At 44.9% G+C, this 144,179-nt stretch overlaps 1 pseudogene; it reads left to right on the top strand.

Moving 5' to 3' along the window:
* The first annotated feature begins 101,832 nt into the window (after window positions 1-101,832).
* LOC141114657 (U2 spliceosomal RNA) lies at window positions 101,833-101,964 on the top strand (annotated as a pseudogene).
* The last annotated feature ends 42,215 nt before the right edge of the window (window positions 101,965-144,179 follow it).

Here is a 144,179-nt window from a genome sequence, read left to right as displayed (position 1 = left end):
CCCGCACCGGAAAAAAAACTATTCAGTCCCAGGGAGTGTATGAGGACACGGGGCCACACAATGAGAGAATGGAGGAGAAGTGGTTTAACCTTAACCGCTTGCCGACCAGCCGCCATCATTATACTGCGGCAGGTTGGCACGATCCCGCGAGCCGTTGTAACTATACGCCAGCTCCTTTAAGCGGGATAGCAGGTGCAAGCACGTGCCCGCTGCACTGCGGGGGTGCCCATGCTCGTGGCCGGCGGTCATCTTGACCGTCGGCCACAAGCATGGGCACCCCCGCAGTGCAGCGGGCACGTGCTCGCGCCTGCTATCCCACTTAAAGAGCGATCACGGGCACGAGAAGCAAAACAGGGACATGTGTGTGTATGTCTAATAGCTAGGAACCACTATCTGTCATCCTCTCTAGTCAGTCCCCTCCTCCTACAGTTAGAACACACAGTCAGGGAACACATTTAACCCCTTAATCGCCCCCTAGTGTTAACCGCTTCCCTGCCAGTGACATTTATACAGTAATCAGTGCATTTTTATAGCACCAATCGCTGTATAATTGTCAGTCGACCCAAAATAGTGTCAAAAGTGTCCGATGTTTCTGCCGCAATATCTTAGTCTCGATAATCGCTGTCATTACTAGTAAAAAAAATTAAATCAAATTAAAATGCCATAAATCTATCCCCTATTTTGGAGACGCTATAACTTTTGCACAAACCAATCAATATACGCTTTTTGCGATTTTTATTACCAAAAATATGTAGAAGAATATGTATCGGCCTAAACTGAGAAAAAAAATAGCTTTTTTTAAAAAATAATTGGGGATATTTATTCTAGCAAAAAGTACAAAGTATTGTGTTTTTTTCAAAATTGTCGCTCTTTTTTTGTTTATAGCGCAAAAAATAAAAACTGCAGAGATGATCAAATACCATCAAAAGAAAGCTCTATTTGTGGGAAAAAAAAGACGTCAATTTTGTTTGGGTACAACGTCGCACGACCGTGCAATTGTCAGTTAAAGCGACGCAGTGCCGTATCGCAAAAAGTGCTCTGGTCAGAAAAGGGGTAAATCCTTCCGGGGCTGAAGTGGTTAAACTGCGTGGGGGGTTTTTCACTGTCAGGGCGATAAGGATGTGGAACTCTCTCCCACAATTGGTGGTGGCTGCGGGGAGTATGGATATTTTTAAAAGACTCTTGGATGTACATCTTAAAAAACACAACATACAGGGATATGGGAAATTATTATAGACACTGACACACGTACAGTACTGTACACCTACACAGGTTGAACTGGATGGACTATTGTCTTTTTTCAGCCTTACCTACTATGTCTTTTTGGAGGGGGGGGACTCTGCTTTAAGCTTTGACGAAAAAAACTAGACGCTGATTGGTCTTTATGTAGAGCTGCCCCAGATTTTGCACTCTCCACTTTTAGTAAATCAACCCCTATGTGTCCATTGTCCATCTGTGTCATTCTTTGCAGCTTTTACCTTTTGTACCACCACCCCCTCCCTTTAGAATGTAAGCTCTACGAGCAGGGCCCTCCTGTACCTTTTGTATTGAACTGTACTGTAATTGTGTTGTCCCCCTTATACATTGTAAAGCGCTGTGTAAACTGTTGGCGCTATATAAATCTCGTATAATAATAATAATAATCTGCAGTTTATCTCTGTTGGTGAACTGCAGCTTGCAACTTTTATCTGTCAGCCCATCCATGTTGCATAGCAAATGATATTTGGCCACTTTGAAGTTCTCTTAGTTGTTTCAAATTGCTGAAAACTCACATACCATAGTGCCAATTAGCACACCTCTTTCATAGTTTACTCATACTGCTAAACTGCAATCAATCTAACATTAATCACAGTTTTAGCTGTGTTAAGAACTCCGATTTAGTTGCTTTAAAATTTCACTTTGACACCACATTTTTGCTTTCTCTACCTCTGTTGCTTCAGTGTGAATCTCCTTTTTGTGTTGTGTTGTTTTGCCTGTGGGTGCTACAGGCATGCAAAAACATGCAATGGCTGGGAATTAAATGTAACATATGTCTAAATATTTTGTGGTTTGTACATGATCCTTAAAGCAAAACCTGTGGTTTGACCATGCAGAGCAAAGCAACAAGCTCTTTTTAAAGAGACACTGTCACCTTGCCCACCAGCATAGATCCCAATTCTCCCTGATTTCGAGGGACTGTCCCTGATTCGGAGCAATGTCCCTCTGTCCGTTATTCCTCCTCATTTGTCCCTCATTTTGGTCTGATCTATATAGATGTATATAAAATGCACTTTTTACCTATCAAAAAGTGTTTTCCAGCGCTAAACCTTTCATCTGATTTCTAAACTGCTGCATTTGTAAATTCCAAAAGCCAATATAAAGGAATTGTAGTGGTAAAAAAAGCACTTGTGGGTTTAACCAATCTTGCTTTTTTGTACAATTCCCCTTTAAGGGGGCGTGGCAAGGGGTGTGTCCTATGCCTTCATACTTTTGCTGATAGGTGTCCCTCATTCCCATCTCAAAAAGTTGGGAGGTATGCCCACCAGGGCAAACTGACAATATCTCTGCAAAGTACCCCCCTCCTATACTGAGCTTGACACTATGCTGCTCCTTCTGGTGACATTACCCTGCACCTCTGATAAACAAAGGAGTGATGCGACCACTTCCCCAGGTCTGTGACAACAGTGATTTCAGTACTGGCTGCAAGAGAGGAAGAAGCAGCGAGGGAGCACAGTCAAGTTGAGTATATTAAGGTCAGCATGGGCAAGCTGACAGTGTCTCTTTAAGGACAGCCCGATTACCAGCACATATTCCGTTCTACCTGCATCCCCCTGGTGCTCTGTTCAGCTGTTGGGATTGGAAGAAGATACCCAGTACCTATGGGTACAGGGAACTATGTGACTCACCCCCCTTCCACCCATGTGACAGTATTGGTGGTTGGTGATTAGCAGCTTGTAGGTGTGGCCCAGGCTCACTGCCCACAGGGGAAGGAGACTTACACAGAGACTGGTTGATTTATTAATGAAATTATGGTGTGGAAAGAGAACACCGGACTCTACAGACATGGCCACACCAGACCAGAACATTTACAATGAACTAAACAGAGATTATGTTGCACAATGGAGACACCTACCAGCATCTGGCAGGAGAGGGGGCTGGAAGGCAGACCAAAAACCAGGCCCGACACAGGAAGACTACTGATGGTACATAGTTTGAGTCCCTGCTTTGTCCCTACTCTAAAGGAACCTGACACTATGCTACTCCAACTGTCCCTAGCCAGCAGGAGATCTGTCCCTATCCTACCCACTACCCTGAATGTGTGTCAACTCCAAGGGGACAGTGCTTTTTATAAGCACTGCCCACTTCAAAGATGTCTACTGGGTCAACAGCACCCGATCGGACAGCTGCTTTCATGAAGAGTCCTACGGAGGCCTCGGGGGGACCCGGGTTCCAGTTCACCCTTGTCCTCTGCCATCTCTGCATGGCAGCCACTGAATACCACCACCTTTGCAGGGAGGCTACACTGCTTCTGCCTACAAGCTCATGAACCAATGCTGTCATATGGAGATGAGGAGAAGGTCCTCAGCCCTGTGTAAGCTCTGAGTTGTTGCAGAGAAGCAAAGGGAAGGCATGTGCAGCTGGATATGCAAGCAGCATGAAGGTGAACATGTGGCTTTGTACTGCATGGGCATAGATTAGCACAGGTTCAGTTTCAAGCTAGCTTGTCATGGGAAAAATACTGGACTGCCAATGCTAACCAATTTCTGCAAATGCCATGATGGTAATCCTTTAGCTTTAATACCGTACTTTCATTGATGCAGATCAAATATGCAGAGCATGTAAGTAGGGCTTAGTACCAAGTAGTATCAAGTAGGTTGGACTGTCTTTCTCCTTTACAAATCAGGGGCCAAACGGTTGAGAGCCATCACACAGGTTGCAGACGAGAATTGGGAGTGCACCCTTCGGGGTAGACCTGGTTCAAGCCAGCGAAGAGATGGTCGGCATCCCCTTGTTGAAATTTGAACTTGTAACAAACAGTGTCACAATTGTCTCAAGGAAAGATGGAGGTGTTGTACATCTTTACAGGAAAGAACTTTGTGCCCTGTTCATGTTCACAGTAAAACTAGCTTGTCATGTGGGCAGTTGTTTATTTCAGGAGGTCTCAGGCTGGGGGTACATAACTAGCAAAGATGGCGGAGTTCTCCGTAATACTGGTGTTTCATTCCTGTTGCAGAAAGATGGTGGGAAGTACCTATGGCCAGCACGATCATTGCTGTCAGCGAGTCAGGGTCCAGGCCCTGCTTACAGAGCAGACAAGTCAGAATTTCTTCTAATCATCACAGGCCATTGATTTAAGTGTTGAAGCAAGATGGCCAGCATCATAGCTAGACAACTAATATTTGCAGAAGATGGCATCAGCATTGGCAGCCCATGGGTTTATCTCATAACAGTTTTACTTTAACTTAAGAAAAAAAAAACAGTTGTGCCGAACCGGAATGTTGAAGTCCAAAGCAGGTTTATTCCAATAGAGCAGGGTTTCTTAACCAGGGTTCCATGGAACTGTAGGGTTCCTCCAGAGGTTGTTAGGGGTTCCTTGAGCAATGAGCAATTTCTGCCTCTCAGATAAGTTTACCCTGACACCATTGATCTTTTTAGCCATCTGTAAGGGGGTAATTCTTCCCAATGACACCACAAGTGTAAGGAGCATTCTTCCCACCGACCACCACACTAATGTATCATGGGTTGTAGATATAGTATTTTTTAGCAGGGGTTCCCTGAGACTGGAAAGTTATATCAAGGGTTCCTCTGGGTTACAAAGGTTGAGAAAGGTTGCAATAGAGGCTACAAGCAAAATCTCAACTACAAGTGGAATGGGCTCAAACTATTGGATTCACAGGGGTATTAAAGCAGCTTGTAGGCACGCTTATCAGCAGCTGGTTGCTGCAGCTGACTAACTTAAAGCTGACTGCTTGGATTTGCTGTATTGATTGATTGCTCTGCTGCTGCACTTTGCACCTATGTTAGTAAATAACCCCTAATATATTAATGTTAAGTGTAAAAGGCTAACATCCATCTGACTTCTTAGAAGAGGTCATCATAAAACATGCAAGTAGCTTTATCTAGGAGGGATATAGCCATCCCTGGTGGTGCAGCATGCTATCTGTCTAGCAGTTGGTTTTCTGTATACACAATCCAGATATTGTTGTCCTTGTACCTTTCCTTGACCACGTCTCTCCATTTTGTCCTTTGGGAAAATGGAGCATTCCCAAAGAGAGGGCACAGTCAGCGGTCTACATAGCATTTTATTTTTCCACCATTACAGAGGCTCCAAGTTTCCTGAGCGAACATGTAAAATGAAAATGCAGCTTAGGGCCAGTCATGTATGATCCTCCGTCAGGGGCCGTCTCTGCTAAACGTATTAGTCTGAAGCCTAATGGCTTTTAGCAGAGGGAGGGGAGCATGGTTATGTATTTAACCCATGTCTGTTCAATGGAAACCTTGCAGCAGCCATCAGCAGCCCTGTATATGGGCCATATTATACATTAGTTGTATTCACCAAATTCACATGTTATATAGAACTATTCAAAATAACACTGGGATAATGATTATGCCAACCATCCTTTAGAAATCATCAGTAAGTCCTACATGCTGTAAGTTATGGGAAATCTCTGTAACAGTGATTACATTTTTTTATAATTTACAAGTTCTTACATTTAGAAGCTGTATTCGTTTTTTTAATTGCTACCTTTGTCCCTATTTAAATTGATTGTAAACATTCAGGTTTATATTTTTTTTACCCCCTTAGTGACAGAGGGTAAAACAAATCAAACGCCTGAACACGATTTTGCAACTTTGACATGTGTTAGTAAATCTGTGCATATCATCACTGCTACTACTTTGTGCATCCAGGTGAGTTATACCACTTTTTTTTTTTAGGGCAAACTAAGCTTTCTTTATGTGGTAAATGGTAACGGATATCTCCTAAATTTTTTTTTTATTAAAGGAAAACTGTCCGAAATAGTAAAAAAAAGCTTTTTATTTTAATTTAGCTGTATATTTCTTACTTTTACCATAATATACCAGCAAAGAATAACCCAAAATAAATTCTCCTTCTCCTGACGATTGCAGCGATACCCCATACCCTATATTACCAAAAGTATTGGGACACCTGCCTTTACACGCACATGAACTTTAATGGCATCCCAGTCTTATGCCCCGTACACACGGTCGGATTTTCCGATGGAAAATGTCCGATCGGAGCGTGTTGTCGGAAATTCCGACCGTGTGTGGGCTCCATCGGACATTTTCCATCGGATTTTCCGACACACAAAGTTGGAGAGCAGGAGATAAAATTTTAAGACAACAAAATCCGTTGTCGGAAATTCCGATCGTGTGTACACAAATCCGACGGACAAAGTGCCACGCATGCTCAGAATAAATAAAGAGATGAAAGCTATTGGCCACTGCCCCGTTTATAGTCCCAACGTACATGTTTTACGTCACCGCGTTTAAAACAATCGGATTTTCCGACAACTTTGTGTGACCGTGTGTATGCAAGACAAGTTTGAGCCAACATCCGTCGGAAAAAATCCTAGAATTTTGTTGTCGGAATGTCCGAACAAAGTCCGACCGTGTGTACGGGGCATTAGTCCGTAGGGTTCAATATTGAGTTGCACAATGAATAGGGAAAGGGGGGGGGGGAGTTTGGAGGCGCCAACGCTGGTAACAGTAGCATACACTTACTGGTTCGTAGGTTCAGATGGGGTGACGATGTCATGGGGTGTGCTGGTGTTCAGGTGCAGGCTCCGGTGATGATCCTTCGGCTTAGGATATGTAAAATCCTGGTTGGAAAAAGGTAGTACAGCAGTGTCCAGTGAAAGCTCCACGCTAACCACCCTGGAACGCGGAAGCAGAAGTTATGTCAGCAGTGCACGGAGAGCATCCAGACACAGATGGGGATAGTACAGGCTACGCGCTCGGGGCTCACAGCTCCTTCTACTGGCCTTCAATATTGAGTTGGCCCACCCTTTGCAGCTATAGCAGCTTCAACTCTTCTGGGAAGGCTGTCCACAAGGTTTAGGAGTGTGGCTATGGGACTGTTGGACCATTCTTCCAGAAGCGCATTTGTGAGGTCAGGCACTGATGTAGAGGAGAAGGCTTGGCTCGCAGTCTCCACTTTAGTTCATCACAAAGGTGTCCTATTGGGTTGAGGTCAGGACTCTGTGCAGGCCAGTCAAGTTCCTCCACCCAAAACTCGCTCATCCATGTCTTTATGGACCTTGCTTTGTGTAGTGATGTGCAGTCATGTTGGAACAGGAAGGGGCCATCCCCAAACTGTTCCCACAGAGTTGGGAGCATGAAATTGTCCAAAATGTCTTGGTATGCTGATGCCTTAAGAGTTCCCTTTACTGGAACTAAGGGGCCAATCCCAACCCCTGAAAAACAACCCCCCCCCAATAATCCCCCTCAACCAAATGATTTGGACCAGTGCACAAAGCAAGGTCCATAAAGATATGGATGAGCGAGTTTGGGGTGGAGGTCAGTGTCTGACCTCACAAATGCGCTTCTGGAAGAATGGTTAAACATTCCCATAGGCACACTCCTAAACCTTGTGGACAGCCTTCCCAGAAGATTTGAAGCTGTTATAGCTGCAAAGGGTGGGCCAACTCAATATAGAACTTTGCAGACTAAGACTGGGATGCCACTAAAGTTCATGTGTGTGTAAAGGCAGGCGTCCCAATACTTTTGTTAGTATAGTGTATTGTTGTTATTGTTATTTATTGTTTGTACCTGTAGTAGGGCTCAGAAGCAATGGTGCTAATTCTTCTTTTTTCATTCTACCTAAAACACACTGATACTTATGGTAGACAAGGTTTTTAAACACATTCCTGTCTGCTATAGCAGCTGGGACTCGGTTTAAATTTGCTGAATAAGCAATGGGCTTTCATGTGGATGTGATTTGTGTGGCTGCAAAGCTGCCTGATCACTTCCACAGCCCACTGAAACAGCGCCCAACCGCTTCTTCCATGTGTCCTGGGCTTCACTGTCCCACATGCTAAGTAAAAATGTGCGATTTGTTTCAGTACGAGACGGAAATTTCGTTTCGGACAAAATTTTCGGTGTTCAGAGATTTTAATGAATCCGAAATAAGTTATAACAAAAACAACAAATTCATTTGTTTCTTTCAGGAGACATGATGCAATAGTTTGGCCCTTTTTTTAAGGTATGAAGCATCCAAAACTAAGCAACAACATAACAAATGATCCGAATAGATTTGGATCCATTCCGTTTTAATTTTGCGTTATTATTTTTCATTATCAACTTGAGCTCTGGAAGATTTTTACCCCCTTCATGACCAGGCCATTTTTTTCTATACAGCACTGCACTACTTTAACTGGCGATTGCGCTGCCATGCAATGCTGTACTCAAACAAAATGTAAATAATTATTTTCACACAAATAGAGCTTTCTTTTGGTGGTATTTGATCACCACTGTCATAGCTCCCAACTGTCCCTGATTTCGAGGGACTGTCCCTGATTTGGAGCAATGTCCCTCTGTCCCTCTTTCCTCCTCATTTGTCCCTCATTTTGGTCTGATCCATATAGTTGTAGATAAAATTCACTTTTTCTATCAAAAAGTGTTTTCCAGCGCTAAACGTTTCATATGATTTCTAATTTGCTGCTTCTGTAAATTCCAAAAGCCAATATAAAGGAATAATAGTGATTAAAAAAAAGCACTTGTGGGTTTAACCAATCTTGTTTTTTTGTACAATTCTCCTTTTAAGGGGGCGTGGCCAGGGGTGTGTCCTATGCCTGCATACTTTTGCTCATAGGTGTCCCTCATTCCCATCTCAAAAAGTAGGGAGGTATGCCACTGGGTTTTTATTTATTTGTTGCGATATAAACAAAAGAATTTTATATAGTGCCTACAAACTATGGGATATATATTGGAAAAAACATTTTCTATACTACTAATGGTGGTGATCAGCCACTTATAATGGGACTGCAATAATGCGGTGGGCAATCTGACACTAACTGACGCTGAGGGGAACTGACTAACTGCCACTGACATCACCAGTGACAATAATAAAGTGATCGGTGATAATACTATACACTGTCACTGTACTAATGACACTGACTGGGAAGGGGTTAGCATCTAGGGTGATCAAGGGGTTAAATGTGTGCTTAACCATTTCAATACCAGGCACTTAGACACCTTCCCGCCCAGATCAATTTTCAGCTTTCAGCGCTGTCGCAATTTGAATGACAATTGCGCGGTCATGCTACGCTGTACCCAAACAAATTTTTTATCATTTTGTTCCCACAAATAGAGCTTTCTTTTGGTGGTATTTGATCACCTCTGCAGTTTTTATTTTTTGCGCAACAAATAAAAAAAGACCGAAAATTTAAAAAAAAAACAAGTTTTTCTTTGTTTCTGTTAAAATTTGTTGTAAATAAGTACGTTTTCTTCTTCAATGACGGGCACTTATATGGCTGCACTGACGGGCACTGATACGGCGGCACTGATGGGCACCGATGGGGTGGCACCAATGAGGTGGCACTGATGGGCACTGATGATAGGCACTAATAGGCGGCACTGATAGGTGGGACTGATGGGCACTGATAGGTGGCACTGGTATGCGGCACTGATGGGCACTCATAGGTGGCACCGATGGGCACTCATAGGCGGCACTGATGGGCACTCGTAGGTGGCATTGATTGGTACATATGGGTGGCACTGATGGGTACTTATGGGTGGCACTGATAGGTGCCACTGATGGGCACTGATAGGTGGGCACTGATGGGCACAGATGGGCACTGACAGGTGGCACCAATGGGAAATGACAGGTGGCACTGATGACACTGATTGGTGGCACTGATAAAATGTATTGGTGGCATTGCTGGGCATAACTAAAACATAATGGTGCCAATCAGTGCCCATTTGTGGGCACTGATTGGCACAGATTGGGCACATGTGGATGGCCATGGGGTACATACCTGGCCATCCACATGTTGCCCCTTCCCTGGTGGTCCTAGTGGCAATCCCTGGTGGTCCAGTGTGGTGATCTGAGGAGGGGCTACGCTGATAAACAATCAGCGCAGACCTCCCCTGTCAGGAGAACCGCCGATCGGCTCTCCTCTACTTGTGTCTGTCAGACACGAGTGAGGAAAAGCCGATCAACGGCTCTTCCTATTGACAGTGTGATTAGCCGTGATTGGACACGGCTGATCACGTGGTAAAGAGCCTCCGCCGGAGGCTCTTTACCAAGATCGGTGGAGCGGTGTGTCAGGCTGACACACCGCTCCACCGATCGACGCGATGCGCGCCCCCGTGGTCGCACGGCGGCATGTTATTCTGCTGGACGTCATATGACGCCCAGTCAGGATAACGGAACCACTTCCCAGACCTCAATCCGCTATAGGGCGGGCGGGAAGTGGTTAAAGCATACTTGCCAACTGTCCCGGATTTCCTGGGACATTCCCGGGACTTAGACGCCATTCCCGAATTTGCATTTTCTGTGAATGCTGCCATTAGGCTACAGCACCCATGTGAATGAGCCCCATGACCTCACTCACATACGCAGCTTTATTTAACTCAAAGCGGCTTTATCTTTCAGATTTAGCAAGGAATTTGTAAGTTATGTTGTGTTTGTGTCCACTAATAACAATTTTATTGTAATTTTTATTTCTTTTTGGAAAAGGAAATTATGACAAAATAGTCAGAATATTCAGAGGAAAAAAAGCAGCTAAATGCAATATGAGTTTAAAAAAAGGGCCATAAAAATGCAGGTAAACGCAAGTGCTTCCATATGAGTTTTTCTTGCATTTTGTATTCTCACAAGTGTGAACAGCCGTTAGGCATGTTTTGTATTCCAATAGACTTGTAAAGGAATACACCTCAAACAAACAAAATCCCATGGACACAGGCCCTTCATCTAGTGGTCAGAATATCTTTACAGGTCATTGATGAGCCTCAATTCACACAGTTTTAGCACAAAGATAAGACTCTCTATTTGTAAACTGCCATTTTCAAATCTAAAATGCAAATAACGGTTATTTTTTTAGAAAATAATAATCCTTTTGTGTAACCCTCTTATCCCTAATTGTATTGCAACTGTAACTGTCTCCTTTCTATTTTGCAAGGCTCTGCGCAAACTGCCATAAAAAAAAAAAACTGATGCCATTAAAAAAAAAAATAGAAATTTTTTTGCTATAATAATGTTAGTTGTGTGAACTGAGCCTATTCAAAATTTATATTTGAAAAATCTCTGTTAAACTAGAAAAAAAATGTTCATTTTTACAGTTTCGTAAAGTTGGTTGAAAAAAAAAAAAAAAAAAACTGTCAGTTGGAAAGTCCTCTATGATATCATCACCTGCAGGAATAAAAAAAGCCAGCCAGTGCAGTGCTCATCAGATGCCTAGTAGGAGCCACACTGAAAGCATTGCTGAGGTGTTGGTCCTGCAATTTTCAGATTGTTATTGTCTTTAGTGAAATTATTCACATATATATATACATTAACATCAAATAGGCATCTAATAGACATCTAATATTACCAAGATGTCAAGAGAAAGCTATTCACGACGCTACAACCGTGAAAGGCCACTAGAAAGGCAGAGATACCCATTTCCATATGGTAAGTCATGTGATCCATTTTAATATTATCATTTCCACTTATCAAAATGTACTTTTAATTCATTTTCTAATAGTAGTTTTTAGATTTGATGATTCCCAAAATGAAAATAGTTATTCTCATGAAAGAGAAAGTCAGTAATGAGTTTTCGATCAGATCTAATTTATAAGAAATAGGAGTTTATATCTGTAAACCTAGTGGAAATGGATTTCTTCAGAGGCTCATTTCACTCGGCTTTCACACAAGCAGAAGGAGATCTATTTTTAGACATGTAACGGTTTTTATTTTCAAATCTCACTGGATGGCTCAGCAGAAAATAACTGCCAATCCTTGGAAAACATCCTGGTGTGTTAGCTTTGTGAATGGAGCCTATGGCTAATGAAGCCACGTATTATGGATGTAATCTTTCATATAAGATATGCAGATCCTCATTACAGAGCAATCACATAGGTAAAAAAATTAATTATTTCATATTTAAAGTGGAGTTCCACCCACTTTTACAACTCTTCAGCATTCCTCACTAAACTGTGCACTGTAAACAAATTGGATATATATTTTTTTTTCTCAGCACCTACTGTATATCTGCTGTATTCATTTTTCACTTCCTCCTCCCTGGCCGGGGCCCATCGTATCATTTCCTGTTTGCAATGCCTTCTGGGAAGGGGCAGCAACTTCTTCTGAAACTGCCGTTGCTATGGAAACCTGACCTGAAACCTATTACACTGCTTGTGCTGCACTGAGCATGTGGGGCGGCAACTTCCTCTGAAACTGCCGTTGCTATGGAAACCTGAACTGAAAAACCTATTACACTGCTTGTGCTGCGCCCTTTTGCCCCAGAGGAAGCCTTGAAATAACATTTAGATCTCAAGGAACCTCTGCTAAGAATACAGATAAACACATCCTCCTAACATACCTCTCATATAGATAGAGATTCATATATGTACATATTACTGGTGATCGTATTTATGATGGAAATCTAGTTAGAATTATAGAAGATTGGCACATGTGTGTCCTGTATTAGGGATTCTGCAGGAGAGTCCCTACACTGGAGCTCCTCCCTTCACACTTCTATGGCAGCAGTTACAGAGGGGTGTTTATTAGGGGGGGTTATTCTCTGTTTTGGATATTAAATACATTGGGGGACATTTATCAAATAAATTAGAAACACAATTAGTCACAAATCAGGCTACATCTCTTTCAGCAAAGTCTCTGCGACTGGTAAACTGACTTGTGTGACTATATTCCTGGGCAGCCAAGTGCAACAGTTTGCAAAGTTCACAGATAGATTTATTACTGAAGATAAGACAGATTTTCACTAAAAACACTGAGAAAAAGAAGGATAGGGGTGTGTGGCGCTACCTGTGCCGGGGTATCCTGTATAGTAACTGTGCCATGCCTTTAAACTTAAATCTGATAAAAACCTCTTGCAAATAAATCCATAAAAATAAGTGAAAACTACAAAAAACGCATACCCCCTACCATATAAAGTGATTACACCTTGCAATAACGTTGAGAGAGATAATAGCCATCAGAGTCTCCCCCAATGTCCCATAACAAATGGTATAAATCAATGTATACACCCTATACAGTGTCTAATGAAGTGATAATAGATAATCAGTGTCCAACAGGTGAAGCATGTATATAATCAAAATGATCTGGAGTCCATTGTGACCAACAGTCCCATCAGGCAACCAATATATGAATACAGCAGTAAAAATAAATAAAAATTGAATCAAAAATGGATAAAAGATGAAAAAAATGCGAATAAAAAATGTGAAGAAAAAATGTAAATGTGAAGCTCCAGAATGGCACAAAGTTCTTGTAATTAGTGACTCTCGTGATGAAAACTGATGATATCCAGTGACTTTAGTGCTCCCCCTCAAGGGTCCCCACTCACCAGCTCCTCATACCCCTGCAGGGGTAATAGGCATGTAGCAACAGACGATAAAGGGCGTCCCAGATCCAGTGCAGCCGTCACCAGGTGTCTCAGCTCCAAGCAGTGGATGTTGCGCCGATCTCTGTATCACGTCCTCATAGGAAAAAACAGGGCTCCCATAGTGTAGTAAGTTTTATAAAAAGGATTTTATTAAAAAACAGCCAATAAAACAGCCAATAAAATCAGCCTGAGCTCCCCATGCAAGGGGAACCAGAAAACTCACACTCGATTGGGAGAAAAACATATACAGAGGGAGCTGTGGATAGGAGACATCAGCCGAACGGCATGCGCCTCAGCTGCGTTCCAAGCTCGCTCTGAGTTCCGGGTGTGACGTCACATCCATTTTTGGTTCAATTTTTATTTATTTATACTGTTGTATTCATTTATTGGTTGCCTGATGGGACTGTTGGTCACAATGGACTCCAGATCATTTTGATTATATACATGCTTCACCTGTTGGACACTGATTATCTATTATCACTTCATTAGACACTGTATAGGGTGTATACATTGATTTATACCATTTGTTATGGGACATTGGGGGAGACTCTGATGGCTATTATCTCTCTCAACGTTATTGCAAGGTGTAATCACTGTATATGGTAGGGGGTATGCGTTTTTTGTAGTTTTCACTTATTTTTCTGGATTTATTTGCAAGAGGTTTTTATCAGATTTAAATTTAAAGGCACAGCACAGTTACTATACAGGATACCCCGGCACAGGTAGCGCCACACACCCCTATCCTTCTTTTTTTCAGTATCTTATCTCACCCCCTTTGGGAGGTGCGATTCAGGGGAGACTGCAGGCCGGTCTATCTGTGAGCGCGGAAAATTTGTGTTTGCTAGTTCACTAAAAACAGACACAGAATTAAGAAGTGATCAGGGTCAGGATCACTGCAGTCGCAAGTGCAGCCAAAGAAGGAGTTTAGGATTTAGGCCCCTTTCACACGAGGCGGACTCCATTTCTACGGAGCCCGCCTCGGTCCGCCGGCTCAGCGGGAGATCTGTCCATTGATCTCCGCTGAGTCGGCGGATGACAGGTCCCTCTCTGCTCACTGAGCGGGGAGGGGCTTGTCAGGCGCCGCTGCCGCCTATGGAGGGATCGGATGAAGACGGACAGCATGTCCATTTTCATCAGATCTCACCCGATCCGATCCGCCAGCGACGGACCTGGAAGTGAGGCCATCCGTCTGCTTTTAGCGGATCGGACCGGGTCGGATGTCAGTGGACATGTCTCCGCTGAAATCCGACGCTCCATAGACTAACATGGAGCGCCCGTTCAGGTCTGCCGTCAAAACTGACAGGCGGAACTCAACGGTCCGATCGTGTGAAAGGGGCCTTAGGCTCTAACCTTGTAATAAATCTCTTTCATGATTCATCTCACTGCTCCTGTTTAGCACTGCTTTACCTTGCAACAGGATTGAAAAAAAAGAAGTTTAAAGAACATTATTTGGAATTTGTCTTTTAATTGTTATTATCTTGTTTATTGTTATTGCAGGGCAATATTCTCCAATACCTGAAAGGAGAAGATCAAGATCCCCACTGCGGGACAGAGAGACTGAACATCGGTTTCACCGGAGATGTCACAATCGCATCATCCGAAGATACAGAACGCAGTCATCGAACATGACTGAAGATCAGCTGCGCCAGAGACATCAGGACCCTGACGTTCCAATGGAATATACGCCGCCTGAAGTCGATCGGAACCAGCCAGATCCGGGGAGCATCCAGAGCCCCCATCTTCATGATCAGCAGAGGGAGGAGCATCCTACTTGCAAAATCTGCCAACAGCAATTGGAAGAGGGAGCAGAGATCCGCAGACTATCCTGTTCCCACCAGTTTCATGCCCTTTGCATCTTCAGATGGGCACAAGAGAGGGATTCCACCTGTCCCATTTGCCAGGAAAGGTTCCCTTGGTATATGACGGTAAGTGTCTTACATCTGTTTTTTTTTCTCCCACATTTTAAAGGTGATTTTTTTTTATTAGCTGGATAAAATGATATAAACTTATTTAGTTGATTCAGAATTTTACCTTTGGGAAACTCTTAATAATGTAATAAATGTAATTTCTCTCTTTTCGCATACAGCGTACAATTGTCATAGAGGATTATGGAACCATGAAGTTGATGATCCCTGGCTCACTCTGGGCCAGCCGGGCCTCATTTTCCATTGGATTTGACAACAGAGAGCCAACTATACAAGGACTGCCAGGTAAAATATTATTACAATTTTTGTTGGGTTAGCGGGAAAAAAAGCCTTCTGCTGTGTGAAGGAAGCTTGGGTTGGTTACAAAATGAAGAATAGCTTTGTAATCATTCAGCAGGAACCGGCCGACATTCGGTCAGTGTGTACAGCAGTCTGTCCTACAGATCATTAGACTGGCTTTTGTCGAAGGGACATTCTGGAAAACCAGCATCCAATAGCCCTCACAGCCAATCAGCTGATCAGTGTATTCTGCCGGTGGGGGAGGTGGAGTCCCCATGTCAGAATACAATAGCACAGCGGGGGGAGGTCGCTTCACCAATGTCGCTTGTGTTGGTACGGCAATCTGTCAGGTTTTTTTTTTATTCAACCTGCTGGGTTGAATGAAAAAAAAATTGTAGTACCGGGCATAATAATCATGTCTGCTGCTTTATTCAAATTGTCTACTTAGCTGCCAGACAACAAGCAGCTGTTAAAGGGCTAGTCCACACAAAATTGATATCTAAGTGAAGAGGAGTGAGTAGAATTCTCACTACTGGTTCCCCAAGAAGAAATAAAATGCCACACACATGGGGATCAATGCATCCTCTATATAGATATACAAATGATTATACCATCTCCTGATGAACATATTTATTATGAAAATGAGGTTAGAATTGCAGATAATTGTCCTGTGTTTGTCCTGCCCTGGAGTTCCTTGCTCTAAACATCTGTAGCAGCAGTTATAGAGGGGGGTATATTCTCCATATTGGATACAAAATATATTTAATAACATACAGAAAATAATAGAAGGACATTCTGCCTGGACATTCTCCTGCTACTGAGGATAATGTCCTAAGGTCACCGCTGTGACTTTACACAAATGAAAAAAAGGTTAAAAGTAAAGAAATAAGATTTGGAATGTGTCTTTAGCATTAGACAGGAGGGAAGGCTCTCCAATTTACTAAACATCATTGTTTTTGCAGGCCAAGATTCTCCTATACATCATATCGGAGAATCCAAAACGTTAATATGGGCCCGTTGGCCTGAAGAACAAGAGCTCCAGAGTTCCAGAAGCGTCCAGAACACTGACAGAAACAGCTCTACGGTGGACCAGAACCAGGCAGAACCAGGGAGTGCCCAGACTCCACCTCCTTGTAACCAGCACAGCGATGAGCTGCCTGAATGCAGCGTCTGTTTACTGGAGATAGAAGAGGAAGACAAATCTTCTAGACTACCCTGTTCCCACCAATTCCACAACGACTGCATCACCAGGTGGATGGAACAGAGCAGAACATGTCCACTCTGCCGGGACGGGGTAAATCACCATATATGGGTAAGTGTCCTACATCGGTTATTCTTTTCTATCACTTATACTATTTCTGAGTACAAGTGATTGTTTTTTAATATCTGGCAAAAACATTTTGAAATTATTTTGTTCATTAAGAGCATTTTCTTTACGAAACCCTTTGATAAATCTAACTTTTCTTCTCTCACCTACAGTCCGCGTTTGATCTTCCAAATTATGGACGGATGGCCGTTATCATCCCTGGACTATTATCATCTCTACAGCCACCAGTTAGGATGGACTTTGATCGTGAAGCACTAACTTTACGGATTCATACACCCACCAGAGATGAATAAGGGAACAATTTCAGCAGCAGTAGGTAAGCCATGCCTGATAAAAGGATAGATTTCCCCCATTACAATAGTTTTCTTTACAACTAACAAAATGATCACTTATTGAAAAATAGGGATCCTTATCCCTGTGTGATAGCTTTGTGAATAGAGCCTAATGACAACAAATCCCTTTATAGTGAATGTATTCAATGAGGTTTGCTATAATGCAGGTCCTTGTTACAGAGCGATTAGATGGATAAAATCTATCAATAAATTGGTGAATCAGATAAATAAAGCCTTCTACTCTGTGAAGGAAGTTTGGGTAGTTACAAAATGAACATTAGCTTTGTATTTGCTCAGAATCAAGTCCACCAACTGATTTGGATTGTCTGCTTAGCTGCCAAAGGCTATAAAGCTCTTACAGGGCTAACTCACTAATATTTGATACCTCGATTGTTGGTAAATGGTGGAGGTACGAGTGAAGCTCGTTCCCCAGGAAGCAATAAAACCTAACAGAGGTTCTAAGCTTTCCCTGCTCTATGGAAAACAAAAAAAAGAAAATATTTTATTGGATGATTCATTAGCTACTGTGGCTGAATCAGGATATGAATGCAAGAGACGAGAACCTGTCCACTGTGACGGCAGAGGGTTACTTGGCTAATTCTGATTTGTGTTTTTTCTCCCAAAACTGCCTCATTGACCACTGTTGGGTGACAGTGATTGTTTTGTTAGCTGGTATAATTATTTAGAACATTTATTTTGCTGGTTATTTATACTTCTTTTATGAAATCCTTAATACATGTTTCTTCTCTCCCCACAGATACAACTGCTGAACTGAGGATAGATTTCATAGATGTGTGTTTGTTGTGTTTGCGGTGTGTGTGTGTTTGCGGTGTGTGTGTGTGTGTGTGTTTGGTACGGGCAGCACAGTGGCATAGTGGTTAGCACTAATGCCTTGCAGCACTGGGTCCTTGGTTTCCTTGGATATTACCTGCATGGAGTTTGCATGTTCTCCCTGTGCCTGAGGGGGTTTTTCGCCGGGCACTCCGGTTTCCTCCTACACCCAAAGACATGTTTAAAAGGTGTGGTGAATGATTAGAGTAGGGACTGGCCAGAGAGGGATTACTTTGACGCAGTTGGCCAGCTTAAACATACATTGCAATATGTGTGTGAACTAAAAATCCCTGTTCTTATGCAAAGTGTATTAGAAAGGGTGTATAGCAGTGTGCAGAGTGTTCATTTAGAATTTTCAGTGTTAACATGTGATCACACCCCTTTATCACCTGAGATATATATATATCTATATATAGGTATATATATACATAGTTGCTAACAGTCCTGAATTTCCCGGGACAATCCCGATTTTGGGACCCTTGTCCCGATCAGAGGCTGTCCCGAATCGGGATTTGCCCAGGGAAAATCGGGAATGTTTGCAATTTCCATTTTTTGGGAAGCGGGCTTCAGTAAAATGGCGGCCGATCCCGCCGCCGCCGCTTGATCGCTCCCCCTTGTGTTCAGTAGAGAGGGGAAGATCCGTGCAGCCAATGAATCGGCTTCTCCTCTCGCACGGATCGGCCCCTCCCCTCTCCACTGAACACACGATCAATGAACTGAAAGCTATATGAGGCAGGTAAGTAGATAATCAGGAAGTTGGAGGCTGTAGGAGACAAAGAGGGAGCTGATCGCTGAGCTGGGAACTGTAGGAAGCAGAGAGGGAACTAGTCGTAGACTGGAAGCTATAAGAAAGGGAGCTGTAAAAGGATCATGAAACTGTAAGTTGTAGGAGACAGAGAAGCAGATGAAGCAGAGAAGGAGATAATCCTAAACCATGTAGGAGGAAAGACAGATTGGTTGTTGGCTCTGAACCATAAAGACATACAGGAGGCACAGTGGACCCTGATTGCTGCCGTGAATGGACAATAGAGCAATGTGACAACATACCCTATAAAAGCTTGAGATGCAGAGAAGGCACGGTAGTAGCCAAATGGGAAGGAAAGAGAGAAGAGACAGGTCATATGCCGATTAAGTATTGGGACGGGAGAGTAAGAGATGGCAGATTTGTATAAATATGGTCAGAAGAAAGAAAGTGAGTGTCAGAATGTGAACTGATCAAAGATGTGTGAGGGCACAGAGGTAATCATACATTGGCAGAAGAGAAAGAAGGCCAGAGGTCTGATCTTGACCAGAGGATAGATGTATAAAAAGACAAAGCAAAAAATACTCTTGCGCACAGGTGTGTTGGCCAAAAAGTCCCAAGGGTTCAAGAAGGACTATGGATTTCGGCTTTGCTGCTCTCAAAGGATGGGATTGTCCTAGTGTTAAAAGAAAAGAAGAAAAAAGATAGCGCACCAGCCTAGTGCATTATCCTTGACAGATTTATTTGATTAAAAACAAGATAAAAACTACTCACAAAAGTTGAAGAAAAAATCGCATAGTGATCGCACAGAGGCAATTATTCCAGTGGTAGCAGTTTTCCAGGTCCCAGGAAGGAGGCATACGGACTACTGCTGGCTAACGTGTTTCGAAGGTTACCCTTCTTCATCAGAGCCTTAGTAGTGTTGGTCTCATGCTGGCTTTTTATACACATGCCAAACTAAACTAGACTGATCGGGTTGGTTCTAGGGCTCCTCCCTTAGTTGATGGGCGGTCCTCTAGGGAGGATGGGTCTTGGCTCGGTTAACATTATTAAAGGGCCATAGTATATCGATTAAATTATTTATTTATTTAATTAATTGGCTTCCATTTTCATTATTATTATTATTGTTGATGAATTTTATCCAACCCATAACAAATAGGCTGAAAGGGTCATGCCAATGGTTATCTATAGACAAGCCAAGGCATCCCAGAGAATCTGCTCATCTCCCCTCTCATCAATAAATCACACAGATGACAGAGAGCAATGGACAATGTTCAGGGGTTTAAAAGTTTAAAATTAGGAATGTACCTTATTGTATGTGGATCAGTTGGCATCTCCTCTGCTGCGTTGTCTCTGTAGGGGCTGTGACTGTGTGGGCTAGCATTGCTGACAAGTCCTGGCTATTAGCACATTCCTATGCCCTGTAGGACCGGGTGGAACGCACGCCGCTACGTTGCTTCCGGGTTGCGGTCCACAGGGCGGAAGTGCGGTCATGATGTCATATCCCGTGCGCCCTTCGGCGCACGAGATTGACTCAATATGGTAAACAGAGGCCTCCATTTTGTCATGGGTGCAGATAGAGGCCAAAGTCAGACAGAAAACGTCTGACTTTGGGCTAGAAGGAGATGGGCTAATTGAAATAAGTACATGTATACAATACATGAAAATAATATGTAATAATGATAGGGGAATTTTGAAGGGGACCAGGGGAGAAGAGGATAGACTAAATGGCCCAATGCTTAACAGGATAGTCTAGAAAGAGACTAGGCATATGTGTTTAGAAGCCAGCAGGAGATACACTAAAATTGATAATAAAAAGTAGTAATATAAAATACATACAATATACATTCTATATAAATATATCTACACATATATAGAAAGAGAAAACCTTATGCACATCCATCGCATATACATATATGTGCATACAGTAATTATTTAAAAAGCGATATTGTTAAAATTAAATCCGTATAAAAGTACAAAGATCTGTGTACTTTGCCAGTATGATATGAAAAGAGAGGGCGGGGGGGGTTTTTTGTTGTAACCTCATATATACATCAATATAGTGGTTTTGTATATTATTACAGGTAGCCCAGAGGTTATTTGATAGGCATCGGCGAACGAGATATTACAAAAAATATATATATATATGAAAATAAAACATATGTTATTATATAGAAATAAGAATAAAAACAAAAACAAAAATACAAAAATTATTATAAAAAAAAAACAAAACAAAAAAAACCTGTATTTGGAATATAAGATCTAAAAGAATATGTCTTGGACAATGAAAGTGTAATAATGGTACCTTGAAATCTCTACGAAAAAAGTGATATATAGGGCCAGGTAGTATATGACTGTCATAGGTTTACTCAATTGGATACACATAGAATAGAATAAATATTAATTAATTAATTAGTAAATATTAAAAATTAAAAATTAATTAAATAATTAAAAGATTAACCCTCCACAGCGGCTTGATGCCAGCATTATACTATTTTATGTACTTCTGGGTCCTCCTTTAGGCCTCCTGGAGCGAGACTACCAAGGGTAAAGATCCAGAAGGCTTCTCTTTTGCAAAGCCTCTGGTATCTTCTTCCTGTATCCAGCTCACTTCCAATCGACTCAATCCCAAATACTTTCATGCCTGCGGGGTTCCCTTGATGGGCTTCTACAAAGTGTCGAGGGACTGGGTATTTGTCTCTTAAGTTTATGATACCGCATTTATGCTCACCAATTCTAACTCGCATTGGGCGTTGTGTACGGCCTACGTATAGACGCCCACATGGACATACTATACCGTAGATCACATACTCTGTCCCACAGTTGATAAATTGCTTAATTGGGTGAATTCTCCCGTCTCTCCCTACTAGGAAAAAAACGGTAGTAGGGAGAGACGGGAGAATTCACCCAATTAAGCAATAAATGTTTGTTTTTCATAATCCTACCAAAAATAAATATAGGGACCCTGAACTTTGACCTCAACCTTTGACCCTGACCTTGATCTTTGACCCTTCCCTAACACTAACCCTGACCTAGATTTAGCCTTGATCTATCTATTTTTTTCTTTTTTTTTACTTTTATTTCTTTTTACACCCTTTTTTTATTTACATCTTTATTTTCTGCAAGGATAGGAAGATACACTGGAGTTGTAAAGTACAGTTGGTCCAGGGCTTAGTAAATGAGCAGATGCTCTGCTGACTTCCATCATCCAATCATGAGCAAGCAAAAATGTTGTTTTTTGTGATTGGGTATTCTTTGCAAAGAGAAGCCTTATCTCATCTCCTAAGCTTTGGAGCAACTGCACTTTGCAAAGTGCACAGTCTATTTGCTTTTTGTAAATCAACCCCAATGCATCTTCCTCTCCATTCAGAAGAGGAAGTAAACACAGTAAACACAGGGGTGGGCTCACAGTGGCTGATCACTGTGATAGCCAATCAGAGGCTATAACAACGATCAGGTGACCCGGTCCCGATCGTTAGTACGAGACCTGGGGCTCCCAAGAGAGGTGCACATATATGCGGTCCCACTAGAAAAAAAGCCCAGTCCAGTGAGGCCACATATATGTGTGCTGTCGATGGGAAGAGGTTAAAAATAACACACATGCCATATTTACACCTCGTATGCTTGCAGCTTTTGGGCTGCCGTTAACAATGACCGGCACCATTCAAGCTGCTTTTAATACCCCTGTGAATGCGTTTTTAACACATTTTGTAAATGTTCATGAAATGCTCAGGTGTGAATGGGGCTTTAAAGCACATAAAATGCAAATCTCATAATAACTGAAGACATGTCCTTGTTTAACCACCTCAATACCGGGCACTTTTACTCTCTTCCTGCCCAGGCCAATTTTCACTTTAAATGACAATTGCGCAGTCATGTAACACTGTGCCCAAGCAAAAGTTTTATAATTTTGTACACACAACTAAAGCTTTCTTTTGGTGGTATTTAATCACCACTGGGTATTTGGGTATTTTTTTTTTGCTAAATAAACGAAAGAAAAACAGAAAATTTTGGAAAAAAATGTGTTTTTCATTGTTTCTGTTATTAAAATTTTGCAACTTAATAATTGTTTTTCATACATCTCAGCCAAAATGTATTCTGCTACATTTCTTTGGTGAAAATAACACAAATCAGACCATATCATTTAGCCCCCTTTCACACGAGGCGGACTCCGTTTCTACGGAGCCCGCCTCGGTCCGCCGGCTCAGTGGGAGATCTGTTCATTGATCTCCGCTGAGCTGGCGGATGACAGGTCCCTCTCTGCTCACTGAGCGGGGAAGGGCTTGTCAGGCGCCGCTGCCGCCTATGGAGGGATCGGATGAAAACGGACAGCATGTCCGTTTTCATCAGATCTCACCCGATCCGCTAGTGACGGACCTGGAAGTAGGGCCATCTGTCTGCTTTTAGCCGATCGGACCGGGTCCGATGTCAGCGGACATGTCTCCGCTGACATCCGACGCTCCATAGACTAACATGGAGCGCCCGTTCAGGTCCGCCGTCAAAACTGACAGGCGGACCTAAACGGTCCGATCATGTGAAAGGGGCCTTAGTCTGTAGGAAATTTAAACAGTTCACAAACTATGGCATATATCTGAAAATTGATCAATCCTGATGTACTGACGGCCTATCTCATTACTTGAGGCCCAATGTCAGCACAGTACAAATATCCCCCAAATGACCCCTTTTTGGAAAGTAGACAGTCCAAGGTATTTAGTAAGAGGCATGGCGAGTTTTTTTGAAGTTGAAATTTTCTGTCATCATTTTTTGAAAACTGAAGAAATTACATGTTTTTTTTAATTACATACTGTCACCAGTGCAGTATAGAATATAACCATATTGTGGTGGTGATAATGGACACTAACTGGTGACAGTACGGAAAAAAAAAAATCTTTTTTTATTATATTTTTTTCTTTTTTTTTACAATTTTTTTTTAACACACTTTGACCAAAGCAATATCATGTTACCATAGCATTGTACCACTCTGGGAAAATGATCAATATATATACAGTGAGGACGGAAAGTATTCAGACCCCCTTAAATTTTTCACTCTTTGTTATATTTCAGCCATTTGCTAAAATCATTTAAGTTCATTTTTTTTCCTCATTAATGTACACACAGCACCCCAAATTGACAGAAAAACACAGAATTGTTGACATTTTTGCAGATTTATTAAAAAAGAAAAACTGAAATATCACATGGTCCTAAGTATTCAGACCCTTTGCTCAGTATTTAGTAGAAGCACCCTTTTGATCTAATACAGCCATGAGTCTTTTTTGGGAAAGATGCAGCAAGTTTTTCACACCTGGATTTGGGGATCCTCTGCCATTCCTCCTTGCAGATCCTCTCCAGTTCTGTCAGGTTGGATGGTAAACGTTGGTGGACAGCCATTTTTAGGTCTCTCCAGAGATGCTCAATTGGGTTTAAGTCAGGGCTCTGGCTGGGCCACTCAAGAACAGTCACGGAGTTGTTGTGAAGCCACTCCTTCATTATTTAGCTGTGTGCTTAGGGTCATTGTCTTGTTGGAAGGTAAACCTTCGGCCCAGTCTGAAGTCCTGAGCACTCTGGAGAAGGTTTTCGTCCAGGATATCCCTCTACTTGGCTGCATTCATCTTTCCCTCGATTGCAACCAGTCGTCCTGTCCCTGCAGCTGAAAAACACCCCCACAGCATGATGCTGCCACCACCATGCTTCACTGTTGGGACTGCATTGGACAGGTGATGAGCAGTGCCTGGTTTTCTCCACACATACCGCTTAGAATTAAGGCCAAAAATTTCTATCTTGGTCTTATCAGACCAAAGAATCTTATTTCTCACCTTCTTGGAGTCCTTCAGATGTTTTTTAGCAAACTCCATGTGAGCTTTCATCTGTCTTGCACTGAGGAGAGGCTTCCGTCGGGCCACTTTGCTATAAAGCCCTGACTGGTGGAGGGCTGCAGTGATGGTTGACTTTCTACAACTTTCTCCCATCTCCCGACTGCAGCTCAGCCACAGTGATCTTTGGGTTCTTCTTTACCTCTCTCACCAAGGCTCTTCTCCCCCGATAGATCAGTTTGGTCAGATGGCCAGCTCTAGGAAGGGTTCTGGTCGTCCCAAACGTCTTCCATTTAAGGATTATGACCACTGTGCTCTTAGGAACCTTAAGTGCAGCAGAATTTTTTTTGTAACCTTGGCCAGATCTGTGCCTTGCCACAATTCTGTCTCTGAGCTCTTCAGGCAATTCCTTTGACCTCATGATTCTCATTTGCTCCGACATGCACTGTGAGCTGTAAGGACTTATATAGACAGGTGTGTGGCTTTCCTAATCAAGTCCAATCAGTATAATCAAACACAGCTGGACTCAAATGAAGGTGTAGAACCATCTCAAGGATGATCAGAAGAAATGGACAGCACCTGAGTTAAAGTGGGGTTCCACCCAAAAAAACAAAAATACCTGAAAAATTCTAAAAAAAAAAACAAAGAAACATTTGGATTTTTTTTTTTTTACTTACCACTAAATGCCTGTTGCTAGGTGGTCCCTCGTAGTCTGCCTCTTCCTTTGCCTGGGCTGGTGACATCACTTCCCCCTCGGCACAGGAAGGGCTCGGCTCTGCTCTCTCCCTCCTGTCAATCATCTGGGACCCATTACAGGTCCCAGGTGATTGAGCGGCCAATCACGGCGCGCGGCGCCGCTCGCGCATGTGCAGTGGGTGCCAGGCTGTGAAGCCACAGCCCGGCGCCCGCAGTTGAAATGCCGGCGCTGACGAGCGGAGGGGGGGACGAGCGGGGCTTCAATCCCCCGCATCGCTGGACCCAGGGACAGGTAAGTGTCCAATTAAAAGTCAGCAGCTGCAGTATTTGTAGCTGCTGACTTTTAATTTTTTTTTTTTTTTTAATGTACCCCCTGGGTGAAACTCCTCTTTAAATATATGAGTGTCACAGCAAAGGGTCTGAATACTTAGAACCAAGTGATAATTCAGTTTTTCTTTTTTAATAAATCTGCAAAAATGTCAACAATTCTGTGTTTTTCTGTCAATATGGGGTGCTGTGTGTACATTAATGAGGAAAAAAATGAACTTAAATGATTTTAGCAAATGGCTGCAATATAACAAAGAGTGAAAAATGTAAGCAGGTCTGAATACTTTTCGTCCCCACTGTATATATTTTTTAAACATTATGTTTGCATATAGCAATGAATTTCATTGTTATAAGCAAACATTTTACTGAATTAAATTATTTAATTCAGTTTGTTTTGTTGTGATTAGCTGTGAATGGCCCAGTCTGTACCATGTGATGACTGTGACCAATCACAGATAGCAACACAATTGTACACAATAGATGGCATGAAAGGAAGCCATCCATTGTTTATAACTGTCATGTAACGGCTGAGGGCTGGTACAATGATCAGTCATCGGCTGTGTCGCACCACATCAACAAGAAGCCCGCTCAGCCTTCAATTTACTATAGGCTAGATGGGAAGTGATTAAGAAATACCCTGTAGTTTCCCTTTAGGGTCCATGCACACTCGGTGGCTGAAAAAATGCCAGAAGCTCTGTCAGAAAAAGCAGCATATGCTCATAGTAGCTTGTATTCCACAAGAGTTTATGCTCATTTATTGGCATTTGCTTTTATAAGCATTTTTTTCCCAAAAAATCTCCTCTGCTCATTTTTCACTAAAATCAATGTACACTTGAAAATGCTGAAAACTCCTAAACACCACGTTTAGGCGCCTCAAGCATTTCGTCTGCCCAAAAGCTCCTTTCAGAAACTCACTTGTGATTTATTTTTATTTTTGCTGCCTGAAAATAAAAAACCTGTATAAGCAGCATTTTTTATGTCCAGTGTGCATGAGGTGTTAAAGTGATATTAACCACTTGACAACTGGGCACTTAAACCCCCTTTGTGACCAGACCAATTTTCAGCTTTCAGCGCTCTCACACTTTGAATGACAATTACTCAGTCATGTAATACTGTACCCAAATGAATTTTGTGTCCTTTTTTTCATACAAATACAGCTTTCTTTTGGTGGTATTTGATCACCTCTGGGCTTTTTATTTTTTGTGCTATAAATGAAAAAAGACCAAAAATTTAGAAAAAAAAGCATTTTTCTTAGTTTCTGTGATAAAATTTTGCTAATTATTAATTTTTCAAAAATTTTGGCCACAATTTATACTGCTACATATCTTTGGTAAAAATAACCAAAATTAGTGGATATTATTTGGTCTGTGTGAAAGTTATAGAGTCTACAAGTTGTGGTGCAAATCATAAAAAATGTATCACACCTGATGTACTGGTGGCCTATCTCATTTCTTGTGACCCGAACAAGTCAGGACAGTAAAAATACCCCCCAAATGACCCCTTTTTTGAAAGTAGACATTCCAAGGTATTCAGCAAGATGCATGGTGAGGTTTTTGATGTTGTTATTTTTTCCCACAATTCTTTGCAAAATGAAGATTTTTTTTTTTCCTCCCATAAAATTGTCATTGTAATTGGTTATTTCTCTCACATGGCATGTGTATACCACAAATGACGCCCCAAAATAAATTCTGCTACTCCTTCTAAGTATGGCGATACCACGTGTGTGGGACTTTTTCACAGCCTAGCCACATAGAGAGGCCCAACATGCAGGGAGCACCATCAAGTGTTCTAGGAGCATAAATGACACATCTAACTTGTTAACTACCTATTACAATTTTGAAGGCCCTGGAGCACCAGGACAATGGAAACGCCCACAAAATGACCCCATTTTGGAAAGCTAACACCCCAACGTATAATCTATGAGGCATAATGAGTCTTTTGAACAGTTCATTTTTTTCCAGAAGTTTTTGGAAAATGTGGAAAAAAATGAAAACGCATTTTTTTTTACACAAAGTTGTCCATTTATAAGCTATTTCCAACACATAGCATGTACATAGCAAAAATGACACCTCAAAATACATTCTGCTACTCCTCCTGAGTATAGCGATACCACACGTGTAAGACTTTTACACAGCCTGGCCACATACAGGGGCACAATACTGAAATAGCACCTTCAAGGGTTTTAGGAGCATAAATTACACATCTCATTTCTCATCCACCTATTACACTTTTGAAGGCCCTGGAGCACCAGGACAATGGAAACGCCCACAAAATGACCCCATTTTGGAAAGCTAACACCCCAACGTATAATCTATGAGGCATAATGAGTCTTTTGAACGGTTCATTTTTTTCCAGAAGTTTTTGGAAAATGTGGAAAAAAATGAAAACGCATTTTTTTTTACACAAAGTTGTCCATTTATAAGATATTTCCAACACATAGCATGTACATAGCAAAAATGACACCTCAAAATACATTCTGTTACTCCTCCTGAGTATAGCGATTCCACATGTGTAAGACTTTTACACAGCCTGGCCACATACAAGGAACACCGTCAGGTGTTCTAGGGACACATAGCATGCACATACCAAGAATTACACCCCAAAATACATTCTGCTGAGCAAAGGGTAAAAAAAAAGATTACCTGTGGTTTTAGTAGCACAGTTGTCCACAGGAGGATAGCACTGGTCCAGGCAGCAGGCAGGGACTTGGTCAGCAAAAGCGAACGCAATTGTCCAGGCAACAAGCAGGAACACTGTCCATAGTCAGTACAGGCAGCAGGCAGGGATACTGTCCATATACAGTCCAGGGTCAGTGCAGGCAGAGATTGTCAGCAGTGCCAAAATATTGATCCTGGTAGTAGGCAGGAACATGGTCCATCCATGTGGTGTGGTCAGTTAATGCGACAGGCAGAGGCATGATGACATAGGTCCTACAGGCAGCAGGCAGAAGTAGGGCCTCGTTCAGGACAGAATGGGGACAGGGGTAGAGGCTTCTCCCACCCAAATCTCTTTGAAGCCTCCGAGTCTCCAGACCCTAATCTAGGAATGAGAAAACAAAAAAAATGTTTTCTTCATCCAGAAAAACAATTCTGGAGCCCCTTACATATGTGAGACCCCTGTGTTATGAATCCCACTAGTCCAGTGGCAGGGTACAAGATCAGTCCAAGAGGCAGGCAAAAAGGATGGTCAAACAGTCCAGGGTCAGTTCCAGATCAGGCAGAGGTATGAACAGAATCGGTAGGCAGAAGCGTGGTCGAAAAACAAGCCAGGGTCAGTTCCAGATCAGGCATAGATATAAACAGAATCGGTAGGCAGAAGCGTGGTCGAAAAACAAGCCAGGGTCAGTTCCAGATCAGGCAGAGATATAAACAGAATCGGTAGGCAGAAGCGTGGTCGAAAAACAAGCCAGGGTCAGTTACAGAGCAAGCAGAGGCATAAGGGGTGTGAAGGTAAATGGCAGGAAGTGAGGGTTATGTTTACCATACTTCACTAATAATTTAGTGAAGTATGGTAACGGCGGAAACAGTCAACTATACAGAGGCCTTGTTGGGAAGTACATTGGAGACAATAAAAAGTAGTGTCTCTTCTCACTCCTCCTTTGGTGCACACCCGGCATTTTTTCTGCCGTTTTTGGCCTGTTGGTCTGGGGGGGATTTTTTCGGGAAAGTGGCGTTCGGACAGTCTACTAATCACATCGGATCGAATGGTTTCTGGTGGGCCGTTCGGGAATACAAGGGCAGTGGTGATTTCCTCCTGGTATCCAAGGAAGGATTTGGGGCTTGCAGTGGATTTATGATAAATAACATAGCTGTTATGTATGGCCAAATTGAACAAATAAATCGAAACTTTTTTATACCACTGGTATGTTCTTCTCGTGGCAAGGTAGGGTTCGAGCATCTGGTCGTTGAAGTCGACAGCCCCCATATACTTGTTGTATTCAAAGATGCATGTTGGCTTTTGGATTACCTCATTCCTCCTGGTTATCTCCACGACGGTGTTATTGTGGATTGATGAAAGCACGTAGACGTCCCTTCTGTCCCTCCACTTCACAGCCAGAATTTCCTCATTCCGTAAGCTCGCCATCTCCCCTCTTCTTAGCTTTTTGTTCACAAGGCTTTGAGGAAAGCCCTTCCAGTTCTTCCTTATGGTGCCACATGCTGGAGTCTTCTGTCTGTGAAGATTTCGGAACAGGGGCAGACTAGAATAAAAATTGTCCACATATAGATGGTAGCCTTTCTCCAGGAGTGAGTTTATGAGTTCCCAAACGACTTTCCCACTCGATCCGATATATTCTGGGCAATTAGGGGGATGTAGCTGGGTGTCCTTCCCTTCGTATACCATGAAGGCATAGGTATATCCTGTAGTTCGGTCGCATAATTTATACATTTTCACCCCATAGCGGGCCCTTTTGGTGGGAATAAATTGTTTTATGCCCAACCTGCCACTAAATTTGACCAGGGACTCATCCACACATATGTGCTGGTCTGGGGTAAATAACTGGGGGAAGATATCAGAAAAATATTTTAGTAATGGGCGAATTTTATATAGCTTGTCAAAATGTGGGTCATTTCGGGGAGGGCACTGGGTATTGTCATTGTAGTGTAGGAATCTCATAATCATGAGATACCTGGTTCTGGGCATTACAGAGGAAAAGATGGGCATGTGGTGGATGGGGAGGGTAGACCAATAGGAACATAATACATTTTTTTTGGTTAGTCCCATACAGAATGTGAGGCCCAAAAACATTCTAAACTCCTCCACTGTTAGGGCTCTCCATTCGTAGGGACGGGCATAATAGGACGTTGGGTTACTTGCTATGTATTGTTGGGCATATAGATTGCACTGGGCCACAATCGATGCAAGCATGTCCTCAGTAAAAATAAGGTTGAAAAAATCTATTGGTGAAAAATTTTCTGTGTCCACCTGGACTCCTGGCTGGGCAGTAAAAGGGGGAATGATAGCTTCTCCTGAATTAGGTGGCAGCCATAAGGGGTTCTCAAGGGAGTAGGGAAGGCTGGCATGGGACCTAACCCTTTGGGCCTGAGGTGACACCCCACTGGTACGTGGCCTTTGTCGAGGTACTGCGGTGCTGGTGGATGGCACTGCGGTGCTGGTGGATGGCATTGCGGTGATAGTGGATGGCATTGTGGTGATAGTGGATGGCATTGCGGTGCTGGTGGATGGCACTGCATCCTCACCAGTACATCTTCGTCTGGCGGGCGGACTCTCATCCTCCTCTGAGGCTGTCAGTGTACCACTGCTGAGGACAGGCTCATAGTCCACGTCAGACTCAGAATCTGAATAGGAATCTGAAGCGGAGAGCTCCCCGTTGCTCTCGTCGGCCGCAAGAATATTATATGCCTCCTCGGCTGAATATACTCTTTGTGACATAGTGATGAAAAATGGCAGATATGTGGCACTGATGACACGTGACACTGGCAGATTGCACTGGTGATAGATGGCACTGATACGTGACACTGATGTGGTAGGTGACACTGGTGACACTGATGACACTGATGTGGCAGGTGACAGACAGGTGGCACTGACGGCAGATGGCACTGACAGATTGCACTGATACGTGGCACTGATACGTGGCACTGATACATGGCAGGTGACACTGACAGGTGGCACTGATGTGGCAGGTGACACTGATGTGACAGGTGACACTGATGTGGCAGGTGACACTGACAGGTGACACTGATGTGGCAGGTGACACTGACAGGTGGCACTGATGTGGCAGGTGACACTGACAGATGGCACTGACGACAGATGGCACTGACAGATGGCACTGATGACAGATGGAAGCAGTAATGAGCACTGTGGCACTGATGTGGCACTGTATGGGCACTGTAGGATGTTTCACTAAAAGCTCGGCACTCACAGTTATCACAGATCGCTCTCTCCTCACACACGGTCCGGTCTCTGTGTGAGGAGGGAAAGCCGGCAATGAGAGATGATCTCATATGTTTACATTTGAGATCATCTCTCATTGGAAGCTCGGATCGCGCTGTAAACGGCCGCTGTGATTGGCCGTTTACGGCGATCTGTGACTGGCTGTGTCCAAGGGACACGGCCAGAGCAGAATTTCCCCGAACAGGAGGACGTCCAGGGACGCCCTCCCGGCAATTGGAGTCCGCGCTGTAGCCGTCTTTCGACTATAGCGCGGACGCCTAGTGGTTAACCACTTAAGGACCGAGACTCTTTTTTACACTTGTTGTTTACAAGTTAAAATTACAATTTTTTTGCTTGAAAATTACTTAGAACCCCCAAATATTATATATATATTTTTTTGAACACCCTAGAGAATAAAATGGCGATCATTACAATACTTTCTGTCACACCGTATTTGCACAGCGGTCTTACAAGCGCACTTTTTTTGGAAAAAATACACTTTTTGAATAAAAAAATAAGACAACAGTAAAGTTAGCCCAATTTTTTTTTATATTGTGAAAGATAATGTTACGCCGCATAAATTGATACCCTGTCACGCTTCAAAATTGCGCCCGTTCGTGGAATACCGACAAGCTTTTAAAAATCTCCATAGGTGATGTTTAAAAATGTCTACAGGTCACCAGTTTTGAGTTACAGAGAAGGTCTAGGGCTAGAATTATTTCTCTCATGCTAACGATCGTGGCGATAGCTCACATGTGTAGTTTGACCACCGTTTCATATGGGGGTGCTACTCACGTATGCATTCACTTCTGCGCACGAGCTCGTCGGGACGGAACGCTTTAAAAAAAAAAAAAAAAATTCTTATTTATTTTACTTTAAATTTTTTATTTTGACACAGTTTTTAAAAAAAAAAAAAGATTTTGGGTCACTTTTATTCCTATTACAAGGAATGCAAACATCCCTTGTAATAGAACAAAAAGTATGACAGGTCCTCTTAAATATGAGATCTGGGGTCAAAAAGACTTCAGATCTCTTATTTACACTAAAATGCAATAAAAAAATTATTGAAAAAAAAAAAGAAAACATTTCTCCTTTAAGAGGTATGGGCGGAAGTAACGTTTGACGTCGCTTCCGCCCTCCCATGCCATTAAGCCGAGCAGGGGCCATCTTCCCCTCAGTCAGCAGCCAGGCATCCACGGGAGAGGACGCAATCGTTTCCGCCGCTATCGGCGGGTCCGGTAAGTGGCAGAGACGACTGGATCACGGCGGGAGGAGGGTGGGCACTTCTCCCGCCGTCAATAAAAGTGATCTTGCGTGCGAATCCGTCGCGGAGACTGCTTTTATCTTAAAGAGAAGCGCACAGCGTCAGCGTTCCCGAAAATACCGGGGTTATGGCAGCTTTTTTTTCTTTATTCTTACCTGGTAATCTGGCCAGTACATCTGTTGTTTTTCAACAGAAAAAGCTGTTCTGCAGATGTAGCAGTTGCAGGGTTGAGACAAACCATTTACCACTGCTACAACGATCACCTTTTATTAATTTATATAAAGCCTTTACCCCGAAAAGGAAGAACTGCTTGCTCTCATATACTGTGGCAGGTCGGCACGATCGTAGGTATACGTCGGTCCCTTTAAGCGGGATAGCAGCATCGCGGGGGTGTCGATGCTCATGACCGGCGACCGCCGCCTGCGATCGATCGCGGGCACGAGAGGCAGAACAGGGACGTGTGTGTAAACACACAAATCCCTGTTCTGTGAGGAGAGACAGATCGTGAGTTCCTAATAGCTAGGAATCACGATCTGTCATTTCCTCTAGGTCAGTCCCCTCCCCCCTAGTTAGAAACACACACAGGGAACACAGTTAACCCCTTGATCGCCCCTAGTGTTAACCCCTTTCCTGCCAGTGTAATTTTTACAGTAATCAGTGCATTTTTATAGCACTGATCACTCTATAAATAAAATTGGTCCCAAAAATGTGTCAAAAGTGTTCGAGGTGTCCGCCATAATGTCGCAGTCCTGAAAAAATCGCAGATCGCCCCCATTACTAGTAAAAAAAAAAAAAATAATAATAAAAATGCCATTAAAAAATCCCCTATTTTGTAGACGCTATAACTTTTGCGCAAACCAATCAATATAAGTTTATTGCGTTTTTTTTTTACCAAAAATATGTAGAAGAATACATATCGGCCTAAACCGGGAAAGAAATTTGTTTTTTTTTGTATATTTTTGGGGACATTTATTAGAGCAAAAAGTAAAAAATATTGCTTTTTTTTCAAAATTGTCGCTCTTTTTTTGTTTATAGCGCAAAAAATAAAAAACACAGAGGTTATCAAATACCACCAAAAGAAAGCTCTATTTGTGGGATAAAAAGGACATAAATTTTGTTTGGGTGTAACGTCGCATGACCGTGCAATTGTCAGTTAAACCGACGCAGTGCCGTAGGAAGGGGGTAAATCCTTCCGGGGCTGAAGTGGTTAAATTGAGCATCACATACCGTTTGCCTTAATAAGAAATAAAGCCTAAATTTAGGTAGAAATTTTTAAAAAAGCACAAGGAACAGAACTTAACATTTAATGAGAAGTGTCCCTTGTGCTGGTGCCAGTTGTACTAGTTGAAATCTTACGTTCTCTGCCTCCTTCTCAGTGCTGCAGGGGGGAAAACAGAGGCAAAAAGCCAAAAAAAGAAAAAAACAAAACGAATGCAAAAGATGCAATATATAAATTTTTTGGTTTTGGATTTAATACCGCATTAAATGTGAAAGACAAGTACTGTATGTACTTGAGTATAAGCGGACCCGAATATAAGTCGAGGCCCCTAATTTTACCACAAAAAACTGGGAAAACTTATTGACTCGAGTATAAGACAAGGGTGAGAAATGCGCAGTTACTGTAAGTGGAAAAGAAGATCAACAATGCCCATTTGCAGCCTCACTGTGCCCATTTGCATGCCTCACTGTGCCCATTTGCAGCCATAGGTCCCTCGAACTCCAAACTCAGTAGTTAAGGGTTCCTAGACGCCCCCTAGCTGCAGCCATAATTTGGGGTCCCTGGACCCAAAGGGTCCCGAAATGACATTGTTGCAGATGGACACAGTTGACCGACTTTGGGGCCCCGTATCTAAGGGCCACTTGGTGCTGGGAACCCCAAATTTGGTGTGCAAACCCAGTGGAACTAGCTCTACAACATATCTAAAGCTCCTAGCACCAAGTGGCCCTGAGATACGGGGCCCCAAAGTCGGTTCGGAAAATGTCAAGCACTTTTCTGCAGCAGAAAATGACATTTTCCAAACTGAATTTGGGGCCCCCGTATATTGGGGCCATTTGGTGCTAGGAACCCCAGCTTTGGATACATTGTAATGCTAGTTCCACTGGGTTTGCACACAAAATTTGGGGTTCCTAGCACCAAGTGGCACCGAGATACTGTAAGTGGAAAAGAAGGTCAACAATGCCCATTTGCATGCCTTACTGTGCCCATTTGCAGCCATAGGTCCCTCAAACTTTAAACTCGGTAGTTAAGGGTTCCTAGATGCCCCCTAGCTGCAGCCAAAATTTGGGGTCCCTGGACCCAAAGGCTCCCGAAATGACATTGCTGCAGATGGACACAGTTGACCGACTTTGTGGCCCCGTATCTTGGGGCCACTTGGTGCTAGGAACCCCAAATTTGGCGTGCAAACCCAGTGGAACTAGCATTACAACATATTCAAAGCTCCTAGCACCAAGTGGCTCCCGAGATACGGGGCCCCAAAATCAGAAAATCAGAAAATGTCATTCTCTGCTGCAGAAAAATAAGCCGAGGGGGGCATTTTCAGCACAAAAAAATGTGCTGAAAAACTCGGCTTATACTCGAGTATATACGGTACTTCCTGCAACAAACAATGAAAAATATTTTCCAGTGTATCCTGAAGCATTTCATTTTTCTTGGCACATTGTGTGAAATAGTAGGATAAAGAATGTCATTTCAACACGAGTAGTCGTTGCCTGCTGTGTTGTCTTTAGCCTTGTCATTATGGCAAAAGGGTTCTGAAATTTGTTACATGACTTGTTCCAAAATCAGTATTGTAGTATCGCACTGTATTGTTAATCCAAGATGGCCTCTTGCTGTGAAAGGGTTACGAATTGTGGCTATAATTAGGAGATCCTTATCCAGCATTTTCTCCCTTGTTAATGGGAATTTCGTGCTGTTCTCAGACCGACTGTCTCTAAGTTCCTCTAATGAAAGGAGTATCTTAATACTTTTTTTTTTCCCTGTGACCTCTAGATAAAAAGACCCCAGTCTGCTTAGCTATTTTAGTTGCTGAAGTTTGCCATATATTTATAGTCAATACATTTGACATGGGGTGGAAGCAATCTTTATTTTTCATCTGTCAGTATATGGGACACAGCTGTCTTTCATTCAAGAGTAATGTCACAGCACTTTACATGACTCTCGGTCAAGGGAAGATATAATGTTTTGCAGTCAGTTTTATTTTTTACATTTTATTTTTTTTTAATAAACATTTATAAACTGATATTTTATAGATTTATTTATTTGTATAGAATTTGCATTTTACAGGTACGTTTTTGAAAGAACTCATTGCTGCTTGAATTCTTGTTAGCTGTCTGTGTATAACCGATAAAGCCAATATCTAAGCTGTGAAAGAGAATGGTGGTATTTTACTTTTGAGTCATTCAACAGTTCATGCCGTAAATACAGCGCCTTGAAAAAGTATTCATACCCCTTGAAATTGTCTACATTTTGTCATGTTACAACCAAAAACGTAAATGTATTTTATTGGGATTTTATGTGATAGACCAACACAAAGTGGCACATAAGTGGAAGTGGAAGGAAAATGATAAATGGTTTTCAAAAGTTCGTACAAATAAAAATTTATATATATAAATATGTGAAAAGTGTGGCATGCTTTTTTATTCAGCCCCCCTTTACTCTGATACCCCTAACTACAATTTAGTGGAACCCATAGCCTTCACCTAATTTGTACATAGAGTCCACCTGTGTGTAATTTAATCTCAGTATAAATACAGCTGTTCTGTGAAGCCCTCAGAGGTTTGTTAGAGAACCTTAGTGAACAAACAGCATCATGAAGGCCACTGAACACACCAGACAGGTCAGGGATAAAGTATAAAGCAGAGTTAGGTTATAAAAAAAAAAATCTCCCAAGCTTTGAACATCTTACAAAGCACTGTTCAATCCATCATCCGAAAATGGAAAGAGTATGGCACAACTACAAACCTACCAAGACATGGCCGTCCACCTAAACTGACAGGCCGGGCAAGGAGAGTAATAATCAGAGAAGCAGTCAAGAGCCCCATGGTAACTCTGGAGGAGCTGCAGAGATCCACAGCTCAGGTGGGAGAATCTGTCCACAGGACAACTATTAGTTGTGCACTCCACAAATCTGGCCTTTATAGAAGAGTGGCAAGAAGAAAGCCATTGTTGAAAGAAAGCCATAAGAAGTCCTGTTTGCAGTTTGCAAGAAGCCATGTGGGGATACAGATACAAACAAAGCCTGGGGAATGCCCAGGAAAAAATTCCAAGCCTGTCCAACAGTACGCATTAAAAACAGGGGTTTAGTCCGCATGCATTTGCAAACGCATGCGTAAGCCACAGAGCCTCATCACGGCACCCTGATATCTGTGGTCCTAACACTAAAATATGAGTGTCCCCACAGTGGAGGCACATGCATTCTGATGGATAAATGCGGGCAGGTGGACTGAAGGGCAGTCCACCCCTTCTTAAAGGTACAGGAGCACACCAAACACCCAGCAGATAGCACTATGGCTGCAAAGGTGCTGGTGCGTTGCTGGACCAATACACACACCAACGTGATCTCAAAAAACTTGCCACCACCCTCATTTATAGCTGGCTATCGCAGTAAGCGGCATTGGAGGGCTACAAACAGATACAAACAAAGCCTGGGGAATGCCCAGGAAAAAATTCCAAGCCTACTTACCACCAGCTCACAGACCAACCAAATTGACCTGTCTAACAGTATGTGTTAAAAACAGGGGTTTAGTCCGCACGGGGACGCAGCAAACATGTGGAAAAAGGTGCTCTGAAGGTGCTATGAGTAAGCACTTGGCATAAGTGCGAAACACGTTAGATGTTTTGGCTGCACTTTTTCGCTACAGTGTCCTGTATGCTCTATGATCCCGATTTTATAATAAAGACACTTGCATTTTTTCCCGGTGTGCGGCTGTCCGGATCTTTTCATATACTTCTTGCCTAAGAAGATGCTCTGGTCAGATGAGACCAAAATTAAATTTTTTGGCCTAAAAGCAAAACGCTATGGGGTTGATTTACTAAAGGCAAATAGACTGTGCACTTTTCAAAGTGCAGTTGCATTCTGCAAGAGCGGTTGCTCCAGAGCTAAGTAAATGAGCAGAAGCTCTGCTGACTTTCATAACCCAATCATTTGCAAGCAAAAATGCTGTCTTTTTTTTTTTCCTTGCACGTGATTGGGTATTCTTTGCAAACTGAAGCCTTACCTTATTTACTAAGCTCTGGAGTAATTGCAATTGCAGAGTGCAACTGCACTTTGCGAAGTGCACAGTCTATTTGCCTGTAAATCAACCCCAATGCATCTTCCTCTCCATTCAGAAGAGGAAGTAAACACAGGGATGGGCGCACAGTGGCTGATCACATAGTTACATAGTAGGTGAGGTTGAAAAAGGACACAAGTCCATCAAGTTCAACCTATGTGTGTGATTATGTGTCAGTATTACATTGTATATCCCTGTATGTTGCGGCTGTTCAGGTGCTTATCTAATAGTTTTTGTAAACTATTGATGGCACCCCGCTCGGACCACCGCTCTTACAGTAAAAAACCCTCTACGTAGTTTAAGGTTAAACCTCTTTACTTCTAATTCTAATGAATGGCCACGTATCTTGTTAAACTCCCATCTGTGAAAAAGTTTTATTCCTATTGTAGGGTCACCAGTACGGTATTTGTATATTGAAATCATATCCCCTCTCAAGCGTCTCTTCTCCAGAGAGAATAAGTTCAGTGCTCGCAATCTTTCCTCATAACTAAGATCCTCCAGTTCCTTTATTAGCTTTGTTGCCCTTCTTTGTACTCGCTCCATTTCCAGTACATCCTTCCTGAGGACTGGTGTCCAGAACTGGACAGCATACTCTAAGTGCCGCCGGACCAGAGTCTTGTAGAGCGGGAGAATTATTGTTTTATCTCTGGAGTTGATCCCATTTTTAATGCATGCCAATATTCTGTTTGCTTTGCTAGCAGCAGCTTGGCATTGCATGCCATTGCTGAGCCTATCATCTACTAGGACCCCCAGGTCCTTTTCCATCCTAGATTACCCCAGAGGTTCTCCCCCCAGTGTATAGATTGCGTTCATATTTTTGCCACCCAAATGCATTATTTTACATTTTTCTACATTAAACCTCATTTGCCATGTATCACTGTGATAGCCAATCAGAGACTATCACAGCGATCAGGTGACCCGAGTCCTGACCGTTAGTACGAGACACGGGGCTCGCTTCCAGCACAAAGAGAGCTGCACATATATGCGGCCCAACAATTAAAAAAGCCCAGTCCAGTGAGACCACATATATGTGTACTGTCGATGGGAAGAGGTTAAAAATAACACACATGTCATACTTACCTGCTCTGTGTAACGGTTTTGCACAGGCGAAAAACTAACACTGCACATCACCCTGAACACACCATCCCCATCGTGAAACATGGTGGTGGCAGCATCATATTGTGGGATGCTTTTCTTCAGCAGGGACAGGGAAGCTGGTCAAAGTTGATGTGAAGATGGATGGAGCCAAATACAGGGCAATCTTAAAAGAAAACCTGTTAGAGTCTGCAAAAGACAACAACCCTAAAGATACAGCCAGAGCTACAATGGAATGGTTTAGATCAAAGCATATTCATGTGTTAGAATGACCAAGTCAAAGTCCAGACCTAAATCCAATTGAGAATCTGTGGCAAGACTTAAAAATTGCTGTTCACAGATGCTCTCAATCCAAACTGACAGAACTTGAGCTTTTTTGCAAAGAAGAATGGGCAAACATTTTACTCTCTAGATGTTCAAAGCTGGTAGTGACGTCGCCAAAAAGACATGCAGCTGTAATTGCAGCGAAAGATGGTTCTGCAGGAGGAATATCAGATCTGGCCCTGTGAGTCGTGGCCATCTTGCTACATCCTGGTGCTCACCTTCCTTACCCCTCTACGCTTGATCCAAGCCACCCCTGGAAACCAAAGCATTTTAGCCGGTCAGGCCGTGACCCCCAGCGCCACGTGTAGTGGCCATCTTGCTCCACCCTGCTATGGTGTCCACAATCAGTCCTGATCTCCTTGCCCCTCTGCACCCAGCTGACTCCCTACACTGTCACCGAAGTTATCCAACCTGTCAAACTGCCACCTGCAGCTTTCATTGTCTGCGTGACAGACAACTCACAGCACTAGCTCTGGCTCCCTCACCTTTTAGATTACCACCCATCGAGGAGCATGGCTGACTACCGGGATGTGAGAAAGCAGTTTGCCTGAGCTCTGTCTGTCCCACTCCTATCCTAGCCTGATCCTGCTGACCCGATCGCCCCTGTGGGAACCCCCCAGCCTTCTTACTCTCCTGAGACCACCGGGAACACCTGAGGATAGTGAAATACGGCCCCGCGCTGGAGGATATCGCTGAATTCCCCCCGCTGCTCTCTCCATGTGAGTCGCAACAAAATGGCGCCAGCCAGCCTCAATGAAGGGATCACAGCAAACCCTCCTCTTCATCCACGGCAGCACAACACAAATCAGGTAAGGGTGAGTCACAAAACCTCTTGCTTCTTGCCCTGATGACCCCCTGCTGCTGTCACAGCCTGAGGACACAGCACCTCTCTCCCCCAGCGCTGACCATGTTGCCACAGGCCCTGCAGAACCCACGCTGACACAGATCATGGAGGCTATTCAGCACAGCCATGCTTCCCTCACCACTCAGATAGACTCTATCAGATCAGATCTGTCCTTCCTGAAACAAGATGCGCATAATCTCCGCCATAGAGTGACCAATGCAGAACAACGCATAGGAGATTTGGAGGATGATACCCGTCCTTTGCAGGCCTCTGTTAGAGAATTACGCCAAACCCAAGAGTATACCACTGATAAGTTAACAGATATGGAGGACCACCTGAGGTGTAATAATCTGCATTTTTTGGGGGGCTTTCCCGGAGGGTTCGGAAGGTACGGCCCCTGAGGCTTTCATGGAGCGGTGGTTAACATCTACTTTTGATGCCTCCACCTTCTCTCCACTATTCACCATAGAACGAGCGCATAGAGTTCCCCTGCGCCCTTCACCTATTGGGGCACCCCCATGTGCTATGCTCATTAAACTGCTGCACTTCAGGAACAGGGAGGCGGTTCTCAGGGGCGCCCGCACAAAGGGCCGCATATCCTTCAATGGCAACGGGATCACTATCTTTCCTGATTTCTCAGTGGCTACGCAGAAACAGAGGGATACTTTTCTGGCCATTAAAAGGATACTACGAGACCTCCAACTACCCTATGGTATGCTATACCCTGCACGACTGAGGGTCATCCATAAAGGAAAGGCCTACTTCTTCACGACTATAAAAGAAGCAGCCCACTGGGTGGATTCATTGGGTCCTCCTGATCAACGTCACCAGCAACGAAGATCTCTTCCTCGCTGACCTTCCGTTATCCTTCTTCACAGCCCCCCCCCCTTCTTCTTCATCTGCACCACTCCACAAGATTAATCACAGAGAACGCCTGTTCATTCATGATACCCCCCTTTTTTCTCACACTTCTCATCCGAGTGACTGATGAACCATTACCTCATGTTGTCCTCCACTCACCAGACAAGCTACTCTTGGATAGCTGTCACAGTAATCTCCTTGATGATGTCCTACTGAGATAACTGACACATCCCTGTAGGGCCCCGGGTCACCTACCATAACTCACTTTAAGGGCACAGATGGAGCCTAACTGTTGCAAACTCTATCGCCACCCACCACAGTTTCCCCTTCGTACTACGACAACTAGGATTAGCACCACAGAAAATAAATGGCGCTCTGACATACCGGAGCTAATGGAGAATATTTGGCAGGAAGTGCTTCCCCTCCAGGTATCGTCTCTCACCTCATCCCGTGATAAAGTTATTCAAACCAAATTATTATACAGGTCCTACTTTACACCTTGTTTACTCCATAGACTAAAGAGACTGCCCTCTGCAACATGTTCCCGATGTGGCATGGCTGACGGTACATTTTTCCACTTAATTTTGGAGTGCCCACTGATTAGGAAATTCTGGTTGGGGGTCACGGCCCTTATCAGCTCCTTCACTCAGTTGCCTAACATCTGTAATCCCCTGAGATGCCTGCTGGGATATATAGACGATGACGGTATATCTAAGAATGTACTGTACAAACCTTTCTGAGAATTATCCTGTTTTATGCAAAGAAAACGATAACTATGCATTGGAAATCCCAATCCTCACCTACTATAGCCTTCTGGCTCACAATAGTCAATCAAGCTATACCTCTATACAAATTGACGTATGAGGCCAGAGGATGCCCAAAAAAGTTTCATAAGATCTGGAATCCATGGGTTAGTTCAGATTGCACTATACCATCTGCTCCTTGAGTTCCCTGAAAATGTTAGTTGACTTCTAGTCGTCATACTGGAATTTAGAAGGTAAAAATGAAACTCCTCTTTGGATCTGTATTCTCTAATTGTATACCATGTAACTACTCCCCCTTTAATGCTATATACGTATTTGTGTATTTGTCTGTTTGTTCGTTTGTATGTAAACAATAAAAAAATTATACCTTTAAAAAAAATAAAAATAAAGTGCAATAACTAAATGAATAAACATTTGCATATGACATAAAGTGCAATGGGGCAATGCAGTGCAAAATTTTAAAATCCCACAGTTCCTTCAAAATGACATAATAGTCCAATATAACATGATCTACAAAGTCCAATAGTCCTTAGAAATATATATCAAAGTGGGAGAATCACCCCTCAAACGTGAAAAGAAATCACCTGTGTAATACTATGTTCGGGGTACAAATCCACCGAGACCAGCTCTTTAATCCTCTTAATTGAACTCCTGATGGTTCTATCCTCCAACTCCACCAGCATGAGTTACACTTTCCCCACAGGGGGCACAGACACACAAGAGACACAGACATAGTGTACTCCTGATTAAAAAAAACTTTTATTCTTGCATATAAAGACATACACTTACTAAAAACAGAGCTTGATAAAATCATTCGGTATCATCAGTCTAACACTGGCTCAGCTCCCTGGCAAGTGCATGGTGTGACATCATGGGCTTGGCTCCTTGCTATATGCATTGCACCCTTGTGATTGGGCTTCCTCAGTAGGCCTTGTTTATAATTGTCATGCGATCTGCTGGAGGTGAGCCGGTACACTGATCAGTTATTGGCTGTGTCTGATGGATACAACCAATGACAGATCTCGCTGCAAGCACGCCAGGTGCGATCCGTGAAGACGTCATATATGACATCACATATGATTGATCGCAGCAATCACATGGTACCGGCAGCAATCCGGTAAACTGTGTCTGATGGACACAGCCGGTGGCAGATGGGGGCACAGCACAGTATGTCATATGACGTCCACCCGGATCAATGAACGTCCCGCCTGGCTGTCATTTTGATATACAGTGAGAGAAAAATGTATCTGATCCGCTGCTGATTTTGTACGTTTGCCCACTGACAAAGAAATGATCAGTCTATAATTTTAAAGGTAGGTTTATTTTAACAGTGAGATACAGAATAACAACAAAAATATCTAGAAAAACACATTTCAAAATAGTTATAAATTGATTTGCATTTTAATGAGTGAAATAATTAACTGATCCCCTATCAATCAGCAAGATTATTGTCTCCCAGGTGTCTTCCATACAGGTAAGGAGCTGAGATTAGGAGCACTCTATTAAAGGGAGTACTCTTAATCTCAGCTTGTTACCTGTATAAAAGACACCTGTCCACAGAAGCAATCAATTAATCAGATTCCAATCTCTCCACCATGGCCAATCTCTCAAAGCATGGCCAAGAGCTGTCCAAGGATGTCAGGGACAAGATTGTAGACTTACACAAGGCTGGAATGGGCTACAAGACCATCGCCAAGCAGTTTGGTGAGAGAATAATCGCACCAATTGCAGTTGGTGCATTTATTCGCAAATGGAAGAAACACAAAATAGCCCCTCGGTCTGGGGCTCCATGCAAGATCTCACCTCGTGGAGTTTCAATGATCATGAGAATGGTGAGGAATCAGCCCAGAACTACACAGGAGAATCTGGTCAATGATCTCAAGGCAGCTGGGACCATAGTCACCAAGAAAACAATTGGTAACATACTACGCAGTGAAGGACTGAAATCCTGCAGCGCCCGCAAGGTCCCCCTGCTCAAGAAAGCACATGTACAGGCCGTCTGAAGTTTGCTAATGAACATCTGAATGATTCAGAGGAGAACTGGGTGAAAGTGTTGTGGTCAGATGAGACCAAAATCAAGCTCTTGTTTGGTGGAGGAATGCTGCCTATCACCCCAAGAACACCATCCTCACTGTCAAATATGGAGGTGGAAAAATTATGCTTTGAGGGTGTTTTTCTGCTAAGGGGACAGGACAACTTCACTGCATCAAAGGAACAATGGACAGGGCCATGTACTGTCAAATCTTGGGTAAGAATCTCCTTCCCTTAGCCAGGGCATTGAAAATGGGCCATGGATGGATATTCCAGCGTGACAATGACCCAAACTACACGGCCAAGACAACAAAGGAGTGGCTCAAGAAGAAGTACATTAACCCTCCTGGTGGTAATCCCAAGTGTGGCTCGGGGTTAAATTTCGGTACTATTAGCGGTAACCCCGAGCCACACTCGGGATTGCATTGCAGAATCCTGGTCCAGGTTACTTACCTTGTCCCCAAGATCCTGCCATGTCCCCCCGCTGTGTCCCTCGCCGGATCATCTGCCTGATGCTCTGTGTTCCGGGCTCCGTCTCCTGCGAGCGTTGCGACGCATGGGGGCGGAGCCCTGCGGCAAATTCAAAAAGTACAAAATACATAACACATACAGTACATTGTAATCTTACAGATTACATTACTGTATCAAATCATTTCACATCCCTTTTGTCCCTTGTGCTTTGTCCAGTGCCCTACCTACACTTTTATATTATATATACTGTTCTTTCTACCTAAAAACTTGAGATTGTCCATAGCAACCAAAAAGTGTCCCTTTACATCAAAAGTGGTTTTAGACCAGCTAGAAAACAAGGATAGTAAATTAGAACAGAATTGAGCGATAGTGAATCATTGGGAAATTCATTTTATTATTAATATATTATTTTTTATATAATTATTTATAGTTATTAATTATTTTATAATTTATGATTTCATGTTTCAAACTTTATCATACCCCGGATGTCTACTAGACTCTTGTTTGAACAGATATAAGTGTGTTTCATACTAAGAATTACAGGCCTACAATATAAAACGCCAAATTTCTATGCAAAAAATGTACCGCTTTGAAATTCAAAAATCTGACATAATCATACTGCCAGGGAGGCTACAGTCCTGGAGTGGCCTAGCCAGTCTCCAGACCTTAATCCCATAGAACAGTGTTTCTCAACTCCAGTCCTCAAGGCGCCCCAACAGGTCATGTTTTCAGGATTTGCCTCAGATGAAATGGTTGTGGTAATTATCAAGGCAGTGAAACTGATCAAATCACCTGTGCAAGATAATGGTGAGTCTGAAAACATGACCTGTTGGGGCGCCTGGAGGACTGGGGTTGAGAAACACTGCCATAGAAAATATGTGGAGGGAGCTGAAGGTTCAAGTTACCAAACGTCAGCCTCAAAACCTTAATGACTAAAGCCCCATACACACTATTGGATTTTCTTCAGATTTTCAGATTTACCAAAACCATGTAATATGAGGTCAAACCTTAAGAGTTTCAATTTGTATGCAATCAGGTAGGCCCTTGCACTACATGGTCTTGTTAAATCTGAAGACAAAAATCTACAGAAAATCTAATAGTGTGTGTGGGGTCTTAAGGCCCATACACATGATAGGACTTTGTACAAACTTTCCCGTGGATTTTTGTACAAAGGGCGTTGGCCTTAAACTAATTAAGCATACACATGGTAGGACTTTTTCATCCAACTTTCACCAAATCACGTGGTTTTTCAGCTCTTTACTGCCACCCTTTGGTCAACTTCTGTATCGGCGAGATTTGACACCTGCGAGCCCTGTCGCGGGAGCCAGCGCCGAGCTGGCTCGCTCATCGGGAAAGGAAGAATGTGTGTTTTCCTTTCACGATGAGCGACAAGCATTGCCGGCAGGTGTTTGGTATGAATCATGAGGGGGAACTCCACGCCAAATTTTAAATAAAAAACCGGCATGGGTTCCCCTCCAGGAGCAAACCAGGCCCTTAGGTCTAGTATGAATTTTAAGGGGAACCCCCTACGCCGAAAAAACGGCGTGGGGGTCCCCCCCAAAGTCCATACCAGACCCTTATCCGAGCACGCAGCCCGGCTGGTCAGGAAAGGGGTGGGGGACGAGCGAGCGCCCCCCCCTCCTGAGCCGTACCAGGCCGCATGCCCTCAACATGAGGGGTGGGCACTTTGGGGCAGGGGAGCGCCCTGCGGCCCCCCCATCCCAAAGCACCTTGTGACCATGTTGATGAGGACAAGGGCCTCTTACCAACAGCCCTGGCCCCCCACCCTATGTGAATGAATATGGGGTACATCATACCCCTACCCATTCACCTGGGGCAAAAAGTATCAATAAAAAAACACACTACACAGGTTTTTAAAGTAATTTATCCGGGGGTCTTCTTCCGACTTCAGGGGTCGGCAGAAGAACTGGAGAGCGGGAGAAGAACCGGACACCGGGAGAAGAGGCTGGAGAGAGCGGAGAAGTGGGAAGAAGACCCCCAAAGTCGGAAGAAGACCCCCGGAGCTGCCTAATAAATTACTTTAAAAACCTGTGTAGTGTGTTTTTTTATTGATACTTTTTCCCCCAGGTGAATGGGTAGGGGTACGACGTACCCCATACTTATTCACATAGGGTGGGGGGCCGGGATCTGGGGGCCCCCTTATTAAAGGGGGCTCCCGGATTCCGATAAGCCCTCCGCCCGCAGACCCCGACAACCAACGGCCAGGGTTGTCGGGAAGGGGCCCTTGTCCTCATCAACATAGGGGCAAGGTGCTTTGGGGTGGGGGGGCCGCAGGGCGCCCCCCGCCCCAAAGCGCCCACCCCCCATGCTGAGGGCATCCGGCCTGGTACGTCTCAGGGGGGGGGCTCGCTCGTCCCCACCCCTTTCCTGACCGGCCGGGCTGCGTTCTCGGATAAGGGTCTGGTATGGATTTTGGGGGGGACCCCCACTCCATTTTTTCAGCGTAGGGGGCTCCCCTTAATATCCATACCAGACCTAAGGGCCTGGTATGCTCCCAGAAGGGAATTCCCTCTCGCGCTGGCTGCAATAGGAAAATGTGTTTTTCCTATTGCAGCCAGCGTGAGATGTACAGTACACTGTTGCTGAGAACCAGCGCTATGGGATCGCGCTGGAAACATTCTCGCGGGCAGGTACTGTAGTTTGTACAAAAGTCCAATGGCTTTGTGTACACACGATCGGACTTTGCTCCATCTGACTTTTGTTGCCGGAAAGTTTGTCCGTTCGCACAGCCAACAAAAGTCCGATGAAAACCGAAAAAATTTGTCCGATGGAGCGTACACACGGTTGGATGTTGCCCCAAAACAGCTAATTTGAATGTTTGTTGTCAAAAAGTCTGATCGTGTGTACGGGCCTTTAGCGAGGATCTGCAAAGAGAAGTGGGACAAAATCCCTCCTGAGATGTGTGCAAACCTGGTGGCCAACTACAAGAAAGGTCTGACCTCTGTGATTGCCAACAAGGGATTTGCCACCAAGTACTAGGTCATGTTTTGCGAAGGGGTCAAATACTTATTTGCAAATCAATTTATAACTTTTTTTAAATGCATTTTCCTGGATATTTTTGCTGTTATTCTGTCTCTCACTGTTAAAATAAACCCCCCATTAAAATTATAGACTGATTAGATCTACTTTCAATTTAAATTATCACATTAAAATTATTTACAAGAAAAATTGGAAATCGTAAGCTGTCAGTCAGTCTAGAAAAAAACTGGAGCTCTTAATTGGAGTTTACCTCCTGGTTGTAAATGGATTATATTCATATACAGTACATTGCCTTTTATGTATACCTTCCCTTTTTATGTAAACAATCACCTTATCTGAATGTCCTGTGTTGTATATAACTCTCCCAGCTTTGTAGCAAGTTTGAGTATCCCTTGTACCATGAAGTGGATTTCCTGAGGATGAAGATGGGGATTGACCTAGCAGTGCCCCACAAACTGTGGTAAGGGGACTAGTCAGCTGAAATATGGTCTCAGCATCCAAGAAAAACACCTGTCTGTCCTTCCTCTTAACCTTTGCCAAGAAAATCACAGCTGAGATTCCCAAGAGCGGCCAGACAAGTCCAAGCCTCCGTTCTGCTTGCACACATCAGGTAAACTCAGTCCACAGCAGCCTGCCCACTTCCTCGGTCAAACTAAAGGGTCTCAAAAGTGGCACGTAGGTGTGCTAGAATCATACCGTTTACTGTACGAGTTACTTGACTTCATTAGCTTAAGTTATTATGGTCCAGAATTCAACTGCTTTGTAAATACAAGGACTCATTAGGGTTTTAAACAGTTGCTTACTGGGCACTTAAACCCCCCTCCTGCCCAGACCAACCTTCAGCTTTCAGCGCTGACGCACTTTGAATGACAATTGCGCGGTCATACAACACTGTACCAAAACTAAATTTTTATCATTTTTTTCACACACATAGAGCTTTCTTTTGGTTGTATTTAATCACAGCTGGGGTTTTTTATTTTTTGCTAAACAAACAAAAAAAGATGGAAAATTTAGGAAAAAAAAATCATGTTTCATAGTTTGTTATAAAATTTTACAAACAGGTAATTTTTCTCCTTCATAGATATGCGCTGATAGTGCACTGGTGGGCACTGATAGGCTGCACTGGTGGGCACTAATAGGCTGAATCGATGGGCATTGATAGGCACAGATAAGGCGGCACTGATGGGGACAGATAAGGCGATACTGATGGGCACAGATAAGGCAGCACTGATAGTCACTGGAAAGATGGCACTGATGGGTGGCACTGATGGGTGGCACTAATGGGCACTGATAGGTGTTACTGATAGGTACCACTAATAGATGGCACTGATAGGTGTCACTGATAGGTGGCACTGATGGGCACTGGTAGGTGACACTGATGGGCAGCATTGTTGATGAGGCACTGATTGTGGGCACTGATAGGTGGCACTGTGGGCACTGATGGGTAGCACTATGGGCACTGGTAGGTGGCGCTGGTGGGTATTGGTAGGCGGCACTGTTGTGTACTGCTAGGTGGCACTGGCAGGAGGCACAGATGGGCACAGATGAGCTGGCGGCAGCTCTCCTTGATCAGGACCGATGTCCCTCTCACAGCCGCCGGTGATCGGCTTTTTTTTTTCTCCTCGCACTGTTAGCGCGAGGAGAAAAATAGCCGATTACCGGCTCTGTTTACATCACATGATCAGCTGTCACATGGTAAGGGGTCGGGATCTCATAGACTCGCTGATCACAGAGTGCGCCGCGCGCACCCTGCAGGAGGCACTCAAGCCGCTCGGGCATGGGAGGACATCAATAGACGTACTTCCGGCAAAGTAGGTCCGTGTTGTAGCCATCATTCGGCTATAGCACGGATCTGAAGCAGTTAGCTATAACTAAAGCTGCTCGTGTTGAACAGAATTTTTTTTTTTTGTAATTCATCATAGTTTATTTGTCTCAGATGACAGAATCAATATATATTAGCATAAAATTTGTAGACTGGTATTGTTAATCTTGTCTTTTGAAAATTTTGTGTCCTGCTGCCCTCCATGGAGCAATACTTGGATTCATTGACCTGGAGTGATTAGAGGGCATCATCACCTCGCCTCTCCACCTCAACCAATCAGAAGACACTTTACATTCTTTGAGAAAATGCAAAGCGGTCTCTGAATGGAGCCCATGTCAAGCGGCCGGCCTCCTGTGTTCAGAATGCAGCAGGGCAGCCACTTGACACGTGACCCAGAAGCTAGTGGGGACCACTGTAGTAGCGTTGTTAACTATAGTGATTTTCAGCTTCTAGGGGGCTCCCACAAGTATGATACATACATACTTTTTCAAACTGGACCATTGTAACATGCCATACCTGGAATTTATTATTGATTCAAAGATGCTTTATTTGATTGTTGCACTCATATCCAACAAGTTTTGGGGCTTTAATATATCGCTTTCATCAGGTTTAGGTAAGATTTATTAGTGTAAAGTACAAGCTGCTGTCACTGATAATATGTTAGTTTCTGTATTGGTTAAATGTGGCCAACTCAAAGAAAAAGATCTACACTTATACATAAGGTAGGATGGAACCACTGAGTGCAGGGGGGCACAAAGAAACCAACACTCCTCATAGCAGCAGTTTCTCTTTAACCACTTTCCGTCCACGCTATAGCCGAAAGGCGGCTACAGCGTGGACTAAATTTGCCGGGAGGGCGCCCATGGACATCTTACCATTATTGTAACTACACTATCGTGAGAAAAAATAGCAAATAAAAAAATAATATAGTATATACACGTAGCCAGGTGCTGAACTACAGAAACATAGAGAAAGAAACATATAAAATGGAATAACACATATATGTGAGCTGCTAGTGCTGCACACCCCAAGATGTTATACATAAAGGAAAATTCCCTCACGGGGTATTTTAGCAGCCAAGAATAATATTAGACAATGAATGTATTTCATTTTTTAATTAAAAATCTTTTATTGTATCAAAAAGTGATTTGCAAATTCATGAAAGTTGTAAAAAATGAGCTCTGGCAGTGACATGAAAATAACATTACCCTTCATTCATGATTAAAACACACATTACATGGAACCCGTTGTATACATATTACTATAACGTGGTCATCCACATGATACCCCCATGCGTTTCGACCCTTCTAATTGTGGTCTTCTTCATGGGTTGCAGGACATGTTCATCTTTTTCTCCATCATCATAAATGGTAAATAAACACCATTACATATATGGTGAGACGCAATGTATAATAGAAAATAATGTTTGATTATGAAAAATGTTTTTTCCTTCTCCCGCATAGATAGCTAAAACCCACCCTGAAGAAGACCACAGTTAGAAGGGTCAAAACGTGTAGGAGTATCATGTGGAGGACAAAGTTGTAGTAATATGTAAACAACGGGTTCCATATAGTGTGTGTTTTTATCATGAATGATGAGTAATGTTATTTTCATGTCAATGCCAGAGCTATTTTTTTTTAAATTTCATGATTTTGCAAATCACCTTTTGACACAATAAAAGATTTTGAAAAATGAAATACATTCATTGTCTAATATTTTTCTTGGCTGCTAAAAAACCCAGTGAGGGGAATTTTCCATTTTGTATTAGAGAAGGAAACGAAACATTGTCCTCTTTACAAACAGTTTTACTTTCACTTTCTACTGCTATGCTGATGTTGTGTTGCACTATATCCTCCAGTCAGCAGGTGGAGAGCTATAGCCATGAAAGTTTACAGACTTTTATGCAGAACACTAAGGATCATGGGAATTGAAGTCAGAGACATCAACCATAGAATGGGACTCATGGATCCCTATACTATAGAACCCTGAGGGAGAGAGGGAGTGGTGGAATATCTTTTACCAAACTGCACTAAAAGCCTCTTCCCTATGGTAGCATGGGAGTCCATATGAGCACATCAGCCTGTGTCCACACATCTCTGTAGGAAACCAGACAGGCGGGGACCGGAGGCTGGGGCCTGATAGCGGTTACACTCAGGGCCAGATTAAGAGCATCATGGGCCTGGTGCTAAGGATTTTGGTGGGCCTTTTTATGAAAAAAAATGAAATGAAAACGCAAACAATTTTTTGTTAAACTTAAATTAAAGAGAGAGAGGGGTGTGAGAGAGTGGTTGAGAGAGAGAGAGAGAGAGGGAGGGGGTGATTGCGAGATAGGGGGTTGAAAGAGAGGGGATGAGAGGGAGGGGGAAAGAGAGAGAAAGGGGGTGAATGAGAGAGAGAGGGGTGAGAGAGAGAGGGAACGAGACAGAGAGGGGGTGGGGTGATAGCGAGATAGGGGGTTAAAAGAGAGGGGATGAGAGGAGGGGGGAAAGAGAAAAAGGGGGTGAATGAGAGAGAGAGAGGGGGTGAGAGAGAGGGGACGAGAAAAAGGGGAATATAGAGAGGGTGAAAGAGAGAGAGGGTGGTAGGGGGTGAAGGGGGTGAGAGAGAGAACAGGGTGAAAGAGAGGGGATGAGAGAGAGAGGGGGTGAGGGGGATGAAAGAGAGAGAGAGAGGGGGGTGAGAGTGAGGGGGGCACAGCATAGTAGATTACACAGGGGGGGGAATAACACAGTACATTACATGGTTGGCACAACACATTACATGGTGGATACGTGGATACAGCACATTTAATGGTGGGCAAAGCACAGTACATTACATGGCGGGCACAGCACATTACACGGTTGGCACTGCCCAATACAGCACATTACAAGGTAGGCACAGTACATTATATGGTGGGCACAGCACATGACATGGTTGGCACTGCACAACACAGCACATTGCATGGTGGGCACAACACAGCACATGCACACAGTGGGCACAGGACCTTATATGGTGGGCACAGCACATGACATGATGGGCACAGCTGAGCACATTACATGGTGGTCACTGCACATTACAAGTGGGCACTGCACAGCACATTATATGGTGGGCACAGAATATTATATGCTGGGTACTGCACATGGCATGGTGGGCACAGCACATGACAAGATGGGCACTGCATGACACCACATGACATGGTGGGCACTGCACATCGCACAACACAGCACAGCACATTACATTGTGAGCACAGCACATTAAATGGTGGACACCGCACACGACATGATGAGCCCTGCACACCACATTCCATTGGGCACATTGGTGGGCACTGCACGACACAGCACATTATATTGTGAGCATAGCACATTAAATGGTGGACACCGCATATGACATGGTGAGCTCTGCACAGCACATTCCATTGTGGGTACTGCACAGCACATGCCATGATGGACAATGTACAGCACATAACATGGTGAGTACAGCACATTACATGGTAGGCACTGCATGGTGCAGCACATGACACGGTGGGCACAACACAGCACATGACATAGTGGGCATTGCACAGCAATTTACATGGTGGGCACTGCACATGACATGATGGGCACAGCACATTACATGGTGGGTACAGCGAATTACATGGTGGGCACTGCATGGCACAGTACATGACGTGGTGGGCACAGCGCATTACATGGTGGGCACTGAATGGCACATCACATTACATGGTAGGCACCACACATTACATGGTGGGCACTGCATGGCATAGCACATTTCATGGTGGGTAATGCAACTGCACATTACATGTTAGGAACTGCACATGACATGGTGGGCACTGCTGAACAGCACAGCACATTGCACAGTGGGCACAACACACTACATGCTGGGCACAACACATGGCAGGGTGGGCACAGCACAGCACATGACATGGTGGGAACTGCACATGACATGGTGGGCACTGCATGGCACAGCACATGACATGGTGGACACTGCAAATTACATAGCGGGCATTGCAAGGCACAGCACATGACATGGTGGGCACGGCACATTACATTGCGGGCACTGAATGGCACAGCCCATGACATGGTGGGCATTGCACATGATATGGTGGGCACTGGATGGCACATCACATGACATGGTGGGCACTGCACATTACATAGTGGGCACTGCATGGCACAGTACATGACATGGCGGGCACTGCATGGCACATCACATGACATGGTGGGCACTGCACATTACATGGTGGGCACAGCACATGACATGACATGGTGGGCACTGCAAGGCACAGCACGATGTGGCGGGCACTGCACATTACATGGTGGGCACTGCAAGGCACAGCACGACATAGTGGGCACTGCACATCACATGAAGGGCAATGCAATGCACAGCACATGACATGGTGGGCACTGCACATTACATAGTGAGCACTGCAATGCACAGCAAATGACATACTGGACACAGCACATTACATGGGGGGCACTGCAATGCACATGACATGACATAGTGGGCACAGCACATTACATGGGGGACACTGCAATGTACATGACATGACATAGTGGGCACAGCACATTACATGGGGGACACTGCAATGTACATGACATGACATAGTGGGCACAGCACATTACATGGGGGGCACTGCAATGTACATGACATGACATGGTGGGCACAGCACATTACATGGGGGGCACTGCAATGTACATGACATGACATAGTGGGCACAGCACATTACATGGGGGCACTGCAATGTACATGACATGACATAGTGGGCACAGCACATTACATGGGGGGCACTGCAATGTACATGACATGACATGGTGGGCACAGCACATTACATGGGGGCACTGCAATGTACATGACATGACATAGTGGGCACAGCACATTACATGCAAGGCACAGCACGACATAGTGGGCATTGCACATTACATAGTGGGCTCTGCAATGCACAGCACATGACATGGTGGGCACTGGGCACAAGAGGGAGAGCACATTACATGGGGGGAAGCAGGCAGTCTGTCCCCTAGCACAATAATTACTCAACACCTCCCTAACAAATGTACTAACCTTATCTCAACAGCATGAGAGATGTCCTTCCTCCCGGGCTCCTGCTGATTAGGACAACATCAGTGCCCCTCCCCCAGGCAGCTCCCAGACATTGAGGACCTGTGTGAGTGTAACAAATCCTGTGATAGGGGTCAGGCATCGGCAGAGACAGGACTCGGCTGCACTAATACTTGTCTCCTCCATGTGTGCACAGAGGGCTCCTCTTCCTTCAGGAAGGCACACAGATATTAATAAGCCACTGCCATGGGCCTATATTGAGCTGCAGCTCCATCAGCCCCTATGTTAATCCGGCCCTGGTTACACTGGAGCTGCACTGCACAGACCGCAGTAGTCAAATCAATCTCGCCCTTACTGCAGGGAGACTGGAGTGAACTCTCACACTTCCCTCTTTCACTTCTGAACACCGGCAAAGGGGCACCTTTCCTATAGCGGGAGTCTACAGCTTCAACACAGGAACTGGTGAGAGGGCACACTGCCCAATACTCGCACACTGGTAGCAGAGACTGAGTCACTGCACCGGAAGCAGGATACTTAGTACATAGCACCTACACTTTATACTGGTTCACCAAGACTGTTGTTAAGTGCACCAATGCTGCTTACGGGTCCCAATATTAGCTAGCAGAATGGCACTGCCCCCAAAAAACCCATTCTACAAGCCCCCCATCTACTACTCACATAAAGGCTACCTCCGTCCAGTTAGCCTAGGCCACATATGTCAAACACAAGGCCCATGGGCCAAATCCGGCCCGCTGGGCCTTATCATGTGGCTCTCACACCCAATTTTGCAGCCATAACGTGGCGGAACTTCATTCCACCACCTCCGGTTATCACCCTCCGCTACCACTCCCTTCTGTCACTTGCAAACACAGAGGCCTTCTGTGTTCATAAGGGAAAGCTTTGCTTTCAGCGGCTCCTGCAACTAACAGATCCCTGCAAGCACTCACGACGGGGACAGATCTCCAGAATCTGAGAGCAGACCAGCACAGCACACATCTGAACGCTGCACTCTGTATGCAACACACTCCTAAACTCTGCACTCCATGCATAGCACACCCCTGAACTCTGTGCTCTGTGCATAGGGCACCCCTGGAACTGCCTTCTGTGCATAGGGCACCCCCTGAATCCTGCGCTCTGTTAATAACACAGTCTTGAATGCTGCACATAGCATAATTTTGAACCCTGTATGTAAAGCACTCCTGAACCCTGCACTCTATACGTAGTGCAACCAGCCCTTTAAGGGCAACCATACTGCTGATGCGGCCCGCTGCAAAAATGAGTTTGACTCTCCTGGCCTAGCCCTAGCATAGCCACCCTCAATGCACATTGGCAGTATAGTCTTCTTAACGTAGTAAATCTATCTGTCCATTTTACTGATCTTGCTACTGTTGCACTTGCTCTTGGTGCATAGTGTCATTCTATAACTACTGCTGATTACTGATCATAGCATATGTTTAGTTCCACTATTACTATTGCTAGGATCTGAAGCCATTGAGGAGGCCAAAGCAATGAACAGAGAACCTATCCTGTCCAGCAGCTCCTGTGGGGGTAGCGCTACAAACAATTGCTAAATAAGTCATATTGTAACTGAATGTTATTAAAATTTACCTTTTTTTCAATCTGTAGTTTTGTCGTTTTCTGTAAAACGCAATGCAATATGACAACTTGGAGACGTTCTATACACAGATAGTGTACAGAACATCCCCCAGAAATGTAATTTCCTCCTTGGGTGGTTGGCTCACTGATTTTCCCAGAAGTCTGCAGTAAGATACAAGTCAGATTTTGGGCATCCTCTGCAACAAAAATGAAATTTTTGGTGAGATACTCCCAAGGGGAAATCAAATCTACAGAGATGCAGACACTGCCACTTTCTCATTAGAACCCTGCAATTGAAGCAGCTGATTGTTAAAGAAGAAGTATGGCCAAAGCTTTTTTGCCTATACTTCTCCTGTGGGTCACAGGAGTGCAGTTCGTCTTACACTCTTGTGACCCATTTTGAGCTGAAAACGGGCTTTAGCCATCACATATGGTCGGAATCCGCCCATAAGCCTGGAACGGCAGCTGGCTCAGCTTCTCAGCGAGCCGCCGAGAGCCTGAGTCAGCAGCTCCTGCCCCCTCCATAGCTCAGTTCTCCAGTGAGTGCTGGAGATGCAGATTATAGAGCCGGTGAGTAACAGTCACCAGCTCTCTGCAGACTGAGGATCAAGAGCTGAGCGATCAACGGTGTTTGATCGCTCAGTTCTAGGTCTTAGGGGGGCAGCTGCAGCTAGGTGAGTATGGTTTCTTTTTTTTCGATTCCCATACTTTTCTTTTCATTATAAAATCACTCCCATTCACATTTATTTTACACGCGGACACACAAACAACTATTTCTTCAGAAAACCAAAAGGTATACAAGGGGAATTTTTTTCTCAACAAAAGTAGATTCTTTAAAAAGTACTCTTTAAAGCTAGACTCCGGGATACGAAAATATTGTTTAAATACAAGAGACATGTGTATTCTTACTTGATTCTTGGTGTGCTTTGTGTATTTCTTCCAAATCTGTGCAGTAATCCAGTGTGAGATTTTACCTCTGTGTAGGAGCTTTCTGTAATACAGACCGATCATTGCTGCTCTCTCTCCTTGCACGGGGTGACTAGTCATGTCTCCGCCCCCCTCCTGTAGTTTTGTACAGGTAGTCTGTAGTGGGTGTAGCTGCTGAGCCCTCCCACAGCTCTATGTACAGCACAGTCATGGGCATCCATAGAACTTTTTTTCAGGGGGGAGGCATCATTTTAGGGTCACCCATGCGACGCCCCTTTTTGACAATGTCATTATCACATTGTCATGGTCAGAGACTGCAGGCGTAGTACAGTCCCTAGGATAAGTAATAGATAATGGCCGACAGGCCCTCTTACCAGACCCAGCGAAACTACAGAAGTGATCCCTCTGGCTGGACATTCGCTCACTCTGGGTTCCCCGGGGGTGATTCTGGTCAGTAGTGTAGCATGTCTGTATACTGGCAGTGGCTCAGTCTTTCTCTCTCTGGTAGCGCTGGGTAGTGTGGCTGTCTCTCTGGCGCTGGGTAGCATGGCTCTCTCTGGCGCTGGGTAGCATGGATCTCTCTGGTGGCGCTGAGTGGCGTGGCTCTCTCTGGTGGTGCTGGGTAGAGTGGCTCTCTCTGGTGGCGCTGGGTAGGGTGGCTTTTTTCTCTGGTGGTGCTGGGTAGAGTGGCTCTCTCTGGTGGCGCTGGGTAGCATGACTCTCTCTGGTGGTGCTGGGTAGCGTGGCGCTCTCTCTGGTGACACTGGGCAGCGTGGTGCTCTCTCTGGTGACACTGGGCAGCGTGGCGCTCTCTCTGGTGACACTGGGCAGCGTGGCACTTTCTCTGGTGATACTGGGCAGCGTGACGCTCTCTCTGGTGACACTGGGCAGCGTGGCGCTCTCTGGCTTCTGCCCAGCACACGCCTCTTTGTCCTGTAGCCTCCTTCCTGTGGAAAATGGGGCCGCCAATCTTCGGGACTACATGTCCCATGATGCTCTCCTCTCCTAATCTGCTTTGATTGGCCCTCAGTTATGGCTAATGTGGAAGGAACGTCTCTTCTCCCTGACAGGAGAAAGGGGGGGCAAGTGGGTGAAACCTCTGACAGCCAACAGCTCACCTTTCTCCTGACACAGCACCTCCGAGTTCTCTGCTGGACTGAGCAGGGAAAAAAGCCTGCAGTCACACTTCACTGATGGGGGGCTTGACAGCACTTTGATGGTGTCACCCCGCTGGCTGTCCGCACCCCCATAGCGACGCCACTGTGCTGAATGTGCCGGTCTGATCCCTGACTACAGGGGGGGGCACTTGACCTCCCTTGCCCCTACCTGTGGATGCCCATGAGCACAGTGATGATGTCACTGCTAATTTTATAGGTAATATATGAAAGCCCAGAGGCATTTGGTACACAAAAAGTGTATTTATTTCCTCCTTTGTGGAGTATGTCTCAATGAAACCTGAGAAATATGGGGGCTGGTCGCTGCTGGAATAGGTGGGAGAAGTAAAATGATGATGATGATGATGAATGCTATTGGCTGATTGTAACCAAAGAGGAGGAGCAGTAAAATAGCTAGAACTTAAAGTGGAGTTCCACCCACTTTTACAACTCTTCAGCATCCCTCACTAAACTGTGCACTGTAAACGAATTGGATATTTAAAAAAAAAATTTTCTCAGCACCTACTATATATCTGCTGTATTAATTTTTCTCTTCCTCCTCCCTGGCCGTGGCCCATCGCATCACTTCCTGTTAGCAATGCCTCCTGGGAAGGGGCAGCAACTTCCTCTGAAACTGTCATTGCTATGGAAACCTGACCTGAAACCTATTACACTGCTTGTGCTGCACTGAGCATGTGCGAGATCTGCAAGGATGAGATCCAGCAAGAAATACAGTCTGGCTTCAGATGCCCACACTTAAGATGGACACAGCCTGCTGTAAGTTTATAAAATAACAAACTACTGCTATAAGCTAACAAAACAGACATTAGTTTACAGACAAACCTTACTAGAATACATTAAGCGTGTGTATTATAGGGGTATTTTTATTTAAAAAGTATAATTTCGGGTGGAACACCTCTTTAACAGCCAACTTACTTTATATATAATACAGTTCGTGAAGATTTGATGAAGCAGCTAAAAACATGCGATCGCTGCAAGGGGACATTTACGGTCAAATGCTCCGCCCATGGGCTATAGAAGAATTCTAATGTTGTTTGACTAGTAATAATAATTATTAACTATAATTAGGCTTAATGTACACAGGACGTCTTTACAACCTCTCCTGAACGATTTAACTTGACAGATAGTAACCCACATTTAAAACATCCGTTTTGGCGCGTTTACATGCCACATTTATCAGCGTTTTGCCTCGTTTGCGCTTAGAGTTTTTTCAAAATAGCCAAAAATGAAAAACGCCTGTAAACGAAACGCAGCTAAATGCGAGTTAGCGCGTTTAGCTGCGTTTAGAAGCATTTGGCGCTTGAAATTCCTCTAAGCTCATCTGAACTCTGAACTAATTTTTTTGCTTTCCAAAAAATGCCTCTAAACTCAACGGCCTAAAAACGACATTAAACGAACCTGTGTACATGTACACATAGGATAACATTGGATGAGTTCAGGGGCAGCTGAAAAAAGCATCCAATTGCCTCTGAACGTCCGTTTACCAGCAGCAGTGTACATGAAGCCTAATTATTACTAGTCAAACAACATTACAAATCTACTATAGCTTCTGGGAGGAGCATTCGACTGGAAATGTAGAATCGTGGAGTTGTACAGTTTAGCTGCTTCATCTAATCTTCTTAGAACATCCGACAGACACTATAAGCCTTCAATTGACAGATTCGACCTTAATTAATTTGGATTTTCGTACAAATGCATTTTTTAATGAAACAAAATAAATAAAAATGAATTTCGGGAGTAACTGAATACATTTATTTTTCGTACGAACCCGAAAATTCCGAAACAAAATATTTCAGTGTGCACATGTCTAGTTGGGACAGGTGCCCTTTAGGTCATCAAAATGGCTGCCATTGACGTGTCTTTTTAAGCCTTCATTAAATAGATTGTAAACCTCCATTTTCAAGTTGTACCTATAGATAAGCCTGTAATAAGGCTCACCTATAGGTATAATAAATATCTCCTAAACGTGCGCTGTTCAAGAGATATTTACTGTGTACTGCGTTGATGATGTCATCGGCGCATGCGCTGTGAAGAGACGGCCCTCCGTGCTGTTTCTTCACTAGCAAGCGCCGTGACTGGCCGTTCCTGCACGCACGCATGGGAGTGACGTCACGTGGCTCCAGCTACTCACAGACTCCAACGGCCCCCGGAAGGAAGAGGGGCAAACGTGGATGTGGCCTCCAGTGGGGACAGCGCGGGCTTCGTAAGTGTCACATAATGTGCTAGTATGCATACTAGCACATTATGCTTTTACTTTGCAGGGAACAAAAAAGGAAGTAAAACCCATCAGGGTTTACTTCTTCTTTAACCACTTCTGCCCCGGAAGGATTTACCCCCTTCCTGACCAGAGCACTTTTTGCGATACGGCACTGTGTCGTTTTAACTGACAATTACGCGGTCGTGCGACGTTGCACCCAAACAAACTTGACGTCCTTTTCTCCCACAAATAGAGCTTTCTTCTGGTGGTATTTGATCACCTCTGCGGTTTTTATTTTTTGCGCTATATACAAAAAAACATATATATATGTAAATATATAATAATATAATATAATAAATATAATAATAATATAATAATAATAATATAATAATAATTATATTATTATAATAATAATTATAATAATATTATAATAATATAATATAATAAATATCCCCTAAAAAAGAAAAAAAAAACTAATTTCTTTCTCAGTTTAGGCTGATATACATTCTTCTACATATTTTTGGTAAAAAAAAATCACAATAAGCGTACACTGATTAGTTTGAGCAAACGTTATAGCGTCTACAAAATAGGGGATAGATTTATGGCATTTTTATTATTAATTATCTTGTATTACTAATGGCGGCGATCTGCTATTTTTATTGTGACTACGACATTATGGTGGACACATCGGACACTTTTAACACTATTTTGGGATCATTGTCATTTATACAGCAATCAGTGCTATAAAAATGCACTGATTACTGTGTAAATGACACTGGCAGGGAAGGGGATAAACACTAGGGGGCGAGCAAGGGGTTAAGTGTGTCCTAGTAAGTGATTCTAACTGTAGGGGGGATTGTCTCACTAGAACATGACAGAGATCTACTGCTCCCGATGACAGGGAGCAGTAGATCTCTGTCATGTTGCTAGGCAGTAGGGATGAGCTTCGTGTTCGAGTCGAACCCATGTTCGACTCGAACATCGGCTGTTCGATCGTTCGCCGAATTGCGAACGTTATGGGCCGTTCGCGCTAAATTCGTGTGTCGCGTCACGGCCCATAATTCACTGCGGCATCGCAGTGCATTGCTGGCTGATGATTGGCCAAGCATGCACTATGACCCGCATGCTTGGCCAATCACAGCGCCGTCAGTAGAGAGAGCTGTAACTGGCCAAAGCCAGGGTGGCTTTGGCCAATTATGGCTCAGGGGATTTAGTACACACCCCACACTATATAAGGCCGCCTGCACGGCGGCCCTGTGTAGTGTGTGTTCCGGTGTGCTGAGAGATAGAGAGAGAGAGAGACAGTGTCATTTGATTTGAGTTAGATAGATTAGGCAGAACAGTCAGTCAGTTAGCTGCACTTACAGTGTATTGTGTATATATATGCATCCCAGGTGTTGCATATATATATATACACTGTATTCAGTTTAGCTAGATCCGTTCCTGTTATCTTCTATCTAGACTATTTACATTTAATGCAGTGCGTCCTGCTCACAGTGTTCAGCTAGATCCGTTCCTGTTATCTTCTAGACTATTTACATTTAGTGCAGTGCGTCCTGCTCACAGTGTTCAGCTAGATCCGTTCCTGTTATCTTCTAGACTATTTACATTTAGTGCAGTGCGTCCTGCTCACAGTGTTCAGCTAGATCCGTTCCTGTTAAATTCCTACTGACAGGCAGGCTTGTCTGGTTACAGTATATAAAGCTACCTGAAGAAAATTACAGGTGTTCTATTTGATCCTATTAGTACCACGGTCAGGCAGCTAGACTATTTACATTTAGTACAGTGCGTCCTGCTCACAGTGTTCAGCTAGATCCGTTCCTGTTATCTTCCTACTGACAGGCAGGCTTGTCTGGTTACAGTATATAAAGCTACCTGAAGAAAATTACAGGTGTTCTATTTGATCCTATTAGTACCACGGTCAGGCAGCTAGACTATTTACATTTAGTACAGTGCGTCCTGCTCACAGTGTACAGCTAGATCCGTTCCTGTTATCTTCCTACTGACAGGCAGGCTTGTCTGGTTACAGTATATAAAGCTACCTGAAGAAAATTACAGGTGTTCTATTTGATCCTATTAGTACCACGGTCAGGCAGCTAGACTATTTACATTTAGTACAGTGCGTCCTGCTCACAGTGTTCAGCTAGATCCGTTCCTGTTATCTTCCTACTGACAGGCAGGCTTGTCTGGTTACAGTATATAAAGCTACCTGAAGAAAATTACAGGTGTTCTATTTGATCCTATTAGTACCACGGTCAGGCAGCTAGACTATTTACATTTAGTACAGTGCGTCCTGCTCACAGTGTTCAGCTAGATCCGTTCCTGTTATCTTCCTACTGACAGGCAGGCTTGTCTGGTTACAGTATATAAAGCTACCTGAAGAAAATTACAGGTGTTCTATTTGATCCTATTAGTACCACGGTCAGGCAGCTAGACTATTTACATTTAGTACAGTGCGTCCTGCTCACAGTGTTCAGCTAGATCCGTTCCTGTTATCTTCCTACTGACAGGCAGGCTTGTCTGGTTACAGTATATAAAGCTACTTGAAGAAAATTACAGGTGTTCTATCCCAGCTTATTGCAGCTACAGGCCATTAGTATGTCTGGAAGGCCAAGAAGGAGAGGCAGACAGTCACAAGCCAATAAGAGAGGGCAAGCAGGCTCTGTGTCTAGTGCTGGTCGTGGAGACGGTGCATCCTCATCAGCACGTGGCCATGGGACACGCTTGGCCTTTTTTTCGACAGCTGGCCGTGTTGAGCCGCAACATGCGGAAGACTTGGTCGAGTGGATGACCAAGCCGTCCTCATCCTCCTCATCCTCTCTCACCCATGCCCAGGGTGCTTTGTCTGGCAAAGCAGCGGCCTCTTCCCTCAGCTCAATGTCATCAGTGACTCCTTCCCTAGCTCCACCATGTCCTCATGAGGATTCCCTCGAACTGTTTGACCACAGTGTTGGGTACATGCTCCAGGAGGATGCCCAGCGTTTGGAAGGCTCTGATGACGATACTGAGCTCGATGAAGGCAGTAACATGAGCACGGACAGAGGGGGTGCCCAAGAAGGACAGCAATCTGGCAGTCATGCTCCCCCTGCTGCAGCATACTGCCAGGTTTGCTCCAGTGATGAGGAGGGAGGGGATGATGAGGTCACTGACTCAACGTGGGTGCCTGATAGGAGAGAGGAGGAGGAGGAGGAGGAGGAGGAGGAGGAGGAGGAGGCGGCGGCACATCACCAACGAGGCAGGATGCCCTCCAGGGGCCAGCCTAAGGGCAGCACATTGACTGCATCACACCCCAAAGCTCCACATGTGCAGGGCGCTGCAGTCTCTGCGCGTTATTCAAAAAGTTCTTTGGTGTGGGCCTTTTTTGAGACGAGTGCATCAGATCGCACCGCTGCTATTTGCAACATATGTCTCAAGCGTATCTCGCGTGGCCAAAACATCTCCCGCTTGGGTACCACATGCTTGACCAGACATATGTTGACCTGCCATGCAGTTCGTTGGCAAGCGTATCTAAAAGACCCACACCAAAGAACAAAGAGGATCTCTCCTTGCTCCTCATCAGCTGAGATTTCCAACCCCACTAGACCTTCAGTCCTCTCTGAGACCTGCAGTGAGAGGAATGAAGGTGTAGAATTAGGTGTGTCACAGCCAAGTACTTGTGGGCAATCTGCTTTTGGTACACCGACGTCAGATTGTACCAGGCAAATTTCCCTGCCCCAGCTGCTGCACCGCCGAAAGAAGTTTGCTCCCAGCCATCCACATGCCCAGCGGTTGAATGCTAGCTTGGCAAAATTGCTAGCACTTCAACTGCTGCCTTTTCAGTTGGTAGACTCTGCCCCCTTCCGTGAGTTTGTGGAATGTGCGGTTCCTCAGTGGCAGGTACCCAAACGCCACTTTTTCTCACGGAAGGCGATTCCGGCTCTCTAACCGGCATGTGGAAGGCAATGTCCATGCCTCGCTGGACAGGGCGGTCAGCGGTAAGGTGCATATTACCGCTGACTCATGGTCCAGCAGGCATGGACAGGGACGTTACCTAAGTTTCACGGCGCATTGGGTGACTCTGCTGGCAGCTGGGAAGGATGCAGGACAAGGTGCAGTAGTGTTGGAGGTTGTTCCGCCACCACGCCTCCAAAATGCTGATTGTGACACACCTCTCTCCTCCACCCCCTCCTCTTCTTCTTCCTCCATGGCCTCTTCCTCGGAACCAGCGGTGCTCCGTAGGCATTCAAGGGGCTACGCAAGTACGCAGGCCAAAAGATGCCATGCGGTGCTTGAGCTGGTGTGCTTGGGGGACAGGAGCCACACTGGGGCAGAGGTTCTGTCAGCTCTGCAGGGGCAGGTTCAGAGGTGGTTGACGCCACGCCAACTTAAGGCAGGAATGGTGGTTTGCGACAATGGCACCAACCTCCTCTCTGCCCTCCGACAGGGACAAATGACCCATGTGCCCTGTTTGGCTCACGTCCTTAACTTGGTGGTGCAGCGGTTCTTGGGCAGGTACCCGGGCTTACAGGATGTCCTGAGGCAGGCCAGGAAAGTCTGTGTGCATTTCCGCCGGTCATATAATGCCAGTGCTCGGCTGACGGACCTCCAAAAGGAGTTTAACCTGCCCAAGAACTGCCTAATCTGTGACATGCCCACCAGGTGGAACTCAACGTTGGCCATGCTGCAGCGGCTGCACACGCAGCAGAGGGCCATCAATGAGTACCTGTGCGACTATGGCACCAGGACAGGGTCAGGGGAGCTTGGTTTTTTTTCCCCACGCCAGTGGGCCATGATCAGGGATGCATGCACTGTCCTGTCACCATTCGAGGAGGCCACGAGGATGGTGAGCAGTGACAGTGCATGCATCAGTGACACTGTCCCCCTTGTCCACCTGTTGGAGCACACGCTGCGTGGAATAATGGACAGGGCACTTGAGGCAGAACAGAGGCAGGAAGAGGAGGACTTCCTTAGCTCTCAAGGCCCCCTTTATCCAGACAGTGTTCCTGCGTGCCCGCCGATCACACAGGAAGAGGACGAGGAGGAAGAGGAGGAGGAGGAAGATTGTGTCAGTATGGAGGTGGAGCCTGGCACTCAGCATCAGCAGCAGTCTTTAAGGGATCAGTCCCAAGAAACACATGGACTTGTACGTGGCTGGGAGGAGGTGGCTGCGGACCATGTCGTTCTTAGTGACCCAGAGGACTCCGGACCGAATGCCTCAGCAAACCTACGCTGCATGGCCTCCCTGATCCTGCAAAGCCTGCGTAAGGATCCTCGTATTCATGGTATCAAGGAGAAGGACCAATACTGGCTGGCAACCCTCCTTGATCCACGTTACAAGGGTAAGGTTGCGGACCTTATCTTGCCATCGCAGAGGGAGCAGAGGATGAAACATCTTCGGGAGGCCTTGCAGAAAGGTCTGTGCAACGCGTTCCCAGAGACTGGGAGGTTACAAACTCCTGTTTCTGGACAACGTGTTGCTGAGGCTTCGGTCAGTCAAAGAAGGAGCGGTGGAGAAGGTGGCCGTCTGACCGATGCGTTCAGACAATTTTTTGGTCCGCAGCCCCAAGGTATGATCGGTTCCAGCAACCATCGCCAGCGTCTGTTTTACATGGTGCAGGAATACCTAGGGGCAAGATCAGACTTGGACACCTTTCCCACCGAAAATCCTCTGGGTTACTGGGTCTTGAGGATGGATCACTGGCCAGAGCTTGCACAGTATGCAATTGAGCTACTGGCCTGTCCTGCATCCAGCGTTCTTTCGGAACGCACATTCAGTGCTGCTGGAGGCGTGGTAACCGATCACAGGGTGCGTCTGTCCACCGACTCGGTCGATCGGCTGACCTTCATAAAAATGAATGAGTCTTGGATCACCACCAGCTACCAAGCACCTGATGCTGATGTAACCGAATAATTTTTTTTGAAATCTCAGATCCCTTCAAAGACTGCCTATGCTGATGCTGAGTGACTATCCCTGAGTAGGGATGAGCCGAACACCCCCCTGTTCGGTTCGCACCAGAACATGCGAACAGGAAAAAAGTTCGTTCGAACATGCGAACACCGTTAAAGTCTATGGGACACGAACATGAATAATCAAAAGTGCTAATTTTCAAGGCTTATATGCAAGTTATTGTCATAAAAAGTGTTTGGGGACCTGGGTCCTGCCCCAGGGGACATGGATCAATGCAAAAAAAAGTTTTAAAAACGGCCGTTTTTTCAGGAGCAGTGATTTTAATAATGCTTAAAGTCAAACAATAAAAGTGTAATATCCCTTTAAATTTCGTACCTGGGGGGTGTCTATAGTGTGCCTGTAAAGGGGCGCATGTTTCCTGTGTTTAGAACAGTCTGACAGCAAAATGACATTTTGAAGGAAAAAACTCATTTAAAACTACCCGCGGCTATTGCATTGCCGACAATACACATAGAAGTTCATTGATAAAAACGGCATGGGAATTCCCCAAAGGGGAACCCCGAACCAAAATTAAAAAAAAAAAAATGACGTGGGGGTCCCCCTAAATTCCATACCAGGCCCTTCAGGTCTGGTATGGATATTAAGGGGAACCCCGGCCAAAATTAAAAAAAAAAATGACGTGGGGTTCCCCCTAAATTCCATACCAGACCCTTCAGGTCTGGTATGGATTTTAAGGGGAACCCCGCGCCAAAAAAAAAAAAAAAAACGGCGTGGGGTCCCCCCAAAAATCCATACCAGACCCTTATCCGAGCACGCAACCTGGCAGGCCGCAGGAAAAGAGGGGGGGACGAGAGTGCGGCCCCCCCTCCCTCCTGAACCGTACCAGGCCACATGCCCTCAACATTGGGAGGGTGCTTTGGGGTAGCCCCCCAAAACACCTTGTCCCCATGTTGATGAGGACAAGGGCCTCATCCCCACAACCCTGGCCGGTGGTTGTGGGGGTCTGCGGGCGGGGGGCTTATCGGAATCTGGAAGCCCCCTTTAACAAGGTGACCCCCAGATCCCGGCCCCCCCCCTGTGTGAAATGGTAAGGGGGTACATAAGTACCCCTACCATTTCACGAAAAAAGTGTCAAAAATGTTAAAAATGACAAGAGACAGTTTTTGACAATTCCTTTATTTAAATGCTTCTTCTTTCTTCTATCTTGCTTCATCTTCTGGTTCTTCTGGCTCTTCTGGTTCTTCTGGTTCTTCCTCCAGCGTTCTCGTCCAGCATCTCCTCCGCGGCGTCTTCTGTCTTCTTCTCCTCGGGCCGCTCCGCACCCATGGCATGGGGGGGAGGCTCCCGCTCTTCTCTTCTTCTCTTCTTCTTTTCTTCTTTTCTTCTCTTCTTCTCTTCTTCTCTTCTTCTCTTCTTCTTCATTTTCTTCTCCGGGCCGCTCCGCAATCCATGCTGGCATGGAGGGAGGCTCCCGCTGTGTGACGGCGCTCCTCGTCTGACAGTTCTTAAATAACGGAGGGGGGCGGGGCCACCCGGTGACCCCGCCCCCCTCTGACGCACGGTGACTTGACGGGACTTCCCTGTGACGTCACGGGGAATGCCACAGGGAAGTCCCGTCAAGTCACCGTGCGTCAGAGGGGGGCGGGGTCACCGGGTGGCCCCGCCCCCCTCCGTTATTTAAGAACTGTCAGACGAGGAGCGCCGTCACACAGCGGGAGCCTCCCTCCATGCCAGCATGGATTGCGGAGCGGCCCGGAGAAGAAAATGAAGAAGAAGAGAAGAAGAGAAGAAGAGAAGAAAAGAAGAAAAGAAGAAAAGAAGAAGAGAAGAGCGGGAGCCTCCCCCCCATGCCATGGGTGCGGAGCGGCCCGAGGAGAAGAAGACAGAAGACGCCGCGGAGGAGATGCTGGACGAGAACGCCGGAGGAAGAACCAGAAGAACCAGAAGAGCCAGAAGAACCAGAAGATGAAGCAAGATAGAAGAAAGAAGAAGCATTTAAATAAAGGAATTGTCAAAAACTGTCTCTTGTCATTTTTAACATTTTTGACACTTTTTTCGTGAAATGGTAGGGGTACTTATGTACCCCCTTACCATTTCACACAGGGGGGGGGCCGGGATCTGGGGGTCACCTTGTTAAAGGGGGCTTCCAGATTCCGATAAGCCCCCCGCCCGCAAACCCTCACAACCACCGGCCAGGGTTGTGAGGATGAGGCCCTTGTCCTCATCAACATGGGGACAAGGTGTTTTGGGGGGCTACCCCAAAGCACCCTCCCAATGTTGAGGGCATGTGGCCTGGTACGGTTCAGGAGGGAGGGGGGGCCGCACTCTTGTCCCCCCCTCTTTTCCTGCGGCCTGCCAGGTTGCGTGCTCGGATAAGGGTCTGGTATGGATTTTTGGGGGGACCCCACGCCGTTTTTTTTTTTTTTTTTGGCGCGGGGTTCCCCTTAAAATCCATACCAGACCTGAAGGGTCTGGTATGGAATTTAGGGGGAACCCCACGTCATTTTTTTTTTTAAATTTTGGCCGGGGTTCCCCTTAATATCCATCCCAGACCTGAAGGGCCTGGTATGGAATTTAGGGGGACCCCCACGTCATTTTTTTTTTTTAATTTTGGTTCGGGGTTCCCCTTTGGGGAATTCCCATGCCGTTTTTATCAATGAACTTCTATGTGTATTGTCGGCAATGCAATAGCCGCGGGTAGTTTTAAATGAGTTTTTTCCTTCAAAATGTCATTTTGCTGTCAGACTGTTCTAAACACAGGAAACATGCGCCCCTTTACAGGCACACTATAGACACCCCCCAGGTACGAAATTTAAAGGGATATTACACTTTTATTGATTGACTTTAAGTATTATTAAAATCACTGCTCCTGAAAAAACGGCCGTTTTTAAAACTTTTTTTTGCATTGATCCATGTCCCCTGGGGCAGGACCCAGGTCCCCAAACACTTTTTATGACAATAACTTGCATATTAGCCTTTAAAATTAGCACTTTTGATTTCTCCCATAGACTTTTAAAGGGTGTTCCGCGGCATTCGAATTTGCCGCGAACACCCCAAATTGTTCGCTGTTCGGTGAACTTGCGAACAGCCAATGTTCGAGTCGAACATGAGTTCGACTCGAACTCGAAGCTCATCCCTATCCCTGAGTAATTATCCTCTTCCTCCTCAATCATCACGCTGATAGCTTGTAAGAACATTTTTGGTTCTGGGCGCCACCACCAGTGCCTAAGGCACAATTTTTCAGCCCCTGTTTAACAGGGGCGTGTAATTACAATTTTTGATGTAATACTTTGCAGCAGGGCTCGTTCCTGCATTCCAACTAGAGTGTCTGTGAGGGGTTGCAGTGTTGTGGCACCAGCACCAGTGCCTAAGGCCCAATTTTTCTGCCCCTGTCTAACAGGGGCGTGTAATTACAATTTTTGATGCAATACTTTGCAGCAGGGCTCGTTCCTGCGTTCCAACTAGAGTGTCTGTGAGGGGTTGCAGTGTTGTGGCACCAGCACCAGTGCCTAAGGCCCAATTTTTCTGCCCCTGTCTAACAGGGGCGTGTAATTACAATTTTTGATGCAATACTTTGCAGCAGGGCTCGTTCCTGCGTTCCAACTAGAGTGTCTGTGAGGGGTTGCAGTGTTGTGGCACCAGCACCAGTGCCTAAGGCCCAATTTTTCTGCCCCTGTCTAACAGGGGCGTGTAATTACAATTTTTGATGCAATACTTTGCAGCAGGGCTCGTTCCTGCGTTCCAACTAGAGTGTCTGTGAGGGGTTGCAGTGTTGTGGCACCAGCACCAGTGCCTAAGGCCCAATTTTTCTGCCCCTGTCTAACAGGGGCGTGTAATTACAATTTTTGAAGCAATACTTTGCAGCAGGGCTCGTTCCTGCGTTCCAACTAGAGTGTCTGTGAGGGGTTGCAGTGTTGTGGCACCAGCACCAGTGCCTAAGGCCTAATTTTTCAGCTCCTGTTCAACAGGGGCATGTAATTACAATTCTTGATCTAATATTTCACAGCAGGGCCCTGTGAGGGCTTACAGTGTTGTGGCCACAGCAACACCTAAGGCCCAAATTTCTGCTGAGTATATAGGGCAGGACCCTACTTTCAAACATCTAACTTACAAATGACTCCTACTTGCAAACGGAAGGAGACAACAGGAAGTGAGATGAAATCTACCCCTAGGAAGGGAAATTCTTTCCTGTAAGAGTTAATATGGGAAAACAATTTCTCCTTTCCACTGATGCTTTCCAATCCTTGTTCCACAAAAAAACCCAAATTTTCAAAAAACATTTTTCATTGGGACAAAAAAGTGAGGTGAAATCTTCTGAAGAGGAGGAAAGACAGCAAAACAAATGTCACAGGGGTGATAACCCTTCCCTATGTTTTCCAAAAAGCTTAGAAAAGATTTTTTGGCTGGAGCTAAACACATTAAAAATGTTCAAAATTACAAACAGATTCTACTTAACAACAAACCTACAGTCCCTGTCTTGTTTGCACCGCCTGTATACTGCTGTTCAGAGTATATAGGGCCTGGTGGCCCCACACCTTTCCTTATTTTAATTTGGGTGCGGGGTTCCCCTTAATATCCATACAAGACCCAAAGGGCCTGGTAATGGACTGGGGGGTACCCATGCCGTTTGTCTCACTGATTTTCATCCATATTGCCATGACCCGACATGACATTAAACCCGCAAGCAGTTTTAAATGAGATTTTTTCCTTTAAAAATGACATTTGGTGCAGGGACTGTTCTAAACATGGGAAACACGCGTCACTTTACAGGCATACTATAGACACCCCCCAGGTACGATATTTAAAGGAATATTTCACTTTTTTTTTTTACTTTAAGCATCATTAAAATCACTGCTCCCGAAAAAACGGCCGTTTTTAAAAGTTTTTTTTGCATTGATACATGTCCCCTGGGGTAGGACCCGGGTCCCCAAACCCTTTTTAGGACAATACCATGCAAATTAGCCTTTAAAATGAGCACTTTTGATTTCGAACGTTCGAGTCCCATAGACGTCAATGGGGTTCTAACGTTCGTGCGAACTTTCGGTCCGTTCGCGGGTTCTGGTGCGAACCGAACCGGGGGGTGTTCGGCTCATCCCTACTAGGCAGAACAGGGAAAGGCCTTGTTTACATAGGCATCTCCCTGTTCTGCCGCACCGTGACATGATCTCAGGCCCCCCGGTGGACATTGAGTCCGTGGGACCCGCGGGCACACTCAAGGAATATGCGGTGGGCGCGGGCGCGCGCCCACAATGCTGCAATTTTAAGGGGACGTACCTGCATGCCCATTTGCCCAGCCGTGCCATTGTGCTGACGTATATCGTCGTGTGCTGGTCGGCAAGGGGTTCAGCCCGCTTTAATCTGATACCCCTAACAAAAATCTAGTGGAACCAATTGATTCATAAGTCACCTAATTAATAAATAGAGTCCACCTGTGTGTAATTAAATACGGCTGTTCTGTGAAGCCCTCAGAGGTTTGTTAGAGAACCTTAATGAACAAACAGCATCATGAAGGCCAATAAACACACCAAACAGGTCAGGGATAAAGTCGTGGAGAAGTTTAAAGCAGGGTCAGGTTAGTAAAAAATGAACCCAAGCTTTGAACATCTCACAGAGCACTGTTCAATACATCATCCGAAAAAGGAAAGAGTATGGCACAACTGCAAACCTACCAAGACATGGGCGTCCACCTAAACTGATAGGCTGGGCAAGGAGAGCATTCATCAGAGAAGCAGCCAAGAGTCCCATGGTAACTCTGGAGGAGCTGCAGAGATCCACAGCTCAGGTGGGAGAATCTGTCCACAGAACAACTATTAGTTGTACACTCCACAAATCTGCCCTTTATGGTGGACACATCGGACACTTTTGACACTATTTTGGGACCATTGTCATTTATACAGCAATCAGTGCTATAAAAATGCACGGATTACTGTGTAAATGACACTGGCAGGGAAGGGGTTAAACAATGGGGGGGGGGCGATGAAGGGGTTAAGTGTGTCCTAGGGAGTGATTCTAACTGTAGGGGGGGGTCGTCTCACTAGAACATGACAGAGATCACTGCTCCCGGTGACAGGGAGCAGTAGATCTCTGTCAGGTTGCTAGGCAGAACAGGGAAATGCCTTGTTTACATACATTGGCACCTCCCCATTCTGTTGCACCGTGACATGATCGCAGGCCCCCGGCGGACGTAGAGTCTGTGGGACCCGCGGGAACGCTCACGGAGTACGCGGTGGGCGTGGGCGCGTGCCCACAATGCTGCGATTTAAAGGGGACGTACCTTTACGCCCATTTGCCCAGCCGTGCCATTGTGCCGACGTATACCGCCGAGCGCTGGTCAGCAAAGGGTTAAATGACTGAATTAATCTACATTCTACCCAAGTCCTCTTAGCCCACATAGCTAATGTGTTACTTTTCACATCCTAGTTCTGCTCAGACTTTTGTTACCTGTGTAATACACTGCTCAAGGCTCACCTTAAAAATCAAACCAACACAATAAATCTCTTTACACTCCTGTAACTGGATACTGTTAAGATTTCCTGACACTAAAAAAAACCTAACAGCTACTTATTCCTGTCACAAAACATGAAGCCAACTGCAGTCACTGGCACAGCTACCGAACACAGGACTCTAGTTACTGCTGTTGGCTGCTGACATACGCACATGCAGATGTTTTCTCGTAATAGTGTCTGACGCTGGATTACAACCTGCTCCAAGGCCATTTATAAACCTGCTTTACAGCTTTGGTATATATTTATTTTATATTGCAGTAGTGGCGGTGCTCAGCTCTTAACACTTTCTCAGCAGACTTTCTCTCTGTATCTAAGGGGAATCAGTAGCAAAAAAAAAAAAAAAATGACTTGGTTGCAAAGATACCTGCTCAATTAACAGAAGATTAAAAATATATTCTTAAACGGACAGTGATGGAATTTTATAGTGGAACTACAGTGCCTTGAAAAAGTATTTATAGCCCTTGAAATCTCCACATTGTGTCATGTTACAACCAAAACGTAAATGTATTTTATTGGGATTTTATAGACCATCACAAAGTGGCACATAATTGTGAAGTGGAAGGAAAATGATAAATGTTTGTCAAAATGTTTTACTAATACATTCCTGAAAAGTGTGGCGTGCATTTGTATTCAGCCCGCTTTACTCTGATACCCCTAAGAAAAATCTGGTGGAACCAATTGCCTTCAGAAGTCACCTAATTAATAAAGAGTCCACCTGTGTGTAATTAAATACAGCTGTTCTGTGAAGCCCTCAGAGGTTTGTTAGAGAACCTTAATGAACAAACAGCATCATGAAGGCCAATAAACACACCAGACAGGTCAGGGATAAAGTTGTGGAGAAGTTTAAAGCAGGGTTAAGTTAGTAAAAAATGTAGCCAAGCTTTGAACATCTCACGGAGCACTGTTCAATCCATCATCCAAAAAAGGAAAGAGTATTGGACAACTGCAAACCTACCAAGACATGGCCGTCCACCTAAACTGACAAACCGGGAAAGGAGAACATTAATCAGAGAAGCAGCCAAGAGGCCCATGGTAAATCTGGAGGAGCTGCAGAGATCCACAGCTCAGGTGGGAGAATCTGTCCACAGGACAACTATTAGTTGTGCATTTCACAAATCTGGGCTTTATGGAAGAGTGGCAAGAAGAAAGCCATTGTTGAAAGAAAGCCATAAGAAGTCCTATTTGCATTTTGCAAGAAGCCATGTGGAGGACACAGCAAACATGTGGAAGAAGGTGCTCTGGTCAGATGAGACCAAAATTGAACTTTTTGACTTTTTGGCCTAAAAGCAAAATGCTATGTGTGGTGGAAAACTAACACTGCACATCACCCTGAACACACCATCCCCACCATGAAACATGGTGGTGGCAGCATCATGTTGTGGGGATGCTTTTCTTCAGCAGGGACAGGGAAGCTGGTCAGAGTTGATGGGAAGATGGATGGAGCCAAATACAGGGCAATCTTAGAAGAAAACCTGCTAGAGCCTATAAAAGACTTGAGACTGGGGCGGAGTTTCACCTTCCAGCAGGACAACGACCCTAAATATACAGCCAGAGCTACAATGGAATGGTTTAGATAAAAGCATATTCATGTGTTAGAATGGCCCAGTCAAAGTCCAGACCTAAATCAAATTGAGAATCTGTGGCAAGACTTGAAAATTCCTGTTCACAGACGCTCTCCATCCAATCTGACAGAGCTTGAGCTATTTTGCAAAGAAGAATGGGCAAAAATGTCCCTCTCTAGATGTGCAAAGCTGGTAGAGACATCAACGAAAAGACTTGCAGCTGTAATTGCAGCGAAAGGTGGTTCTACAAAGTATTGACAAAAAAATACAACAAAAATAGTCTTTGAGCTAGAAATGTCCAATCCAAAGTAATAACACACAAACCAAGGAATCCCTTTATGAAAATGCTTTATGTGAAAAGTATTGACTCAGAGGGGCTGAATACAAATGCACACCACACTTTTTCAGATATTTATTTATAAAAAATGTTGCAAACCATTTATCATTTTCCTTCTACTTCTCAATTATGTACCACCTTGCTTTGGTCTATCACATAAAATCCCAATAAAATACATTTACGTTTTTCGTTGCAACATGACAAAATGTGGGAAATTGCAAGGTATGAATACTTTTTCAAGGCATTGTAAAAAAAAAAAAAAAAAAAAGTACCTGGATGCTAGGATGATGTTACCCCATTGACCTACATGAGAACTGCATCAGAGGACTCCAGTCCAAAAGAAGTGGCAGAGAGGATAGAGTGGTGAGGGAAATCTTATGGCTCATTCACACCAGCAATATTGGGGCATGGTGGAATGGAAGAACATGGCAATTTTACCTTATGTTCTGCTGCTTCAGTTTACACCAAATGTGTTGGTTTGTGCTAAGAATAGGACCATTCTGGCTGGATTTATTTCCTCAGGATAGATTCCTGTTGGACTACCTGGGGATGTTTATCACTCAGAATACAGGATCAGCAGATATTAGAATAGTATGGGATTCTCTTAAGGCCTACTCGAGAGGACTTTTTATTAAACAAGTTAGTAGCATTAAAACATCCTCTTGTAGAGAGCTAGAGAAGGTCTAGGGAGAGGCGATAGCGGCTGAGGCCAGATATATTTTAGATCCCAGTTCAATTAATAAAATAGCCTGGGAAACCTCGCAGACTAAGATAAGATTGCTACTGGTTGATAGGGCCAGAAACAAACAATTCTTCCAGAAGGTCGTACGTGCGCAATCAGGCATAACATCTGTAACAGCGCTGATGGATCAGGGTGGGCGGGTGTCTATCTTCTCTTCTTTTTATCAAGATCTATATACATCACAGGTTAATTATACCTCTGCTGAGTTGACTTCTTACCTTGAAAGTATTACTCTAAACTGGGATGCTATTAAAGTTCATGTGCGTGTAAAGGCAGGCGTTCCAATACTATTATAGTGGATATTGTACATTCACATCAGTCTCTGCCCTCAACGAGCCTACAATTTAAGGTCCCTAACTCACATTTATAAATACACATACTAGGGCCAACTTAGACAGGAGCCAATCAAGCTAAAAGCATGTCTTTGGAGTGTGGTAGGAAACGGGAGTACCTGGAGGAAACCCATGCAGGCACAAGGAGAACATGTAAACTCCAGGCAAGTTGTGCCATGGCTGGGATTCGAATTGACGACCCTAGTGCTGCCAGATTTAAAAGGAAAATATAATATATTTTTAAAGCGTATATATTTTGAGTTCTTAAAGCAGTGCAAAAGTATTTTTATTGTCACTTTCACATTCTATATAATTGCTCTAAACATTAGCCACTAGAGGGAGCTTTCTGTGGCTTAGTGCAATTAAAGTGGTTGTAAACTCTGTACTACCACTTCTACCTACAGGTAAGCCTGTATTAAGGCTTACCGGTAGGTGCTGGAAATATTTCCTAAACCTGCACGGTTTAGTAGATATTTACAATATACGCATGCGCTGACGTCATCGGAGCATGCGCACTGTAGAAAGGGCACGATCGTGCTATTTTTAAAGGGATAATGTCTTGACTGGCGGCTCCCGCGACCCATGTGCGGGAGTGACTTCACGTGACTCCGGCCAGTCACAGAGCCGGAGTCCGCAGCCCCAGAAGGAAGATAGCTGAAAATGGACGCTTCCAGCCAGCGGGGACAAAGGTGACATCGCAGGCTTTGTTTTCAGGTAAGTGACACATAATGGTCCACTATGCGATGTAGCCCATTATGCTTTACCTTTGCAGGGAATAAAGAGGAAGTCAAACCCATCTGGGTATTTTTAATGTATTAAAGAAATAGGTATGCTGATTGGTTGCCAGGCCAAGAGACAACTCCTCTTTAAGACACTTTCACTAATGAGGCTTAATGTGAATTTGAATCCAAGAACAATAAATAATATCATATAGCTTACTCGTCCTTAGATGTGATGGCTACAGTAGTGGCTATATTTTTTTAGGTTTTGTTCCTCTTTTTGTACTTGGTAATCTGGCCAGTAATATTATTCCTGTGTTAGGGTTGATATATCCATTCTTCCACTGTATCCTTGAACTGTAGTTATCTTGCACAGCAGAATTTCCAACCTGTTGAAAATGGGTTTGATGGACAAGTAGATTTAGGTGGACTTTACATTGTGGGCTAATCAATTAAAGGTTAAATCTAAATTAAAGCCTGCTTTCCTATACTGAAATTGCCCACTCTTCTTTCAGAGGACACCATAAGCTTCTCCCAGTGTTGATTAGAAGCTGCAGCAAATCAGGGTCAGCTTCGGTCAGGGGCGCATCCAGGGGGGGGCAACAGGGCAATTGCCCTCGCGAAATAATAGCACTGATATATGTCATTGTCTCACACTCATTTGCTTGTTCTGTGCTGCCGCCCGAGTCTCTCTCTCACATGAGCCGATCAGCGTCAAATGTGGTGACGGCGGTCACTCACTGACTGACAAGGATACCAGGAGGAGGTGGGTGGAGCCTCTTCCCTGCACTCGTTGCTAGACGCCAGGCAGCCCAGGCGTTAGCAACGAGTGACGTCAGTCACAGTGAGTCACGTCGAACTTGAGTCTCTCAGAGCCGACCGACGTGACAGTGTGACAGGAGATGCTGGAGCCTCAAATAGGGCAGTTGCAGTTGAGACTGTGTTCCACTTCCGTTCTTCCCCATTTACGTACAGTAACTACTGCACAGTGCACTAACATGTCCAGCCAATGGTGAGTGAACAATAATGCTGGTCGGCTGGCGTGTGACTGAGCGAGGCGAGCAGGCAGGTTTTGTCAGGAAGCCGCTCCCCTTCTGAATATGTGATTGAAGGGACGTTGTGTCACGGCCATGTTGGTACTCCCGCACTCGTCCACAGTAAGCCTAGTGTTATAAGTCGGCAAGCGGACATCTTTATACACCCACCAGAGTCTTGCTTTTCACAGTTATTTCTAACAGTAAACTCAACTGATATTTCACTAAATAAGCTGAGTTTACTGTTAAAAATAACTGAAATGCAAGACTCCGGTGGATGTATAAAGATGTCCGCTTGCTGACTTCTAACTCTAGGCTTACTGCTGAAAAATGGGGGTGTACCAAGATGGCCGCAATGCAACATCACTTTGGTTGCATATTCTGATGAGTAGCGGCTTTCTGATATCATCTCTCATCCTGCATCACCATCACCACAGCTCAGCTTCTGACAGAACACCGCCATCGCTGTGCAGGCGTGGGCAGCAGAGAGATAACATTATCTCTGACTGCCCGCCCTGACTCTGGAACACAGCCACTGGCAAGTGACAATCCACATCTTGTGGCAGGCGACATTGGCAAGTGACAATACGCATCTTGTGGCAGGTGACATTGGCAAGTGACAATACGCATCTTGTGGCAGGCGACATTGGCAAGTGACAATACGCATCTTGTGGCAGGCGACATTGGCAAGTGACAAATCTCATCTGGTGGCAGGGGATGTGGCAAGTAACATGGCAAGTGACAATCCGCATTTGGTGGCAGCCGACAATTGATCGGCAAGTGATACACTCAGGGCTCCCACTGATTCTGCATTATGGTGAGTTGAACTATTTAATTTTATATTACAATGTAATAATAAAAATAATGCGCTTCAATCATCCTGACACCATATCAACCATGGCGCTGTGATGATTGAAGCGCCAACAGCAGCCATTGCCCCGACAAATTGCCCGCAAAATTTTCTGGTAGTGCCCCTCCCGAGATTAGGCTCTGGATCCGCCCCTGGCTTCGGTCCATGGCTGGAGGATGTCTAGCATCATCTAGCCTATTCCTTACCAGCCTGACTTTCCCTTAAGGGCCGTACACATGGGCTGAATATCGGGCAGCATCTTCCAGTTCAATAGAAACTGGCAGACATTCAGCCTGTGTGTACAGCAACCAGTCAGACAGACTGGAATGGCAAGTGCAAAATGCAGAAAATACCCAGGCATCAGTGGGAACAAAACAGATTACATAGTGCCTGTGATCAGTAAGAGGAGGAATATTTCCACATCGTTGGAATTAGTGGGAGGAATAGTGCTCCATCATTGGTGTCAGTGTGAGGTCTGGTGCAAAGTCGTTTATATCAGTAAGAAGGATTATGCTCTATTGTTGGTGTCAGTGAAAGGAATAATGCCCTACTGTCAGTGGGAGGAACAGTGCTCCACTGTTGGTGTCAATTGAAGGAATGGCGCCTCATCTCTGGTGTCACTGGGAGGAATAGTGTCTCATATCAGTAGGAGGAGGGGGCCAAGGGCCAGATAAAGGCATGCAAAGGGCTGCAGTTTGTAGACCACATAGGGCAGTCTGCATGCAGATATAACCTACCTAGGAATGCTCACTCTTCCAGACTGACACCTACCCATCATTTTGAGACTTGCATAACTTCTCCCAAGAGGGAGCTCACTTTTTTCATCAATGGCAAGGCCTCTTGAGAGAAGTACTGAGGCAGGGTGCTGTGAAGGTTTCCGTAAATAAAGAATGGTTGGTGGTGTAAGTAGCTTTCAAAGCAGTAGTAGAGGTGAGTCTTCTTTAGTGCAAAACAGTTTCAAACAAGAGAAGCTTGCCATATGCATAGCAAGAAATGATGATGGTATAGACAACAAGGTCACTGGAATCTAGAGTAAGGTATTTTGTCTTTTGAACACTGACAGGAACTCAAAAGTTTCTTTAGTTCTGGTTACTCGTTTTCTATTTTGGATAGAGCAAGGGAGGGTTATAACAGGATTTTTTTCCCAGCTATCTGTGCCCCATTGCAGAGATTTCCCTTCACTTCCTGTCCCAAAGCCTTACAGGAATAGAGGGGAAATCTCTGAAAACGAAGGGAATTCCTTGGGGACCCCCAAATCACCAGAACTAGTGTGCCTATTGGAAGATTTATACGCTATTACTTTTCTGGGGACAACCCAAAATCTAGGATTTTCTTTTGCTTTCACCTTCAATGGTAAACAGGACAAATAGAGAGGGTGAATCTCCTTAATGGGGGCACAGACGGCAATAAAAACTGATAGGTGTTCTAATCCCTTTTCACTCTATCCAGAACAAAAAAAAAGTTTTGCCTTTAGTTATGCCGCGTACACACGGTCGGACTTTTCATCTACAAGTCAGACGGACACCGACGGACTAAAGCTGGCTGACAATCCGATCGTGTGTGGGCTTCCCCGGACTTTCAGCGGACTTTCAGAGGACTTTTCCAGCCTCAAATCTGACGGACTTTAGATTTGAAACATGCTTCAAATCTTTACGTCGTAACTACGCCGTACCCAGAAATCCGCTCGTCTGTGTGCTAGTCCGACGGATAAAAACCCACACTAGGGCAGCTATTGGCTACTGGCTATCAACTTCCTTATTTTAGTCCGGTGTACGTCATCACGTACGAATCCGTCGGACTTTTGTGTGATCGTATGTAGGCAAGTCCGTTCGTAAGAAAGTCTGCCGCAAGTCCAAAAAAAGTCCGACAAAAGTTCGTTGAAAGTCTGTCGGACAGGCTGTCGGACTTTTGTAGACGAAAAGTCCGACCGTGTGTACTTTAAGTACTGAAGCTTCAAGACAGAGTTTCATGGCTTTCTCTATTAGCTTCACCCATTGCCATGAAGAGAATTCTGCACAAGCATACCATTAATGCACTTTTGCATGTTAATTCAAATCTAAATGTAAAGCATCTAATAAATCTGATGCAGACATAATCTGCACATAAAATCTAGTCTCAAATTCTACATTAAAAGGTAGAATGTTGTCTGTGCATAGAATTCCCTTTAATTAGAGTTGAGTGTGAAAGGTTTTCCTATTGATCCATTAATCCACAATCCTGATACAATTCATCCGTCCTGATAAGTGGCCATTTCCACAGCATATGTTTCTCTTGCTTCAATTTTTGTAGTCCACGTCGGAGGACCTCATTTGGCTCATCCATCATGGCTTTTTAACTTTGCTAATGTCCTTCATCTCTTCCGTGTCTCCCATCCAAAGTCCGGGTGATTGCAACATCTGGCCGCTCTCCCTCAATCAATACGTTCTGCGCAAAGTTTTCCCTTCCAGCCCTGCATAAATTATCCCCACAATATGCAAATGGAACGGCTAATGTTAATTGCAAGGTCCAAGTAGTAATTAATGTTTTTGCCATTGATAATTATCAATCATTCTGGGAGGAATCTTTAAAGAGGTGTCAAGCCATCTGCAAAAGTGATTCTATGGATTCTATGGCTAGAGTGGCCCACTTTGGTTTTATATTCTAGACCCTTTCATCACCAGTAATAGAAGTGTTGTTTTAGAATATTGTAGAGACTAAAATATCAAAACCAAAATCCAACTTTTGTTATGTATGTGGTATGTTTTGGTAAAAGCAACCATAATGGGCAAAGTGACAGGTTGGCTTTTTTTGGAGGCAGCATCTTCAGCTTTCTTTTACTTTCCTTTTGCTCCACAACATGAAAAAATCTGCAGCAACCCAGAGGAATGCCCAGTACTTCCAGGTATAGGGAAGCACATGATAATCCACCTGCCTTCCCAAAATGCTTGGTGCTTAAAATGGATCTCAACTCAATAGACCTCTGCAACTCAAGGTTACTGCCTAAGCAGTACACTAAAATGTTTACTTTCTACCTTGAATTACTCCTGAAAAAACAGCAGAGCACTCTTCTGGAGATTTTTTAGCTGTATATCTGCAGTATGAGATCATCCAAGGCACTGCTGCCTCTAATGCCGGGCGGACTTTTCGGCCAGACTGGTCTGACGGACTGGTCTGACGAACTTTAGATTTGGAACATGTTTCAAATCTTTCCGATGGACTCGAGTCTGGTCGAAAAGTCCGCTCGTCTGTATGCTAGTCCGACGGACGAAAACCTATGCTAGGGCAGCTATTGGCTACTGGCTATCAACTTCCTTATTTTAGTCCGGTCGTACGTCATCACGTACGAATCCGTCGGCTTTTGGTGTGATCGTGTGTAGCCTAGTTCGTTTGTTGGGAAAGTCCGTCGGAAGTCCACCAAAAGTCCGTCGGATAGACCGTCGGACCAGTCCGGTCGAATAGTCCGCTCGTGTGTACGCGGAATAACTGCTAGTCTAGTGAGATTTAATGTCATTACTAAGCCATGCTTTCCCTAAGGACCTGCGGTGTAAGAATCTGCCTGCTTCTGCATCATTCATTCTATGAGTCTGTGCTTCATTCACCTCTCCTGCTGCTCAATATTTTCCAGCAGCCATCAGAGGGGCAGATCTGACATAAGGAAACAAAGTCATATACCAAGATGGCTGCATCCACACAAAGACAGAGTATGGAAGAAGAAATGATAGGTCAATAAAGGGTAAACAATCAGCTACAGGGAGCCATCTGGCAATGCTTTTAACTACTGTACGTTTCCCAATGCTAGCTTTTTTTTGACACAGCTTTGGACACAGGTCTTCCTTAAGCAGCCACCAACTTGAGCGCACTCACTTGGGCTCAGGGCTAACATAAAGGTGAAACATAAACCCTAGGAGGGCTCAGTTGCTGGCAACTATTTTTTACATTGCTACTGCCAAACAACAATTGGCCATCCCCCACATGAGATGGAGCCCTTATCCTCCAACCATCTCTAGAAGAAGTTTGTGAGGGGATTCAATATATCTTTAAATAACGTTTGGGCCCAGAATCATATAGAGTCCTAAAGACAACCAAATACAGCATCTCACAAAAGTGAGTACACACCTCACATTTTTGTAAATATTTTATTATATCTTTTCATGTAACAACACTGAAGAAATGACTTTTTGCTACAATGTAAAGTAGTGAGTGTACAGCTTGTATAACCGTGTACATTTGCTGTCCCCTCAAAATAACACACAGCCATTAATGTCTAAACCACTGGCAACAAAAGTGAGTACACCCCTAAGTGAAAATGTTCCGATTGGGCCCAAAGTGTCAATATTTTGTTTAGCCACCATTATTTTCCAGCACTGCCTTAACCCTCTTGGGCATGGAGTTCACCAGAGCTTCACAGGTTGCCACTCCTCCATGACAACATCAGAGAGCTGGTGGATGTTAGAGACCTTGCGCTCCTCCACATTCCATTTGAGGATGCCCTACAGATGTTCAATAGGGTTTAGGTCTGGAAACATTCTTGGCCAGTCCATCTCCTTTACCCTCAGCTTCTTTAGCGAGGCAGTGGTCATCTTGGAGGTGTGTTTGGGGTTGTTATCATGTTGGAATACTGCCCTGCGGCCGTCTCCGAAGGAAGGTGATCATGCTCTGCTTTAGTATGTCACAGTACATGTTGGCATTTATGGTTCCCTCAATGAACTGTAGCTCCTCAGTGCTGGCAGCACTCATGCAGCCCCAGACCATGACACTCCCACCACCATGCTTGACTCTAGGCAAGACACACTTGTCTTTGTACTCCTCACCTGGTTGTCGCCACACACGCTTGACACCATCTGAACCAAATAAGTTTATATAGGTCTCAGACCACAGGACATGGTTCCAGTAATCCATGTCCTAATGCCGCGTACACACGACCAGACTTTACGGCATACTTAGTTCGGCGGACCGGAGTCCGTCGGACAATTCGATTCATGTGTGGGCTCCAGCGGACTTTTTTTCCCCAAAAGTTTGACGGACCTAGAAATGAAACATGTTTCAAATCTTTTCGACGGACTCGAGTCTGGTCGAAAAGTCCGCTCGTCTGTATGCTAGTCCGACAGACAAAAACCGACGCTAGGGCAGCTATTGGCTACTGGTTATGAACTTCCTTGTTTTAGCTTGGTCGTACGTCATCACGTACGAATCAGTCGGACTCTAGTTGATCGTGTGTAGGCAAGTCCGTTCATTCGGAAAGTCCGTCGTAAAGTCTGTCGAAAAGTCCGCAGGACGAAGTCTGCCATAAAGTCCGCTCGTGTGTATGCGGCATAAGTCTGCTTGTCTTCAGCAAACTGTTTGTGGACTTTCTTGTGCATTATCTTTAGAAGAGGCTTCCTTCGGGGATGACTCCATGCAGACCAATTTGATGCCGTCTGTGGCGTATGGTCTGAGCACTGACAGGCTTCAACCTCTGCAGCATTGCTGGCAGCACTCATACGTCTATTTCCCAAAGACAACCTCTGGATATGACCCTGAGCATGTGCACTTATCTTCCTTGGTCGACCATGGAGAGGCCTGTTCTGAGTGGAACCTGTCCTTATAAACTGCTGTATGGTCTTGGCCAACAGGCTGCAGCTCAGTTTCAGGGTCTTGGCAATCTTCTTATAGCTTAGGCCATTTTTATGTAACATTTTTTTTTCAGATCCTCAAAGAGTTCTTTGCCATGAGGTGCCATTCTGAACTTCCAGTGACCAGTATGAGAGCGTGAGAGCGATAACACCCAATTTAACACACCTGCTCCCCCAATTCACACCTGAGACCTTGTAACACTAAGGAGTCACATGACACATGACAGCGAAAATGGCTTATTGGGCCCAATTTGGACATTTTCACTTAGGGATGTACTCACTTTTGTTGCCAGCGGTTTAGACATTAATGGCTGTGTGTTGAGCTATTTTGAGGGGACAGCAAATTTACACTATTATACAAGCTGTACACTCACAAGAAAATATATAATAAAATATTTACAAAAATTTGAGGGGTGTACTGAGATACTGTATATATTAAATGAAAACAACAAAGAAAAAAGGGGGGAAATAAAGAGAAAAAAAGAATTAAAAAAGAAGGTCAGCCAGGGGCTCATTAGGGAACCGAGATATAACAGATCCATGGCTCCCATATTTTATCAAACTTTTTAGAGTTATTGTGAAGTATATAAGGGAGTTTCTCATTAACCATAATCCAATCAAGTTTACTCTTGACATAATCATGGGGAATAATCATCTGTTTCCAATGCCCAGCAATAATAATCCTCGCCGCCAACAGTATGTACAAGATCAACTTTAGATGGGAAGAAAAGGCCCTGCTTTTGACAATATAGGGCTCTGGGCAGCAAAACAGACCCTAAAGCACCTTTTGCTTTAGGGTCTGAGCACACCTCTCCATGTATTACGTCTCATTCATTAATAATACTCTTGCTTTTGTGCATTGAAGGTTGTTGTTTTAAGGCCCCTCCTTCACTGAGTGGGCCTTTAACATGCCTCAACACTTAAAATAATGCACAGGAGCTTTTTTTTTGGCAATGAAGGTCATTCAAATATGTGTGCCTTTTGCCAGTTCTTTACCATATAGGTTTGAGTACATGTCACCACAACACATAGGGGTCTATTTATGAAGCGGAGAATGTGACTTTGGTAACTTTGGCATTGGTGACATGTAATTATGTACCATATTGCCTGATGCACAGCAGTCCCATATAATTCAAAGAGAAGCAGTGCCACGTTACAAAGATTGAGAGCTATGACCAGTTATTAAAGGCAGAGTCATGCAAAAGCTACACATTTTTGTGGTCTTTTAGTTACCAAAATTATTAGCAATTACAGTACATAGATAATTATAAACTGCACTGTGCTCCACCAAGAATCACTGTAAGCCAGTGCTGCCCCACTGTGTCCTCTTCTTCTTTGTATAGCAGCCAGCTCAGCACCATGACACTGGAGGTGAGGTGGAGTTAGGATAAGAGCTCTGACCCTCCTGGTGGGCTTTTGCTGCATGCAGATGAAGGCTGAATCTCCTTGTCTACCTGTTACTTTGTGCAAGAGATCGAACACTAATAATACTTCTCCTAGCCCTACTGCAGCCCAAGCACCTAGGTAGAACACTAGATTTTGGCACTGGGGCTTCATTGCTATTATCTTTCTGTACAGAGGGGTTAGTCTTTGATGCACAAGATCTCAATGCAAGAGAGGTGAATATGCAAAGAAAGAGTAAAGATAATTATAAAGGTTAACCTTTACTTTAGAACATTGCTCTCTGTACACAATGGTGCCTTGGTGATTTTTTGTTCCTAAATGCCAAACTAAGCCAGCTGGGGTCCTTTAGGAGCAAAGCTCATACTCCCTGTTGAGTGTAGGGTTCTAACTTTGGCACAAGCGGCGCTCTGAGCTTCGACAAATGATCAATTTTTTTTTCTGATTGATCACTTTCAATAGGAATAATAGATTTGTATTTGACAACCCATTCGATCAATATGCCACACAAGGGAAGTGTATTTCGATCCACAGTTAAGATATTTACAATCATATCTTAACTATGGATTGAAATACAACCATACGATATTGATCGCATTTCTGTTTCCATCACATAGTACCATTATCTGATCAATCAATTGTATTTATGAACAGAAAGAAAGAATCTCAGTGCTGCTGATTGATGCAAAGCAAACAATTTTCTACCTTGACCAATTGACTCAGTTTGATCGAATGTGGGTCTTTACCATCTAGATCAGTGGTCTCCAAATTTTCTAAACAAAGGGCCAGTTTACTGTCCCTTGGGCTTCAGGGGGAACAGGCTGCGGCCAGTGGGAGTAGAGGAATAGTGTTGTATTGATGGTATCAGTGGGAAGAATGGTGCTCCATTGTTGATATTCAAGGGAGGAATAGTGTCCCATCATTGATGTCTGTGGGAGGAAGGGCTCCCCATCATTGTCAGTGGGAGGAATAGTGCCCCATTGTTGGTGTCAGTGTCAGGAATGATGCACCATTGTTGATATTCAAGGGAGGAATAGTACCCCACCATTGGTGTCTGTGGGAAGAATGGTGGCCCATTATTTGTGTGAGTGGATGGAATGGTGCCCCAGGGCCAGACAAAGCAAAGGGATGTATCTAGCCAGAGGGCCACAGTTTGGAGACAGCTGACCTAAATAAATGGTAAGACTCTGCTACCTTTCTTTTTGTATGCACGAAAAAGATGTTTGCAAAGTTTTTTTATGCTGGTTCAGTTGAGCTTTAACCGCACTGAATATCGGTGAACTGGCTGGCGGTGGCACCTACCTCTCAAAATTTGCTGCAATCGGAGTAAAAACAATCCCTTGGCAGGTAAAACAGAACCCCTTATATGTATTTCAGCTGCAATTAACTATTTGCTTCCAGTGCAAGTTTATATTGGTGGTAAGTTTTATTATACCTGTCCTTACTACCCCTTTTTAGGATGCCTATTTTCATTAGTACTGGTATATGCCCATGTTCATAAATATGATGCTGGGCTCCTGTGGCTTAAGTACAGCTGTAGGGAGTTTTTAAATAACGCCATGAATAAGTCAGAATCAATAACAGAAGTTAAGTGTAAAGTGAAAAGTTACTGGTCCTGCTGTCTAATGGAAAGACTTGTTCGGGCACCTTTTATGGGGCTGCTCTTTTTTTTTATATCCACATTGATCTCGGGGTGAAGAAGGATGTATCACTTATCACTCCAGTGATTCATGTGTACAGAGTAAGCTAGTAAACCCAGTAAGAGAATAAAGCTGTCACCTCCTTAGAAACCTTTTTTGTGTATCTGATATGTGAAATATGATTAGCCATCACTGTTAAATGGATTAACCTATTAAAATCATAAATCTTCCTCTCCTGCCATCCGGCGTAACAGGGAAGTTGTCTTGCATTAACACAGAGCGGCAGGGGACCTTCCATTATAACAGAACCTCACCTCTAACTTGTGGCAGAATACGTGTTCTGCACTGAATTTACTGCTCAGTGTCCCTCCCCGAGGAACGGAGCCTCAAGAGGCCCTTTTGTCAATCAGGTACTTAAGATCAGCTCTGCTTACGGTCTTAACTACAATTAAAACTAGAAAATGCATTTCCTGGAGAAAATGCGTGGGAATGCTGAATAGCTGAATTGCTAAAACGGCCCCCATCAAAACTGCCCCATCATATTGCCACCATCAAAACTGCCCCATCAGAATTGCCCCATCAAAACTGCCCCACCAGAATTGCCACCATCAAAACTGCCCCATCAGAATTGCCCCATCAAAACTGCCCCATCATATTGCCACCATCAAAACTGCCCCATCAGAATTGTCCCATCATATTCCTCTATTATAAATCATTACATGGTGTGTCTGTCCCCTCCCCCGGGCTCTGTAATCAGAGCTGAGATGCTCCAGCCGCCTCCCCCACCACCCATCACTGCCACTGTAACCATGGCAACAAAAGCTGTTAAAATGAAATTTCCTGAAATGATTACTAAACAAACAGCTTTTTCACAAAAACTGTAAAAGATATCAAACTGAAAAGATATAACCTGATAGCTAAATATTTTGTGAACATTTTAAAGTTTGTTTGGCGTCTGTAGGTGAAAGTATGAAGGAGCTGAAACTTTTGGGAGCGGAAGAAGATTTTAAGGATCTGAAGCATGCTCCCATTGACTTCAATGTTAAAAAAAAGTGTTAAAAAGCTTAATATTTTTAAAAGTATAAATAGTAGAAAAAAAGTTGAAAAAGTCCCATCATCAGCTGAAAGAGACGAACATTTTAATAGTTGAATGGTTTTAATAGCTGAAAGTATGCAGAAGTTACACAGAGCCAAAATACGTACATAATAAAATTAAATAATAAAAATAAATAGAATCAAATAACAATAGTGAGACTGCTAAAGCATTCCCACTAATTAAAAATAAATAAAAAACGAATAACAATAGTGGGACTGCTAAAGCAGTCCCACTAATAAATAAAAAAACTAATAACAAAAGTGGGACTGCTGAAGCAGTCCCACTAATATGTTCTTCCAGGAGCCGTATATTCCTATTAGATCCGTATACTGATCCTACAGGCTGAATTCACAAAGCTCACAAATAAGGACGTGGCTCCTTCAAGAAAAATCGTCAGTTATTTTTTTTGCCGAGTCATCATGAGATTTCAAAAAAAAAGTCACCTGACTGCACTGCGATTTCATTGGTCCCTTGATTTTCTGTCTATGATGTCATCGGCTGAGTCTCTATAGACAGACGCAGGTCAGTGATCTCTCAGAAGCTCAGAGATCACTGACCAGTGAAGACGCTTCTTATCTCTCCTGAGATTTTTCTTGCGATTTTATTGGATTTGATTTCATTCAATTCAATTTCATTGCGATTTCTATTGTCATACATTTAAAGCGAGTTTCTTTATTCCTAATAATGAACCGATTTAAATGTAATCAGCTTCTTTCTCTGAAAAACACCAAAGAGAAACGGAGCAAAGATAGGGCAGCTATGGTAGGAGGTATCAGTGACCAGCCTGCAGATACCCCAATCAAAAAGCCCCCTAAAATGAAGACGTTTCTGCGCGGCTGTTTCAGAGCCGTTGTTGGATGCTTCAGTTCCGGCTGTAAAGCCAATGGACATCAACGAGATACATACACCGATATTGGTAAGTGTTATGGATAGTGATAGATACAAAAAGTACTCTGGATAAGTCACCTACACTCGTCGATCAAATTATTGATTATTTGTTTTCATAGAATTATAGAACAGAAGGAGATATTAAAGTGATTGATAAGCCACAATCTGATCTTTATATCATCTCCTCTGTCAAATAAAAATCTGCATGCTCGTGCCTGTGCGTTATTTATAAATAAAACTGTTTCTACTTGTATTAAAGAGGAAGTAATCCCATCGATTTAACAGTTTCAAAAAACATTTCTATTTCTGGCATGTCGGGAATGCTAAATGTCACATTGGTTGTGCTCTCAACCAAACTGTCAAACCATCCAATGGCTGGTGTCACATGTGCAGCATTATGGCAGTTGAAGATTCACCACTTCAATACCGGACACTTCCCCCCTTCCTGCCCAGGACAATTTTCAGCGCTGTCGCACTTTGAATGACAATTACGCGGTCATACAACACTGTACACAAACTACATTTTTATCATTTTATTCCCACAAATAGAGCTTTCTTTTGGTGGTATTTCATCACCTCTTGGGGGAGGGGGGGTTATTTTTTGCTAAACAAACTAAAAAAGACCCAAATTTTTGGAAAAAAAAATGTTTTCCTTAGTTTGTCATAAAGTCTTGTTTTCTCCTTCACTGACGGGTGCTGATGAGTCAGCACTGATGGGCACTGATGATGTACTGGCTATAAGGGGAGGTTGGAAGCCAGTATTTTTTTTCTTTTTGCCATTTGGCACTAGTTGTGTGCAAACCAGCAATAATATTATGACTGGAATAATATGACTTTACTCACAATAAATGGTAAAAATAATGAAGTGCTAGTGACTTTCCAAACTTTATAAACATCATCCATAGTATCACTACGAGCACCCAAGATTCAGAATAGATTATGTGATGTGTCACTGTGATCAAGTGCAAGCCATAAAGTAGATCCACACGCTCTACTGTGGGAGTGCTGTGTAACTTCACATATGTTTGCAAATATATGCAACAAAAACCTCTGTTTTATCAACATTTTTGCACTAGTTTAGCTGCTAAATGTATTTATTGCCATAAATGTCTCGATTTGGAAATTACGTTAGAGTAGAGTTAGGGACCGCACTTTGCAGAGGGGCCTTGACGTGGCAGTGCGGCTTCACATATATTTGCAAATATACATACAATGTAAACCTAATACAATTTGTTGAAACACTTTAGACTTGTTTTATTTTGGTGGCTAGCTGGTAAGTGTGCTAGAGAATTTTGTATTGCATTGTTCTGTGAACTGCCATACTTAAGAAGGATCTTCAGCCTGGGAAAAAAAATAAGTCAGCAGCTATACTGTAAATACTGTCACTGCTGACTTTAAAATAAACAAGCACTTACCAGTCCAGTTATCCAGCGATGTCCTTACCCAGGCTGGTTGTTCACTGGTCTTTGGGCCCCCAGTGCTGCCATCTTGAGTGTGGGAAGCCAGCTGTGACTTCCTGTGGCTTCACAGCCGGCTCCCCACTGCACATGTGCGAGTCGTGCTGTGCTTCTGAATGGGCCCACAGTATGTGTTCCAGGAGGTTGCTTGGCAGAGACGGGGGGAGAACTTCTGTTTGGTTAGCCTAGGTGAGGCAACCAGAACTGGGAGTAGGAACCTGTCAAAACTAGTCACTTGCTCCCTATCAAAGAAAAAAAATCAAAAAATGGTGGGGAAGCAGGAGAGGAGGAAAAGTAGAACTTCCCTTTTTGGGTGAAGTTCCGCTTTAAGTGCCAAAGCACACTTTTCTGCATTATTGCAAAGTATATTAACACATGTATGCATCTGTTGCCCACTACTCTCTGAATTTGTAAATGCCTATAAATAAATGATGTATACATTTCCTGTCCCTGAGCTGTTAGCTTTGAAACCCTGGAAGGGGGAAGTGGAGAGAGAAAGAAAGTCTCAGCTAAAACCCCTGCTAAACCCCAAGCCAGAAGAAACTATTATGCAAGTATTCTTATGATCTCATAGTTTATCTGCACCTGCTGAGTGTATATCTAAATCCATAAGACAGAATATCTCAGCTCTGTCCTTGTTATTATTTCGCATGAACAGTGCCAGATAGCTAGGGCTGAGCTACTGTTTGTCTTGTGGTCACTTTCCAGTATATTGGTAGGTGGACCTGTTTATTGTTATATAGTTTATATGCTAGTTAACCCTGTCCCTTCTGGTCTGGGATTGTCTTGCTAGTTTTAGCTTAGGGCTCGATAACCAGCATAGGCTAGAGCCAGGTTAGAGATCCGGGGACCACGTCAGGATCATATCCTTAGAGGTCTGGTTGCATCCTAGAGTAGAAACTATTGGGGAGGGACTAAAGTGCAGAGTAGATAGGCTGACTGAGTTCCAATGCCACATCATAGTTCCTGCCGGGGAGAAGCTCCAATTCAGGCTGGTTGGAGAACAGTTGAAGGATCTTCTCATGACTGCAGATCTTTTCTTCAGGTCTCAGACACCAAGACAGATGCTGCACCACCCTCAGGGGCCCCTGCACCTGGACTTTGCTGCACCATTCATCTAGAGGATTCTGTATTAGTAACTATTAGAGATGAGCTCAATGTTCGAGTCGAACGTAAGTTCAACTCGAACATTGGGTCGGATGTAAGTTCAACCCAAACATCGGGTATTCGCCCATTCACCGAACAGCGAACATTATGGGGCGTTCGCTCGAAAATTTGAGTGCCGCGAGATCACAGTGCATTAGCGTCTGATGATTGGCCAAAGCATGCACCTGACTTGCTGACTGCTGAGAGAGCCATATTGCCAATCATGGCTCAGGGGGACTAAGTCCATGCCCCACACTATTTAAGGCTGCTTACATAGCGGCCGCGTGTATTGTTGTTGGCATGGACAGAGAGATAGCTTGAGCTAGATTAGGCAAGCAGGTTACTTAGTGGCAGTGTATTTGATATATATATATATATATATATATATATATATATATATATATATATACACATATACAGTCAGTTTAGTATAATATACTCTGTATTTAGTGTAGACTAGATAATCAGTGTAGACTCTATATACAGTCAGTGCAGGCAGTGTATTTGAGATATATATATATATATATATATATATATATATACTCTGAATTCAGTGTAGCCTATAAATACAGTGCATTCGGTGGTGTACATAATATAATATTCAGGCGATGTATATATATATATATATATATATATATATATATATACACAGTCTAGAACAGGAGCGGACTGACCATTCGGGCACTTGGGCACTGCCCGTGGGCCCAGGCCACTAGGGGGCCCCATCAGGGTTGCCAGCCTCAGTAAAACCAGGGACAGATTGTAAAAATCTGTGGTTTTTTACATCTGTCCCGGAAATGTCTGACACTGACATCATTTTGATGTAAAATTCCGGAGGCTATAGCTGCTCCGTCCCTCCACTACCTGCTCAGCCAATGGGAACACATTGTACACGCCCCCTTCCCCCACGCGTCCTCTTTGACTACATGGCAGGATATGCCGACAGCTGGAGGAGAGGAGAGGGAGGCGGGGACACAGCCTGCAGTGTGGGATGGGCTGCAGGCTGATACAAGGTAAGCTGACTAACTTGGCTGAGTTAAATGTAGTTCAACTGGGGCATGTAATTACAATTCTTGATCTAATATTTCACAGCAGGGCCCTGTGAGGGCTTACAGTGTTGTGGCAACATCAACACCTAAGGCCCAAATTTCTGCAGAGTATATAGGGCAGGCCCCTACTTTCAAACATCCAACTTACAAAACACTCATACTTGCAAACGGAAGGAGACAACCGGAAGTGAGATGAAATCTACCCCTAGGAAGGGAAATTCTCTCCTGTAAGAGTTAATATGGGAAAAAAATGTCTCCTTTCCACTGATGCTTTATCACCAATCCTTGTTTCACTAAAAACCCCAAATTTTCAAAAAACATTTGTCATTGGGACAAAAAGTGAGGTGAAATCTTCTGAAGAGGAACACAGACAGCAAAACAAATGTCACAGGGGTGATAACCCTTATGTTTTCCAAAAAGCTTAAAATAGATTTTTTGGCTGGAGCTAAACACGTTACCAATGTACCAGTTCAAAATTATAAACAGGTTCTACTTAACAACAAACCTACAGTCCCTGTCTTGTTTGCACCGCCTGTATACTGCTGTTCAGAATATATAGGGCCTGGTGGCTCCACACCTTTCCTTTTTTTAATTTGGGTGTGGGGTTCCCCTTAATATCCATACAAGACCCAAAGGGCCTGGTAATGGACTGGGGGGTACCCATGCCATTTGCCTCACTGATTTTAATCCATATTGCCAGGACCCGACATTACATTAAAGCCGCAAGCAGTTTTAAATGACTTTTATTCCTTTAAAAATGTGATGACTCCTGAGGTGCAATGAGCCCAGGTACCGTTAACTATAACATCTCTGTATGCTAACTTTTATTCCTTGCCCCTTCATCCCATCAAATAAAACACTTACAACCATTAAGTTGGAAAGGGCAAGGCCACAGCTTTATTAAATCCAACACATAACATATGAATATTATCAAACAGTTCCGGTCACAGTTGTACTGTGAGCACACAGTTCATAAAGAGGAGGGAGATGAAGGAGGGGCCTGTCCTTACCATAAGTGCTGGACAGGCTGTCTACTTCCCAATTACCATCAAGGGCATATCCCATTACAGCCATTTTATGCTGGCAAGGTCAAGAAAACCGCAGCGAGCTGTGACATACCAACGAAAAATAGGGCGGGAGGGTGGGCAGCTCTTCCAACCACGCTTCCAGAAAGACCCAGAATCCCCTGGGGCACCAACTTTTACCGAGCTCAGGCCCAGCCCGTCCCCCTTAACAACCAATCCTTAGTGACCCCTTGGTCACCTTGACCCGCCCTGGCCATGCCCCCATCAGTCAAGTCTCTCTTTCCCTAAACGGCTCAAGAGGTCTTCATGACTACTGAGGTGCAATGAGCCCAGGTACCGTTAACTATAACATCTCTGTATGCCAACTTTTATTCCTTGCCCCTTCATCCCATCAAATAAAACACAACCATTAAGTTGGAAAGGGCAAGGCCACTGCTTTATTAAATCCAACACATAACATATGAATATTATCAAACAGTGCCGGTCACAGTTGTACTGTGAGCACACAATTCCAAAAGGGGAGGGAGATGAAGAAGGGGCCTGTCCTTACCATAAGTGCTGGACAGGCCGTCTACTTCCCAATTACCATCAAGGGCATATCCCATTACAGCCATTTTATGCTGGCAAGGTCAAGAAAACCGCCACCCGCCTGTCAGTAAACAACTGAGGGGCGCCCCACCACAGCCAGCGCTTGTTCCACACCCCGTTGAAGGCCAAGATTAAAGATATCCAATCCAATATCATTGAGGTGGATTCTTTCTCATCATTGGCGCCTTCTAAATTCTTGTGTCGGATCATGAACCCCCCGATCTGCCGAACAAACTTGGCATCTTGAGCATTGCCTTTCCAACTAAAGTGTTCCAGGCGGGGGCCAGGGATCTCTTATAGCGAGCGAGGCACAATTTCGGACCAAATGAGAATCAAATTGGTAAAGACAGCATAACACTGGGCAATGTCTTGCTTGATAGCGGAAATTAAGTCCACGGAACGTGTGTAACCAACGTCATTTCGCCAGCATGGAGAACCAAATTGATAGAACCGGAAACATGAGCGTGAAGTTGCTGACATTCCGGAAGAACCTGAGGCCAACGTAACCCGCGTAGCCCGAGCCAGCGGATTCTGGCAAGATCATAGGCGAAGCCAAAGTTCCTCCCGTAGGTTCGAACTTCTGCACGACGAGCGGCCCAGTAGATGAAGGAATCACCAAGTATTCATATCAGAGCCGGGCGACAACCTGTAAATTTAACACAGCAGATGTGGGCGGACATACAACGAAAAACGAGATGATTCCCATCTACCCAGTCGCTGAAGTTCCGTATCGGAGAAACCCATACCAGAAGTGGCAGTCGCAGCGCTGATGTGGAACAAGTGGGTGGAAAAATCGCGCAAAGAGAGGCCCATAACCTCGAGGCAACGACGGAAAACACGTAAAAATTGAAATCTACTCAGGGAGGTGGAGTCGGCGTGAACGAAAAATGTGGGAGACGGGGGGCACGCGGACACAAAAGGAGAGGCCAGTGACACAGGACAAAATGGGCCACCACAAGGGTACAGGACTACCCTTCGGCCCCTGCCGAAACTATCGGTCTTAGATGTCCACAACAAAAGCGTCACGCAGCACTCAGAGAAAGAAACATCCTTTATCAGGATGCCACTCGACGACGTGGATTTGGAAACCAATTCGCCAATGCGAAAGGCACCGAAGAATGCCCACGAAAAGGTCCCCCGAAAAAGAAGGGTCTTAAACGACGAGTAGTACACGGACGGCAACAGAGAAAGGATACCAGAGAGGATCTGGAGGGAAATCGGGCGCCTTGAATCGGGGGAATGGGTAACCCGTTTCCAACCCCGCAGTACCCGTCGGACCGGAAATGCTTTGGTGATATCCTCCCACCCAAGAAGTTGGAACCAAAAGGACAACGCCGACATGGTGGAGGAAACAGTGGAACCCGAAACGCCTTTCTGCAGCAAATGAACTAGGTAAGCAAACAAAGCCATACGTCTGTCATTTGACGAAGAAATTGAAAACTCACCACCCGACACTTGTATCCACTCGTGCCACACCCGACAGTACGACGCCCATGTCTGCGAGGAAAGCGACGTCCGAAGGAGCTCTAGTAAGCACCGGAAACGAGATTCCATAAGTGGGCCGAACAGGGGAGGCCCTCCAGGGAAGCCGTCGGAGCCAAGGAGCGGAAACGAATGAGCTGTTGATGGGAGAGAGCATCAGCGATATCATTAGCGGCTCCAGGAACATGCCTAACCCTAACACAAATGTTAAAATGTAAGCATTTCAAAACCAAAAAACGCATTAACGTGGTGACTGGAGGAGAACTGGCTGACTGCTTGTTCACTACCTGCACCACGCTCATATTATCAGACCAGAAGACTACTTGATGATTGCGCAACCGTTCGCCCCAAAGCTCAATGGCAACAATGATCAGAAAGAGCTCCAGAAGGGTGAGGTTGCGCAACAAATCCATGCGGGCCCATGAGGCCAGCCAACACTCAGCAGACCACTCCCCTTGAAAGAAGGCGCCAAAGCCACAGGAGCCTGCCGCATCGGTGTACAGCTCCAGCTGTGGGTTCGGTACTTCCTCTCGCAGCCAACAAGACTGTCCATTGTAGGACCGAAGGAAGGATAACCAAATCCCCAAGTCGTCACGCATGGGCTTGGTGATCCGGACATAGTAGTGAGGGCCGGTTACCCCTTTCATGGCCCACGCCAGGCGCCTGCAGAAGGCTCTTCCCATGCGTATGACTCTGCAGGCAAAGACCAAGTGACCCAGCAAAGATTGAAGTTGTTTTAACTGTAATTTCTTGGCCCCCTTTGCCAAGCAGACCAATGAAAGGAGCCTGGTTAGCTTGTCATTAGGCAGCCGAAAAACCATCGCCACCGTGTCTATTTCTATGCCCAGAAATGCCAAAACCGTCATGGGACCTTCGGTCTTGTCAGCGGACAGTGGAACGGCGAACCGCTGGCAGGTGTCCTGAAAAACAGAGAGGAGACGCTAGCACCGACCACTGCCCGCTGGGCCTACGAAGAGCAAATCGTCTAGGTAATGCAGTAGGGACTGATATCCAGCCTCCTGGGCGACCACCCATTCAAGGAAGCTGCTGAATAGCTCAAAGAAATAACACGAAATGGCACAACCCATGGGAAGGCACATTTCGAAAAAGTAGCTTCCCTGAAAGTAGCAGCTGAAGAAGTGGAAACAGTTCGGGTGGACCGGGAGGAGGCAAAAGGCGAACTCGATGTCTGCCTTTGCCAGCAAAGCCGACTGCCCGGCCGCCCTAACGAGTTGAAGCGCCTTATCGAAAGAGGCGTAATGGACCCTGGATTCCTCCTTGTCGATGCCGTCGTTGACCAAGGAGCCAGAAGTGTAGGATAAATGGTGAATAAGGTGGAATTTACCCCCCGCCTTTTTTGGGACCACACCGAGGGGGGACACCCTCAGGTTGTGGAAAGAGGGAAGATGAAACGGACCTGCCATACGCCCCAATTCCAGTTCCTTCTGAAGCTTCTGGGCCACAACGGATTCAAATTCAACTGCAGATTTTAAATTTGGTGCCATGGTAGGTGCATCCGACGGGGAGAAGGGGATCCAAAAACCATGGTCCAGGCCGTCTCTCAAGGCCTCCCTATGAGGGGGGTACCGGTCTAGCCAAGGAAGCATCTCTAAGACGTTCACCGGCGTCCACCGGTTTAGAAAGGTCAGTCTTGGCTCCTGTCCTGGGAAGTGGTTGCTTACCCCTCTGGAAGCACCGGCTGGCGGGGTGTGCGCCCCCGCAACTAGAGCACTCGTGCTTGAAGCAGCAGGCGGTGTACCATTTACAGTGGCTTTCATTGAACTGCCAGCAGATACCCTTTTTTGGAGCGGCCGACGCTCCGGGGGAAGCGCCGGCCGTGAACTGAAAGGACGAAGGCCTGTGGGGGCACATAAGCAACAACCACAGGCTACTGTCAAGACAATCAAAACAAAGTTCCTTACGCACCGCCATTTTCTGGCGAAACTGGGTGTCGTAGTGAAACCAACACTGTCCCCCGTAAACCTTGTATGCACCCCAAATACGGTCTAAGTAACAAAATAGAGAAGTGGCCAACTCAGGGAACTGCTCACAGAGCACTCCTGCGTAAGCGCAGAACCCTTGCAGCCAGTTCCCGAATGTCCTAGGAAGCTGTTTTGGCTTGTCGCCCTACGCCGATACATCGACCCGACGAGATTTGTCGATCATCTCCCTGTCCTGCGGTATGAAAGTGAGGAAGTCGACAAATTTGCGTCGCCATATCTTTTCCTTCACTTGCTCCGTTAAGTGCGTACCAGTCGGCGCAATCGCCCACAAAGCACCACCGGAGACGGGGGGGTAGGCGCCGGACCGGATACCCCCATACTGGACAGAACTGATTTGACGACCGACGCTATGCGTTCCTCTGACGGGCCCGTTACGGAAGCGTCAGCTGACCTACCCCAAATTAACTCAGTCATACTCACTTATGCGCGGAGTCAGAGCAGATGAAGGGCGACCAGCAGCAGGACCCAGCGGAGAATCTGATTCAGGAACAGCCCTGGAAGGCAGGAGTCTGAGGCGACCATCGCCTAGAGGAACGGTGGGGCCATGTGCGGCAGGACTGTGGTGACTGACGATGATATCCAGGGGAGGGGATCCGACCACTGACCCTGAGGAGTCCAACTGGCCAAGGACAGTGGCTGAGCAATGACAAGAGCGCCTGCTGACTCCCGGGGCGGGTGCAGCCGCCAGTTCGTGCCTGGAGTAGGAGTCTGGATTGCGGAGACGAGGCTGGATTGCGGTGGCAGGCGGCACCTGTGGACCTCCCGTCTGGCCGGGCGCATGGAGGTGCGTGTGCACCGGTGAGGGGATGGAGGTCGGAGCAGCGTGACCATCACCCACCCTGCTGGGCGCGGGACGGTGTTGGTGGGCACGCTGCAAATGATGTGGTTGGATTGTACCCACGGACAATCCATATCTTCCGCCGCAGGGAGTGAAGGATCCACTGGGGGCAGCAGAGTTGGCGCCAAATCCCCAGCGGAACCGCCAACAGGGAGGCTAGGATGGGCGGCAATTGAGGATGACATGGAGCTTCCTCCGCCACCCCGACTTTGAAGAGGATACATGGACAGCGGATCGTGGGCACCCACTAACCGACACCCCCCCGCCTGCCGAGGGAGCAGGGGCAGGCTCAGGTATTGCGGAGAAACCAGTGAGCGGCACAGAGCCAGTGAGCACTTCGGCTCCAGCCCGGCCAAGTCCATCACTGCAGGCAGGGGAAGGGGCAGCGTGCAGAGTGGCCCCAGCGGACCTCGGCGAGGCCCGAGGTCTCCGCGAGCGGGGACAGTGTGAAGGGACCCGGGCCGCAGTCTGTGTGAGCGGGGAGGAGGTCCACCGAACAGGGCCCCGATGACGGCGGGCGGAGGTGCCACGCTTACCATCTGAGGAAGCGCTGACACCTGCTACCGCGGAGTGTACAGTGGAGCAGGGAAGGGAGGAATTTCTGTAGGAGGCCCTTGAAGGACTGGGGCTCAGGCGGGCCCGTCTTCGGGCCCTGGGCCCTTCATGAGGTTCCGCAGGAGGAGGGGTAGGTGAAGGTGTCTCTGGGGACAGGAGGGCGAAGAGCCAGTCAGCCTGACCTTGAAGAGCCAGTTCGCGGACCTTGGCCAACAGGAGCTCGGTGTCCATGGCTGGAGGGACAGGGTTGGTTCCAGCTCTTCCAACCACGCTTCCAGAAAGACCCAGAATCCCCTGGGGCACCAACTTTTACTGAGCTCAGGCCCAGCCCGTCCCCCCTAACAACCAATCCTTAGTGACCCCTTGGTCACCTTGACCCGCCCTGGCCATGCCCCCATCAGCCAAGGCTCTCTTTCCCTAAAGGGCTCAAGAGGCCTTCATTTTGTGCAGGGACTGTTCTAAGCACGGGAAACACACGCCACTTTACAGGCATACTATAGACACCCCCCAGGTACGATATTTAAAGGAATATTTCACTTTTTTTTTTTTTACTTTAAGCATCATTAAAATCACTGCTCCTGAAAAAACAGCCGTTTTTAAAACTTTTTTTTGCATTAATATATGTCCCCTGGGGCAGGACCCGGGTCCCCACACCCTTTTTAGGACAATACCATGCAAATTAGCCTTTAAAATTAGCACTTTTGATTTCGAACGTTTGAGTCCCATAAACGTCAATGAGGTTCTAACGTTCGTGCGAATTTTCGGTCCCTTCGCAGGTTCTGGTGCGAACCGAACCGGGGGGGTGTTTGGCTCATCCCTAGTGAGGAGAAGTGCACTGCTCCTGGGAGAAGGATGTTCTGAACTTCTCCCCCAATCTTTGCTACACCTCCCTACTGATTACCTACCCACCAATACACAGGCACATCATTCTCCTCTGTTGTATTACCACCGAATGGGGCACTACAATTACCAGCATACCAGGAGATGGGGGCAACAGCAGTGTGTTCAACTAGGCTGATTTCTAGATGAAAAGTGCTGGTGTGTGTATACTGTGTGTGTATGTATATGCTTAGAGTGTGTGTGTGTTTATGTGTGTGTACATGTATACTGTATACTGTGTGTCTATGTGTATGTATACTGTGTCTGTGTGTATACTGTGTCTGTATACTGTATATGTGTGTATACTGTATGATCCATGTGTGCCCACTACCGCTCAAGAGAAGTTGATCTAACAATCCCTTGCCCATGAAAAATCCACTTGTTGCCATTCGGAGGCAGCTGAATGGTGCACTGCTGAGCTCGACCTTGGATCAGGCAGCAGGGCAGGTCTGGGTGCACACCTGTGCAGTGATATCACAGCACACATCAAGCATGGCTTTTAGTCACATGCCTCAATGGCAGATCTGTGGCCAACCACAGCAGTTCCCTATTCCGCTGGAACCACGACTCACTTGCGCAGTTCAGAGCCTGCAACAAATGTTTTTTTTTTTAAAGCATTTTCCCGCCAGTTGCTTACCACACCAAGCACAAAGGTGCAAAGGTGTGTGTAAGGGAACGCTGATAGTAGGTGACACTCTGCTCAGCCGTAGCGCGTCACTCTGGGGGCTCTGCTGTAGGGTGTCACTCTGGGGGCTCTGCCGTAAGGTGCCACTCTGGGGGCTCTGCTGTAAGGTGCCACTCTGGGGGCTCTGCCATAAGCATAAGGTGCCACTCTGGGGGCTCTGCCATAAGGTGCCACTCTGGGGGCCCTGCCAAAGGTTGGAACACTGGGGGCTCTGCCATAGGGTGGCACACTGGGGGCTCTGTCGTAAGGTGCTACTCTGAGGGCTCTGCCGTAGGGTGCCACTCAGGGGGCTCTGCCATAGGGCACTACTCTGGGGGCTCTGCCGTAGGGTGCCACTGTGGAGGCTCTGCCGTAGGGTGCTACTCTGGGGGCTCTGCTGTAGGGTGCTACTCTGGGGGCTCTGCTGTAGCGTGCTACTCTGGGGGCTCTGCGGTAGGGTGCTACTCTGGGGGCTCTGCCATAGGGTGCCACTGTGGGGGCTCTGCCGTAGGGTGCTACTCTGGGGGCTCTGCCGTAGGGCGCCACTGTGGGGGCTCTGCCGTAAGGTGAGATTCTGATGTAAGGGGGGACTGACTCTGTGTACTTTGCTTATAGGGAGAATGTTGGGACTTTGGTGTGAGCGTGGCGCTCATCCTGACTGCTGTACCCTATATGTTGTTTTGTTCGTTACTTACTCCTGACCCACATACTCTGTACAATTTGCTGTACATAGACCTGACCAAGGTGTTGTCTCAACAGTTGCTGGTTTTAATTAAAGGGATTGTAAAGTCTTGTGTTTTTTTTTTTTTTTAAATAACAAGCATGTTATATTTATCTCCTCTGTGCAGTTGGTTTTGCACAGAACAGCCCGAATCCTCCTCTTCTCGGGTCCCTCCTCACTGCTCCTGGCCCCTCCCTCCTGTCGAGTACCCCCACAGCAAGCAGCTTGCTGGGGTCCCCCCATAATCTAATATTGCCCGAGGGGCCCTGTCTGGAGCCTAAGGCCCCGGGGGATCAGGGTAAGGTCTTTCCCTAGTGGAGGACTCTGAACACCCGTTGCACGTTTTTGTGTGTCACTCTCTATGTGTGTGCACTTTTTTTTGGCACCGGGTGGAAGTTTTTGAGGTGTGTTTCACGCCACTGGCTTTTCTCAAAAAAAAAAAAAAAAAAAAATACAGTCCTTTTGGCTTCTCGGCCTTTTGGTTAAGATCAAGTGTAGTATCTGTTCTTATCAGTTTCCAGGAGGTGGCGCTTGCTTCCGTCCCTGATCCATGGCGAGATGGAGATGGGATTGCGGTTGCTATGCAAAGCCTGCTGGAGTAAAGGTGACATGGAGCGGTTTGCAGCCGAAAGGGAAGCCTTCTGATGGGGATAGAGAACCACGGGGTCTGATCCGGAGGGTCGGGACCCTGACCTTCTGGCCTGGATTGGGGCAGCTCTAGCTCCAGACAGTTATTCGGGAGAGAACGCTGACTTCCCTTTCTCCCACCGGGGGAGCAGACGGTATTTAAGGAATGTAATTAGGTAGGAGGGACGGAACGACGGTGAGGCCTGATGGTAAAGGGCTCTCACCAAGCTTCCAGAACTCCATGCCTTCCTGCCTAGGGTGGGGGCTGCTGTGGTCCGGTGGCCAGGGTTGGTCTTGAAAGGAGTATGTGCCCCTGGAGTGGCAGTCCAGGGGTGCCATAAAATCACTGTGAGTGGCAGTCACTTTGATTTGAGGCACCACGGTCACTGCACCATAGAACACGCTTTTTTAGCACCTGCCTCTTGGGCTGGGCCTTTTGGCTGGGACCAGAGGAATTTTTTATTCCTGGCCGGAGGGCCTGGTCATTGTTTTACACAATGGCCACCTTTTTCACTCTCCTCTCCACTATCCTTTCCCCACTTTCTTTTATTTATTTTATGTTTGATTGATGCCTATGTTTTGTCACTTTATGTCTTTTTATGTTTGTACACGGTTTTGTCTCACTGTGTGATGAGTAAGGATGCGGGTCCTCGGGCCAGCCCTAAAAGTCTTGGGAAGGGGTGGACATGGCCTTCTGGCTTAGTTCCCCCTCTCTCGTGGGGTCTCCCTTTGGGGGAGCCCCACCTAGTACTTGGGTGGGTTCTGTTTCGGCAGGCCCTCCAGAGAACGGGGTCTGTCTGGTTTCGGCCAGATAGACCATTGTAAAGTACCTTTGTCCCCGTCTGGAGCCTAACGCCCTGGAGGATCAGGGAATTGGCACGTCTGTGTACCCGTTGCACTTTTTTGTGACCACTCTTTATGTGTGTGCACATTTTTTTGGCACCGGGTGAAGTTTTTTGGGTGTGTTATGCACGCCATAGGCTTTCAATAAAAAATAAATAAATAAATAAATACAGTCCTTTTGGCTAGGATCAAGTGTAGTATCTGTTCTTATCAGTTGCCAGAAGGTGGTGCTTGCTTCTGTCCTTGAACTGCGGTGAGGTAGTATCAGGGATGGCGGAGGCTATGCAAAACCTGCTGGTTTAAAGGTAACCTGGAGCGGTTCGTAGCCGAAAAGGCAAGCCTTCTGATGGGGATGGAGAACCATTGGGTCTGGCCAGAGGGTCTGGTCCCTGGCCTTCTGGCCTAGATTGGGGTAGCTCTAGCTCTGGTCAGTTTTTCGGGAGAGAACACTGGCTCCCCTTTCCCACCAGGGGAACGGTTAGTATTTCCCGAATGTAATTGGGTAGGAGGGATGGGAGCGACGGTGAGGCCTGATGGTAAAGGGCTTTCATCAAGCTTCCAGAACTTCAGCCTTCCTTGCTGGGGTGGGGGCTGCTGTGGTCTGGGTTGGGGGTCAGGGTTGCACGAAAAGCCAGTGGTGAATGTGCCCCTGAAGTGGCAGTTCAGGGATGCCGTACAGTCACAGGCACTTGATTTATGGCACCATGGTCACTTCACCACAACACTCGTTTTTCGCACCTGCCTCTAGGGCCGAGCCTTTTGGCTAGGACCAGGAGAAATTTTTATTCCTGGCCTTAGGGCCAGCCATTGTATTACACAATGGTCTCTTTTCACTCTTCCACTTCCTTCTCCCCACCCTTCTTTTTATCTATCCCCGTGTTTGTCACTTTTTCGCAACTTTTTGTTTGATGTGTATACACGTTTTTCACTGTGTGATGAGTAGGGTGTGGGCCCTCGGGCCTACTCTGAAAGTCTTGGGAGGGGGTGGACATAGGCCTTCTGGCTTGGTTCGCCCTCTCTCATGGGGTCTCCCTTCGGGGGAGTCCCACCTAGTACTTGGGTGGGTCTGTTTCGGCAGACCTTCCAGAGAACGGGGGTCCGTCTGGTTTTGGCTAGATGGACCCAATGAAGTACCTAAGTCCCTGTCTGGAGCCTAACGGGGGATCAGGGTAAGGTCCTTCCCTAGTGGAGGATCAGTGTCACTCTTTATGTGTGTGCACTTTTTTTGGAACCGGGTGGAAGTTTTTGGGTGTGTTTTGCACTCTACTGGCTTTTCAAAAAAAAAAAAAATACAGTCTGCAGTGGCAGAGAAATGAATTTGCACAGGTTGCCTCACAAGGATGTGGTTGTGCAAAATTCTAATCCCTATTAACCGCTTCAGCCCCAAAAGATTTTACCCCCTTCCTGACCAGAGCACTTTTTGCGATTCGGTACTGCGTTGCTTTAACTGACAATTGCGTGGTCGTGCGACGTTGCACCCAAACAAAATTGACGTCCTTTTTTTCCCACAAATAGAGCTTTCTTTGGGTGGTATTTCATCACCTCTGCGTTTTTTATTTTTTGGGCTAGAAACAAAAAAAGAGCGACAATTTTGAAAAAACCACAATATTTTTTACTTTTTGCTATAATAAATATCCCCCCAAAAAATATATAAAAAGCAAATGTTTTACTCACTTTAGGCCAATATGTATTCTTCTACATATTTTTGGTAAAAAAAAATCACAATAAGCGTATATTGATTGGTTTGCGCAAAAAGTTATAGCATCTACAAAATAGGGGATAGTTTTATGGCATTTTTATTTTTTTTATTTTTTTTTACTAGTAATAGCGGCGATCTGCGATTTTTTTTTTTATCGGGACTGCGACATTATGATATGTCAGACAATTTTGACACATTTTTGGGACCATTGGCATTTATACAGCGATCAGTGCTATAAAAATGCATTGATTACTGTGTAAATGACACTGGCAGGGAAGGGGTTAACACTAGGGGCGATCAAGGGGTTAATGTGTTCCCTAGTGTGTGTTCTAACTGAAGGTGGGAGTGGACTGTGTAGGGGAGATGACAGATCCCTGTTCATACTCTGTATGAACAGACAATCAGTCTCTTCTCCCCTCAGAGAACCGGAGACTGTGTGTTTACACACAGATCCCAGTTCTCTGTGTGTCAGCGGCGATCGCGGGAGCCCGACGGTGATCGTGACCGCCGGGCACTCGCATTGGCTTCGGGGGTGAGCAGCGCACACGCCACCGGAGTTTCCACAGGGCGAAGCAACATAACATAACATTGTTTCGCCCAACCCTGCCATTCTGCCACAGTACAACTGCGGCGGCTGGTCAGCAAGTGCTTAATGTATTCTAGTAAAGGTATGCTGTAAACTAAGGACCGTTTTGTATTTTTGCACCATTGATTTCTTACTTTTGTAAGTCCCGGCAGGCTGCGGCCATCTCATGTGTGGGCATCTGAAGCCAGGCTGTATCTCTTCATGTATTCCATGCATGCTGGTTACCCAGCATGCACCTCCAGAGCTCGCACATGCTTAGAACAGCACAAGCAGTGTAATAGGTTGTAGGTTGGGTTTCCATAGCAACAGCAGTGTCAGAGGAAGTTGACGCCCCTTAGTTATGGAAACCTCTCCTCCCCCTCCAGGAACCAGAAAGTTTATCTACATTAACAAAGATTATACATCTAGAAATTTAAAAAGCTCCTGCAAAAGGTAAATACTTTTTAAAAGATGCTAATTGTAAATGATATCCCTTGTTTCTGTATGTATATATGTATATACAGAAACAAGGGATATCATTTACAATTAGCATCTTTTAAAAAGTAATTACCTTTTGCAGGAGCTGCCCCAACTTGCCCCATCAAAATTGCCCCATCAAAACTTCAAAATCATACTGCCCCCATCAAAATTGCCCCATCATACTGCCCCCATTAAAACTGCCCCATCAAAACTTCACAATCATACTGCCCCATCAAATTGCCCCCATAAAAGTTGCCCCATCATACTGCCCCCATCAAAACTGCCCCCATCTAAATTGCCCCATCAAAACTGCCCACATCAAAATTGCCCCCATCAAAATTGCCCCTATTAAATTTGCCCCACAAAATTGCCCCCATCAAAATTGCCCCATCATACTACCCCCATCAAAATTGCCCCATCATACTGCCCCATCAAAACTGCCCCCCTCAAAATTACCACCATCAAAACTGCCCCCATCAAATTGCCCCCCCCCCCCCCATCAAAATTGCCCCCCCATCAAAATTGCCCCCCCATCAAAATTGCCCCATCATACTGCCACCATCAAAATTGCCCCTTCATAACTGCCCCCATCAAAATTGCCCCCATCATACTGCCCCATCAAAACACATACTGCCCCGTTAGCATCACTTAAACCCCCCTCCTGCCCAGACAATTTTTTTGCTTTTAGCCCTGTCACACTTTGAATGACAATTGTGCAGTCATACAACACTGTATCCATATGAAATTTTTATCATTTTTTTCACACAAATGGAGCTGGTATAAAATCACCTCTGGGGTTTTTATTTTTTGCTAAACAAAAAAAGACCAACATTTTTTGTAAAAAACCATATTACCTGGTTTGTTATAAAATTTTGCAAACAGGTAATTTTTCTCCTTCATTGATATTCGCTGATGAGGCTGCACTGATGGGCACTGATGGGCTGCACTGATGGGTGGTACTGTGGGCACTGGTAGGTGGTGCTGGTGGGCACTGGTAGGTGGCACTGTGGGCACTGGTAGGTGGCGCTGGTGGGCACAGAAGCCTCTGCAGAGGCTCTCCACGAACAGGACTTATGTCCCTCTCACAGCTGCCGGTGATCGGCTTTTTTTTTTCTCCTCAAGCTACCAGCGTCAGGAGAAAAAATAGCCGATTACCGGCTCTGTTTACATCACATGATCAGCTGTCATTGGCTGACAGCTGATCACGTGGTAAGGGGTCGGGATTGACCCCTTACTCCAATCTGTGAACAGCTGAGTCTCATAGACTCACTGATCACAGAGCGTGCCCTGCGCGCAGGCCGCTCAAGCACGGGGGGACGTCTGTGGACACCCTCCCGGCAAATTAGGTCCGCGCTGCAGCCGTCTTTTGCAGAAATATATTAGAACTCTTTTACACAAAGTAGGGTAGCTATGAAGAAAACAGCACCAGTCACTTCCAAGACTAATGCTTAACCACTTCAATACCGGGCACTTTTAACCCCTTTCTGCCCACACCAATTTTCAGATTTCAGTGCTGTCACACTTTCTTTTGGTTGTATTTAATCATCACTTGGGTTTTTATTTTTTCATACTGCCCCCATCAAAACTGCCGCCATCAAAACTGCCCCATCAAATTGCCCCATCATACTGCCCCTATCAAAATTGCCCCCATCATACATATTGCCCCATCAGCATCACTTAAACCCCCCTCCTGCCTGGACCAATTTTTAGCTTTCAGCGCTGTCACACTTTAAATGACAATTGCGCAGTCATGCTACACTGTACTCAAATTACATTTTTATCATTTTTTTCACACAAATAGAACTTTCTTTTGCTGGTATTTAATCACCATTTGGGTTTTTATTTTTTGCTAAACAAACAAAAATAGACGGAAAATTTTTGAAAAAAAAAAACATGTTTCATAGTTTGTTATAAATTTTTGCAAACTGGTAATTTTTCTCCTTCATTTACGGTAGGCGACCATGATATTGTAACCCAAAAATTGTCCCAAACAGGGGGGGACCAAAAGAAAAGCGGGGCTCATGAGAGAGGCAATCTAAAAAAGTATACTGAATAACAATGAAATATTTATTGTAGGTACACAGTAGAAAAACATGGTGATATATACAGCAGCATAACCAAAAAGTAACCCTGCCCTGATAAAATTTGATCAATACCTGGATTGATCAAAAACAAAAAACACAGACATGGGGAACATATAACATGTAGGGACTTACAAAACAAAACAAAAACGTCCGGACGTCTAAGCTATTGATGTCTGCGCAAACCAACGATATTAAAAAGTGTACAGCAATGCTGGGTAAGGTTTGCTGAGCAGACATCAATTCCCGCGGGGGAGGGGCGGCTCAGGATGAGGTGTGGAGGGATCTAGGGTGCGGGGAGGGAGCGGGGGTGGGGGAAGAAGGCGGGAGGGAATCAAAGAGAGGGTGGTGAACCGTGGAATGGGATGCCAGAATGAGTCCTATAATGGGACATCAATTTATGCTGTTGATGGAGATGTATCGGCCTTGCATGTATAGTTAGTGGATCGCGGTAGCCAGGGTCCGGGGTAGTATACAGCTATCATATGCAGTTGTCCGGTATAGTATAAGTGTATATGCAGAACCGTGCTGTGATGGAATCAGGCGGTAATTAACATGGGCAGCAATACATGAACAGGTGGCTGTGTACGTTATCGCTCCCGGGTCCCGTCTGGGAATCCTTGGGTATCTCCGGATAGCAGTAGCCCCTGTATGATGAACTGCTCCACTTGCCGCTGTGTACAGTGCCGGACACTGTCCCAGTGAAGTTATCCGCGAGCCATGAGCCAAATGGTGTTGCTCATATACATGAATGGCCGGCCATACAGATGCATCTGTTTCCTTCCGTGCGGTTGTTCTGAGCGTGGAGCGGAACGCCCTCTCGATAGGTCGTTTTTTTGACCATGATATTGTGTCAATCTCGCCGCAGTTATTGGCTAGATTTGACACCTGCGAGCCCCGTCGCGGGAGGCAGCGCCGAGATGGCTCACTCATCGGGAAAGGAAAACGTTTTAACTGTTTAACTGTTTACACACACACGTCCCTGTTCTGCCTCTCGTGCCCACGATCGCTCGTGGCCAGCGGCCATTGCGACCGCCGGTCACGAGCATCGGCACCCCCCGCTGTACACACGTGCCTGCTATCACGCTTAAAAGGACCGACGTATAGCTACAACGGTTCGCGGGATCGTGCCGACCTACCGCAGTATAATGACAGTGCCTGATCGGCAAGTGGTTAAATAGACGTAGTTAATGTTCGATTTGGGCATTCCAATGCCAAATTTAGGGTGCAATTTCACAAAGAAAAAAAAAAAAAACAACATAGTCCCAGCCCTGCTCAGGCCTTATTTAAGTGAGAGCGTAATACAGGGATTACTGAAGACAGATTGTAACCAAGTGTGAAATGTAAACACAAACATGCAATCATTAGAACCCTAATGCCCCGGCCTGACTCCTTCTTAAAACAGTGTACGCTTCTTTGCCAAAGCAAACCATTTTTTTCCTAACTCCTTCAAATTGCCCTCTAATTGCAAGCAGACACATTTATTTAGATGAGGACTTATGGGAGATCTTCTCTGCCTGAATGTAATTAGATATAATTAAGAGACATGACGGTGTTCTTTTCTTCACAGACGTATGTAGTGGAGTTCAATGATTCTGTGGACCTGGAAAAGAGAGACTGCATCCATCAAGAAGAAAGGGTATAAGGAATACTGTATATTTAGGTGCAATAGGGTTATAACAGACATACAGTATCTCACAAAAGTGAGTACACCCCTCACATTTTTGTAAATATTTTAGTATATCTTTTCATGTGACAACACTAAAGAAATGACACTTTGCTACAATGTAAAGTAGTGAGTGTACAGCTTGTATAACAGTGTAAATTTGCTGTCCCCTCAAATAACTCAACACACAGCCATTATAAACTGCTGGCAACAAAAGTGAGTACACCCCTAAGTGAAAATGTCTCATTTTTGTGAGATACTGTAAGTTACAATCTTGACTAACTACTTGCTACGTTAAACAAGTTGTTTCACCCAAAATTGATAATTCAGTTTTTAAGATAAACCAGCAGTTTTGTATATTTCCTGGAGACCTTACAAGACCTATGTATTTGAGTTCCTGGGTCTGCACACCTGATCTAGCTTGTGAAGGGTTCCTACTCTTTCCGGTTATATAGTTTATTTTAAATTTTGGAGAAGATAATGAGACAAGGAACACATACAATTCTAGATGGATAGGAACAGAATCAGGAATTATAACAGGGAGATCTCAATGTTGGAGTATCCAAGGCATATATATACGAAGCCATGGGCTGATTTAGCCCACTGAACTAAAAAAATCACTGTTGGTGGACTAAGGCTGGATTCACACCTATGCATTTTTAGTGCTTTTTGCATTTTGCAGATTTGCACTACAGAACGTGTTCCATAGGAAACAATGTTAAATGGACTGTAGTGCAAATCTGCAAAATGCAAAAAGCACTAAAACTGCTTAGGTGTGAATCTAGCCTAACCCTTTAAACTGCAGTATTATTTTTTAATATTTTATTGTCATTTGCCTAAGAAGTACACTAGTGTTGTGTATTTTTTAATGAAAAACCACATACAAAACTTTCTTGGCCCTTTGTGGTGATGCAGTTAATTACGTTGTACACAGTAGCCAAAAACAGAAGCTTAAAGTGTAACTTCATAATTTTTTGAAAATTTGGATAAAGAATAAAAGTCTTAAAACTCCTGGCTTTTTTGGCCCAAGTTGGAAGATTTCTCCTCCCTTCAGCTCACTAAGTTTTCCACATTCAGGAAGAATGTGAAAAACCTGCATATTTCCTCCCATGCTTCAGATTTGTAGGTAGGACCCTTTTGCAAGCCCACCATTCAGCTGTTTTATAAGAGCAGTTGAGTTGCTCCAATGCTGTGTACACATGACCGGACTTTCGACGGACTGAATCACGTCGGATTTTTCGACGGACTTCCTTCGAATCGGACTTGTCTACACACAATCACTTCAAAGTCAGATGGATTCGACCGTGATGACCTACGACCGGACTAGAATAAGGAAGTTCATAGCCAGTAGCCAATAGCTGCCCTAGCGTCGGTTTTCGTCCGTCGGACTAGCATACAGACAAACGGATTTTTCTACCGCACTCGAGTCCTTCGGAAAGATTTGAAACATGTTCTAAATCTAAAGTCCGTCACATTTTCGACAGAAAAGGTCCGCTGCAGGTCCGATGAAGCCCACACACGATCGAATTGTCCGACAGATTCGTTCTGTCGGACAAGTTTGGTCGAAAAGTCCGGCCGTGTGTACACGGCATAAGATTGCCGCTAATTGATGTTACTTGGCTTTCTTTGATCATGTGCAGAAAACATTTGCTTTTCAATAGGTTTCCAAGGCCGAACCATGATACAGAATCTAGATTGGAAACCAACTGGTTCCTGAAAATGTGCTGCAACAACCAAAGTTAGCCAAGCAATTTTGCCAAATGACGGATGCCTCTGTGTTGCTCAGCTACTTTTCCCCTATCAGTCTGAACCTGAAAAACCTTATTAAAGTGTAACCGGGACCAAAATAGATTTCACTACTTTAAATGGACAGGGCAGATTTGGATGCCCTATTGACCCTTTACTTATATCCTAGATTCCAGTGGGACGTTCTCCCCTTGCTCTGGTGTACCTATGACCGCTCCTACTTGGCTTTTAAGCTTAGTCTTTGGTAGAATCGTAATAAAAAAATAGTTATGCATATTCCATGGAGTACCCACCAGATGGCGAGTAATTTCTTTAACATGGTGTCTTCTAATCAATTAGAGTGCAAGAGCCCACACTCAAAAATAGTTGGGTGCAGGACAAGCACTACAGATATAGACAGGATACAAAAAGCCAGCACTCTACACTTCCTTGAAGGTAGTTTACTTCTGAACTTATCAGGACCATCATAGATTCTATATGTGTCTAATATTGTTCTTTTAACGTAAACTACCTTCAAGAATATTTATTTTTTTACTGGATTATATGCAAAACTGTATCTGTTGACACAAGATACAAAAGTGAAAAGTTGATATAAGCCTCTCATGGTAAGTGGCTTGGTATGCCTTTCCTCTGTGTCCTGGAAAGCTGTAAGGATGGAATTGTGCTTCAAAGTCAACCAAAACAGAAAGTCTGTTTTGGATGCAGTTTTGCTTTAAAGTAACTCCGAGCGATTTAGGGTGCACTTGCACTGGGCTCAGCTGAACTGAACTGCCCCCCCCCCCCCCCCTTCACCACTGGTCTGCACTCACACACTCCTTTAAAATAAGTGTTACCACACACACTTGCGTCATCTGGACCACAGTGATCTCTGCTGCTGTGCTCAGTGATCCATGGAGAGTTTTGTGCTTAGGCATGGTTTGCACTCACACTGAAGCAAGTTGTTCTGGACTATGAGTGAACTATGCCAGGCACCACCTCTACCAAGTAGTTCCATGAATAGTATGGAGCACTCATACTACACATACGAACTGGACCGGGGGGTGAACTGTGACCGGGCACGATTAAAACTGTCAGTGAGATTATACCCTAAGTGGCCTATACAATTAGAAAATGTATTTTTGCTCATTTTACATTTTTTTTTTTAGGTCTTAGGATAGTGGATCAGTCATTGAGATTATAAACATTTTACAGTTCAAATTTCACAACTATCAGACCATAAAGGATAGGAAAGAGATAAGTATATATGATACATTGACAATGTAGCAAGAAAGAAAGTTGGATGTTAGGCTCTGTTTATGGTGGAGCACAGAATTCTATCTGCAGCACTTTATAATATAGCTAGATCACGCAATAATTGAGCTTGCGGGATTTAAGTGCTGGAAGTGCGCACCCCGAAAAATTTTGAGCACCAGCCATCACTGGTTGACACTAAAACCTGCTGCACTGCGATATAACCAGAATTAAAATCAAACAAGGCAGAGTTGTGGATTTGGCTAGGTTTTATAGATCTCGTTTGATTATGCTCTTTGCAATGCATGGGCTGCCAAGCAACTGTCACTTTTACTGAAACAGAAAATCTAGAGTTGAAGTGATATGATAGACAATGCTGTAACATATGTTTTATTATTGTCATTTGACATATAAATCCCTGTATGGAATTTGGAACTGAACTTGCTAAAATGTTACTAGATAACACATTAATCATAACATTCTGAAGAAAATAAGGTTTAGTTTCATTGCCTGACACAAACAGAAAGCCAAATAGCTTGTCTTTTTGGTGACAGTTGAGACTATAAAGCATGCATAGTGTAAATGTTGCTGGGATGTATATAAAGGACAGATGTGTTTAAGTAAAATATATACATGGAGTGACTTTCTTGTCTCTGCAACTGTAATGAATTTCAAACAGAAATTTGTCATAAAAAGCTGAATACAGGCGATTATTATGCCGCGTACACACGATCGGAATTTCCGTTAGAAAAAACTTGGATGGTTTTTCCAATGGATTTCCGCTCAAGCTTGCCTTGCAAACACACGGTCACACAAAAGTTCTCTGAACTTTCGACCGTCAAGAACGCGGTGATGTACAACACTACGACAAGCTGAGTAAATGAAGTTCAATGCTTCCGAGCATGCGTCGAATTGTTTCCAAGTATGCGTAGTTTTTTGCGCGTCCGATTTGCATACAGACGATCGCATTTTTGGATAGGAACTTTTCCCGACCGAAAAATAGAGAACATGCGCTCAATCTTTTGCGGGCTGGAATTCTGCCAGCAAAAAACTGATGGAGCATACACACGGTCGCATTTTTGCTGGCGGCATTTCCGATTGTGTGTACGCGGCATTAAAGCTTGTCCAATAATGGGCCTAGCTTGGCTCATTCATGATAGACCCATTCTGTGTATGTGGTCTAACACATTGCAAGGGGCTAGTACTAGCTTGAACCGTATGTCTTTAGCTGCTTTTAAAATTAGCTAGGCACCTAGCAGAGGTGCTTATATAAACCAGCAGCAGCTAAATCCATGCAAATTCCACTAAAGGGATTCATGGGAATGAGCCACAAATGCAAAAGAAGAGCCTGTTTACAATAACCCTAGTGACTAGCTTTGTAGGAACTTTTAATGTGAGATTCTGAAGGCAAAGAGCTCTTACACAGAGAGTTAACTCTTCACTGCCCACTAAAAAATGCACCCACACTGGCAGCTCTTTTCTCTGGCAAACTTTCACTCTCACACTACGACAAACACCATCATCACCACCACCCTCTCCTGTTGTGAATCCACCAGAGCATCGCAGCTCTCAAACTTCTGTTGACGACTGCAGCTTGTACCAGAGAGATAACCTGCACTTGCGAGCCCCCACATGTAGCGCTGCCCCAAAAAAAAAAAATTAGACAGGTTCTCCCTATGTAGTACAGTGGCCGCCAGTCACATAAACAATGGTTCATTCACTCGGCTCCATCAAACAGTCTGGGAATGTCTTTTTAAGATTTATTGCTTGCAGAACTTTAACAAGAGGTGGATAAGGGGAATGGGATACTCTAAAACACCTAAGAACAGTTGGTAGAGGACAATTAATATATTGTCACCTAATATGGTTGGTAACTAGGCAAGCATAAAATTAATTATTAATGGGAATAACACAATTTAGCATACAAAGTGATCAACAGTAATGCCGCGTACGCACGGTCAGATTTTCCCACGGGAAATGCTCGATGGGAGCTTGTTGTCGGAAATTCCGACCGCGTGTAGGCTCCATCGGATATTTTTCATCGGAATTTCCGTCACACAAAATTTGAGAGCTGGTTCTCAAATTTTCACAATTCCGACGGACAAAGTTCCACGCATGCTCGGAATCAAGCAGAAGAGCCACACTGGCTATTGAACTTAATTTTTCTCGGCTCGTCGTACGTGTTGTATGTCACCGCGTTCTTGACGTTCGGAATTTCCGACAAGATTTGTGTGACCGTGTGTATGCAAGACAAGTTTTGAGCCAACATCCGTCGGAAAAAATCCATGGATTTTGTTGTAGGAATCGTGTGTATGGGGAATTAGAACTAGGCATAAGATGACATTTGGGGTCCAGATCAGCATAAACAGTAGCAGGGCCATCTCAAGGGCATAATAATTATTCAGGCTGGTCATTTGAATTCCCGGCCCTAAGCTCTAGAAGAATCTCACAGAGGCATGAGGAGACAAGCAAACTCCCAGCCTCTGAAACCATAAGCAGACCAAAGCAACAAATCGCTGCTCCTCTGATTACAGAGAAAGCCAAAAACGAAATTTACCTAGCACCCTATACCAGGGGGTTGCAATAGATACATTGTCTGCATTGTGCTAAGCATGTCCTGTCATGAGTGTCATTGCCGTGGCTTAGATAAAATCATGGCACATGCTTGTTGGGGCTCCTAGGACTGGTAGAGCAACTGAGGTTGGCAATGGAAAACTTACAGCTTTTTCTAAGAAAATATTTTTTATTAAGTTTATTCAAGTACAGTAGTTAATTTTAACATTAAAGAGCTTGTTATTACAGTATTTTAAAATTAATTGAAGCATTGGCATAAGTTGTGATATGGTATTGTGGGTATTTGAAAGTTTTTAGTAACTGTATCAATTGACATTAAAGTATAAGTCCAGGCAAAACATAACTGACGCTAAACTTGCTCTGTGCCACATTTCAAGCCTAATCTATCTAACCCTGTAAAGCAAAACTCGCTGTACTTACCTATTCTGTACCCGATCCAGGTCTTCAAATCACAGCATGCAGTCAAGGAGCAGCAGAGCCCACCAGAGGTACCAGAGGACCTCACAGGAATCACTTCTTGCTGACGCGTTTCGAGGGGAACGTCCCCCCTTCCTCAGAGCACGGCAGTGAATCCTCCTTCAGCTGTCCCCTTATATAAGTATAAACGTGTAGGTATACCCACATGCACCTTCAATCCATCAGACCCAATCATAGAGGCCCCTCCCTTCTATTCCCCCAACTAGGTGGGCGGATCAGAAAATAAATAAATAATACAAAAATAAAAAAATAAAATGAGGTCACCCATAGACTTACTATGGGGCTTCCGTTGTCGGATGCTTCTCCTGCACACTCCTACACAGCTGACAGCTGATGCTGGGACCGGACCGGAACAGCTGCAGGATAGGTATGTATAGTGATTTTTGCTTTACAGGGTTAGATAGATTAGGTTTAGAATGCGGCACAGAGCAGGTTATGTGTTAGTTTTGCCTGGACTTCTACTTTAACCACCTCCCGTCCGGCCCATAGCAGATGACGGCCAGGTGGTGGTTCAGTTACCCTGATTGGGCGTCATATGACGTCCAGCAGGATAACATGCCACCACGCGCCCGCGGGGGCGCGCATCGCGGCAATCGGTGGAGCGGTGTGTCAATCTGACACACCACTCCACTGATCTTGGTAAGGAGCCTCCGGCGGAGGCTCTTTACCACGTGATCAGCCGTGTCCAATCACGGCTGATCACGATGTCAATAGGAAGAGCCGTTGATCGGCTTTTCCTCACTCGCGTCTGACAAACGCGAGAAGAGGAGAGCCGATCGGCGGCTCTCCTGACAGGGGGGGTCTGCGCTGATTGTTTATCAGCGCAGCCCCCCCTCAGATCACCACACTGGACCACCAGGGATCGCCACTAGGACCACCAGGAAGAGGGGCAACATGTGGATGGCCAGGTATGTACGCCATGGCCATCCACATGTGCCCAATGTGCCCAGTCAGTGCCCAATCTGTGCCAATCAGTGCCCACAAATGGGCACTGATTGGCACCAGTATATTGCAGTGATGCCCAGCAATGCCACCCTTAGGGGCATCAGTGCTACCAATCAGTGTCATTAGTGCCACACACCAGTGTCCATCGGTGCCACCTGTCAGTGCCCATCCGTGCACATCCGTTCCACCTATCAGTGCCACCCATAAGTACAAATCAGTGCCACCTACGAGTGCCCATCAATGCCACCTACGAGTGCCCATCGGTGCCACCTATCAGTGCCCATCAGTGCCATCTATCAGTGCCCATCAGTGCCGCCTATCAGTGCCCATCATCAGTGCCATCAGTGCCACCTCATCAGTGCCACCACATTGGTGCCACCTCATCGGTGCCCATCAGTGCCGCCGTATCAGTCCTCGTCATTGAAGAAGAAAACTTACTTATTTACAAAAAATTTTAACAGAAACAAAGAAAAACTTGTTTTTTTTTCCAAATTTTCTGTCTTTTTGTATTTGTTGCGCAAAAAATAAAAACCGCAGAGGTGATCAAATACCACCAAAAGAAATCTCTATTTGTGGGAACAAAATGATAAAAAATTTGTTTGAGTACAGTGTAGCATGACCGCGCAATTGTCATTCAAAATGCGACAGCGCTGAAAGCTGAAAATTGGTCTGGGCGGGAAGGTGTCTAAGTGCCTGGTATTGAAGTGGGTAATGTTAACAAAAAAAAGGGGAGAAAAAGGGCTAAGCATCTGTAGAGTTCTCATTCTGTTTCTGGTTGGCTGACATTGGTAGACTAAGCTCTGGATGCCACCCTCCATTGTTCTTCAAAAAAATGCAAAAGTGTGTAAAGAAACACATTCTAATAACATAATCATTTACTATGCTGATATTTGAGGAAAGTGTGCATTTATATGGCTTGTCTGAGGAACATATCTACAGTGGGTACAGAAAAGAATCACCCCCCTTTAACCACTTGCCGACCAGCCGCCGTCATTATACTGCAGCAGGTCAGCACGTTCCCGCGAACCGTCGCAGCTTTACGTCGGCTCATTTAAGCGGGATAGCACTGCACTGCGGGGGTGCTAATGCTCGTGGCCGACGTTCGCGATGACCGCCAGCCACGAGCGATCGCGAGCACGAGGGACAGAACAGGGACATGTGTGTGTAAACACACAAATCCCTGTTCTGTTCGGAGAGACAGATTGTGAGTTCCTAATAGCTAGGAACCACGATCTGTCATCCCCTCTAGTCAGTCCCCTCCCCCTACAGTTAGAACACACAGTCAGGGAACACAGTTAACCTCTTGATCGCCCCCCAGTGTTAACCCCTTCCCTGTCAGTGACATTTATACAGTAATACAGTAACAGCATTTTTATAGCACTGATTGCTGTATAATGGTCAATCGTCCCAAAAATGTCAAAAGTGTCCGATGTGTCCACCAAAATGTCGCCATCACAATAAAAATCGCAGATCGACGCCATTACTAGTAAAAAAAAAAAAATAATAATAAAAATGCAATAAATCTATCCCCTATTTTGTAGATGCTATAACTTTTGCGCAAACCAACTAATATACGCTTATTGCGATTTTTATTACCAAAAATATGTAGAAGAATATGTATCGGCCTAAACTGAGAAAAAAATTAGCTTTCTTTTCAAAAAAAAATTGGGGATATTTATTATAGCAAAAAGTACAAAATATTGTGTTTTTTTTTCAAAATTGTCCCTCTTTTTTTGTTTATAGCGTAAAAAATAAAAACTGCAGAGATGATCAAATACAACCAAAAGAAAGCTCTATTTGTGGGAAAAAAAGGACGTCAATTTTGTTTGGGTACAGCGTCGCATGACCGCGCAATTGTCAGTTAAATCAATGCAGTGCCGTATCGCAAAAAATGCTCTGGTCATTGAGCAGCCAAATCTTACGGGGCTGAAGTGGTTAAAATAATCACATTTTGTTGCTTTGCAGAAGGAAATGAAGACAGACACAGTTTTTTTTATCCAGCTTTACTAGTGCAACTTGTCTAAACTTGATTAAAATTGAATTATTTGGCCTCAACACCAAACGATATGTCTGGCAGGAAACCAATACAGCTCACCATCCAAATAACAGCATTCCTACAGTAAAGCATGGAGGTGGTAATATCCTGTTATGGGGGAGTTTCTCTACAGCAGGGACTGGAGCACTTGTCAGGATAGAAGAAAAATGGATGGGGCAAAGTACCATCAAATTCTTGAGGAAAATCTGCTGCCCTCTGTCAGAAAGATATCAATGGGAAGAAGATTTTGCTTCCAACATGACAATGACCCAAAGCACACAGCCAAAATGACCACACATTGGTTGAAGGAGAAAAAAGGTAAATGTTTTTGCATGGCTTAGTGAGAGCCTAGACTTAAACCCCATTGAAAATCTGTGGAATGACTTGAAGACTGCAGTCCATGAACGGACACCATTAAATCTAACTGAACTTGAGCAGTTCTGCAAAGAAAAGTATGCAAATATTGCAAAATCTAGATATGCAAAGTTAGTAGAGACTAGCAGACTAAAAGCTGTAATTAACGCAAAAGGTGATTCAACAAAATACTGACATAAGAGGGTGATCCTTCCTAATCAGTGATTCTGTTTTTTATTTTTTTTATTTTTTTTCTGACATGTTGGTGTTATATCCTTCACTTGGATGTTATAGGTTGCACTAGTAAATACAGCTGGATAAAACAAAAACGGTGTCTGTCTTCATTTCAGGCTGCAAAGCAGCAAAATGTGTTTTTTTTCTATACCTACTGTATATGATTTAGACTAAAATACAAGGACATGTACAGTGCATTGAAAAAGTATTCATACCCCTTGAAATTTTCCAGTTTGTCATGTTACAACCAAAAACGTAAATGTATTTTATTGGGATTTTATGTGATAGACCAACACAAAGTGGCACATTATTGAGAAGTGGAAGGAAAATTATAAATGGTTTTCAACATTTTTTACAAATACATATGTAAAAAAAAAGTGTGGTGTGCATTTGTACTCAGCCACCCAGAATCAATACTTTGTAGAACCACCTTTGTCTGCAATTACAGCTGCAAGTCTTTTTGGGGATGTCTCTACCAGCTTTGCACATCTAGAGAGTGACATTTTTTGCCAATGCTTCTTTGCAAAATAGCTCAAGCTCTCAATAGGATTTAGGTCTGGACTTTGACTGGGACATTCTAACACATGAATATGCTTTGATCTAAACCATTCCATTGTAGCTCTGGCTGTATGTTTAGGGTCGTTGTCCTGCAGGAAGGTGAACCTCCACCCCAGTCTCAAGTCTTTTTCAGACTCTAATGCCCTGTTTTCCATTGTCAGAAATTCCGATCGTGTGTACACAAATCCGACGCACAAAGTGCCACGCATGCTCAGAATAAATTAAGACGAAAGCTATTGGCTAGTGCCCCGTTTATAGTCCGGACGTACGTGTTTTACGTCACCGCGTTCAGAGTGATCGGATTTTCCAACAACTTTGTGTGACCGTGTGTATGCAAGACAAGTTTGAGCCAACATCCATTGGAAAAAATCCATGGATTTTGTTGTCGGAATGTCTGATCAATGTCCGATCGTGTGTACGCGGCATTACAGGTTTTCTTCTAAGATTACCCTGTATTTGGCTCCATCCATCTTCCCATCAACTCTGACCAGCTTCCCTGTCCCTGCTGAAGAAAAGCATCCCTACAACATGATGCTGCCACCACCATGTTTCATGTTTTACGGTGGGGATGGTGTGTTCAGGGTGATGTACAGTTTTAGTTTTCCGCCACACATAGCATTTTGCTTTAAGGACAAAAAGTTCAATTTTGGTCTCATCTGGCCAGAGCACCTTCTTCAACATGTTTGCTGTGTCCTCCACATGGTTTCTCGCCAACTGTAAACGAGACTTATGGTTTTCTTTCAACAATGGCTTTCTTCTTGCCACTCTTCTATAAAAGCCAGATTTGTGGAGTGTACTACTAATAGTTGTCCTGTGGACAGATTCTCCCACCTAAGCTGTGGATCTCTGCAGCTCCTCCAGAGTTACCATGGGCCTCTTGGCTGCTTTTCTGATTAATGCTCTCCTTGCCCGGCCTGTCAGTTTAGGTTGAAGACCATGTCTTGGTAGGTTTGCAGTTATGCCATACTCTTTCCATTTTCAAATGATGGATTGAACAGTGCTCCGTGAGATATTCAAAGGTTGGGGTATTTTTTTATAACCTAACCATGCTTTAAACTTTTCCACAACTTTATCCCTGACCTATCTGGTGTGTTCCTTGGCCTTCCTTGGCCTTCATGATACTGTTTGTTCACTAAGGTTCTCTAACAAACCTCTGAGGGCTTCATAGAACAGCTATATTTATACCGAGATTAAATTACACACAGGCGGACTCTATTCACTAATTAGGGGACTTCTGGAATCAATTTGGCTTCACTCGATTTTAGTCAGAGTAAAGAGAGGGCTGAATACAAATGCACGTCACACTTTTCAGATATTTATTTGTAAAAAATGTTGACAACTATTTATTATTTTCCTTCCACTTCACAATTATGTGCCACTTTTTGTTGGTCTTTCACATAAAATCCCAATAAAATACATTTACGTTTTTGGTTGTAACATGACAAAATGTGGAAAATTTCAATGGGGTATAAATACTTTTTCAAGGCACTGTACATATGACTACATTTTACAGCTTGCTCTAAACTGGTTAAAGGAACACTAAAGATAATTTTTTTTTCTTTTTTTTAAATAACAAACATGTTATACTTACCTCCACTGTGCAGCTTGTTTTGCACAGAGTGGCCCCGAACCTGGTCTTCTGGGGTCCCACAGCGGCTGTTTCAGCTCCTCCCCGCAAGAACTAATCACCTTTATGCGAGCTCCCTCGCATGGTGGTGAGTTCTTGCGGGCGCGCTCCCGTGATACAGCCGATGGCCATAGCCGCTCACTGTATCACTCGGCCCCGCCCCCCGGCGCGCCGCATCATTGGATGTGATTGACAGCAGCGCAAGCCAATGGCTGCGCTGCTTTCAATCCATCCACTCTAGCCAATCAGCGGCCAGGCTAATCAACGAAGAGGATGTCGGGGGCGAGCGCGGGACTTTCGAGGGGTCAGGTAAGTAAAACACGGGGGGGGGGGGGGGGGCTGGGGGGGCCGGTATTGTCAGATGTTTTTTCACCTTAATGCATAGAATGCATTAAGGTGAAAAAACTTTTACCTTTACAACCCCTTTAATATATCATAGAAAAGTCACTCAAATTACGCTTGTATCAAAGTGTCCTTCCTATCATCATTTATATACAGGCAACACTCATTTATTTCTTCCCTAGTATTCTTCCTTTTGCTATTTCTTGCATGTTGGTCCTCCATATTTAAAATTCAAGTGTGTGTGAGGCTGAGCAAAGGGTGGTAAAATGAATGTATATTTTGAGACAATTCCATCTAAGATTAGGCAGTCAGCTTTAAGGATGCCGAGAACGTGCCAATCCATTGGCTGCAGTAGAAAAGGTTAAAAACAAATATGGGTGCCAGTTGTGATTTTTTTGGGCATTTGTAAGGTGTATCCCGGGATTTTTCCAGTCCTAAGCTAACCTGCCTAAATTAGCTTTCACAAATTGCCCATGCAGTTGTTTATAGGAATTTTATTGATTTGGCTGCAGCATTTGTAATGGAAAATTGAGTTTAATTCCAAACGTCTGTTAGAATAATAAAAAAACGGTGGATCCTCTCCGAGGCATGACGTTCAGGACACCTCAACTGAAGAAGTAAACATCTTTGCAGAACCTCATCCTAAGCCAATTCTGGAAACCCAGATGCTTCTCACATTTCAGGAGGTTTATTTCTTTGCAGAAAGCCCCAAGCTGTCCATTTATTTGTTAAATGCTTGAAAACAAACTTTACACGTGGTTGATTCATGTCGAGGTGAAAGCAAGAAAAAGGGTGTGGAGAGGAAAGAGGTGCAGCCGAGACGGGTGACCTGACTCTCCTCCTGAGGGCCTCTACTAACAGCTGTGCAGGGTTAAAAAAAAAAAAAAAAAAAAATCCTACAGGCAATTTAAATACCCCAATCCAGATGTGCTGTGGATACACACCCAGAATGTCTTGTGCACAGTTTATTTTGTTTTCTGAAACTATTTTTCACCAGCCTGTTTTCTCAGCTGGAAAACTTCTGGGGTAATGTTTTCAAAAAAATATTACATTTGGCATTACAAGAAAACAGAGCCTTTAAGACATTAAAAGGACAATATCCTTGTTGCTCTTGGCACAGGGAAGCAGGTCTGTAGGAATGTCAGAATTCTGTACCACCCAAAGAATAGGTAAGAGAAATTTTCCACTCTTAAACCCAGTTTACTTGGGAATTTGAGAAGCGGTTTACTTGGAAATATAAAAACACATGCACATTTTACAGTTTCCGGTCTGTGCGAACAGGAAAAGTGAAAGTGTCCCGTTTCTGACCTACTTCCAGAAAAACGTCCAATAAGAAAGGTCCCGTTCAGGTGGCATAGAGCCAAGTTTGTGGGAACACCATAAGTAACAGCTGACCTTCTTAAACTAAGGGTACCCTTTCCATACATCAGTTATTCTTCGTATAAAGTCCCTTTTTATATTGTAAGAGTAATTGTTGGTTTGTACATTTTGGAACAGGTTTTTAGCATGTGGCATGGTGGCACTGTCACTTTTTTCAATGATACGTTATTTTATAGGTTGGTTTTTGATTCATCATATAACTTTTATTTTATGTGCCCTATACCTATTACATACCTGAGAAAGTAAGTGCCTATAGACAATGTAGCCCATAAAACTAAAGTATCTCTGGATCTAACCCTTAACTACAACCTAACCCTTAATTTGAACCTAATGCCGCGTACACACGGTCGGACTTTTCGGCTACAAAAGTCCGACAGACTTTCGACTGACTTTCGACTGACTTTTGGCGGACTTTTGGCGGACTTTTGGCGGACTTTTGGCGGACTTGCGGCAGACTTTCTTACAAACGGACTTGCCTACATACGATCACACAAAAGTCCGACGGATTCGTACGTGATGACGTACACCGGACTAAAATAAGGAAGTTGATAGCCAGTAGCCAATAGCTGCCCTAGCGTGGGTTTTTGTCCGTCGGACTAGCACACAGACGAGCGGATTTCTGGGTCCGGCGTAGTTACGACGTAAAGATTTGAAGCATGTTTCAAATCTAAAGTCCGTCAGATTTGCGGCTAGAAAAGTCCGCTGAAAGTCCGGGGAAGCCCACACACGATCGGATTGTCAGCCAGCTTTAGTCCGTCGGCATCCGTCGGACTTTTGTAGATGAAAAGTCCGACTGTGTGTACGCGGCATTACACTAACCTCTAGCCCTATTTTAAATGGTCATGTGTATGGCCATCTTTAGGATCCATGCAAACTGGGCTTGAAAAAATGGCAGTTCTTTTGGCAGAAAAACACTCATAAAGAGAGGTTTTGTATAGGTGTTTAGGAGCGTTTAGTGTTTTTCCTGCCAGAAAACTCCTCTCAAAAACGCAAATCAAAAGGTTTTTTCTCTACCTCTAAACACTGAGCTTAACTGCTTAAGCCCCGGACCATTTGGCTGGCCAAAGGCCAGAGCGCTTTTTGCGATTCGGCACTGCGTCGCTTTAACTGACAATTGCGCGGTCGTACGACGTGGCTCCCAAACAAAATTGACGTCCTTTTTTCTCACAAATAGAGCTTTCTTTTGGTGGTATTTGATCACCTCTGCGGTTTTTATTTTTTGCGCTATAAACAAAAAAAAGAGCGACAATTTTGAGAAAAAAACGCATTTTATTTTTATTTATTTTTAAAATTTTTTTATTTAATTTTTTTTACTTTTTGCTATAATAAATATCCCCAAAAAATATATAAAAAAAAAATTTTTTTCCCTCAGTTTAGGCTGATACGTATTCTTCGACATATTTTTGGTAAAAAAAAATTGCAATAAGCGTTTATTGATTGGTTTGCCCAAAAGTTATAGCGTCTACAAAATAGGGGATAGTTTTATGGCATTTTTATTAATATTTTTTTTTTTTTACTAGTAATGGCGGCGATCAGCAATTTTTATCGTGACTGCGACATTATGGCGGACACATCGGACAATTTTGACACATTTTTGGGACCATTGGCATTAATACAGCGATCAGTGCTATAAAAGTACATTGATTACTGTAAAAATGTCACTGGCAGTGAAGGGGTTAACCACTAGGGGGCGGAGAAGGGGTTAAATGTATCCTAGGGAGTGATTCTAACTGTCTGGGGGATGGGCTAGCAGTGACACGTCACTGATCGCTGCTCCCAATGAGAGGGAGCAGACGATCAGTGTCCTGTCACTAGGCAGAATGAGGAGATGCTGTGTTTACACTGGCATCTCCCTGTTCTTCAGCTCCGTGACACGATTGCGAGCACCCGGCGGACATCGAGTCCGTGGGTCCTGCAGGCATGGTCACGGAGCTTGTGGCAGGCGCGCACGGCGGGAAATTCAAAGTAACGTACAGGTGCCCAGCCGTGCCATTCTGTCGACGTATATCTACAGGAGGCGCTCATCAAGCGGTTAAAATATGCCTCTAAACATCTTAATGTGCATGGACATATAGGATAACATTAAGCTGCTTCTACAGGCAAAACGAAGAACCCCTGTAGAAATATTGTTTTGAAAGCCCAGTGTGCATGGACCCTTATGCCGCGTACACACGATCGGATTTTCCGACGGGAAATGTTGGATGTGAGCTTGTTGGCGGCAAGTCCGACCGTGTGTATGCTCCATCGGACATTTGTTGCCGGACTTTCCGCCAAAAAATGTTGGCTAGCATGTTGTCAAATTTTCCGCCAATAAATGTGTGTTGTCGGACTTTCCGATCGTGTGTACACAAGTCAGTCGGACAAAAGTCCAAAGGACAAACATGCATGCTCGGAAGCGGTCGGTCTTGTAAACTAGCGTTCGTGACGTGGCAAATTATGAACTCTCGAAATGCAGCGCACAATTCTCTTCTTCTTTAATGCAATAATAATGAAGCTGCTTTAACCGGTTCCCGACCGGCGCACGACGATGTATGTCGGCAGAATGGCACGGCTGGGCAAATGGGCGTACCTGTACGTCCATTTGAATTCCCTGCCGTGCCATTGCGTGCGCTCCGGCGGCGCGCGCGGCGGCCGGGAGCTCCGTGAGTCGGGTCACGGGTCCCACGGACTCGATCGCCGTGGGGATACCCGTGATCGCCTTACGGAGAGGACGAACGGGGAGATGCTGACGTAAACAGCATCTCCCCGTTCTGCCTAGTGACAAGTGTCACTGATCACTGCTCCCTGTCATCGGGAGCAGTGATCAGTCTAGTGACACATACAGCCCCTCCCCCCTACAGTTAGAAAACACTCCCCTAGTACTGATTAACCCCTCCCCGCCCCCTAGTGGTTAACCCCTTCACTGCCAGTGTCATTTACACAGTAATCAGTGCATTTTTAATCGCACTGATCGCTGTATAAATGACAATGGTCCCAAAAATGTGTCAAAAATGTCCGACATGTCCGCCATAACGTCGCAGTCACAATAAAAATCGCTGATCGCCGCCATTACTAGTAAAAAAAAAAATTATTAATAAAAATGCCATAAAACTATCCCCTATTTTGTAAACACTTTTTCGCAAACCAATCAATATACGCTTATTGCGATTTTTTTTTTACCAAAAATATGTAGAAGAATACGTATCAGCCTAAACTGAGGAAAGAAAATGTTTTTTTATATATTTATGGGGGATATTTATTATAGCAAAATGTAAAAAATAATGCGTTTTTTTTTTAAATTGTCGCTCTTATTTTGTTTATAGCGCAAAAAAATAAAAATCGCAGAGGTGATTAAATACCACCAAAAGAAAGCTCTATTTGTGGGAAAAAAAGGACGTCAATTTTGTTTGGGAGCCACGTCGCACGACCGCGCAATTGTCAGTTAAAGCGACGCAGAGCCGAATCGCAAAAAACGCTCTGGTCAGGAAGGGGGTAAATTCTTCCGGGGCTGAAGCGGTTAACCTACTAGGCCTCAGGGGAGAGGTTCTACAGGCCTCAGGCCTAGTAGCAGCGAGCAGCCAGAGCCAGTAAAGGAACTTGTTCGGGGTGGGCCCCTATTATCCAATAGAAGAAGATGTGACATACTTCATTTCGGCATGTTTGTTATTTTTATTTAAAAAAAAAACAACAAGGGTGTACAACCCCTTTAACTACTTGCCGACCGCCCCGCATTCATATACTGTGGGGCGGCAGCTCTTCTGCACGAAATCACGTACATGATTTTGCTCTTCCGGGTCTAGGGCGCACATGCGCGCTGCCGGCGACCAGCTCCCGCTGTGATTGCACACAGTGGGAGCCAATCAGCGGGTCCAGCGGACCTGATGTCCGCCGGGACCCACTGATTGTTCACGAGAGAGGCAGAATGGCGGCCTGCTTATGTAAACAAGACAGATCGCCGTTCTGCTAGTAGGGGAGACAGAGATCCTGTGTTTCTGTTAAGCAGGAACATGGATCTCTGTCTTCTCACAACCAAAGCACCTCCCACCCCACAGTTAGTAAGCACTCCCTAGCAGCACAGTTAACCCTTTGATCGCTCCTGATGTGCATTTTTTTTAGCACGGATCACTGAATTGGTGTCACCGGTCTCCAAAAAGTGTCACTTAGTGTCAGATTTGTCGTAGTCCCACTAAAAATCGCTGATCACCGCCTTTACTAGTAAAAAAAAAAAGAATAAAAAAACTCAATAGTTTGTAGACACTACAACTTTTGTGCATACCAATTAATATACACTTATTGGGATTCTTTTTACCAAAAATATGTAGCAGAATAGATATTGGCCTAAACTGATGAAGAAATTAGATTTTTTACATTTTTTTATTGGATATGTTTTATAGCAGAAAGTAAAAAATATTGTTTTTTTTTCCCCCAAATTGGCAGATTTTTTTTGTTTATAGCGCAAAAAATCAAAAACGCAGAGGTGATCAAATACCACCAAAAGAAAGCTCTATTTGTGGGGGGAAAAAAAAGGTCATCAATTTTATTTGGGTACAGCGTTGCACGACCGCGCAATTGTCAGTTAAAGTAACGCAGTGAATAAAAGAAGAGGATGGCCGCACTCCCATGAACGATGCAATATGATTTATTCAGAAGATCAATAAAAGCAAACACAATGGCATAAAGGCAGGGGGAGGCAAGGTAAAGTAAAGCAGTGCCTTATCGCAAAAAGTGGCCTGGTCATGAAGGGGGGTAAACCTTCCGGAGCTGAAGTGCTTTAATAGCTACTGAACAATTAGGGCTTCCTTTGATGTCTTTCTTGCAATCTCATTACAACACCTGGGTACAGCAAGCTGCAAAGCTTTGCCTGCTCCTTGGGCAACATTTGGCAAGGCCTCCACTGACACACAGCATGGGTCAGCACTAGGGTTGCCACCTGTCAATGATTCACCTGGACAGTTCGGGTTTGGAATCGTGTCCGGGTTTCAGACTGCCTGAAACCTGGACACATTATTTAGACTGGACTATGGATTCCCAGCAGGGTTACTGGCTGCAGTTGTCTAAGCTGAGAGTGGCTGTTACACTCATTTTCACACTGCCCAAAGCCAGCACTAAAAATCCCCTCCCCCCACACACAGACGGGAGAGGAGAGAGGGCTCGATCTGCTCTTCTTCCTCCCCCCTACCCCTCTGTGTCTGCTCACACTCCAATCCCCGGCACTGTGCCTCAGAAAAGGAAAGTGGGGGCCGGAAATTTGAAGTCCAGCAGCCTCAGATACATCTAGATGGGAGGTGCTGACTGCCAAGGGATGAGTGAGCTCACCATCCATCCAGTCTGTGACTGAAGTCCCCCCCTTCTCTATCCTGCCTCTGAGTAAGTACATCAAGGCAAATCAGGGTTCTCAGAGCATCCCTTGCATCAGAGTTCCCCTTTACACCAGAGGCCACAGTGTCCCCCCTTACATCAGAGTCTTCTCCGTACATCAGAGTTCTCAGTGTCCCCCCTTAGATCAGAGTCTGCAGAGTCCCCCCTTACAGTGAAAGGGAACTCTGCGAGTTCAAATGTAAAGGGGGAACTCTGTGGACTCTGATGTAAAGGGGGACTTTTGTTATTAACTTCATATGATTAGAAATGTTATTTAATAGCAAAATATATGTATAGTTTATATTAGAAAAAGAAATCGCTGTGCGCCGCTAAAGTATTTGAGTTTGACTTGAAGAAAAGGTGGCAACCCTAGTCAGCACTGCACCTGCTTGAGAGACAAAATACACTTTAGCATGAACTGGGAGCCTTGAGATTCTCTACTGAACTGCCTGTGCTTTGACACATCAGTAAGCACTGTAGACATGTGTGATTAGTTTCGTACGAATCGAAAATTCGTACGAATCCGAAATACGAATTTTTATGTATACGAATTCTGTACGAAATACAAAATTTCGTTTACGAATTTCGGATCCAAATTTATAACGAACCCCAGGAACAAATTTAAAACCCCAGGAAGTCAGCACAGCACAGGGATGGTGGGAGCCCCTCATAATAGACACAGCAGGTGTACAGACCTGGGAACTCAGCACAGGGATGGTGGGAACTCTATGGGAATTTCTATGCTTACGAATTTTATACGAAATACGAAATTTCGATAACGAATTTCGGATCCAAATTAACAGAAACGTGACTGGTGTTTTGTTCAATCACAGGAAGTCAGCACAGCACTGGGATGGTGGGAACCCCTCATAATGGGCACAGCGGGTGTACACTCAGACCCAGGAACTCAGCACAGGAATGGTGGGAACCCTATGGTAATTTCTATGCGTACAAATTTTAAATTTCGTTAAGGAATTTCGGAATTACAGATCCAAATTCTGTTACAACAGAAACGTGACTGGTGTTTTGTTCACCAATCAGAGGAAGTCAGCACAGCACAGGAATGGTGGGAACCCCTCATAATGATAAATTCATCATAATGAACATTCCTTATTTTTACGAAAAGTTAATGAACCTAAAGGTTAAAACCCCAGGAAGTCAGCACAGCGCAGGGATGGTGGGAGCCCCTCATAATGAGCACAGCGCAGGGATGGTGGGAGCCCCTCATGAGCACAGCGCAGGGATGGTGGGAGCCCCTCATAATGAGCACAGCGCAGGGATGGTGGGAGCCCCTCATAATGAGCACAGCACAGGGATGGTGGGAGCCCCTCATAATAAACGCAGCGCAGGGATGGTGGGAGCCCCTCATAATGAGCACAGCACAGGGATGGTGGGAGCCCCTCATAATGAGCACAGCACAGGGATGGTGGGAGCCCCTCATAATGAGCACAGCACAGGGATGGTGGGAGCCCCTCATAATGAGCACAGCACAGGGATGGTGGGAGCCCCTCATAATGAGCACAGCACAGGGATGGTGGGAGCCCCTTATAATGAGCACAGCACAGGGATGGTGGGAGCCCCTCATAATGAACGCAGCGCAGGGATGGTGGGAGCCCCTCATAATGAGCACAGCACAGGGATGGTGGGAGCCCCTCATAATGAGCACAGCACAGGGATGGTGGGAGCCCCTCATAATGAGCACAGCACAGGGATGGTGGGAGCCCCTCATAATGAGCACAGCACAGGGATGGTGGGGGCCCCTCATAATGAGCACAGCACAAGGATGGTGGGAGCCCCTCATAATGAGCACAGCACAGGGATGGTGGGAGCCCCTCATAATGAGCACAGCACAGGGATGGTGGGAGCCCCTCATAATGAGCACAGCACAGGGATGGTGGGAGCCCCTCATAATGAACGCAGCGCAGGGATGGTGGGAGCCCCTCATAATGAGCACAGCACAGGGATGGTGGGAGCCCCTCATAATGAGCACAGCACAGGGATGGTGGGAGCCCCTCATAATGAGCACAGCACAGGGATGGTGGGAGCCCCTCATAATGAGCACAGCACAGGGATGGTGGGGGCCCCTCATAATGAGCACAGCACAAGGATGGTGGGAGCCCCTCATAATGAGCACAGCACAGGGATGGTGGGAGCCCCTCATAATGAGCACAGCACAGGGATGGTGGGGGCCCCTCATAATGAGCACAGCACAGGGATGGTGGGAGCCCCTCATAATGATAAATTCTTCATAATGAACTTTCGTTTTTTTGCAAAAAGTTTACGCACCTAACGAAAATTCATATTTCGTACGAATCCGAATTAAATTTCGGACACGAATTACGAAATACAAATTAATTTTCATATGAAACGAAACGGAACGAAACGAAACAAATTTATTGACGGCGCACATGTCTACAAGTACTGTACGCCCTTTTTTGACATTTAATTGTCATATCATTTGGTTATTCCTTATTCAAGCACCCCTAGATATTTATGTGCTCACTATACCTGCAAACCGAGCATTCTTCTCTTTTGCAAATGAGCAATGCACTACACTGCAATTCAGCAATGCGTTGCTAGTGGGAGTTCTAGAGTAATGAGAGTAATGAAGGATTAATGCACATTACACAGGCCATTAAGCTGCTGAAGGGACAAGATAAGATAAGTAAAAACTCCCAGCTGGAGGCCCACATAGCACAGTGTGAAGTGCTCTCACCCCAGCCTGGAGCACTGAGCCTCGGCAAGGCGTGAAAAAGGGGGGCTGCCATCCACATAATTGTTATTATTATTGATATCCAGCGGTTTCCATCACATGCATCATGAGAAAATAATAGAGGTACATAAGTAGCTGGGAAGCCCACATTAATCCTCACAGCCTGTAACAAACAGCGCAAATGAAACAACTTGCTCAGGCACAGAACAGAGTTTGATTATGGGAAACGTCGGAGGAAGATTAGCCATGTAAATGTGCAATCATCTTGTCAAGTTTCTGCTTTAGGGATAGTGTATTTACACAGTCCAGTAAATCGCTCAGCCTGTGGCCTTGTGCCTATATAATTAGCCTTGAATTCCTCTGTGTCCTCGCTGGGGACACATATAATAATAAAACAACACAAGGCACAATACTAAAATGGCAATATAATATCACAAGCAGTAATTACAAAAAAACCTTCAGCTGAACAGACTTGCTTTTCATTGGGCCCCAGTGTATGTGTAATACATTGAAAAGGTGATTTTATTGAGTCTTAGCAATTTTCTACTTCTCACAGTGTTTGATACGCTGTAAAATATTGTTGCTGTAATACAAAATAAGCAAAATTGCTTTAACAAGTGAGTTGCAATAGCTGTGTAGAAAAAGTAATCATGTCACAAACCTGCCTGTTTCTAGTGAGTTAAGGTGTGTGACCAGCCTATTTAAAATAAACTACTCGATTGAGGCTAAGTTTACACTTGCAGCTGAGAGAGGGTGTTAAAGCGGAGTTCCACCCAAAAGTGGAACTTCTGCTCATTTGTCTCCTCTCCCCCTCCGGTGCCACAATTGGCATCTTTCAAGGGGAAGAGGGGGGACAGGATACCTATCCTTGACAGGTATCCTGTTCCCATGTCTGGGAGTCTGCACCATGGCCCATGACGTCATTGCGGGGCTCCCTCCTCCTCTCCCTGTCGCCGGGCCAGTAGAAGAGAGGAGCGGGCCACCCAAAAGTGTAACTTTCGCTCATTTGTCTCCTCTCCCCCTCCGGTGCCACAATTGGCATCTTTCGGAGGGAGAGGGGGGACAGGATACCTGTTCTTGACAGGTATCCTGTTCCCACTTCCGGGAGTCCGTACCGTGGCCCATGACATCACCGCGGGGCTCCCTCCTCCTCTCCCTGTCGCCGGGCCAGTAGAAGAGAGGAGCGGGCCACCCAAAAGTGGAACTTCCGCTCATTTGTCTCCTCTCCCCCTCCGGTGCCACAATTGGCATCTTTCAAGGGGAAGAGGGGGGACAGGATACCTATCCTTGACAGGTATCCTGTTCCCACTTCCGGGAGTCCGTACCATGGCCCATGACGTCATCGCGGGGCTCCCTCCTAATCTCCCTGTCGCCGGGCCAGTAGAAGAGAGGAGCTGGCCAGCCAAAAGTGGAACTTCCGCTCATTTGTCTCCTCTCCCCCTCCGGTGCCACAATTGGCATCTTTCGGGGGGAGAGGGGGGACAGGATACCTGTTCTTGACAGGTATCCTGTTCCCACTTCCGGGAGTCCGTACCATGGCCCATGACATCACCGTGGGGCTCCCTCCTCCTCTCCCTGTCACCGGGCCAGTAGGAGAGAGGAGCGGGCCTCACGCATGCACAGTAGGGTTCCCAGCGTGAAGCCGTAAGGCTACACTGCCCGGTTCCCCTACCCGCAATGGCGGAGGCAGCAGCCGACAGCTGATGGAAACACCAGCTGCGGTGCCGACATCCCTGGACTCCAGGACAGATAAGTGTCCTATTATTAAAAGCCAGCAGCTGCAGTATGTGTAGCTGGTTTTTCATTTTTTTTTTTTTTTGGGCGGACCTCTGCTTTAAAAATAGGTGATTAAACTGTGTTTTTAATGCCCCTCAACCACCTTCCTTAAAGTGGAAAATAAAAATTTAAAGTCAGCAGCTACAAGTCCTGTAGCTGCTGACTTTTAATAAAGAGACACTTACCTGTCCAGGAATCCAGTGCCATCCTCACCTGGGCTAGTTCTAGCCTTCAGGTTCCTGATGCTGGAATCCATGCTGCTTTCGGCTACACAGACGGCTGCCCACTGCAAATGCACGACCTGTATTGCGCTTTGTAAATGGTCCAGCAGTCTTCTGGGACCTGAGACATGTCCCAGAAGACTATAGGTGGGGGGGGACTAGGTGAACCTCCACTCTGATAGCCTAGACAATCCGAGCAGAAGGGTGAGCTTGTACTTGTTAAAACTAGGTACCGCCCCCCCCCAAAGGATATGCCAAATATGTTAGGGGAGGGGAGGAGGACTTAAGGTGGAACTTCCCCTTTTGGGTGAAGCTCTGCTTTAAGCTGCAAAGACAGCCAGACGGGGCTATATATTTTGTGTGGTTGTTATACTTTTTTTCCTGGAGTGGCAAAAATTATACCCCGTGTCACATTTGGCAAGCAGTACCATCGCCGAATGGAATCTATTTAAAGCAGCACGGTGGTAGGAGCTTTAAGGGGTTAAAACCGGTTTAGTGAAACGCTTTCTAATAAGTTATCCACCACGGATCGCTCTTCATGGGGCAACACTTAAGTAAACAAGCCCTTTGTGTAGAGCACTTTAATTAACATGTTGTGTTAATGCACTAGTCTGAACCCTTAGACTGTAGTCATGCATGATTGTTCATAGGTTAGCTGCCTTGTACGTCGACACACACACACACACACACACACATTGATGCATTTTTCTAATATATTTGGCATCAAGTATTGACATGTTTTAATTTCAGTTGATTTCAATGGAAACAGATGTGCCTTAAAATGGACAATTGTGAATGAAACCTTAAGATCCAGGGTCACAGAACAGGTTATTTGAATATTATCTTTTTCAGAGTCAGGAAACCAGAAACAATAGCTAAACGAGTGTAATTAGAATTGCACCAGTTCCTTTACTTCTGCCTATATGCAGATTATCATTTATAGTTCTTATTACTACCCAATGTATGCTCTGATCAATCCTATCCCCAAGTACTGAAACCGTGCAGGTAGAACCTAATACATGACCCACTTCAGAATGTTTTGCTTCTCAACTTCTCACTGCTATTGTAAGCTAGTTCACCTGGGCTTAGTCAATGAGCTCATTAAAAGGTGTATCCATTCCACATCAGGCATTACTGGGCCACCCAGTGGAGGGGGCACCAGGACACACAAGGCAATTGATAGCAGCAAGAATTTTTATCGTCAGATCTTGGAGGTACCTCAAAACTCTGTTTGAATTGTTGAAGGCCAAATTGTCATGGGTCATGGTTAATGGCCATCTCAGCTACCTTGCATGATAAATCTGCCTTCATTGAGAAAATATGGGATCCCTGGATCAAATATGTATTTGGTTCTACTTGAACCATCTGTAAGGGCAACAACCTGGATCGGTTGGGTTACTCTCAATCACCAAAGTTCTCTTTCCTTTCTTCTAATTTCTAGCTTTTACTTACTTTAAGTCATTCATCAATTGTTGCAACATTATCTGGTCATACACGCGGCAGGCATGGTCCTGAGCCCCCAGGGTCTAGACTCTGGCTAAACTGGGTGCTCTGAGGGTCTTGGGTACCCTTGGTTTGCGTATGCCCTGTCTATGTACCATGGGACCTCTTGATCTTTTCTAATGACTCTATCCCACTATAAAGAGTTAATGCCAATTGCTGTCATATGCAATAATGTTTGTACTCTTTGTACCCCTTTTGAAATATTCAATAATAAAAATTATTAGAAGCAGAAAGGTGTATCCATGGGTATGCAAGTTAATACACACAATTGCCATAAGAGAGCAAGAATTTGCCATAACCAGTTATGCCCTGTACACATGATAGGATTTTCCGATGGAAAATGTGTGATAGGACCTTGTTGTCGGAAGTTCTGACCGTGTGTAGGCTCCATCACACAATTTCCAACACACAAAGTTTGAGAGCTTGCTATAAAATTTTCCGACAAAAAAATCCGTTGTCGGAAATTCCGATCGTGTGTACACAAATCCGACGCACAAAGTGCCACGCATGCTCGGAATCAAGCAGAAGAGCAGCACTGGCTATTGAATTTCATTTTTCTTGGCTCGTCGTACGTGTTGTACGTCACCACGTTCTTGACGTTCGGAATTTCCAAACAACTTTGTATGACCGTGTGTATGCAAGACACGTTTTAGCCAACATCCGTCGGAAAAAATACATGGATTTTGTTGTCGGAATGTCCGAACAATGTCCGACCGTGTGTACAGGGCATAACTGTTTGGTTTTAAGCAACATGGGTCACTATGTTTCGCTTTGAGCTACATGACTAACATTACTTAGGACTCCAGGGGACAATGATGCTTAAGTCTCCATTTACGCTGATACTCACTCCAGTGTGTTTCCCCCGCCGAAGTGGATGTGCATGTCAATGCTTTTCTTGTATGTAATTTGGTCATCTGTTTTCATAAATATAGTGGCTCCCAGCATATCATAAGTATGGGAGTTACCATCACTAACCTCTCACCTGTGCTGTCTGGGTTTTATCTGGCTTCAAAATTGCTTGTCGCTGGGTCAGTGGCTATACAAGTACTACATTTATTAGAGCAACATATTTCCTGAAGAAGATTTTCTAAAGAAGTCTACAGCGGCAGGTTCTCGGTTCACACTGCTCCAGCGTAGGATCCGACTTGTGAGACCCCAAGTCGGATAACATGTCAAATTCAATGTTTCCCTAGGAGAGCTGTCTTAACTGATGCTACACAAGTTGCTCTGACTTTCGAAAAGGTTCCTGCACTACTTTGGTCCAACCTAGGTGCGATTTCAGCCCTTGTACAGGCTCCTAAATGGCATAAAAGTCGGATCAAGTTGGAAGGAAGTCACAGGGTAAAGTCGTACAGCTTTGCCGTGGCAGCAGTGTGAACCAAACCTTTCTCTTGGTCCAAGTCCTCTTTCTCCTACACAGAGGAAAAATTTGATCTGGAATTTGATGACCCCAAAGCAACACAGACACTTTAAAGAGGAAGTAAACCCGCTCCCCGCAAGGCCTGCAAATGAAAAGCATAATGGGCTAGTATGCATCACATACTAGCCCATTATACGACACTTATCTGCAAACGAAGCCCGCACTGTCCCCTGAGCAGGCGGCGTCCATCTTCGTCCCTCTTTCTTCTGTGGCCACGGACTCCGGCTCTGTGACTGGCCGGAGTCACGTGACTTCACTCCCAGGCATGCCCACGGGAGCCGTCAATCACGGCACACGCTGGGGGAAGAAATGGCACGGTGGTCCGTTTCTTCACAGCGCATGTGCCGATGACGACATTGGCGCACTACAAGTGAAATATCTCCTAAACACCGCACGATTAGAAGATATTTCCACTACCTTTAGGTAAGCCTTATTCTAGGCTTACCTATACGTAAAAGTCAACAAAAAGGGTTTACAACCACCTTAATTTCTGAATGTTTAAACATTGCGGCTTTAATGTCAGCAACCAATTCTTTTGTACTGCTAGGCGTATGGCTGTAGAGTAAAGACACAATCTAATAATATTCAAAGGAGATAATTTACAAAAACTGTCAGTAATAACTTCATGGTATCTGTCCACCAGGAAAAGGACAAATGATGATCACTTTCGTCATTGCAACATGCTTGTTGTTATCAGTACCATGGACAGAGGAGAGGCCATACAAGGGTGCTGAACGTATTTGTAATTTTCACTTAAACAAACCTAGCTGGAATAATACATCGTTCTTCAGTAAGGTCACAGTAAAACTTTTATATTGTGACACTGACATAGACGCATACAGGGGAATTAACTAAGCTTCCTGCGCTATTATAATGGTGCAGGAAACTATCAGGAGTGGCAGGCGCCACATTAACTTAGCAGATAGACCTGTTTCATGACTGGCTGGGCCACCTAAGCCAGTTTATATTTTTAGAGTGAAATATAAATTAGTGCAGGTCTGCCCCTAATAAAGTTTTCTCCATATAGAAAACTGCCACAGATTCCCAACACGTTTAACCTTGTTGTATGGGATGTGAGCTGTCAGCTATCACATCCCTCTCTCTGCTCGTGCAGGGGTTACACTACACAAGCAGAGCCTGCAGGGTTAATAACCCTCCTCCTTCTCTCCCTCCCAATCTGAGCTGAGCTAAGGGCCGGAATTGGCAGAGAGACAGGAGCATGCAGCTCCAGCTCTCCTGTTCTCTGCGCTGTGTCTGTCAGACACTGCAGAACAGAGAACTGATCACCCCTAATTAACAAAGGGGCTTGCGTGGCTTTTGTTAATTAGAAGCAACATCTTTTTTTATGTTGAGAAGAGTGGTACAAGCTCATGCTTGCACAGCTTGTTATTCTTACATTATGATACACAGATTTGACCATAGAAAGGACGTCTTCTACTATAAAGTGTAGTGTTGCCAGAAGAAATGGTCAAAGAAAGATCATGCCGACCTGTGCTATTTAGAGGAAACCTGTAATGAGCAAACATACGTTGACTGCCAACACTATCTTTCTTAAAATGTCACTGGCGGTAATACTTTTTGAGTCATTGACTAGAAAAAAAGTATGCAAATGTTGAATTTAACATCGTTTGACTTGCATACTTTTTCAAGGTGATTCAAAATGTACTAAATCTGAAGACAGCCAGGAAGCTAGCACAACTTGTTTTTCTTAGTACAGGTTTCCTTTAACCAGCTCAATACTTGGCACTTACACCCCCTTCTTGCCCAGACCAATTTTCAGCTTTCTTCGCTCTCGGACAATGAAATTACCCACAAAATGACCCCATTTTGGAACGCAAACACCCCAGCGTATATTCTATGAGGTATGGGCTGCAGATAGGTACTCGGTTACTCTGATGGGCTGGTGACAGGTACTCAGGTACTCTGATGGGCTGGTGACAGGTACTTGAGTACTCTGATGGGATGGTGACAGGTACTCGGGTACTCTGATGGGCTGTTGACAGGTACTTGGGTAACTTGATGAGCTGCAAATAGGTACTCGGGTACTCTGATGGCCTGGTGACATGTACTCGGGTAATCTGATGGGCTATAGATAGGTACTCGGGTACTCTGATAGACTGGTGACTGGTACTCGGGTACTCTGATGGGTGGTGACAGGTACTCAGGTACTCTGATGGCCTGGTGACAGGTACTCGGGTACTCTGATGTGCTGCAGATAGGTACTCGGGTACTCTGATGGGCTGGTGACAGGTACTCAGGTACTCTGATGGACTGTGACAGGTACTCAGGTACTCATATGGACTGTCACAGGTACTCAGGTACCCGGGTACTCAGATGAATTGTGACAAGTACTCGGGTACTCAGATGGACTGTGACAGGTACTTTGATGGGTGGTGACAGGTACTTTGATGGGAGGTGACAGGTCCTCATTATTGGGGGGGGGGCAATCAGTGTGGTTGGTGTACACTGTAAGCAGTAACGAGATGTTACCGCAATCTCCTTCTCACACACGATAGGTGTTTACATTTACGATAGGTACCACTCTATGTTTACATTTAGTGATCGGCTGTGAAAGGATCACAGCCGATCACGTGGTAAACAGCCGCCGGCCAATGGCTGTTTACCAGCGTCGGTGACAAGCAGTGTTCCCGGGAACATGCTGCCACCGGCGTGCACGCACATGATCGTGCGCTTGCCCTGTTTAAATGGACGGACGTTATATAACGCCCGCCCAGAACAAGAGCTGCGCTGCCTGGCCGTCAGATGACGGTCGGCGGGCGACATGCGGTTAATAACCATTACACTGCCAGATATCCATAGGAATTACAACTCTGTCTTCCACTGTGGGCTCCCCCTCCCTGTCCTGCTGCTGGATGTGAAGCCCCAACACCTCGCGAGCGAGCACTTATCTATGAGAGCACAGCTTGCCTAAGGCTGGCCACACATTATACAATTTTCTTGTACAATTTTCCTTTAGATTTGCCAAAACCATATAAAATGAGGTCAAACCTAAACACTTTCAATTTGTATGCAATCAGGTAGGCCGTTGCATAGTTGAAGATAAATCTAAAGGAAATGGAATGGGAAAATTGTATAATGTATGGCCAGCTTAACTATGCATGTGCAATCCGCTCTCTTACGCAGCATGCTAAGCTCAGCCGCTAAAGCGAGAGAGCGAGCTGCGCATATGTGATTAGGCAAGCCCAATTCTTGTTCATGATATGTTGGCGCACTGCATCCAGTGGTAGGTCCATCCTGCGATCTAGAATGGACTTAGGGGGAGCCCACTGTATCAAGAATCAATTTTAAATATTGAGGACAGCATTTATTTATTCTTGGATGCGATGGCTGCATTTGTTTTCTTTTTTAGGCTTACTGAATCCTCCTTATTTATCATGCTTATTGGTATGTACAGTATAAAAGGAACTGTGAATATAAAGCAAACCATATGTTTCCCACATTCTAGCATTAAAGTGGTTCTAAAGTTTTTGACTGTAATGCATTTCCTGCATTAAGGTAAAAAATGTTTAGGCATTAGTATCGCCCCCTCACAACCCCTTATATTTACACAAGCCCTCACTTGATCCAACACTGTGCACGTCTGTAGCGGCTCTCCCCGCTCTCACAGGCTATGCTGGGGCAACAGGAGCCACTGGCATCCGCTGCTGTCAGTCAAACTCTGTGACACGGGGCGGGGCTGAGATGCACTGTCTGTGTCTATCGACGCAGGCAGCACAACTTGGAATGAAGCCTGCAGGTGTGCCACAATAAGAAGCAGATTCCCATTTTGGCACACCAAGAAGAGGAAGAGCCAAGAGTGCTAGGGGGGACTCCAGAAGAGGTGGGGCCTCTGTGTGCAATTCTATTTTACAGAGAAGGTAAGTATAACATGTTTGTTATTTAAAAAAAAAATGTATAATGTACAATGTAAAGTAGTGAGTGTACAGCTTGTATAACAGTGTAAATTTGCTGTCCCCTCAAAATAACTCAACACACAGCCATTCATGTCTAAACCGTTGGCAACAAAAGTGAGTACACCACTAAGTGAAAATGTCCAAATTGGGCACAAAGTGTCAATATTTTGTGTGGCCACCATTATTTTCTAGTACTGCCTTAACCCTCTTGGGCATGGAGTTCACCAGAGCTTCACAGGTTGCCACTGGAGTCCTCTTCCACTCCTTCATGACGACATCACGGAGCTGGTGGATGTTAGAGACCTTGCGTTCCTCCACCTTCCGTTTGAGGATGCCCCACAGATGCTCAATAGGGTTTGGGTTTGGAGACATGCTTGGCCAGTCCATCACCTTTACCCTCAGCTTCTTCAGCAAGGCAGTGGTTGTCTTGGGGGTGTGTTTGGGGTCGTCTCCGAACGAAGGGGATCATGCTCTGCTTCAGTATGTCACAGTACATGTAGGCATTCGTGGTTCCCTCAATGAACTGTAGCTCCCCAGTGCCGACAGCACTCATGCAGCCCCAGACCATGACACTCCCACTACCATGCTTGACTGTAGGTAAGACACACTTGTCTTTGTACTCCTCACCTGGTTGCCGCCACACATGCTTGACACCATCTGAACCAAATAAGTTTATCTTGGTCTCATCAGACCACAGTACATGGTTCCAGTAATTAGTCTGCTTGTAATTCAGCAAATTGTTTACGGGCTTTCTTGTGCATCATCTTTAGAAGAGGCTTCCTTCTGGGACGACAGCCATGAAGACCAGTTTGATACAGTGTGCAGCGTATGGTCTGAGCACTGACAGGCTGACCCCCCCCACCCCTTCAACCTCTGCAGCAATTCTGGAAGCACTCATATGTCTATTTCCCAAAGACAACCTCTGGATATGACGCTCAGCACATGCATTCTACTTCTTTGTTCGAGCATGGCGAGGCCTGTTCTGAGTGGAACCTGTCCTGTTAAACCTCTGTATGGTCTTGGCCATTGTGCTGCAGCTCAGTTTCAGGGTCTTGGCAATCTTCTTATAGCCTGGGCCATCTTTATGTAGAGCAACAATTCTTTTTTTCAGATCCCCAGAGAGTTTACCATGAGGTTCCATGTTGAACTTCTAGTGACCAGTATGAGAGAGTGAGGGTGATAACACCAAATTTAACACACCTGCTCCCCATTCACACCTGAGACTTTGTAACACTAACGAGTCATATGACACCGGGGAGGGAAAATAGCTAATTGAGCCCAAATTGACATTTTCACTTAGGGGTGTACTCACTTTTGTTGCCAGTGGTTTAGACATTAATGGCTGTCTGTTGAGTTATTTTGAGGGGACAGCAAATTTACACTGTTATACAAGCTGTACACTCACTACTTTACATTGTAGAAAAGTGTCATTTCTTCAGTGTTGTCACATGAAAAGATATAATAAAATTTTGTGAGATACTGTATATACACTATATTATCAAAATTATTGAGATGCCTGCCTTTACACGCACATGAACTTTAATGGCATCCCAGCCTTAGTCCACAGTGTGCAATATTGAGTTGGCCCACCTTTTACAGCTATAACAGCTTCAACTCTTCTGGGAAGGCTGTCCACAAGGTTTAGGAGTGTGTCTATGGGAATGTTTGACCATTCTTCCAGAAGCTCATTTGTGAGGTCAGGCGCTGATGATGGACGAGAAGACCTGTCTAGACGGTGACGGGAAAAGAAACGTCAGGTGAGAAGGGGGCTGCAGAAGCTAAGGGCCGGTCGGATGTGGTTAGGCTGGCTGATGTGGCAAAATGCGAGATATACGTCTGTTTCGAAGGCCCGCTGGGGGCCTTCACTTTGATTCATCCCAAAGGTGTTCTATTGGGTTGAGGTCAGGACTGTGTGCAGGCCAGTCAAGTTCCTCTACTCCAAAGTCGCTCATCCACATCTTTATGGACCTTACTTTGTGCACTGGTCCAAATCATTTGGTGGAGGGGGGTTATGGTGTGGGCTTGTTTTTCCGGGGTTGGGCTTGGCCCCTTAGTTCCAGTGAAGGGAATTCTTAAGGGGTCAGCATACCAAGACATTTTGGACAATTTCATGCTCCCAACTTTGTGGGAACAGTTTGGGGATGACCCCTTCCTGTTCCTACATGACTGTGCACCAGTGCACAAAGCAAGGTCCATGAAGACATGGATGAGCGAGTTTGAGGTGGAGGAACTTGATTGGCCTGCACAGAGTCTTGACCTCAACCTGATAGAACACCTTTAGGATGAATTAAAGCGGAGACTGCGAGCCAGGCATCCTCGTCCACATCAGTGCCTGACCCTATAAATGCGCTTCTGGAAGAATGGTCCAACATTCCCATAGACAAACTCCTAAACCTTGTGGACAACCTTCCCAGAAGAGTTGAAGCTGTTATAGCTGCAAAGGGTGGGCCAACTCAATATTGAACCCTACGGACTAAGACTTGGATGCCATTAACGTTCATGTGTGTGTAAAGGCAGGTGTCCCAATACTTTTTTTATATATATGCATGTGTATATATATATATATATATATATATATATATATATATATACAGTTAGTATATATACACACATTTTACAATCATTGTTTTACAGAAAGAATCACGTAAACTCTTTTTCACTTTTTTTATTGGGAAGAATTCATATTACATGTATACAATGTTACAAGACCTTGAACAGTCACTTTCTCAAGGCAACTACATGACACCTTGTGAGTTCCTGAAATGTTGGTATTTACTGGTGACATGTATTCTTCAAAATAAAAAAGTGTAAAAGAATCTGCTGGAGTTCTGCTGACTTTCTAGATCCATACTTGGATACTTCGGTGCCACTTCCAGCACCTACCATTCCAAGCAGGGGTGGCCTGTTCATTAAGGGCACACGGGCGCCGCCCCCCCTATCCATTGCCGCCTCCCCTATCCATGTGTCTGACCCCTTTCAGGATACCGGCGTTTGGATTCCAATGCAAAGGGGCTGTTTTTTTGAAGCACCAATTAGAGCCAGAGGCTCTAATAGGCTACAATATAGGGTGGGCTTGGGTTGCAGAGAGTGCACTCCGAGCCCACCCACGTGTGTTACAACAGCAAATAAATATTCGCCGTTATAACACTGATCCTTCTCCCAGCCAATCAGGAAGCTGGTTTTGACTCTGGTCCCCTGATTGGCTGAAAGGACAGACGACCCTATTGAACGCCTAGGAGGAGCCGCACGGCAGAAGCCGCCATGATGCAGAGAGGACATGGAAGCCGCTGCACGCCGCCCATAGGAGCCCACAACCCGCTGCTCGTAGGAGCCCGCAACCCGCCCATAGGAGCCTGCAACCCGCCGCCCGTAGGAGCCCGCAACCCGCCCATAGGAGCCTGAAACCCGCCGCCCGTAGGAGCCCGCAACCCGCCCATAGGAGCCTGCAACCCGCCGCCCGTAGGAGCCCGCAACCCGCTCATAGGAGCCTGCAACCCGGCCACTGCCCACCACCCATAGGAGCCCACCCGCCTGCAACCGATGGGGTAAGTGTCGGGGTTGGGGGGATGCCGCCGACCAACCCGGGGGGGGGGGTTGTTTGCCACCCCCCCCAAAAAAAAATCATCAGCTGCCACTGATTCCAACAGGTCACATTCTGAATGGAGTGCAGCTTTACATCATAGCGATACGGTCCTGGTCTCAAACTGATATTAGACTTTAATTGGGCTCATTTTGGAAAGAGATACAGAGAACTAACAATCTTGAGGTGGTCAATGCTGCTACTAGTGAGTTTGCTGAGTAAATATTCACAAACCCTGAGGGCCACAAAGAATAACATGGGATGTGGCATACACAGATTACCTAATTGATGTGTTCAGGAATAAAATAGAACCACAAGCTGTGACTTTCCTGATATACTCTCACATAAATATTTGTATACTCGCACAGTAACTCAAAAAAATAAGGGAAGACATAATCACACGGATGGCCAGCAAAACATATACTGGCATTTTACGGAGTGCTGGGAAAACTCTGTACACTTGCTGACACATCTAACTGGAGCCTGTAATATGATTTCACAAAATGTGGCGTGATTTATATTTGAGGTGCACACTGGAAACTTCCTGTGAACTCTGGCAATGACAGACTGCATGGTAGGGAGGGGTGTAAGTACTAGATGGTCAGGCTGTGATCCTCCTACTGTTGAGGACTAAAAATCCCAGCATGCCAGACAGGAAATGATACTTAAAGTGACACTAAACTCTGGTTTAAAAAAAAAAATGTAAGTACGGTATGTATTCTTAAATCAAAAGTCCCTTCTATTGCACTCAGCCTCTTCCAAATCTCTAAATGTCTTTTTTTTTCTGCTTCTTTGATCCGACTTCCAATGAGTTGGTGGCTACATCTATTCTACATGGTCCTAGCCACTCTCTCTTGCTCACTCCCAAGATGGACTGGCCTG

Source organism: Aquarana catesbeiana, linkage group LG12, assembly GCF_042186555.1.
Source record: "Aquarana catesbeiana isolate 2022-GZ linkage group LG12, ASM4218655v1, whole genome shotgun sequence".
NCBI classification, from domain to species: domain Eukaryota; kingdom Metazoa; phylum Chordata; class Amphibia; order Anura; family Ranidae; genus Aquarana; species Aquarana catesbeiana.
This window is presented reverse-complemented; position numbering and strand designations above follow the sequence as displayed.